This window comes from Amphibalanus amphitrite, unplaced genomic scaffold (assembly GCF_019059575.1).
Source record: "Amphibalanus amphitrite isolate SeventyFive unplaced genomic scaffold, NRLGWU_Aamphi_draft 000094F_arrow, whole genome shotgun sequence".
Taxonomy (NCBI): domain Eukaryota; kingdom Metazoa; phylum Arthropoda; class Thecostraca; order Balanomorpha; family Balanidae; genus Amphibalanus; species Amphibalanus amphitrite.
The window spans coordinates 595,197-739,375 of NW_024881590.1; the positions used below are offsets into that span (position 1 = coordinate 595,197).

Genomic DNA, 144,179 nt, shown 5'->3' on the forward strand with positions numbered 1-144,179 from the left:
TATGTGATGAAGATTAAATGTAAGGAATACGCTCATTTTACAAAATTACATGCAAGTACCAAAAAGTGATGTAAGTACTTATTCAACGGTCATTTTCAGCGCTCCCCGCTAACGTGACTTCAAGTTGAGATATTTGCGGCAAGGTACCGCATTGAGCAAAATGGTTTTAATTTACATTATAACTTGTTGTGTTTTGTCAGAAAATGATCCTAACTCAGATTTTGTGGAAAAAGGTCATTATCTCCCTTTAAAATTTCATGACCCTGACCCCAATGACCTTTGACCTGTGACCTACTTTTCGAGACCATGTTTGGCCGGAATCGCGATTCGGCGTATGTCGGCTCGCATTAGCCGCGCGTTGGCAGTCTTATCGTGGTTTCAAGCGTTCAAACATGTGATATAATGTTGCCCCCATGCATTAGGGTGGGTGTCAAGGTCACCTGAAGGTCAGGTCAGGTCAGGTCATTGACCTTTGGTGACCTCGGTTCACTTTTTCGGGTTTTACATGTTTCTAGGCCAGTTTTTGGAGCTGAATTCGAATTTAGCAACCATATGAAAATTTACGAAGTAGTTTTGGTGCCTTCGTAACATGTTACGAAGCTGTCAGAGGCGGTTGACACCTACTAGGAATACCCGGCAGGACCCCTACTGGTTGACCTGACCTGACCTGACCCGACCTGGACTAAATGCATAAAGACATCATCTGTGATCAAAACTAACATGATATTCGTGATCAGCGCCCCGAAAAATCCCATAGCAGCCACACTTTACGACGTTCAAACAGGTTCCGATTTTCCCGACTTTTGGGTCATTGACCTGACCTGCAAGGTCAACCAATGACCTAGTACCTTAAAATTAGGTATCATCGGCTTCCTCTCGTCACAAGCAACACGCTCGTTTTTTCCGCGAAGCTCTGGCTCGATCAGGGGTGAAACGGCAAGGGGGGGTCCAACGGACCCCCCCCCCCCCTTATACGTTTGCGGCTGGAAAAAACACCAATACGGGCGAGGGTTAACTTGTTTCTAGGGTAGTTTTTGGTGCTGATTTCGAATTTAGCAACCATTTGAATATTTACAAAGTAGTTCTGGTGCCTTCGTACCATGTTACGAAGCTGTCAGTAGTAGGTGACACCTACTATGGATGGCCGGCAGGACGCCTACTGGTTGATCTGACCTGACCTGACCCGACCTGGCCTAAATGCATAAAGACATCGTCTGTGATCAAAACTAACATGAAATTCGTCATAAGCACCCCAAAATACCCCGTAACACCCTAACTTTACGAAGTTTCAAGAGGTCTTGATTTCCCACTTTAGTTGGGTCATTAAACTGACTTGGAAAGTCAACTAATGACCTTGGACTTTGATATTGGATATATTCGGCCTCATCTCGTCATAGGCAGCACGCTTGATTTTTCCGCGAAGCTCTAGCTTGATCAGGGGCCAAACGGCTGAGCCGGGGGTCCAATTGAACCCCCTATACTATGTTGATTATGCACATTCACAGGTAACATTCTCACCAGAACACACCAGCCAGCATCGGTGCACAATCTGGCTACAATACTACCTATGGTTTGCCCTCTACGAATAAAGACGTGCTAGATCGGAAAAATCCCCACTGTGCAATGGCGTGAAAGCACGTGTAGGCCCTTTAACCCTCGTCCGCAAATGCCATTTTCCCATCCTAGAAAGCACATGGGAGGGATGGCTGCCACTCCGCGCGCCATTTCGTTCCTGCTGGAGATGGAGCTTCGCGGCAAAGACCAACAGATTTGTTTGGGAAGGACGGATCCAATGGCATCCAAGGTTACCTCATCAGGTTACTCATTGACCTTCCAGGTCAGGTCAAACTAAAAATGTTGCTGTTTGGGGCCACCGTTGGAATATTACGTGCTGTCCCCATCAGATACCGATGACGCTGCCGTTTGTGTTGCCAAGCCAGCTATAGAACAGCTCTTTGCCACACTATCCGACTAAGTTTTTACTGGCTGTGGTCATTTCAGGTCAAGTTAGGTCAAGGTCAATGAATGTGTTTGTATGTCTGTGTGTGCTGTGTGTATAGGTACTGTATACCTACTGATGTGTGCACCGATTGGTTTATGTGTCCCTATTACATGGGATCATGAACTGAGAAGCTTTTATCAAAAATGCAGTAGCATGGTGTGTCAGAAGTGGAAATAGCCAAACGGCTTTAGTTCTCCAGCCTTGTCAATAGATGGCAGCACCGCAATATGGGCGGCGGATCGTGCAATTCACGTCAAATTTTCGGTACCTGCTAAGAATTGAATGGCTGATCTTGTCATGCAAGAATCAAGTAAATCGGTCCACAACTTTTTCTAAAAACAGGGGTATAAAGTCAAACACTGCCAGAGCGGCGGCGCGGCGGCCGGCGGCGGCCGCTACGCACCGCCTGGGAGATTGTCGGCGCGGGACGGTTCCGACTTTGCATAGCACTAAAACCTGTCAACTGCTTGGAATAGTTATTAGGTATAGCAAAATTTGCTATACCTACTTTTTGCTAAATTTGCTATACCTAAATTTGCAAAAGTGAGGAATAATTCAAGGGCTGGAAGCATGTATGTTTCTGTGCATACTGTGCTAGCCAAGAAACTGCATTAGCAGATACTCGCTAATATGAGATCCAAACGAATTCCACGGGATGTGTTTCTGATGCATCAATAATATTTATCGTTCGAGGGCGGATACAGTTAAAACAATACAAAAAAAAACTTTTGCACAGCTCTATTCCTTGAAGAATTATCTTCAACGCCTTATTCCTAGTTAACCCTCGCCCGCACATGGGGGGGTTGCCACCCCCCCCCCCCCAGGTAGTCTTTCTGCTCTGCACTCAACATTTTTAGCGCTAGCAGTGGCGGATCTACGTTGGGGCAAAATGGGCAATTGCCCCCCCTAAACGGAAAACCTCTGGGCAAACATATCTTTTTGCCCCCCCCCCCCCTAAAAAAAACTACAACTTGAATACTAAAAATATGGTGTTTGAAAAGAAAATGTGAAATAAATGGAGGACTAGAAGGTTGTCATATTCGTGATATTAATTTGTGAGCTGATAAAAAGTCCTCCGCCCCATGAATGTCAGTCCATCATCCATCAGCAGTGCTACTACTGCTACTGCTACCATAAAAAATAACGCGATTTATTGAAACCTTGAACCAAGTAAACAAACCGTCAACAGCAGACCGCCAGACGCCAGTGGGGTCAGGGGTCACCACACTGGTGAGCGGTTGGACAGTGGTGGGTTTGCATGGGTATATAAGAAGTGTTTGCATAATAAGAACTAGTTGAGTGAACGATATGGTTGAGCTACTGCCGCTGTGTCCCTCAGTGATGGCCAGAAAGAACGGTGTACTGCGTGCCTTTGAGAACAAGTGCGAGATAGGTTTCTGAGAGGAATAACGTAAAGAAGATTACCAATCGCGGCTTTTTCATGAGCCATACCGTTATCTAACGGGGACAAACACAGAAAGGCTCAGTCAGAGCTTTTGGTTTGCGAGGTGTTGGAGAAGCTCAGTATGTTGTGGGAACTTAACGCTGTTCAGTGTGATTCCGAATCCGTTGGCTGTTGCGCTGTGGTCCTATGTAGTCTGTAGAAGCATCGTTTATCTCCTCTCGAAAGTAACACTTATTACGGAGCGAGCGAAGCGAGCGTAGTCTTTCCTTAGATTAACCCTCGCCCGAACATGCCATTTTCCCGTCCTAGAACGCACATGGGGGGGGGGGGGGGGGTTGCCACCCCCCCGCGCCATTTCTTTCCTGTTGGAGATAGAGCTTAGCGGTAAAGACCAAAAAGATTCTTTGGGAAGAGACGAATCCAATGATACCCAGTTTTACCTTCTCAGGTCAGTCATTGACCTTCCAGGTCAGGTCAAACTAAAAAATGTTGCTGTTTTGGTCACCGTTGGATATCAAGTGTGCTGCTTATCAAATACCGATGACGATGCTGTTTTCTGGTGCCAAGCCAGCTAGAACCTCTTTGTCACACTACCCGACCAGAATTTTGCTGCTGAGGTCATTTCAGGTCAAGTTAGGTCAAGGTCAATTATATGTGTTTGTATGTCTGTGTGTGTCTGTGTGTATACTGATGTGTGCACCGATTGTTTTTGGGTCCATATTACATGAAATCATGATCTGAGAAGCTTTTACCAAAAATGCAGTCAAAAAACTTCAAAAAAGTAAATTCAGCTTGCCTAAAACGCAATTATCTTAGATGACCTAGGTTGACCTTGACCCTGACCTTGACCCCTGTACCTACATCGTCGAAAAACATGTTCCATGATAGGTGGGAGGTAAGACTGGCAAAAAAGGCCGAAATCAGGGTGTCAAAAGCTCATAAGGCCCATGGCAAACGCAATATGTTGAGAATTGGCCATTTGGGTCATGACATGACCTGACAAACAAGGTCATATCTCCGAAACCAAAAATCACAGAAACTTGAAATTTTCAGTGGACATCAAGAAAGGATAGAGAAGCAGCTATACGAAAAATCAGCCTTCTAGCTCTAAAAATGTTGAGTGCAGAGCAGAAAGACTACCTGGGGGGGGGGGTCGCAACCCCCCCCCCATGTGCGGGCGAGGGTTAACGGAAATTTCTGAGTATGAGCGACCGGCCGGCCGGCCGTGGTCACGATTCTGCGACGCTTATATCTCAGCAACCACTTGACAGATTTACACGCGGTAATTTTTGTAGGGTAGCTTCATTCCTTCTACCAAGTATTGGACTATTCCCGATGCATGTGGGTGACCCCTTATGCACGTGCCACGTGCAAAACGAAGAGGTGTCACTTTTGTAATTGTTGCAATATCTCGGTAACTACTTGGCCGATTGCGCTGAAAGTTGGCATGTAGGTAGGCACCCACTAGGCAATGCATATCCATGTGCCAGAGTTGGGGTGCTGCTGCACGTGCGCACGTGCAGGGGTCGATTCCAGATCTCGAGAACGGCTGGACCGATGGCGCTCAAATTTGGCATATGGCTAGGGACCGGTTAGTAGGGTGCCGTGCACAAGTCAGTTGGGACCCATTTTGCACGTGCGCACGTGCAGGGTGCCGCTTCCAGATCTCGAGAACGGCTGGGCCGATTGTGCCCAAATTTGGTACATCGCTAGAGACCGGTTAGTAGGGTGCCGTGCACAAGTCAGCTGGAGCTACCCCCTCGAAATTTCGCACGTGCAAGGCTCACCCTCTCGCTCGCTCCGTTAGTCGCCCCAAAAGGCGTTATACTGGTTGTATAATTTTGCTAGCTCGCAAAGTTTAGTCCCAAAGTTAAGGAATGTTCATTGTAATTGCATCAATAAATGCAGGACCGAAAACAAATGCGCTGTTCTTCGTCTATTTCTTGTTGGGATTCTTAATCGACTGATCTCATTTTCTATTACCGGAAACAACTGTTCATACGTTTAACTACGTGGCAACCCTGACTGCGTATAGTATCGCAGGTACGCTGATGTGGCCTTTGGTCGTGGGCATTTACACATGAACCTGCTGCTGCGACCCTTATCGGTCTCCGGATACAGAAGCCCTTGAGAACCGGCTCGGGCGGACCTTTCGGACGAGGTCTTGCCGAGGTGATGCGGGAGGTAGAGGACGGACCGTCCATAGCGCCGGTGAGCTATTCTCTAACTATCTCCCGGAGTCAGGGTGGCTGCAATTTTTTTTTGCGCTGCCCTGGCTTGGCCGGACTGACAAAAATGTAAAAAAAAAAAAAAAAATAATTCCCGAAATCCGAGGAGAAAAATAGGGGTAGCTCGTTTTTTTTTTGTTCCTAAGACTGGACGTTTGAAATTCTCGCCGACTTGCCTGGCGGCGCAATGTTTGCCCCCCCTAAACTCAAATCCTAGATCCGCCACTGAGCGCTAGAAGGCTGATTTTTCGTATAGCTGCTCCTCTTTCCTTTCTTGATGTCCACTGAAAGTTTCAAGTTTCTGTGGTTTTTGGTTTCGGATATATGACCTTGTTTTTCAGGTCATGTCATGACCCTAATGGCCAATTCTCAACATCTTGCGTTGGCTATGGGCCTTGTGAGCTTTTGACACCTTGATTTCGGCCTTTTTTGCCAGTCTTACCTCCCACCTATCATGGAACATGTTGTTCGACGATGTACGAATGTCAAGGTCAAGGTCAAGGTCAACCTAGGTCATCTAAGATAATTGCGTTTTAGGCAAGCGGAATATACTTTTTGTGAAGTTTTTTTTGACTGCATTTTTGGTAAAAGCTTCTCAGATCATGATTTCATGTAATATGGACACATAAACAATCGGTGCACACATCAGTATACGCACAGACACACACAGACATACAAACACATATCATTGACCTTGACCTAACTTGACCTGAAATGACCTCAGCAGCAAAAACCTGGTCGGGTAGTGTGACAAAGAGGTTCTAGCTGGCTTGGCACCAGAAAACGGCATCATCATCGGTATATGATAAGCAGTGCACTTGATATCCAACGGTGACCCAAAACAGCAACATTTTTTAGTTTGACCTGACCTGGAAGGTCAATTACTGACCTGAGAAGGTAAAACTGGGTATCATTGGATTTGTCTCTTCCCAAAGAATCTTTTTAGTCCTTACCGCTAAGCTCTATCTCCAACAGGAACGAAATGGCGTGAGGGGGTGGCAACCCCCCCCCCATGTGCGTTCTAGGATGGGAAAATGGCATGTGCGGGCGAGGGTTAAGCGAATTAGTCCACCCTGGTTGAATAAATAAGACGATTTCGCCAAAAGGTTGCGGAAACCCGACCGAAAACGGCCGCACTCAACGTTAATTTGGGCATGTAGACCTTTAAAAACTCGCATTGGGCGGATAGGGTTTCAGAGGTATTGGCTACAAAACAACGTATTTGGCTCTCAAATACGTCCAAGTGATCCGCCTCTTTCCTAGTTAAGCTCTAATTAGATCAAGTGACTCATAAGGAGTGAAAAAGCGACAAAAAACATGAATTTGCCTATGGCGGCGGGCTGCCGGGTTGCCAGACGGCGCACCAGCTATTTCCAATTTTGACACACAATGAAAAAAAAAAATCACGAAAAGTAAGTTCAGCTAGCCTAAAATGCAATGCTTTTAGATGACCTACGTTGGCCTTGACCTTGACCCTGACATCTGTACATCGTCGAATTACATGTTCCATGATACGTGGGAGGTAAGACTAGCAAAAAAAAAAAAATCAAGGTGTCAAAAGCTCACAAGACCCATAGCCCACGCAAGATATTGGGTATTGGTCATTTAGGTCATGACATGACCTGAAGAACAAGGACATATTCCCAAAACAAAAACCACAGAACCTTGAAATTTTCAGTGGTCGCTGCTGAAAAAGGATAGAGAAGCAGCTATACGAAAAATCAGGTTTCTATAGCTTTAAAAATGTTTAGTGCAGAGCAGAAAAACTATCTGGGCGAAGTGGCAACCAATGTTGACCCAGGTGCGGGCGAAGGTTAACCTTCGCCCCAGTGCAGTAGTGGGGGGGGGGGGGGGGGCATATGTTACCACCCTGTCGCGTTTTTTTTTTTGCGTGTAAATAAAAAACCGCGGAGCGTAGCGCCGCGCCGCCCGGAGTAGGTTTTTGTACATCAATTTTGGACAATATGTGAAATTTTTGACCCCAGGTCATGTCAGGTCAGGTCACCAGGTCAAGTTAACTGACCAAGCCTAAAAAAGTTTGCAATCATGTCCAGCCTGCAGTGTTTGTCAGAAAGGTTTTAAACTTGGTGGATTGCATGACGTTACGGGCGCCTACAATTTGTATATCTCGGATTTTTATATCCGTGACCTAAGGTCAGCTCAGTGACGTGACCTAAGGTCAGCTCAGTGACGTGACCTTACCATTATAAGTCAATGGAGTAAAATGAAAATGTCTCTAGATCCGTGTGTACGCATAGGAACAGTCCAAATATTTCAGAATCACAATGATTTAGACCACCCGTGACGACCAAGGTGTCTTTTTGCTGATAGCCTCTAGAAAGGTCATCCGAGGTCATTTGAGGCTACAAACAGATTTTTGCCAATAACTCTCGATTGGAAAGAGATAGGACGCTGGATATGGTCTCATTGCGTTTGTCTTGTTGAGACGCATCAAATGATATGCAACTTGACACTTTCGGTCAGGTTATGACCTTGACCTGAGGCCAAATTTTCAAGTTGACCTTTCAAGGTCAAATTATAGTTCATTCGACGCGTCTCGGCGAGAGGAACACGATTCTGGCAATAGAAATGTCCTAGATTGTTTTTAAGTCAAAAGTAATTGTCCAAAAACACATTTAGTAAAAGCAGCTATTTTTGGAGTTTTTTCCTCTGGAGACTAAACCGTTGACCTAAGGTCAATTTTGATAATGACCTTATCAAAAGAAGAGTTCAAAAGCTATCGATTGCTTTCCCATGCGTTTTTCTAGCTATCATAGTTCCTGAGATAAATGCATGTTTTCTGAGAAATATAATGACATTTGGCAAATTTTGACCTTTGATGACCTCCAGTGACCTCAATATTGCTCTAAGATGAAAAATGACCGAAATACTTTCAAACTTCGCATTGAGAGCTATCGACTGCTTGTTACCGCGTCTTTCTGTCCCTCTTAGTTTTTGAGTTAGAGGTGGATGGTAAGTGGTAACATAATGCCCCCCCTTCTAGGGCGAAGTTGGCTGAGACTGCCACTGGGGCGCGGGTTAACAAAATATGGAAATATGTAACAAAATATGTTATTAGAGGAACATTACTTTGAAAAATACCCATTATCCCGGCAGGCGGTGGGCCTCACGGCCACCTTCCGCGCGGTGGGGGGTGGGTGGGCATTGTTTTGCCCCCCCCCCCGTATCTCCGAAACTACTGGACGCATCCGTAAAATTCAAACGGCGTTCGATAGCCAATTGTCAAATTTATCGAGGGAAACCAAATTTCATTGACATCGGGGTCACCGATAACGTCACAGGTTAGGTCAAAGGCAAAATGTTTCACCGTTCACGGGTGTTCTGGGGAATGCGCTATAACCCGGCAGTTGCTGGGGTATTCCGCCACCCACCGTTTGCTGGGGGGGGGGGGGCGTTAAACGCCCCCAGCCGATAACTCGAGAACCAAAAGGCGCAGCGTAACGCACGAGGCGGCAAACGAAAGAACGCGACGAGACGCTTCAGATGAGTACTTTAAAGTTGAATTTTGAGGTCACAGGTCGGGTCAAGGTCAGGTCAAACACCTGAAATCGGGCTTTCAGTAGCATGGACTTCAGGACTTCGCAATGGGCGCCTCTCGTCAGAAACTCTGTCAAAACGGTGCACAATCCATCATATAAGGCCTACAAGAGTGTCAGCTCCATGTAGGGGTCAGTCAAGCATAGGTCAGGGTCAAGGTCAGGTCAACCGGGTAGGCACATATCCCCGAAAATCAAAACTGATATTTGCAGCCCGTGACACATGTTTTATGGGTAATTTGGGGCGTAGAACACGATGGTGACATTCATTTTATCATATGTGTACGTGTTTGGCTCAAAAAGTTCAATTTAAGAAATGCATGTATCATGGTCGTCAAGTAGTCACGAGAAATTGCCAAGATTCAGTTCAAGATTTTGGAAAATACGGAACGATAATCAATAATCGATGATAGCCATTTGATTGTGCATGGTATTGGCAGTCTAATGGCGTTTACGGCATGTCTGTATGTCTATTCTGTGATTTTATATGATTTTTTGAACATATGCCGTTTTTGGTCGAAAACTCAGAAATCATGACGTCACTAAAACCTCGATATCTCAAAAATTTTCCGACCGATTTTTTTGAAACTTTGTCACAATAAACTTCAATCAATTCTTTACAGGTACCCAAAATTTGGCGCGCCTGCGGCGCGCCGTTTTTATGCTATGTCCCGGCGAAAAAAGTGGGGGCGTTTAACGCCCCCCCCCCCAGCAACTCGCGGGATAACACCGAGTAAAACGCATTTTGTCGAAAATCAGCGATAGGGCGTCAGTGCCTAGTACATATGTTGCTATTTGAGGTCACTGATAATACCAGGACAGGTCACAGTTCAGGTCACCAAAGGTCAGCAGGTGGAGGTCAGGTCAAGGTCAGGTAAAAAAGGTCAAATTTCGAAGTTGATAGTTTTGCATAAAATGGGTATTGATTCGATGCAGCTCGTCACGGGGAGTCTAATGGTGGTCTTTGTTGTGCGCTACGAGGTCTACAATTGCTAAAAATTGAGCTTGAAAATTTGACGTTATCAATTTTGAACAGTTTTTCGCTATAACTTGGCCAAAAAAGAGGTATCGCTCTCAATTTTGGTATGTGGATAGAAGGCGGTAGGAATTATCACATATATTCCGCTTTTTCGAAATTCATTAAAAAAAATCGGCTATTATGGTCAAAAAATCTTTTTTTTTGGGGTGTTGGGGGTCAAAATCCAAAAATTCAAGAATTTGAGAGCACAATATAGTAGCCTTGTTAATTCTACACCTTTTATGTAAAAAACATTTTTCCTATATCTCTAATGCTGTAGGCCTGACAGCTCTTCCCGCGAAACCTTTTTTTGGGTCGAAAAAGGCAGAAATGGCGTCACTCCAACGTCATTATTGGCCAACCTATCTGTAGAAGACGTATGCAGAAGAAAAGATCCTGGCAACACTTTGGTAGACTCTATTCAGGTCTAGCGGTCCACGACGACTCAACGGTACACGAACGCACACAACATTTATACAGGGGCATCACGTCATATCACGTCATCAATCATTCATCCCATTGGCTAGTGCCCGTCACATCATTCTTCCCAGTACTACTGACACAATGCCTCGGGCAACCCCTCTAGTCACGCACTGATCAGGTTCACACTACAGTCACTCCATACGACTATGATTCATTCACACTCACATGACCGCTGACTATACTATCATAGCCTTTGGAAAAAAGTTTTGGTCACAATGTGCAAAAGCTATTCACGGGAGTGGGTACGGAAAGTTTGGTGACGATCGGCGCAGCGGTTCTGGAGATATATCGAAAAAACTTAAGGGGGGTGGGGCAAAAAAATGCCCCCCCACCGCCTGGAAGGTTATTGATGATTTTTCGATAACATACCCTTCACTCGATGTTACAACACATCTCATAGAATGCCTGTAAACGGGGAGAAATGTGACATGTGACCTAACTACGTCAATGAAATTGGGTCACATGGTAGTTCCCTCTTGGGGCTATCGAACACCGTTTGAATTTTGAAAATCGAACGGTAAATTTCCGAGATGGTGGGGGGGGGGGGGGAAGGGAGGGACGAAATAGCCTTCTCTTGGGTTCAAGGTCCGGCAATAGCCCTACGGGGCGTGGGTTCAGGAGGTCGGAGTGCCCTTCGCCGGACCCCAACGGAAGGCAGGCTCCGTAGACGACCCTACTAGACGCGGGGAGATGCTCAATGCAATTTTCTTGCATAATCTAATCTTGCAATGGGATAAACAATGGGAACAATTTGAATTATATTCTTTTGAATTGACTACACATGTGTTTCGACAAAATGTCTTTTTCAAGCCTTACATCTCAAATGATAACAATTCAAAACATTGGCCTAAATACACATTATACAAGTGTTTAAGGTCACAAGACAGATGACCTTATACTTGTCCTAAGCTCTTATCAATAATCTAATCTGTTTCTGTTTTTCAGTATGACCTCGGCGGTCCACTGATAATCAGGACGTGGTATGACCGTGACCGGTTCACGTTGATTGGTATCGCCACCAACCGCACCGGCTGCGGCCAGCCTGGGGTGCCGGCTGTCTTCACCCGAGTCTACTCGTTCCTGGACTGGCTCCTGGACAACATGGAAGATGCCGTCTACTGCTGAATGCACGGACGTCGTGCTCGTCCAGTGGCAGAGTGATGCTCGATCTTGTGTGCCGCGTTCGAGGAGGAGAAGCCATTACTGTCGTGCCCCAGCTCTGGTCGGCCGAGACGATACGGCTCTGCTTGGCATATCGCTCGTCTTTATCACAGGTTTTTGCTGGTCTTTTTTTAGAAGCAGCAGTACCTAGATCAGGCATATATGCAGTTATGAGGATTTGCATTGTGCATCAAGACGTGTTTAGTTGTTCTTTGCTTGTGTTGCATGTACAAGGTGTACGCTCATTTCTACCTCATAAATCTAACAGCACCCGTTGAAGTGTCAACTGGCTGGAACACACTCTTTTAGCAGTGAGGAGATCGCCTTCAAGAGCCTTTTTAAGCATATAAGGTCTTGCTTGCCTCAATCTCTCTCTCAATCAATCTCTCTCTCTCCACGGTGATTGATTAAAGCGACATCGTCAGATCTAAAGGAAAAAAAGCTTGTTTCAGCCCTTGTTTCAGCCTGAAGGCTTACTGACTGAGATGCCGATCTCACAGTCTTTGCCGTTATGCGACTTTGATTCGAATCCTACATTTTTGTTCGCGTGTATGAAATAAATGAAATATGTACTATTAGGATGAGCTTAGGCTGGAAATGAAGATATGCTTAGAAAAAAAAACTTAACCGTCGCCGGGCCAGGGGGCGAGGTTGATGCAACACCCCCTAACCCGGCAGGCAGTGGGCCTCCCGGCCACCTTCCGCGCGGTGGGGAGGGGGAGGGGCATTTTTTGCCCCCCCCCGTATCTCCGAAACTACTGGGTGGATCCGCAAAATTCAAACGTTGTTCGAAAACCCTGTCAAATTTGTCGAGGGTAATCTAATTTCATTGACCTGGGGGTCACCAATGACGTCACAGGTCTGGTCAAAGATAAAAGGTTTGGCCGTTCACGGGTCTTCTAGGGAATGCGCTATAGCATCGAGTAAAAAGCATTTTATCGAAAATCAGGGATAGGGTATCTGTTGCCTAGTAGGGGAGAGTGGGGTAATTTGGCCGGTGGTGTAAATTGGCCGCCCCCACCTGTACGAAAGCTGATAAAAGTGAATGAAATATTTTTAGTCTCTATTCATTTGTCATCGGCAGAACTAACTCGAGAACAAATGTCAAAACTTTCCCCCTTTTAGTTTTATTCAAAATTAATAAAAGGTGAATTTCGTTAGAAAATGGTAACTTTTACTTTCGTTTAAAAATTTGTATAACATGTAGTATTTGGGCTGTAAACGAATTCCAACATTATAGCGCCATTTTTGAGGGTGTTCAGCGGTTCCAAGAACAATTTCATCTAGTTCTGTACAGCCATGACGACTTTATAGACAAAAATTTCAGAATGGCAATGTGGGGTTATTTGGCCGGGACTAGCGGGGCAACTTGGCCGGTGCGCTCAGAGTCACTATGCTGGGACGGCCGACTTGTCATGGTCAATTATACCATAAAGGACATAATTCATGACCAACTTTGACTACCTTGATGCCATCTATATTACTATTTGTGGTGACGTAGTTTCTGTCTGTAACCGAGGTCGCGACATGGTGCTACGTAGCGCGGGTTACAGGTCACACCGTTGCACCTACCGCGCTGAAGTTTGCGCAACTCATAGAACAAGGATGGACAACGTGCCTTTGATGGGTCTCAGCTCGATCGGATCGATAGCGAGCGCGTGGCGCGTGCCTGAAAAGTGCAAATTCGCGTCATAGACTTTACATGTATAAATCGGCTTGAAAAAACGGGCGAAAATGGCTAAATTTGCCCGACACGGGTCCGGTTCCCGTGCAATATCTCGGTAACCGTGGGCCCGACCGGTACGGGGAAAACAGCATCGTGTAGAGAATCGAACGGGCTATCGAATGGTGTGCGGTGCAGGGGTTGGCACGCGCCACGTGCACCGGGGAGGACACTTTCTTTTGAAAAATGGACGTTTTGGACGGATTTTGGAATTTATATTAATTTCAGGTGATCGTCAGACGGAATGAGTTCAAACAGCGCCTATTAGCAATACAAATGTACCGTCTCTCATGGAAAAATTGTGAAAAGCTAATTGATCAAAAACAATGTGGAAAAATTGCTGAATTAAATGGTATTTGTCCAAAATGTGCCACTAAATAATTACACGGATTTTGCTGCTTAACCTGATACGTTTGACAATTGAAAATGCTATCATTGGAAAGAGCATTCAATTCTCTCCAAGATCCAATCATCACGTTTGCATGACAAGCAACAGTATTCTTAAAAATATAAATGTTTCAAACCTCTGCAAAACGATTTTTAGTGAAAATTATCTACGCCTTTAATTTGTCATAAAACTACGCGCCTAAATTATAAAGCACATTTGACAGATTCTGAAGTGGAAGGCACTAGGGTTACCCGCGTGCTCCGCAACGCAAAGGGGGGATTTTTTGACCCGTGGGTATTGGGTTGGTCTGTGTCGATTTGGTTGGTAGATATCCATTTCGTTCGATTGCTTTTTTACGGCCAAGCATTTTGTAAGAAAACAAAAAGATACATCGCATCGAGGTGCCCGTGTCGTATTATCCATAGAGATCTTATATACATAAGAGATCTTATCTTATCTTATCTAGAGAGATCTTATATACATGTATATAAGATCTCTATGGTATTATCATGCGTTCTACTTTAGAATGATACGAAAACTGGCGTGAAGTCTTTTGATGGCCATCGATGAATTTCGCTAAAAATGACAATGTAATGGTTTGGAACATTTACATTTTTAAGGATACTGTTGCTAATCATGCAAAAATGAAGAGTGAATATTGGACAGAATTGAATGCTCTATCCAATGGTACCATATTCAATTGCCAAAGGTATCAGGTTATGCAGCAAACCCCGTGTGATTAATAAAGTGGCACAAAATTGACAAACACCATTTTCTCCTGTGATTTGCACCACCTTGATTCGGATCAATCAGCTTTTCACAATTTTTATATGAGAGGCGGTACCTTTCTTTTGCAAATAGGCGTTGATTCAACTCGCTCCGTTTAACGGTCACCTAAAAATAAAATCAATTCCAAAATCCCTCAAAAACCGCAATTTTTCAAATGAAAGTGCCCTCTCCGGTGCACGTAGCGCGTGCTATCCTCTGCATTGCACACCATTCAATAGCCCGTTCAATTCTGTACACGATGTTGTTTTCCCCGTGCCGGTCGGACCCCTGGTCACCAAGATATTGCACCGGGACCGGAACCGTGTCGGCCAAAATTAGCCGTTTTCGCCCGATTTCGCACGCCGATTTATACATGTAAAGTCTATGACGCGAATTTGCACTTTTTGAGCACGCGCCACGCGCTCCCTATCAATCCGATCGAGAAAAGACACCTCAAAGGCACGTCGCGCATCCTTGATCTATAAGTTGTGCAAATTTCACCGGGCTAGGTGCAACGGTCTGACCTGTAGTCCACGCAAAGCAGCACCAAGTCGAGACCTCGGTAACGGACAGACGCACCCTCCTCAAATAGTAATATAGATGCTTATCAGACACGGGCACCTCGATGCGGTGGATATTTTTTCCACAAACCAAAACGTTTAGCCGTCAGAAAGCAATCGACCGAAATGGATAGATAACCCAACCGACACAAGAACAACCGAACACCCGCCGATCGAAAATATCCCTTTTCGCGTTGCGGAGCACGCGGGTCACCCTAGTATTTCCTATTGGACAGCTGTAAGGGCATTTGACGTCATCAAAGGTTACCTAACGCTTTTTTGCTAATAAATACTTACAGAAAAAAAAGATACAGCCGCGCAAATGGTGTCATTGTGTTCAGCTCGTCAAGGCGAATCGAATGATATAAATGCTGACCTTGAACTCACGTAACCTTGAGGTCAAGCGACCTGAGGTAACGTGACCTGAAGTCAACCTTTGACCTTGACCTCTCGAGGTCAACACATACATGTTTCGATGCGGAATGACGAGAGAATTACGATGATACTTTTAGTTTTGGCCTAGCTTGATTACTTCAAAAGCTATTCGTAAAAAACTGTCATCGCATCTATAGCCGCTATTTTGACTATTTTCGACCCCTGTGACGGCTGAGTCAACCTCCAAAATGCTTCAAATGCGTCGTAGGACACGCGTCATTGCTGAATGTGAAGCTGACTCGCCTATAACAAAAATCATGGCCTCAAACTAACACCGGCCAAATTGCCCCACACCCCCGGCCAAATAACCCTGCTAGTGGGGCAATTTGGCCGCTTTGCAGACCTTTGTAATACGCCACAATTTCAATATAAGTAGTTACTCTATCATTGTTTACTGTCCAAGAAAGTAAACTGTATGCCACACCTGTCAGCGTTGAGAAAATGCAGAAATGTGCTGTCCCTAATGAAAAAATCTTACAGGGTAGCCCTGTATGGTTGACCCTACAGGATTTTTGACGAAATTGTTACCAGGGTTCCTACAGGGTGTCGTACAGGGTACCGTGCACGGTGTCGTACAGGGTACCGTGCACGGTGTCGTACAGAATACCGTGCACGGTTTCGTACAGGATACCGTGCACGGTACCCTGTACGACGCCGTACAGGGTACCGTGCACGGTGTCGTACAGGGTACCGTGCACGGTTTCGTACAGGGTACCGTGCACGGTTTCGTACAGGATACCGTGCACGGTACCCTGTACGACGCCGTACAGGGTACATTTGCTTCAGAGTTAACCGAGTTCTTCGTACAGGGTACCGTGCACGGTGTCGTACAGGGTATCGTAAAGGATCTCGTACAGGGCACCACACTCGCCATTCTATAAGTATTCCGCATCTTGTTATTGTGCTGAGCCGCTGTTGAAAACAGCGGCTCAGCACACCTCCGACTCGGGCATCTCCGACTCGGGCATCTTGAGCCGGTTGACCAGGAATGCTAAAAAGACCCACGAGTTCCCGCGTTACCGACAAAGTCAATATTCGGAATAAATGTATTTCTGGGATAAATACACAGCCATTTCCGGGTCACATCCCGACACATTACGACACACGTCGTCGCGTCGCGGCTGCCGCTCCGTCCATCGATCTACGAATCTCGAGTGGTGGTGTCGCCCGACGATCCTCGCATCCTGCGTTCCTGTAACAAGGTGGATATTCACATGTTACAATGATAATAATATTGATTGAAGGGACCCCTGCCGTCGAAAGTAAAATATTTTTATTGTTACACAGCAATACAGCATGGCAGAAACTTACCTGCAGGTCGGAAGAGGAGACGGCAGATGACACCGCACGGCACACACTCGACACTTCCGTCGGCTCTCCGCACACCGCGAGCGAGCAGTGAATGGGACGGACGGAATGCGGCGGAGGGGGACGCGCGCTCCCCTCTCCGCCCCAGGCGAGGATCGGGACGCCCGCCGCCGACCGTACGGTCTCTAAAACGGACAGTGGTACCTAAATTCCAGTCGGTACAGTCTCTGAAAGATCACCACAGCGCACAAATGCACACTTTAGTCCCCGAATAATAAACGGTACAGCTCAACGCGTCAAATTAAGATGATAATGTTATGAAAGGATTAGGGAGTTATGAAGTGAATCGATTCTTTTATAGGGATCAATTCACAATTCGTAATTCCCTATATATCGGGACAATGTTGACAACAACATTCGAATGTTTATGTCCCCGCCAGTTCTAATAATGAGCAGTACCGTCCTGAGGAGATGAATAAATCCCGGTAGGTTGCAGATTGAGAAAAATGTCCATTGTCCAACATATCAACGCACCGGGGCGAGGCATTTCTCCCTAGGTAGGTATTCCTCAGTCCTCAATCTCATACTTTACTTGACAGGTGCATCGTTTACAACTGTTCTCCACGTAGTCCGTGTGGAGCAAATGATCGCATTTGCTTCAGAGTTAACCGAGTTCTTTAATTATGATTTATGCGAAAAACGATTAGCGGGAGTAGCCTTCCATGGGATCAGCACATTCTTGTAAGATTCTTCAATCTGACCAGAATCAGCATTCTCGCGAGAATCTGCCTATGCCAGATTCTTATAAGCTCTGTATGATGTATGATGTTCCCACGAGCAACACTTATCCTCGGAGGCGACCTCAACTGCTGTCTACTTAACCCGCGCACCGACGGGGGTCTGCGCCAACTTAGTACCGACGGGGGGGGGGGGGGCGGATGACCGCCCCCCCCTGAGATCTCGAGAACGAAGCAAGATAGCGACAAGCGGTAAACGGCATCGGATACGCACGGTCAAGATCTACAATTTTTACTAAGGTCATTTTCAGGTCAGGTCAAAGATGACGTCACAGGGGTCGAAAAAGTCAAAATGGCGGCGCTAAATATGGAGAGAGTTTTTCTCGAATAACTTTCGAATTAGTCAAGATAGAAACAAACTAAGGGCATCATCGTGATCCTCTCGTCAATCCGCATCGAATGATATATATGTTGACCTCGAAAGGTCAAGGTCAAAGGTTGACCTCAGGTCACGTGACCTCGAGGTCATCATGTATATCATTCGATGCGTCTTGACGAGCTGAACACAATGAGACCATCCACGCGTCTGTATCTTGTTCCTGTACGGAGTTATTGGCCAACAACCTTTGGTGACCTTTGATGACGTCACATGACCTTACAGCTGCCCAACAGCAAAACAGACCTCAAGGTAGTGAAGGTTGATCGTATATGAAGTCATGTATGGTATATGGGGCCATTCCGACCCGTTTTAGTGGTAAAAACAGGGAGTTGATTTTTCCCCCATTGACTTATAATGGGGAGGTCGCGAAATTGACCTGACCTTAGGTCACCGATATCAAAATTCCGAGATATACAAATTGTAGCTACTAATGACCTAATAACATCCTGCGACTTTCAAAGGCCTCCGACATCTACTGTAGCTCTGGCACGGTGACAAAGTTGCAAAAAAGTGACTTGAGGTTGGGTCATTCAAAGTGACCTGGTGACCTGACCTTGAAAGGTAGGAGGTTCAAACTTGCACACCATGTGTAAAATTGATAAGGGAATAGTCATACCAAATTTCGCGGCGCTACGCGCCGCGGTTTTCCCGCTATTCGCGAAAAACCTCAGGGGGGGGGGGCGGATATCCGCCCCCCCCGTCGGTGCGCGGGTTAAGGCGAAGACTAGTGACACCAACCCCCTGATTAGACTCTGTACCACCTATGGACTCCACATCACCAACCAGTGTCGAGCTACTTATCGTCCGGCCGGGTCTCTGCTAGATGTCGTCATTACTAACCGTCCGGAGTTGATCAGACGTGTCGGTGTCACCAGGTGTCACTACGGAGGTCCGCATGACTTCACTCGTGTTATGGTCAGTCGTGAGAGTCGTGCGGCGCCACGCCGGGAATCCAGTGTGTACCGACGCCCTATCAGCAGGATAGATACAAACTCGTTTAATCAGCAGCTTGCTGATACCGATTGGTCTCCTGTGTATTTCTCAGACTCGACTGAGCGTAAGTGGAGCGTTTTCCGTGACACGTTCGTTGAACGATTGGATGCTGTCGCACCGCTCAAACGCGTCCGTGATAGGCAGGTGACTGCGCCGCCCGTGTCAGCCGAGACCCAGCAGCTGCTGCAGTCCCGCCGCGCGGCCTTAGCTCGGGGCGATCGAGCCGAGTACAAACGGGTGAACCGGCTGTACCGCGCCGCCGTGCGGAACGAGACCCGCGCGCGGTATGCTGGTGCTATCAGCCGCGGTGACCGGGGCGGGCTGTGGCGAGTGCTGCGGCCGGTCGTGGGCAGGAAGCAGCAGTCCTGCGAGATACCGAGAATCACGCCGAATGCATTGAATGATTATTATGTTGCGATCGGTCCTTCCACTGCAGCCAGTGTCCCCGCCGCTACTGTACGTGTGCCCACGCGACTCCCGAGAGTTTTGACGTGTGCGTTTGAGGTACAACCTACCGATTTGGACACTCTTTATGCCACATTGCTGTCGATGAAACCATCTATGTCGACTGGCAAGGACGGTGTCAGTGTGCGCATGTTACAGAAGTTCTTTCCCGGGATTGGCCATGCGGTTTTGGATGTTGTGAACTCCAGCCTTTCTAACGGAGTAGTACCGCAGGACTGGAAACACGCTCTGGTTACCCCAATTCCGAAAGGAACGAGGGCTACCAAGCCGTCGGACACGCGTCCCATCTCCATCCTGCCTGCGATTATGAAATTAGTTGAACGTGTCGTGCAAAAACAGTTGGTCTCTTATCTCGAAGAAAATTTCCTTCTCTCGGACGCCCAACACGGTTATAGAAAACAACGTTCAACGGAAACCGCGCTTCACGTCTTTACTGATCATGCTCTTCAGGCAATGGACAATGGTAACATTTGTATCTTGGTACTACTAGACCTCTCAAAATGTTTTGATGTTGTTCCTCATGTTACACTTCTCGACAAATTGTCTGTGTACGGTATCGAAACCACATGGTTCCGTGCCTATTTGGCTCACCACTCGCAGCAGGTCCAAGTGAGGTGCGCGGACGGTTCGACACTGCTGTCGGACAGCAAGGCTAACGCGATTGGCGTATACCAAGGCGGCGCCCTGAGTTGTCTCATGTACATGCTGTACTCAAACGATCTGTGTCTGTGTGTTCCCGATGACGTCACAGTAGTCCAGTATGCTGATGACACCCAGCTGATGGTTACTGGCAAGAAGAGCGACTTGAATCTGTTGACCGCGCGTATGGAGGATGCACTTGGTCGAATGTATCAGTGGTTCTGCCACAATGGAATGAGACTTAAGCTGCGAAAACACAGATGCTTGTGATCGGTACCCCAGCGATGCTTCGCAATTTGCCGCCTGTCACGCTGACTTTCTGCTCTACCACCATTACAGAGTCAGAAACTGTTAAAAATCTAGGAGTGACGATCGACCGTCACCTCAGCTTTGTGTCCCATGTAGACGGTGTGGCGCGGAAATGTACCGGGATGCTGACAGCGCTACTGCACGCTCGTCACGTTATACCGCGGTCAGCACTGAAGCCGATAGTTGAAGCCCTGGTTGTATCTGTGCTGCGGTACTGTCTGTCGGTGTACGGCTCGTGTGGTGAGGTGCAGTTAGGACGGCTGCAAAAAGTTATAAACTTTTGTGCACGCGTTGTGTCCGGTCGGCGACGACGTGATAGCGTGGCGGCTGTCATCAAGCAGCTGAAGTGGTTGACTGCCAAGGATTTGGTAACATACCACACAGTGAGTGCTGTCGAGCGTATCTTTGTGTCGGAGCAGCCGGAGTACCTCAAGGGTACGCTGGGGCAGCGGGCTAGCCAGCGGCACCGGCACAACACTAGGCAGGCCAGCTACCTCACCCTCCCCTTCATTCGAACGGAGTCGGGAAGACGTAGATTGTGCTACCGAGGTGTGACTCGTATGAACGAACTTGGAGTAGAACCAGGGACATTGTCGTACCGGGCGAACATCCGAAAGGTGCTGCTGTCTAAGCAACAGACATGAGCAATAGCATGTATGGGTGCGTGTGTGGGAATTATGCGTGCTGCACACTGTTCCTCGTTTTGTATCACACTATAATGACGTGGACATGTGAAAAGCCTCACTATTGAGAGGACCTTGTCTGAATATATCTGTAATCTGTAATCTGTAATCTGTTGGCCAATCTTGTACAAGCTCTGCTAGGCCTTGCAAGACTGCCTTCAAAATCTTATAAGATCATGCAAGATAGTGTTATAAGACTTTTTCACATGGGTGCGTACATGGCTCCCTGTATGACGGCGTACAGGGCTCCCTGTATGACTGCGTACAGGGCTCCCTGTATGACTGCGCACAGGGCTCCCTGTATGACTGCGCACAGGGCTCCCTGTAGTCATTGCATACAGGGATCCCTGAAGGATTCCCTACAGGGCCCTGTAGGATTCCCTATAGAGCTCCCAATCAGATACCGTACAGGGCTCCTTGTAGGATTCAGTACATGGTCCCCTGTTGGATGTCGTGCAGGGCACCCTGTAGGATTCTATGTACAGCCATAGTTGCCTGCATGAAATCCTGTACGGCTACTCCAGCAACCCTGCACGACCCTGTAAGGACGTACAGGATTTTGGTACAAATCCTGTAGGATTTTTTCACTAGGGGTCGATTTTTAGTTACATCGTTTTGTAAAAAAGCGGCCAAATTACCCCACTCTCCCCTACATATATTTTATTAGAGGCCACTGATAATACCAGGTCAGGTCACAGGCCAGGTCACCAAGGGTCACCACATAAACCCAATACTAGGACTGTGCGATGCATGTTTTATGGCAATTTTTCATTTTCAACTCAATGGTGTTGGTTATCAGACCATCAGAAACGGTTCAGGTCACTTTCTGGTGAAGGTCAGGTCAATGTCAGGTAAAAAGGGCAATTTTCAAAGTTGATATTTTTGCATAATATGGGTATTGCTTCGATGCAGCTTGTCACGGCGAGTCTAATGATGGTCTTTGTTTTGCGCTACGTGGTCTAAAATTGCTAAAAATTTGAAATTGAAAATTTGACGTCATCAATTTTGAACAGTTTTTTTTCGCTACAACCTGGCCAAAAAAGAGATATCAATCTAAAATTTTGGTATGTAAATAGAAGTCGGTAGGGGCTATCACATTTATCCCGTTTTTTTTTTCGAAAATCGAACAACTTTTTGGATTTTTTGGCCATTAAATTAAAAAAAAAATATTTTGGGTTTTTAGGGTCAAAATTCAAAAATTGCAAAATTTTTAGATAAGATTTTAGTAGCCCCCCAGTAAACATGCCGACGTCGGCCCGACGTCGGCCGACGTCGGGGTGACGTCGGCAACTCGGCATCGGCATGCCGACGTCGGCCCGACGTTGGTCCAACCTCGGCACGACGTCGCGTCGGCTGGATGTCGGATATGCCCGCATGTACCGACGTCCAGCCGAGGTCCAGCCGACGTCGGGCCGACGTCGTACCGACATCGGCCGCTGTTTTGACCGTTAAAATAATATAAAATACATGTTTCATGTTTCATAAAGAGCTTCTGTACCGTAAACCGGGGTGAGTTGATATGGATTTTGAGGTTATTCTAGATTTCGTTAAAAGCCACATTCATTTACGGAATTCTTTTTGTGCCAGTTTCATGGCACATGCCTTGGGGAGGCAATCAGCAAAAATGAATAAAAAATGTAAATATTAAGCCCTTATTTTAAAACGCCAAAGTTCATATCAACTCACCACCCCACAGGGGGTGAGTTGATATGATTTTGGATTTTTCAAAATTTCTCGGCTAAAGAAGCTCAGAGGTGAGTTGATAAAATGCCAGTGTTTAAAAAAAGGACGAGAGAACACATCCTGAAAGAAACCATTAGAAAAATGCTAGTAGTTTGGCAGCAGACCTCACATTCATGAAAACGCAATCATGTCCAACACAGCGCGATCAAAATGGCTTGATTTTAGCAGCATCATTTTTTCGCTTTATGATACTTAGTTTTACTTAGAACATTCTGAACTTGGCTAGTCACGTGTCCTCAAGCCAACGGTATCAAAACTGGCAATATATTTTGGAATTACAAGTGTATTTTCTTGTAATTAAAACACATTGTCAGTTGCGGGTCAAGGTTGATATGCCTCTGACAGAAATAATGGATTGAAATGAAAGAATACATATACTTCTGAGCTTTTGTTGACTGGTAGTCAACAAAATATTAATGAAGTGAAGTGAAGCGAATCTAATTCGGACTGTATTCTAAGCGACATAAAACAGAATTCGGCATCAAAAGCCAAAATTAACCCTCGCACTTATAGGCGGGCGAACGGACCACCTCGGCTTTTCGCACATAACTCGCGCAAAAAGCGGCCGATCACGACGAAACTTTCAGTACCTCTCGAGTTTATCAATTTTACACATGTTCTAAAGATTTCATGACTCTGACTCAAATGGTTTTTGACTTGTGACCTGATTCTCGAGACCATGCTTGGCCGGAATCGCGATTTGGCGTAGTCGGCTCACATTATCCGCGCATTTCCAGTCTTTTTGTGATTGTAACGTCCAAACATGTAAATGATGTTGGTCCCACGCAGTATTTTGGGTGTCAACTGTCAAGGTCACCTGAAGGTCAGGTCAGGTCATTGACCTTTGGTGACCTCGGTTCACTTTTTGGAGTTTTACATGTTTCTAGGGTAGTTTTTTTTCGGGCCGATTTCGAATTTAACATGCATTTGATCATTTATGAAGTAGTTTTAGTGCCTTCGTAACATGTTACGACACCGTCAGTGGTAGCTGACACTTGACACTCCCTATGGATAGCCGGCAGGACACCTACTGGTTGACCTGACCTGACCTGACCTGGCCTATATGTACGAAGACATCTGTGAGCAAAACTAACATGACATTCGCGATCAGCAACAGCCAAAAAATAATAAACTCGCTTTACGAACTTCAAATAACCCCCTATTTTCCCGACTTCTGGGTAATTGACCTGGCCTGGAAGGTTAACCAATGACCAAGTTGGTTATCATCGGCTTCCTCGCGTCTCGGGCAACACGCTCATTTTTTCCGCGAAGCTCTAGCTCCACCAGGGGCCAAACGACGATGGGATTCCAACGGACCCCCCCCCCCCCCATACGTTAAACGCTGGCAAAACACGAATACGGGCGAGGGCTAAACACCAGTCAATTTCTTTATATTGTTTGTTCCATTTCATTTTGCCTCTCATTCTCGGTTGGCAACTGCCAAGCAGGAAAACTAATCAGTTTCACGAGATCAGAATTCCCGCGCTGTTAGGCATACAGAAATGACAGTTCTGTCATTTTCGAAACTACGAATAAATATAACAGTTTTTTTAATCTGTATGTAATATAGGTGTTCTATAGTGTTCCTTTGTAGCTTGTAGGGAGCCATCTTGAGACTTGACAGGGAGCTGTGCTGTGCCTTTTGCATGTTAGGTATGTCCACAGAAAAAAAAAACTTTGGGGTTACTGATGTTAGTTGTCGGACCTTCGTCCCCGTCTTGAGTTGAGATTCAGTTTCATAACGTTTCGGCCAGTTACTCTCCGGCCGTCGTCACTCGTCAGGTGTTCTTTGACCCTCAAGGACCTGGATGTTGGTGGCGTTGCGCCGTACGCGTCAAACAGTTCGAAAGCTCCTGTAGTCAGCGGGAATCGAACTCGGGTTTCCCCGGTGATGGTCCACGGTTGTAACCACTCCACTATCGAGGCAGGCTTGACTACGGCCGGAGAAGCTACTGGCTGAAACGTTGTGAAACTAACATCTCAACTCAAGACGGGGACGAAAGTCCGACAACTAACACCAGTGATACTAACAGGCCTCGTCTCAAGCATTCAGAAAAAAACTAAAGCTTTTGGGGTTGATGGAATGATGTGGGGAAAGAAAAGGAGAAGAGTTGGTCTAATTGACTTTGTCTTACCTGCAGACCCATATTTCATGCTAATTTGCATGCCTACCAGCCTGGTATCAGCTTTTATCATGCATATCAACTCACCACCTGATGGCATATCAACTCACCACCTGTCACTTTTCTTAAAATTATAAAAAAGCGTTGTTATAGGTGACACCCAAAACTACCTGGGATCAACAGTAAATTGATGGTAGTTTCTTTCCCAGTGCATGTTGTTTCATGAATATCCACCGTCTTTGCTGTAGGGTGGGGACTTTTCCTTAGTTTCAAAATCAGAAGAAAAAAAGGACTTTGAAAAAAGTAATGTGTTAAGAAGGCACTGCACCACATGCATGCCTTTCTCAGCTATATGCATCACTTATTGGTTGCTTCACTTCACAGAAAAATAAAACTAAAAATTGGTTTACAAATGGATGAGCAGCACACATTTTAACATTTCTCGAGCAATTTATATCAACTCACCACCCCATATCAACTCACCCCGGTTTACGGTATTCAAAATATCCTCAGGAAACTCAAATATTCCTCCACGCCGCAACCCCCTGATCCGGACTGGACGGGAAACTTTATCCCATTTGGGGTTGCCCGTAAGCCGAGCTCGCCCGTAGCCGGGTGCGGTGAGTGCTTGGGGGCTGCTCGGCCTATCCTTTGGTCAGGCTCAGCCCCGGCAACTCACCAGGGCCGGGCCCAGTTCATATAGAAAGGCCAGTCGGCAAGTGTCACTTTGCCAAAGTGCCACTAATCAAAGGGACACTTTGGGAAACGTTGGTGCAGGTGTGTAAGAGGTGCTATATGAAACCATTGTGGGGTCGCCCTTTCCAATAAGTGTCACGTAACAGCAATGGGACCAGGGACTCTATATGCACTGGACCCAGGGTGCTCGCCAAGAAGACCAATGTCTCCATCCTATCATCCTTCCGGCTCTGAAATGGTCTTGTCAGACCGAAAGGGCATAACCCAACAAAACAAACTAAGTGCGCTATCTGGCTGCGTGGTGTAGTGGTTAGCGCACTAACCTCGCGTTCAAATGACACGGGGTTCGAATTCCATCGCCGGATGATGCTTTTGGCGTGTTGTCCCAGTAAACATGCCGACGTCGGCGACTGGGGGCTCGACTCCCGCCGCCGGTTGATATTTTTGGCACGTTGTCCCAATAAATATGCCGACGTCGGCCCCGTCGGTCCAACGACAAACGATCTCGTCAACCTCGGCAAACGACCTCGGCAAGGCCATATAACCGACCTCGGCCCGACGTCGGCTCGACGTCGGCTGGACTTAGGCTGGACGTCGGAACATGCGGGCATATCCGACGTCCAGCCGATGTCGGGCCGAGGTTGAACCGACGTTGGGCCGACGTCGGGCCGAGCCTCGGCCCGACGTCGGGCCGACGTCGGCATGTTTACTGGGCCTGGTTATTCTACAGTCTACACCTTTTATGTCTTGAACATTTTTTGTATCTTCAAAGCTACAGGCCTGACAGCTCTTCCCGCGAAACTTTTTTTTGGTCGAAAATGGTAGAAATGACGTCACTCTGACGTCATTTGCGGCCAACCTATCATAGCCTTTGGAAAAAGTTTTGGTCACCATGTGCGCTAGTTACTCCCGGGAGGGTACTGAGAGTTTGGTGACTATCGGCGCAGCGGTTCTGGAGATACATTGAAAAAAAAAACTAAAGGGGGGAATGCCCCCCCCCCACCCGCCTGGAAGGCTAAAGTTGTTCGCAAATAACGTAAAAACGGTGGCGCGTAGCGCCGCCAAATTCGGCATCTCCTCTGCGGCAACCTTTAGACACCTTCCCAGAAATTTCAGGTCGCTGTCATTTCAGGTCAGGTCACCAGGTCACCAAAACCGGTACAATATCAGGGTGAAATTGGACTATATTGGCGGCAACAGAATCGCTAAGTTTGTCGTTAATAGCGTAAGAACCGTGACACTTATAGCCACCAAATTGCAGACACATCTTGGGGCAGTCATTTTGACATGTGGCCTAGGAGTTTTATGTTCCATTAACCTCAGGTCAGGTCACAAGGTCACAAAAACCAGTACATGGTCAAAATGATATTTAAAATGTGCTATTTTGTCATTGAAATCTAGAGTTATTTATCGATTTGATTCAAACTGGCAGGATATGCTAAGCTCACGAGTTTAACCCGCGCACCGACGGGGGGGGGGGCGGATATCCGCCCCCTGAGGTTTTTCGCGTATAGCGGGAAAACCGCGGCGCGTAGCGCCGCGAAATTAAGTACGACTATTCTCTCATCAATTTTACACATGGTGTGCAAGTTTGAACTTCCTAACTTTTAAGGTCAGGTCACCAGGTCACTTTGAATGACCCAACCTCAAGTCACTTTTTTGCAACTTTGTCACCGTGCCAGAGCTACAGTAGATGTCGGAGACCTTTGAAAGTCGCAGGATGTTATTAGGTCATTAGTAGCTACAATTTGTATATCTCGGTATTTTGATATCGGTGACCTAAGGTCAGGTCAATTTCGCGACCTCCCCATTATAAGTCAATGGGGGAAAAATCAACTCCCTGTTTTTACCACTAAAACGGGTCGGAATGATCCCATATACCATACATGACTTCATATACGATCAACCTTCACTATCTTGAGGTCTGTTTTGCTGTTGGGCAGCTGTAAGGTCATGTGACGTCATCAAAGGTCACCCAAGGTTTTTTGTCAATAACTCCGTACAGGAACAAGATACAGCCGCGCGGATGGTCTTATTGTGTTCAGCTCGTCAAGACGCATCGAATGATATACATGATGACCTCGAGGTCACGTGACCTGAGGTCAACCTTTGACCATGACCTTTCGAGGTCAACATATATATCATTCGATGTGGATTGACGAGAGGATCACGATGATGCCCGTAGTTTGTTCCTATCTTTACTAATTCGAAAGTTATTCGAGAAAAACTCTCCATATCTAGCGCCGCTATTTTGACTTTTTCGACCCCTGTGACGTCATCTTTGACCTGACCTGAAAATGACCTTTGTAAAAATTGTAGACCTTGTCCGTGCGTATCCGTTGCCGTTTACCGCTTGTCGCTATCTTGCTTCGTTCTCGAGATCTCAGGGGGGGGGGGGCGGTCATCCGCTCCCCCGTCGGCGCGAAGTTGGCGCAGACCCCCGTCGGTGCGCGTGTTAATGACCTACATCCAGGTTAAGCAATTTCGGGTGACCTGAGGTCATTTAGAGGTCACCACAAATTTTAAGAAGATTTGTCTGAATAACTCAAATGGCAAAAATAATCTCCATTTCAACGCTTTTGTGTTGTTTTAGCCCCATTAAAGGTGAATTCGGTGTTTGCTTGCTGAAAAAACTTGACCCTCGCCGGACATATTGGTTTTCTACTTAACCCTCGCCCGTAAACGGCGATCTGCCACCTTCGCCCATGCAGGGGGGGGGGGGGTTGGGGCGACCCCCCCTTGGCGTTTGAAAACGGAGCGTCGTAGAGCTTCGCGGAAAAGACCATCGGATTGCTCTCGCCGAGATCTCGCGATTGGTGGTATATTTTTTGGTCCTAGGTCAACATTTGACCTACTTTTGACCGGTCAAAGGTCAAATTTTCGGAAAAATAGACTTTTTTCAACTTTCAGCGGCGATTGCGGCAAAACGGTAGGTGATATCGACTTGAAACCTTCACTATCGTGTTCCTTGATCAATTCTCTATCGTTTGGTATGTATTTCGTTTCCCTAGCTCTAAAAATGGCGCGTTGGGAGCGCCGGAAGTCGGCAAGGTCACAGTCGGCGGCAGAAATTCGAAAAATCAAAATTTAAATTTTTGAAATCTGATTGTATTTTTGGATTTGGGAGGTCCATTTGCTCCCTATAGAAGCTAATATTGCTGCATATTCCCATTGAGGTGACAAGAATTAGCAAAATAGTGGTTCGGGCGCTTTTCAAAAATAGTACCGGACGCTGTTCCTCTTGTGACGTCATAGCTCCGTGACCTGACCTGACCCGGTCAAGTTTCTTATACCATATGATAGCCAATACTTGCCCCAACATGCATGGGAAGTTTCATCACGATCCATCAACCGATGTCCGTACCACCGGCAGGAAACCTCGGGCGTTGGCACTCAGTTTGTGAAAATCCGGCCGGAGGCTGTTCCCTTTGTGACGTCATAACTCCGTGACCTGACATGACCCGGTCAAATTTTTTTTATCAAAAGATGCGCAAGGTTTGCCCCATAAGGTACCAAAAATTTGGCGGCGCTGCGCGCCGCCGTTTTTACACTATTTCCGAAAAACCTCAGGGGGGGGGGGTTGCACCAACCCCCCCCTACATGGGCGAGGGTTAAGCGCCGGCCGAGGGGGGGGGGGAGGCGGGTACGACCCCCCTCGCCGTTTCGCCCCTGGTGGAGCTAGCGCGTCGCGGAAAAAAACGAGAGCGTGTGCGCCGTTACGAGACGCAGAGATTGGTACCCAATTTTAAGGTCCTAGGTTAACCGGTGACCTCTGAGGTCAGGTCAAGTGCCCCAGGGTACGGTTCAGTTTTTGGTGAATAACTTCGCAAAAAACGGCCGTAGAGCCGCGATTTTGGCAGCATCGTGTTCGTCTCGCTCAGGCGCGTCGAATGATATACTTTTTGTTCGGGTCAGGTCAACGTAGGGTGTTGACCTCAGGTCAAGGTCAGGTCAGCACCCCCAGGTCACGAAGTTGGTCGAAAGAGGTCATGTCGCATATCATTCGATTCGGCAGGTCTTCCTGAGTCCATTGGTGGCTTTCTCAACTCGCTAGCTCAATTTGTTTGGGAGTTATTGACGAAAAACTAATATGACCTTGATGACGTCATAAATGACGTCACGGAAGGTCAACATTGCAAAAGTGACGCATCTAACCTTGCAAGGAGTGCATCAAATCACGATTCTGTGTGCTTGAGATAGTTGGAGATCGTTCCCGGCGCCAGAATAGCAGTTTGGATTTTTCCCCATTGACTTATAATGGTGAGGTCACGAAAATGACCTGACCTCATATGACCTTTAGGAAAAATCCGAGATGTACAAGTTGTGAGACTCATAATGGATACTAGATCCTGCAAGTTTCATTTCCCTGTGACATCTCCTCTGGCAGTGAGGGCGTTGCGAAGTTGCGACATCTGAAGACCGTGCAGAGGTTCACTTATGACGTCATATGTCAGTGACCTGACCTGACCCAAAAATGCGGTTGGTGTCAAAAGATGCGGCTTGGATCAAAGGTCAGGTAGGTATGCCAAGTTTCAGCTCTCTATCGCCAGCGTGTTCGGAGCTATCGCGAAAAAAACCTATGGGGGGGGGGGCGGCACCCGCCCCCCCCCCCCTCGGCCGGCGAGGGTTAATCCAACAATGAATATGGCAGTTAGAAGCACGGGCGTAGGAACGTCATGAAAAGTGGGTGGGCCACCCTGTCAAGGGGCCTCCTTTTCCAGGGGGCCTCCTATTTTCAGGGGCCTCCAACTTTTGCCTCGTCCTACTGGCTGCTTTCAAGTATGACCTCCAAATCTAGCTTCTGAGATCGGGCAGATGTACCCAGGGGCGTAACCGCTTAAGCGAACAGTGCGGAAAGTCCGCACCATTTCTAAAATTTATTCCCCCTCCCATTTTTTTGTTGAATTTATTTGCCGCAAACGGCGCATGACCCCTGAAAACCCTTACACAAATGTCTTCCTCGTTTCCCAGGTGCCCCCATTAGCTTCATGGGCGCCCTCTTTGGCATAGGGGAGAGTGGGGCAATGGCGGACGGTGGGTAATGCCGGCCACCCATCTCTAGTGAGTACTTTGTCCATCACTAATCAGCTGATGTTGTTTACATTTCAGTTGAGCGCCATTCTAGCACGTGGTGCAAGTTTGTCACGGTAGCTCCATTATTTTCATTTTTATAGCGTTAAATGTGTTTTTCGTATCTGATTTTTAATTTTTGTTGCATCTATTTGCTGACTGTGAAATGTGTTAACGAATTTTCAGAAGTGCTGCTTTGCAATGACCTTCAATTAAGCCTTTCTTAGGCGACTGCTGGATGTGAGGCGTTTGCGGCGCAATGCCTTTGACTGCTGCCTGCTTTCTTAAAATAAAGGTTACCTCGGGGTAATACCGGACACGTGTCCGGAATGACTCCACGCGGGTTTGTTTGCGACTTCTGTCGTTACAGCTCAACGTTTCGGGTTGCTGTGTTTACGGCTGTGTTAGTTTGCTTGCTGTGTTTACGGTTGTGTTAGTTTGCTGCTCTGTTGGCGCCGCGCTGTTGTGTTGCAGCGAGTGCAGTGTTGTGTTGCAGTGCAGTATACTGTTAACTGCTGAATACAGTTGTCGTTTCTTAATTCTCACTTAAATTTCCATCGAAAGAACGGTTTAAGGATGAATACCAGGGACGATATTTCGACTTTTGTGCTATTGCACTTAGTGGCCGGCATTACCCCTCGCTTTTTTGCACCTCCATTTTTCACCACATTTTCGCGTAGGCTCTGAATCTGTCATCAGTGATCTGAGATACTAAAACTGGGTGCTATCTGAAAGCCTATTCCTTTGGCTATAACCTCAGTTAAAATCACCATAAAATAGCTTCAAATAGCTAAGCTATTGAGCAAAATGCTTATGGTGTCGCCATTGCCCCACTCTCCCCTATAAGCGCCCTATGTAAAGTCATCAGAGACATCTCTATATGTCCCACAGTCGCCCCGTTGTCGCATACAATGTGCGCTTATCAGAGGCGTCTCTCTTTTATGGACACTTGAAGGCGCCTCTCTTTGCCATGCCGGCGCCCCTGTTTCTTATGAATGCACCCCTATGGCATTGATCAATTGCATTTGCAGACCTCTTTTGCATGTGGACGCCCATATATGTAGGCCTCAGAGGCGCCCCTCTTTCGCATTGAGGCGCCCCTATGGGCTTCATAGGCGCCCCTCTATTGCACGTAGGTGCCCTACTGTCTCAGAACCGCTCCCCTTTGGCATGCAGACGCCCATCTTTCGTACGGAGGAGCCGCTGTGGTTCTTAGAGACGGCATGGTGCTCCCAGACGCAGGTGGGGCTCTCGGAGTCGACAGTGTGGGACCTTCAGTCGCTGATGGGTGCCCGCCAGATGTGGACCATCGGAGACGCCGGTATGGGGCCCTCAGAGATGCCGGTATGTGGCCCTTAGAGACACCGGTGTGGAACCCTCAGATACTTCAGTGTGAAGCCCTTACAATTGCTGGTGTGGAGCTATGAATGCGCTGGCTTAAATCCCTCAGAGGCCGGTACATGGACATTAGAGCTCAGTGAGAGCTTGTGTGGTGCCTTCAGTGGCCTTGTGGAGCCGTTAGACATCGACATGGTGCTCTCAGGAGCCGGTGAGTCCTCAGAGTCACCGGTGTGGGGCCTTCAGAGCTCCAAGATACTGCCGTGTGGGGCCCTCAGAGGTGTCGGTGTGGGTCCTTCAGATGTACAGCCCACCGCTAAAGTAATGTAGGGTTTTACCAATCTCAACGGTTGGCTTTCACTGGCGATTGTTTAATGTGGAGTGATCGAAAAGAAGATGTCAATTGCTAAAGTTGCAGCTGCAAGGGCGACGATACATATAAGCTACATTCAAAGTTTCATTGTAGTCTGGCTAATCGTTCCTAAGCTTCAGAAGCAGAACATACCCATGACTGAAACCACACATTACTTCTGCTGTGGACTGTACCTATAGAGCCTTGAGATGCACAGGTGTGGTGGCCCACAGAGGCGCCGGTGTGGGGCCCCCAGAGCCACCGATATAGGGCCCTATAAGAGACATTAGTATGACCCTCAAAGGCGCCGCTGTGTGGCGCTCATAAACACTGGTGTGGAGCCATCACAGGCGGGTGGAGCCGTTAGAGGCCGGAAAGGGCCCTAAGATGCCTACAAAGAGCCTTCAGAAGCCGGCGTGGCACCCTTATGGGAATAAGCGTGTCTTCTTAGGAGCCCTTGTGGTGCTCTCATGAGCTCTGTGGGGCCCTACCGAGCCGAAATATGGCCACGGCCAGTTGCCGCCGCATGGCTCTTCGGACTATCATTCTCAGGGGCCTCATCTGCCTAGTTTGAATAGAAGGGCCTCTCAGACCATCAGTCTCATGGGCCTCCTCTGGCTAGTATAAATAGAATGGCCTGTTAGACCATTAATCTCAGGGGGCTCCTGTGGACAGTATAAATAAAAGGGCCTCTCAGACCATCAGCGCCGGTGTGGGGCCCCAGAGCCACCTTGAGAAGGCTGGGCTGGTCTATCAGTATAAGTGCCAGTGCGGAAAAGTTTATGTAGGGGAAACCGGGAGAAAGCTGAGGACGAGGGAGTCAGAACACAAGCGAGCTATAGCAAACGGGAACCGAGACCATTCAGGGATATCGAGGCATATATTAGAAACAGGGCACTCTATCATGTGGGACGAAGTTAAAATTTTGGACTATGAGACGAACTGGGGTAAACGAAAGGTGAAGGAGGGGTTTTATATTTCCAGGGTAGACAGACAGAACAGCATCAATATCTTACCCGGGTGGGAGGTGCCGGACATGTACAGGGCACTGCGTGTATAGGGCGAATTCCAGGGGGTCTGAGTGAGCTATTATAGGCACACTTAGTTTAGAAGTGTTGAAAAATATGTACGGTTGTTGTATGTGATTATTAGAGCGAATATGCGAGCTTGTGCGTCTGCGATTGTAAAACGATTACGAACTTACGACTACCTCCGATTAATTGTCTCGATCTCGGTTGTTACGATCATGAACTTACGATGACTGCCGAAAGTTTGGCACGAATGTTACGGACGATTACGTCTTAGATCATTAATATGTGTTATGGAATGTTGGTCAAAAGAAAGAGAAGTCAGTGTGAGGTAACTTTCAAATATTGGTTTCTTTCATGTAATGTGTGCTCACGCTCAGTTATGGTGTATTCGTATGATTATTTTGTGCATCTGTGCTTTAGACGTACGGCTACAACTTTTCCTCGTGGTGGTATGTATTTTATGTAGGTGTTTGAGACGTTTGAGACGTATTGTCTTGTATTTTAATGCATTTTAAAGCACGGCTGACGAAGGGAGCAGAAGCTTCCGAAAGCTACCGAATCAATATACGCATTACTGGTGTCGAAGAATTGGTTCCTAAATACTTATAATGTCCCAGTACAATAATTCCATATTTAACATATTGGTACTATGTTGAATTTACAGGGTAAGAACGCATTCCTGGAATAAGGACGCATTCCTCTTTTAAAATTGCCGATACCTACGAATGGAAGCCGAAATCGGCCGTAAGGAGATAGACTGGAGGGTTTTCGGACACGGGCTACAAGATGGCTATCTCAGTTTCAATCCCCATGTTAAAGGTGGCCCTTTTCCTTTAAAGGGACCCTCCCACCTTTAAAAAAGTTTATGAATTGGCATGAAAGTGATGTCGCTCGGTTCAGAAAGAGCGAAAACGAATATCTACCAAATTTCACCGAAAAATATTCACCGGTTTTCAAGATATTACGACTTTTACTTTTGTTTACTTTTTGGGATCTCCGCTGTTCCTAGCGACTTTATTTAAAAGTGCGGCATTTGTTGCGCGCAACGCAGCATATACCACCGCGTGCTACAAAACGTTTTAGTCAAACATTTAACGGCCGTTCGAAAGCCTGATGACGTCATCAGATTTAAGTGCCTATACCAATACATTGTGGCACTTATTTGCACAGATGTCAAAATCAAACTCAAATTTCTTTGCGATGAAGTAATTGCTGGAGAAACGGTTTTCACGGCACTGATTTTCAAAGAACGTCCATCAAGATGGCTATCTCAACTCAAATCTTATGTTAAGGTGGGACAGTCCCTTTAAGACGGCATATACCCGAGCATTGGATAGCACTAAACAATAGGGTGTATCGTCGAATTTTGATTTTTTTTAATCGTCTTCACTACTAAATTTTATTGGTCCCTGGCATGTTTGAAGCCGTAGGATACCAATCAAAAAAATCTGGGACGAAAACCTAGCCTGCTGCGAGCGGTTGAACGGAAGCCTTTCGGGGCGGCGCCAGGCGTTGAAGTCTCCCCGTTAGTTACGCGCACACTAGCACCACGCGGCGGCTGGCGCCGTGCCGCCGCGTTCCCGGTCAGCCGTGTTTTAGCGTTCACTGACGGGTCGAGGTGATTATTCTAAGCTTTTCTAAGAAGCTTTCTGCCCCGCAGCTCATTATTGAGCAAGAATATCGCACAAACTGCATAGAACATTGACATGCAGGTTGTCGGCACATCGGAGAAGGGGATGCTTTGGTTAATGCCTCCTTTAATAGGAAGAGATTGTGGAAGAACAACACATTTCTTTTGGAAATTACTCATCCTCCTTCTTCCTACGTGCCTGCTTTAGTAATCGAAGTACCCCTATTGACTCTACGTTCTTGATTCGGCTGTGGATTTTATGCATGGAATTCCGCTATATTATATTTTCTCGCTAAATGTCTCCTGAGCTATATTGAGGCGTCACGGGACAGCAATGCTCAGCACACAACCGCAGAGAAAAAGTCAATGTGGCCATGCGTTTTGTATGCCAAAATGTGTGAGCCTTGGTGTGTACCAGCAGCCGTTGTCACCATTGTAATTTTCACGACTTTATCTTTATAAGGATGCAATTTTCCACTTCCTAGTTCCCAGACTGGGTTTGGAGATATTATAGTTTTACAGAAACATTTGGGAATGTCTGTAATGTAAGTTAAAGCGAATACCGAAAGGAATCCACATATTTTCGATTTCCTGTATGCTGTATTGCTTACGTCATGCCAGACGTCATGATGGCATGGTTGCGATTGATGGTATGTCGGATGGTCAGGGTACGAACTCACGGTAAGTCAGCTTGGCCGGCAGGCATCAACAGGCACAATAGTCTTACACTGATATCGTCACCCTCAGTTATTCGTCACCATTCAGCAGCAGGCCCAGAGCTTCGGGCTTTGAACCGTAAGGTACAGGTGTAGGAGCAAGACATTGCGCCGATTCGAAGGGCTGGAAGGGCAGCATCGCGGGGGCTGGAATGCGCCTGAGCGGCTGAGACCATCCCATTGGGACGGGGGTGTTCTGAGTGCACTCAGCCGCTCATGCTGGGAAATGCATCCAATGGAGCTCTCCCCCCATCCCCCCGTTTCGAATGATTAGGGTGACCTTTAGTCTAGAACAAGGCAGGATGACTGTTGGCTGGTCCCGAGGATAGATACAAAGGACAGGTAATGACATCATATAATGAATCGAAGACGGCCCCGGTCCGATCCTCTGATAGAGGTTCAACACGTATCTCGTTGTGGACCATTTCGTTTTCCTCCACCGTAGTTTTTGCACCGACCTGAACGGGTTGGAAGGTAACGATGTTCAGAAACCATTAAGATCGTAATTGTATATTCGTTGTATATTCGTTCACTGAACAGGTAGGACAGGTTCAACACAGTCAAAACCTCATCCTATCATCCAATAATTATAAAGTAGTCTTCATAGAATGGAAAGGCTAACCTAACTCAACGAATATACAATCACGACCTTAACCCGCGCCCTGGTGGGGGGGGGCTATTTTTTGCCCCCCCTCCAGACTTTTCGATATATCTCCAGAACCGCTGCGCCGATCGTCACCAAACTTTCAGTACCCTCCCGGACATCAATTTTACACATTGTGACCAAAAATTTATCCAAAGGCTATGATAGGTTGGCCGGAAATGACGTCAGAGTGACGTCATGTTCTGCCGTTTTTGACCCAAAAAAGGGTTTCGCGGGAAGAGCTGTCAGGCCTATAGCTTTGCAAATACAGAAAAACGATAAAGACATAAAAGCTGTAGAATTGACAGGGCTACAAAACTGCTATCTCGGAATTTTGAAATTTTTGGATTTTGACCCCCAAAAATCAAAAAATAGATTTTTTGATTATAATAGCCGAAAAATCCAAAAAGTTTTTTGAATTTCGAAAAAAAACGGAATATGTGTGATAGTCCTTACCGCCTTCTATCTACATACCAAATTTGAGATCGATACCTCTTTTTTTGGCCAAGTTACAGCGAAAAAACTGTTCAAAATTGATGACGTCAAATTTTCAAACTCATTTTTTTGCAATTCTAGACCTCGTAGCGCAAAACAAAGACCACCATTAGACTCCCCGTGATGAGCTGCATCGAATCAATACCCATTTTATGCAAAAATATCAACTTTGAAATTTGACCTTTTTTGACCTGACCTTGACCTGACCTCCACCAGAAAGTGGCCTAAGCCGTACCTGATAGTCTTATAACCAACACCATTGAGTTGGAAATGAAAAATTGGCCATAAAACATGCATCGCACAACCTTAGTACCTAAAGTTAGGTTCATGTGACCTGACCTGTGACCCTTGGTGACCTGACCTGTGACCTGGTAATGTCAGTGACCTCTTATAGCAATATATGTACTAGGCAACTGACGCCCTATCGCTGATTCTCGACAAAATGCGTTTTCTTCGGTGTTATAGCGCATTCCCTAGATGACCCGTGAACGGTGAAACATTTCATCTTTGACCTGACCTGTGACGTCATCGGTGACCCCGAGGTCAATGAAATTTGGTTTCCTTCGACAAATTTGACAGGCCTTTCGAACGCCGTTTGAATTTTGCGGATCCGTCCAGTAGTTTCGGAGATACGGGGGGGGGGGGGCAAAAAATAGCCCCCCCCCCACCAGGTCGCGTTATAAACAGACCCCACCAGGGCGCGGGTTAATGGTTTCTGAACATCGTAATCTTCCAACCCGTTGAGGTCGGTGCAAACACCACGGTGGAGGAAAACGAAATGGTCCACAACGAGATACGTGTTGATGAGCCTCTATCAGAGGATCGGGCCGGGGCCGTCTTCGATTCATTATATGATGTCATTACCTGTCCTTTCTATCCTCGGGACCAGCCAACCATCATCCTTCTTTGTTCTAGACTAAAGGTCAGCCTAATCATTCGAAACGGGTGGGGATGGGGTAGAGCTCCATTGGATGCATTTCCCAGCATGAGCGGCTGAGTGCACCCAGAACACCCCCGTCCCAATGGGATGGTCTCAGCCGCTCAGGCGCATTCCAGCCCCCGCGATGCTGCCCTTCCAGCCCTTCGAATCGGCACAATGTCTTGCTCCTACACCTGTGCCTTACGGTTCAAAGCCCGAAGCTCTGGGCCTGCTGCTGAATGGTGACGAATAACTGAGGGTGACGATATCAGTGTAAGACTATTGTGCCTGTGGTTGATGCCTGCCGGCCAAGCTGACTTACCGTGAGTTCGTACCCTGGCCACCCGGCATACCATCAATCGCAACCATGCCATCATGACGTCTGGCATTTACTAAGCAATACAGCAAACAGGAAATTCGAAAATATGTGGATTCCTTTCGGTATTAGCTTTTAACTTACATTACAGACATTCCTAAATGTTTCTGTAAAACTATATCTCCAAACCCAGTCTGGGAACTGGGAAGTGGGCAATTGCATCCTTATAAAAATAAAGTCGTGAAAATTACAATGGTGACAACGGCTGCTGGTACACGCCAAGGCTCACACATTTTGGCATACAAAACGCATGACCACATTGACTTTTTCTCTGCAGTTGTGAGCTGAGCATTGCTGTCCCGTGACGCCTCAATATAGCTCAGGGGACATTGAGCGAGAAAATATAATATAGCGGAATTCCAAGCATAAAATCGACAGCCGAATCAAGAACGTAGAGTCAATAGGGGTACTTCGATTACTAAAGCAGGCACGTAAGAAGAAGGAGGATGAGTAATTTCCAAGAGAAATGTGTTGTTCTTCCACAATCTCTTCCTATTAAAGGAGGCATTAACCAAAACATCCCCTTCTCCTATGTGCCGACAACCTGCATGTCAATGTTCTATGCAGTTTGTGCGATATTCTTGCTCAATAATGAGCTGCGGGGCAGAAAGCTTCTTAGGAAAGCTTAGAATAATCACCTCGACCCGTCAGTGAACGCTAAAACACGGCTGACCGGGAACGCGGCGGCACGGCGCCAGCCGCCGCGTGGTGCTAGTGTGCGCGTAACTAACGGGGAGACTTCAACGCCTGGCGCCGCCCCGAAAGGCTTCCGTTCAACCGCTCGCAGCAGGCTAGGTTTTCGTCCCAGATTTTTTTGATTGGTATCCTACGGCTTCAAACATGCCAGGGACCAATAAAATTTAGTAGTGAAGACGATAAAAAAAAAATCAAAATTCGACGATATACCCTACTAAACAACTAATCGGAGAGAGTTTTTTTTATTAATCATCCAAACACAGCACACGCGAACATGCATAATGTAGCACGGGGACGGTCAGACGATTTCGGCATGATCGAACCCGGAAATATTTATAGATCATGTTTGATGATTTTTTTCTTCTATGTTTGACATACGACAAGGAAAAAGTTAAGTTGAAGTGATTCATTGACAAGACGACTTCTTCAATTAGCTTATAAAGAAATGAAGTCACAGTGACGTCATCGGCTGCCCGAAAATTGCAAAACTTCAGCTTTCAATTACGCCAAGCGTTTTTAGCCCAGGGACAAAATCTCATAACAATATTTCAAATATCAATATTGCTACTCTGTAATCAATTAGAAAGGTGCAATCCTTCAAAAAAGCTGAAACACGCAGTTGCACGTGCTCTGGAAGTGGTGCAACACTAGTTAGAGATGCGCACCGGTCAGATTCGGATTCAGCGGTGATTTTTGACCCAGAAACCACCCTTCCCTAACCGCCCCCCCCCTTCCCTCGCGGGCCCGGGGGGGGGGCGTTTTTCGCCCCCTTGGCGAATATTTGCGATAGCTCCCGAACGCTTAGGGATAGGAAAGCGAAACTTTCAGTACCTTTTCTCCCATCAATTTGACATCTTCTGAAGTAAGAAATTTGGACCTAGCCCCCTTGATGACGTCACAAGGTCCATTTTTCTAGACCCCTGCACGGCAAACTTCGGCGTCACAGACGCAAACTTCAAATAGCTGCTAAAAATAGAGTTTTAGAGATAAAGACAAATTACGAGCACGTTTGTGTAGCGTTTGACCTAGAGAAAAATAGAAAAATAGTTTTGGTGACCTGAGGTCAAAGGTCAGGTCAACGACCCCGAAATGTGGTTTTAGTTTTTCGCAAATAACTTCGACAAAAATGGTCCTAGAGCTACGGCAGTGGTACCATCGCATTCGCCTTGTCAAGCCGCGTCGAATGATATATATTTTGTTCGGAAAAGGTCAAATTTTATGTTGACCTCATGTGACCTCGAATGACCTCTGGTTGACCTTGACACATGAAAGGTCGTTTATGAAGGATTTGTACCCGCTGATCACGAATCTGGCATCTATTTTCCTCTAAGCCTTCATTTAGAGCTTCCGGATGGCAAAATTGTCTTATTTTTTATTACTAACTTGAATTAGTGAAATAGCCTCTAGCAGGGATACTCTTCAGTGACCTTGACCTTTGAGCAGCCTTGTATCGTAAGAGGAACCACAAATAGGGAACTGATAAGCCTCAAAACATTTCAAAACATCTTGAAAGTTAGCACGCAAGATGTGCGAAAAAGTGCCAAGTTTGAGGTCAATTTTGAGCGTGACCTTGACCTTGACCTTTGAGTTTGAGCATATTTTCGGAATCCTCAGATTCTCTTTTTTCGTTTGACACCCAATTTTGCCGGTTTGATGCCGCCTGCCGTCCTCTAGAAGGCTTACTTAGAGATCACTACACATGTGCCGGTTTTTGCCTTTCACCTTGACCTCTGACCTTGAAAATTGACCTGAGGTCAAAAATTTTAGGTGCTTTAGAATCGTCTCGTAAGGACCTGTCGTTTGGTATCGCTTTTGTTTCCGTAGCTTTCTTATTTACGGAGTTAGACAGGGGGGGGGGGGCGAAAAACGCCCCCCCCCGGGCTGCGGTGGTTGGGATTACCCCCCGGGCCCGGCCGGGCTAAGCTCCACCCAATTTTGTGTTGTTCGGGCAAAAATTGGGCCTCCTTCCCCTCACTAAAGAGTATTTGCGGTCCCTCTCTTTTTCGTCACGAACACCGGACCAATCAGCGCCGAGTATTGCCGAGCGCTGATCGGTCGACTTTCCGCTAGCGCGTAAATGCTGCTCACGGAACAAGAGTTCGTCGACAATCCTCCACAAACGTCTGTCACACTTTTTGTCATGCTAAAAAAGCCGGAGCGTACCCCCCTCCCCCCACTCTGGTACTAACTGCATCCGGCTACGGGTGTGCTCTTAAGGGCATTCCAGCATGCGATGAAGTTGCCCGTCCAGCTCGTTACAGGGAATTGAATATGAAGGAGAAGGATTTGATTGTCCTGATCGGATGGAAACGACGGGGTGTGATCAAATAGTTTTTACCGCTCCTCGTCACGTAGCCGTTTCCGCGCTAAGGCGGCTAAACTCAGTCGGCAAAAATGGTCCAGTCATCGAAAACACCATAGGCCTATGACCAGTGACCACTGTGTGTATATTGAACAGACTATCGCTTTCAAGACTGGCAATACTGCAAACAACAACAACAACAACAAAAGCGGTGTCCATTTATGCCGGCTATAACTCTGCAGTGTGCACTAAGACCAAAATACGGCAAATGAAATCCTTCATACGGGCGCTCTTATCACTAAGTCTTCAGCAGTAAGTGGCATCCTCCATGTTGTCCAGGAGCCAGTCCAGGAACGAGTAGACTCGGGTGAAGACCGCCGGCACCCCAGGCTGGCCACATCCGGTGCGGTTGGTGGCGATACCGATCAACGTGAACCGGTCACGGTCGTACCATGTTCTGACCATCAATGGACCGCCGAAGTCGAGCTAGAAAGAAGAAGAATTTCAACACCTTTTAGGAAGAAGAAAATACTGCATGCTGCGCTGTATTGCACGTGGTTCTGTTCTGATTAGAAGTTTAACCCTCGCGGGCCCGGGGGGGGGCGTTTTTCGCCCCCCCCCCCTGGCGAATATTTGCGATAGCTCCCGAACGCTTAACCCGCGCACCGACGGGAGTCTGCGCCAACTTCGCACCGACGGGGGGGGGGGGGCGGATGACCGCCCCCCTGAGATCTCGAGAACGAAGCATGATAGCGACAAGCGGTAAACGGCATCGGATACGCACGGACAAGGTCTACAATTTTTACTAAGATCATTTTCAGGTCAGGTCAAAGATGACGTCACAGGGGTCGAAAAAGTCAAAATGGCGGCGCTAGATATGGGGAGAGTTTTTCTCGAATAACTTTCAAATTAGTCAAGATAGGAACAAACTAAGGGCATCATCGTGATCCTCTCGTAAATCCGCATCGAATGATATATATGTTGACCTCGAAAGGTCAAGGTCAAAGGTTGACCTCAGGTCACGTGACCTCGAAGTCATCATGTATATCATTCGATGCGTCTTGACGAGCTGAACACAATGAGACCATCCGCGCGGCTGTATCTTGTTCCTGTACGGAGTTATTGGCAAAAAACCTTTGGTGACCTTTGATGACGTCACATGACCTTACAGCTGCCCAACAGCAAAACAGACCTCAAGGTAGTGAAGGTTGATCGTATATGAAGTCATGTATGGTATATGGGGCCATTCCGACCCGTTTTAGTGGTAAAAACAGGGAGTTGATTTTTCCCCCATTGACTTATAATGGGGAGGTCGAGAAATTGACCTGCCCTTAGGTCACCGACATCAAAATTCCGAGATATACAAATCCGAGCTACTAATGACAAATCCGAGCTACTAATGACCTTATAACATCCTGCGACTTTCAAAGGCCTCCGACATCTACTGTAGCTCTGGCACGGTGACAAAGTTGCAAAAAAGTGACTTGAGGTTGGGTCATTCAAAGTGACCTGGTGACCTGACCTTAAAAGTTAGGAGGTTCAAACTTGCACACCGTGTGTAAAATTGATGAGAGAATAGTCGTACCAAATTTCGCGGCGCTACGCGCCGCGGTTTTCCCGCTATCCGCGAAAAACCTCAGGGGGGGGGGGGGCGGATATCCGCTCCCCCCGTCGGTGCGCGGGTTAACCCTCGCCCATGTAGGGGGGGGGGCTGGTTGGTGCACCCCCCCCCCCCGAGGTTTTTCTTAGCTACACGCCGAACCGTTTCAGATAGCCTGCTCAAATTTTCAGTACCCTATGGGGCATTCTTTGCGCAACTTTTGGTATTTTTTTGGGTCAAGGTCATGTCAGGTCACGGAGTTATGACGTCATAAAAGGAACAACCTCCGGCCAGATTTACGCTAAATTGGAGATTGCTTCACATTGGTATAAATGCCGACTGACCTGACACACTGATGGATTGTTTTAGAATCATAACTGGCTGATTTGACATTGGCACAATGTCCGTTGACCTTTTCAAGGTTACTATAGGTCAAGGTCAGGTCAGTGACCTCGGTTGACCTGTAATGACTTTTTGCACTGTATGACTTTTCGGGGTATTTTGATGCCCTGAATTCGAATTTGCTATCCATTTCAGGCATCGTCGGTTGTTTCTTGTAGTTCATTTTGGGTCAGGGTCAGGTCAGTGACGTCACACGCCTGACGTGACCCAATGCACAAATGACCTTGCAGACTTCCGATACTCCCAACGCATCATTTTTAGAGTTATGACATATCGAAATACACACCAAACGATAGAGAATTGATCAAGGATCACGATAGTGAAGGTTTCAAGTCGATATCTCTTACCGTTTTGCCGCAATCGGCGCGGAAATCTGAAAAAAGTTGGATTTTTCCGAAAATTTCACCTTTGACCGGTCATAAGTAGGTCAAATGTTGCCCTAGGACCACAAAATATACCACCAATCGCGAGATCTCGTTGAGAGCAATCTGTTGGTATTTTCCGCTAAGCTCTACGACGCTTCGTTTTCAAACGCCAGGGGGGGTCGCACCAACCCCCCTCCCCCCCTGCATGGGCGAAGGTGGCAAAACACCGTTTACGGGCGAGGGTTAAGGATAGAAAAGCAAAACTTTCAGTACCTTTTCTCCTATCAATTTGACATCTTCTGAAGTAAAAAATTTGGACCTAGCCACATTGATGACGTCTCAAGGTCCATTTTTCTAGACCCCTGCACGGCAAACTTCGGCGTCACAGACGCTAACTTCAAATAGCTGCTAAAAATAGAGTTTTAGAGATAAAGACACATCACGAGCACGACTGTGTAGCGTTTGACCTAGAGAGAAATAGAAAAATATTTTTGGTGACCTCATTTCAGAGGTCAGGTCAACGACCCCGAAATGTGGTTTTAGTTTTTCGCTAATAACTTCGACAAAAAAGGTCCTAGAGCTACGGCAATGGTACCATCGGATTCGCCTTGTCAAGCCGCGTCGAATAATATATATTTTGTTCGGAAAAAGTCAAGTTTTATGTTGACCTCACGTGACCTCGAATGACCTCTGGTTGACCTTGACACATGAGAGGTCATTTATGATGGATTTGTACCCGCTGATCACGAATATGGCATCTATTTTCCTCTAAGCCTTCATTTAGAGCTTCTGGACGGCAAAATTATTTATTAAGACAATAACAAGATACAACACAACAAGATACAGTCGCGCGAATGGTCTCATTGTGTTCAGCTCGTCAAGGCGCATCGAATGATATACATGATGACCTCGAGGTCACGTGACCTGAGGTCATCCTTTGACCTTGACCTTTCGAGATCAACATAGGTATATATCATTCGATACGGATTGACGAGAGGATCACGATGATGCCCTTAGTTTGTTCCTATCTTGACTAGTTCGAAAGTTACTCGAGAAAAATCTCCATATCTAGCGCCGCCATTTTGACTTTTGACCCCTGTGACGTCATCTTTGACCTGACCTGAAAATAACCTTTGTAAAAATTGTAGAACTTGTCCGAGCGTATCCCATGCCGTTTACCGCTTGTCGCTATCTTGCTTCGTTCTGGAATTCTCAGGGGGGGGGGACCGGTCATCCGCCCCCCGTCGATTTTTAGTTGGCAAAGACCCCCGTCGGTGCGCGGGTTTAAGTCGAATTGCGAGGTCAAAAGTCGGGTCAAGGTCAGGTCAAATACCTAAAATTGGGTTTGTAATATAATGGACTTTAGAACCTGGTGCTTGGCGTCTCTCGTCAAAAACTCTGCCAAAACTGTGTATCTATGCATGGGCGCGGGAACCGGGGGAGCAGTGGGGGCAGCTTGCCCCCCCCCCCATCTCTTTGGCCGTGGGGGGGGGGGGGTGCCCCCACAACTTTGAGACGGAATACCGCACTTTTTTTTGCAAATGTTTTCTTTTTTGTTGAAAAAGCCAAGGGATGAAAAATAAGTGGCCTAAAACCGGCGAGAAAACTAAATTTGGGGGTACCCTAGGTTGATCTCTATCATGGTGTGCCCCCACAGTCTGAAAGTAGTTCCCGCGCCCCTGTATCTATGTATAATCCTATATATGTAAGTGCCATACCGCATACGAGTTTCATATCCATATAGGGGTTGGTCGACCATAGGTCAAGGCCAAGGTCAGGTCAAACAGTTAACCCGGCACCGCCTGAGCTATTTCCGTACCCACGAAAGCCTTGGGGGGGGGGGGGTCGGATCCGACCTCCCCCTGTTATCTCGAGAACCAATGGTCGTATCGAGCCCCGCGAGATGACGTTCGAAAGGTCTTTACGAGACCTTCCCAAAGTTTTCTTAAGATTTTAAGATTGAGGTCAAGTTTCGGGTCAAGGTCAGGTCAAAGGTCAAATTCTGGGGTTTTGCATGATTAGGCTTACGGACAGCGAAATCGATAGCTGCTGCTCGAAACTCACCAAAAATGACCTCAAAGACCTAGTGAAGGTACCATGTGCGTGTAGGGGTCATATTAAGTACGGGTCAAGGTCAGGTCAGGTCACAAAATGTCACGGTTTTCACTTTCTGCTAGATGGGCATGCGACACATGTTTTATGGCTTATTTTTCACGCCGAATCCGATGGTAATGGTTATATGTGACCCCAAGTCACTGTGCTGGTGATAAGTGTGCATTGAAAGCATAAAAAATCGTTTATACGATACATAACTAAACGAGGGCTAAGAAAAAAGTCAATTTTTCAACTTTTTTATTTTTGACATAAAATGCACTTTTCTAGACGAGCTTTGTCCAAGAAATCTAGTGGTGCCATTTGTTTTCACATGCGATGTTCAGAATTGCCTCTAATTCACGAAAATGCTTATGACGTCACCATACCCTATGTATGTTGGAGCTAATTTTACAATTTGGGGGTCAAAAATCAAGATAGAAAGTTGACATTTGGGACATCTAATGTTCTAATAGAGTTCTATAACCCTCGCGGGCCCGGGGGGCGTTTTTCGCCCCCCTGGCGAATATTTGCGATAGCTCCCGAACGCTTAGGGATAGGAAAGCGAAACGTTCAGTACCTTTTCTCCCATCAATTTGACATCTTCTGAAGTAAAAAATTTTGACCTAGCCCCCTTGATGACGTCACAAGGTCCATTTTGCTAGACCCCTGCACGGCAAACTTCGGCGTCACAGACGCAAGCTTCAAATAGCTGTTAAAAATAGAGTTTTAGAGATAAAGACAAATTACGAGCACGGTTGTGTAGCGTTTGACCTCGACAAAAAAAAATAGTTTTGGTGACCTGAGGTCAGAGGTCAGGTCAACGACCCCGAAATGTGGTTTTAGTTTTTCGCAAATAACTTCGACAAAAATGGTCCTAGAGCTACGGCAGTGGTACCATCGCATTCGCCTTGTCAAGCCGCGTCGAATGATATATATATATATATATATATATATATATATATATATATATATATATATATATATATATATATATATATATATATATATATATATATATATATATATATTTTGTTCGGAAAAGGTCAAGTTTTATGTTGACCTCATATGACCTCGAATGACCTCTGCTTGACCTTGACACATGAAAGGTCGTTTATGATGGATTTGTACCCGCTGATCACGAATCTGGCATCTATTTTCCTCTAAGCCTTCATTTAGAGCTTCCGGATGGCAAAATTTTCTTATTTATTATTACTAACTTGAATTAGTGAAATAGCCTGTAGCAGGGATACTCTTCAGTGACCTTGAGCTTTGAGCAGCCTTGTATCGTAAGAGGAACCACAAATAGGGAACTGATAAGCCTCAAAACATTTCAAAACATCTTGAAAGTTAGCACGCAAGATGTGCGAAAAAGTGCCAAGTTTGAGGTCAATTTTGAGCGTGACCTTGACCTTGACCTTTAATTTTGAGCACATTTTCGGAATCCTCAGATTCTCTTCTTTCGTTTGACTTCCAATTTTGCCGGTTTGATGCCGCTTGCCGTCCTCTAGAAGGCTTATTTTGAGATCACTACACATGTACCGGTTTTTGCCTTTGACCTTGACCTCTGACCTTGAAAATTGACCTGAGGTCAAAAATTTTAGGTGCTTTAGAATCGTCTCGTAAAGACCTCTCGTTTGGTGTCGCTTTTATTTCCGTAGCTCCCTTATTTACGGAGTTAGAGAGAGGGAGGCAGGGCCTCCTCTAACATGTTAACTGGGGGGGGACCGCGGCCCCCCCATTGATGCCGCTGGCCCCCTCAGTGGAGCTGAAATCGCGTCACTGGGGGGCCACACAGTTAAACCAATAAGGTAGAAAAATGAGGAAATTTCACTAAAAGCGTACCACACAAACAATCCAGATTCCAGACTATCTCCACGATCACCACGTTACTAATTTTAGTTTTCTTATACCTACCTACCGTTGTTTTTATCTACAAAGAACATTTCACATCCGCATGTTGCCTAAGATGAGCCACGGAATGAGGTCAGACGATGCAGTTTTTATAATCGAACACCGACTGAAGCCCGAACGGGGCATGGGCATTGATGAATTCCTTTGAGAAGGAAGCGTCCCGGAAGGTCGCCCTCTCAATCAGTCAAACGCTCACGCTTCTACACGGAGGACTATTTTATTCGGGAGACGGGTTCATTCTTGAAGAGGAAATCTTGCTACGGTCAAATGAGAACGCGGCGGAGCACGGGAAAAGTTTTATTCCCCGGTGTTTGGGACTGGAAGCAATAAGCCCTCACACTTATTGAGGGGTTAGCCGTTAGATAGACCCACCCCTAGGGTTTTCGCAAATAACTCACGTAAAAAGTGGCCCAGCGTGGCAAAACTTTTAGTATTCTTGTGATTATCAATTGGCTGCACATTTCCTGAAATGACCCTGGTCCCTAGCCTTCATTACTATTGACCTGTGGCCTGTTTCTTAAGTCATTTTCAGGCAGGTAGCTTTTTAGGATAGTGAGCTGTTTTCAGGCAGGTAGCTGTTGGTTAATGGATTACAGTGTTAGTGGGAAAGATTGACCCTCACACTTTTAGCGGTTGGTTAGATTCCTGACGCACTGCGTGCCGTTTAATACAATTTTTCTATAGTATAGGGATTTTGTTTTATCCTCGAAAGTCGAAAAGCCAGAAATTTTCGTCGATTTCGGACGTTGCCGGGATCGTTAGGTACCTAAAATGTGACCCTGCCGCCTGGATCCACCAGTAGGGTGACGTAGCCTACCATTTCTTGATTTTTTTTTTTCAAATTAAAAAATGAAAATCATGGTATCAGGGCTGTGACGAAAAATAAGTGGCCTAAATCCGATGAGAAAACTGGATTTGGGGGTACCCTAGGTTTGACTTCTGAGCCTCTGGCCGCCCCAGTGAAAATTCCTTAGAGGAGGCCCTGGGGGAGGGGGGGCGAAAAACGCCCCCCCGGGCTGCGGTGTTTGGGATTACCTCCTGGCCCGGCCGGGATAACGTATATTCCTGTTTTTTGAAAATTCTCAAAGTTTTGGATTTTATTAGCTGTTTTTTTTTAAGTTTTTTTTTTTGAAATTTTAGGGGTGAAAAACGCATTTTATGGAAAATCCGAGATGGCTATTTTAAAGAAATCGTTGAGCTGCGTCTATTCATATCCTTAATTTGCAATTTGCTTCAAACCTTGATTTTTGGCGATTTTTTTAAGCATTTACAACTTTTTGACTGAGAACGTCATGTAGTTACATCACTAAAATCCATATATCTAAAAAAAAAATTGAAATTTTTTCTTTAAAACTACACAGGAGACGTCAAATGGATGGGGGACAAGGTATGCCAAGTGTCAAGTTGATAGCGTAAGCTGTTCATGAGTTATTTAAGAAAAATGGAGGGGGGTCGGATCCGACCCCCCAGGCGGTCGCGGGTTAAGAACGAACGAAAGCCCTGAAAACCAAAGATGGCATTCGCAGCACACGACACACGGATTATGAGTACTTTTAGTTATAGAACACGATGGTGACATTCATTTTGTCATAAGAATACGTGTTTGGCCGAGAAGATAAATTTAACCCCCGGCAGGCGGTGGGCCTACCAGCCACCTTCCGCGCGGTGGGGGGGGGGGGCATTTTTTTGCCCCCCCCGTATCTCCGAAGCTACTGGACGGATCCGGAAAATTCAAGCAGCGTTCGATAGCACTGTCCAATTTGTTGAGGGAAACCAAATTTCATTGACCTCGGGGTCACCGATGACGTCACAGGTCAGGTCAAAGATAAAATGTTTCACCGTTTACGGGGCTTCTAGGGAAAGCGTTATAACACCGAGTAAAACGCATTTTGTCGAAAATCAGCGATAAGGTGTCAGTTGTCTAGTACATATGTTGCTATTAGAGGTCACTGGTCATACCAGGTCAGGTCACAGGTCAGGTCACCAAGGGTCACCAAGGTTCACCACATGAGCCCAACTTTACTAAGGTTATGCGATGCATGTTTCATGGCCAGTTTTTCATTTCCAGCTCAATGGTGTTGGTTATAAGACCATCAGGTGCGGTTTAGGTCACTTTCTGGTGGAGGTCAGGTCAAGGTCAGGTCAAAAAAGGTCAAATTTCAAAGTTGATATTTTGCATAAAATGGGTATCGATTCGATGCAGCTCGTCACGGGGAGTCTAATGGAGGTCTTTGTTTTGCGCAACGAGGTCTATAATTGCTAAAAATTGACTTTGAAAATTTGACGTCATCAATTTTGAACAGTTTTTTCGCTATAACTTGGCCAAAAAAAAAGAGGTATCTATCTCAAATTTGGTATGTAGATAGAAGACGGTAGGGACTATCACATATATTCCGTCTTTTTTTTTAAATTCAAAAAACTTTTTGGATTTTTTGGCTATTATATTCAAAAAATCTATTTTTTTATTTTTGGGGGCAAAGTTGTCGATAACCCGATGGCTGTGCACTTAACAGAGTGCAATGGCCTCTGGAGACAGTGCTCAGGGGGTGTGCTACCCCTGAAACGTTATTCTTATCGGGTTATCGACAACTTTGCCCGCCGGATGCAGGTGTGCCTACGCCCTGCAGCGCCGGGGCGCTCACCTGGAGCACATTGTGGAGCGTCCGTAAAACACACACTGTACTAAAAGTATTCGTAGTGAAGACTTGAAACTTGGTGGATGTCTGCTACATAGGTGTGACCTAAAGTGGCCGAAGTTTGGTGATGATCTGAATAAAACTCCCGAAGTGATTCGAATTTTGGTGATGACCGTTTTTTTTTGTGTCACCCTGTATTATATTGTTATTATTGTGTTAATATTATATTAATACTATGTTCATATTTATAGTCACCGTGATTATTTTTGGTGTTTTTTATTATTGGGCGGCGTTGAGTATGAAAGATGAAATTTCCTACTTCCCCCTTATATAGGGTTTGAAAAAAGCTGAGGATGAAGATGGTGAAGCGCCAGAAGTTAGGACAAACTATAAAGATATGGAGTCCAGCAGGAGTGAGGAAACCGTGAGGAAAACTAAAATTGGGTGAGACGCTGAATCAAACGCGTCTTAGATCCCAGCTGGAACAATACCAAATGTTTATTGTGGCTCGTTAACCCGCGCCCCACTGGGGGGGGGCTATTTATAGCCCCCCCTCCCGTTTTTCTGCAATAACTTCCAAACCGCTTGACGTATCGACGCCAAACTTTCAGTACCTTCGGCTGCATCAATTTGACACCTTGTGTCAAAATTTGAACTTCGTACCTACCATAGGTCGGCCGGAAATGACGTCAGAGTGACGTCATGTTCGGCCGATTTCGACGCAAAACATTGATCCACGGCAATCGCTCCCAAGAGCTCAGTTTTTAAGCTAGATCCAATTTCTTTGCATGAGAGGACTCAGAATAGACTGCGCTATGAAACTGCTATCTCGGATTTTCGAAATTTTGAAAATTGCGAAAATTTTATATAATAAAATTCAAAATTTATATTTTTACATTTTTTTCAAAAACTTTTTGACTTTTCGAAAAAACCGGAATATATGTGATAGAACGCATTATTATGACTAACTCTAGCAAGTTTTAGCTAAATATCTTCAAAAATGGCCAAGTTATACGCATTATTGCAAAAAATTAACAATTATTAATTTTTCAAATCAATTTTTCAGCACGAATTTGACATCGTACGCCAATATAAATAGCACCATCGTGTTCCTGAGCTCAAACTGCATCCAATAGACACCTTTTTTGTTGAAAAATTTTAACTTCAAAATTTGACCTTTTTTGACCTGAAAGTGACCTGACCTGAGCTAAATTTGACTCAAAATGACCTCGAATGACACAGACGACATCAAATTCGAAATGTTTGGCCTAAATGGACCATAAAACATGTGTCACGTGACCGACGGATGATATGATATTTTCGTGACCTGTGATGACCTGACCTTGACCTGAAAATCAAAGTACAAGTTTGGTACCCTCAGAGTATCTAGAGCATCTGTTCACGAGTGTGTGAACCAAAAATGAGCCTGATCTGACTTGTAAGACGGCGGCCAGAGCCCAAAACGTGAAGAAGCCAAAATGCTAATAATTTTTACTTTGACCTGACCTGTGACGTCATCGGTGACCTCGAGGTCAATGAAATTAGGTTTCGCTCGACAGTTTTTCCGGGGCTATCAGACGCCGTTTGAATTTTGACGATCGGCCCAGTAGTTTCGGAGTTAGGAGGGGGGGCTATGAATAGCCCCCCCCCCCCCCAGTAGGGCGTGTTATACGCAGACCCCAGTGGGGCGCGGGTTAAGGTGCTTCGCGCATTTAAAATGTTGTTTTTTTTGCGTGCATTATGTTGTAATAATGAGTACTCTGACCATGTTCTGCAGCAATAAATACATTGGCATTGGAACGATACCTAATACCTATCCTTGTTTAGTTGAATTACGTTGACAGCAAAAGTAAGTGAAAACGCCATCACTTAATTTTGCTCACTTCTGCTGTTGCTGTTAGTGAACACACAATCCGTAAATATCTTCTTTGGAATTGGTTCTTCTACTCAGAATATTCAGAAAATCTTTGTCTGGGAAAATCAAAAAGCCCTAGGGCCGAATCGTTTCCCAAATACCTTCAACATTAGCCGAGGCGGGCCGAAGTCATTTCCCAAATGCACGTGCTAATGTTAAAGGGATATCTCGGCATGTGGTAAAAGAATTACGTGCATCATAATTATTAAGAAGTCATGAGAAATGGCCCAGATTCAGTTCAAGATTTTGTGAAATGAGTAACGATAATAATAATAAACAAATGATGAGAGCCATTTGATTGTATTTAGTAATGGCAGTCTAAACGTCTATCCACGACCCAGCTGGGATACATTCCCGCATCAAATAAAAGCAACAGATGGCCACTAACCAGCTAACCATCCGCTTTCAAATAAGCTACGCTTACCGTGCAAGGACCCATGCCGCCAGCTCCGATGTTCTTGGCGCCAGCGCAGATCATGCTCTTCTCGATAGTGTCTTCTCCGAGAAAGTCGCCACAACGTCTGTTGCTGATGGTGAGTAGGTTGACAGTATTTGCATTGCCATTGCTTTCTCCTTGTTCCTATGCAACAAAGGCAAACAATTACTGGGTGCAATGCTTAACCCGCGCTCCGTTGGGGTCTGCCAAGCAACGCGCCCCGCTGGGGGGGGGGGGCATTTTGGCCCCCCCCCTAAGATCTCGAGAGCCACGCAACATAGCGACAAGCAGCAAACGGTGCTGGATAGCTCCAACGGGGAACTACCTGGTGACACGGTTTCATTGACCTCCGTCAAACCGATGACGTCACAGGTCAGGTGAAATGTCGAATTTTCACCCTTTACAGACATTTCAAGAAATGCGTTGTAAAATCGAGTAAAATGCATGTCATTGAAAATTATGGATGGGCAATTGTTCGTCAGACACATATTTTGCTATTTGAGGTCACTGATACCAAGTCAGGTCACAGAGGTCAGGTCACTGAGGGTCACAATATGAAAATATCATGTGATGCATGTTTTATGGTCCATTTTACATGACAAATGTGATTATGTGGGTCAGGCAACCTTCGGGGCCAGTTTGAATTATGTTCTGGTGAAGGTCAGGTCAAGGTCAGGTCAAATGAGGTCAAATTTCAAACTTAATATTTTGCATAAAATGGGTATCGATTCGATGCAGCTCTTCATGGGGAGTCCAATGGTGCTCTTTGTTTTGCGCTACGTGGTCTAGAATGTCTAAAAATCGAGTTCACAAATTTGACGTCATCAATTTTGAACAGTTTTTTTTTTTCGCTATAACTTGGTCAAGAAAAGATGTATCGATCTAAAACTTGGCATGTAGATAGAATAGCGTAAGGACTATCAAATAGATTCCGTTTTTCGAAGTTCGTAAAACTTTTGGGATTTTATTGCGCTTTGCTACACATTTGTTTTTTAATTTTGGGGGGTAAAAGTCACAAATTTTTGAAAATCCGAGATAACAGTTTTGTAGCACCGTCCTTTCTCTACACGACCACATAAAGAACTTTGAAAATTGCTGGTTAACCTTCGCCCTGGTGGGGGGGGGGGGCCATTTTGGCCCCCCCCCCCTGTGGTTTTTCAGCGATAACTCAGAAACCACTTGAGTTAGCGCCCTGAAACTTTGTATAGCTGTTTATTCAACATTTTTACATCATGTCCTTTTTTTGGGGGTTCGGGTCAGGTCAGGTCAGGTCACAAGGTCACCAAAACTGACACCACCTCTAAAAAAGTTCAAAGCTCTCTCAAAGGCACAGCTTTTATCCGATCGATGTAAAATTTACAGTACTTGAAGATGTCACCCAGCTCTACAAAATGGCTATCTCGGATTTTTTATAAATGTGACCTAAGGTCAGGTCAGGTCATCGCTGCTCCCCATTATAAGTCAATGGGAGAATCGAAAAGTAGTTGTTTTTCAGCTAAATCGGGCGTGATTGTTCCTATATTTCGTTATTGAAGTGTCTTGGGTCAGCAAATCACAGCCCATGTGAAACCATTTGCTTGTGACCTCGCTGAGGTCACGCTAGGTCATCTCCCTGGTCACCAGAGGTCACCAGCGGTTTTTCTGCACTTACTTGTTATTGAATAGAGATAGAGACTCCGTTCGACGTTTATCGTGTTTGTCTCGTCAATGCGGATCGAATGATATGCAGCATGACCTATTTCGGTAAGGTCATGACCTTGACCTGAGGTCAAATTTTCAAAATGACCTTTCGAGGTCAAACTATATATCATTCGACGCGTCTCGACGAGCCAAGCACGATGGTGCATGAATCGTTTCTCTATTTTCTCGTGAATGCATGCTATAGTTAAAAACATTTTCAACGAAATTTGCCAAGTTGACCTTGCATGACCTCTGTAGGCCAAACCGTTGAGCTGAGGTCAAATCTGACGAACCTTGGCGAAAGAGCTTGAAAAGAGCTATCGATTGCTTTTTTCCGCGGCTCTCTAGCTCTTCTAGTTTCCGAGCTACAGCGGAATATGTCCGGCAACACCGAAAACACTGAAATTTGACCTATGATGACCTCTAGCGACCTCAATATTGACCTTAGCGAAAAAATGACCGAAATACTTTCGAACGTACTTGTTATGGGCTTTCGTTTGCTTTTTTCCGCGTCTTCCTAGCCCTCTTCGTTTTCGAGTTAGACGGGGGGGGGGGTCATTTTGGCCCCCCCCACCAGGGCGAAGGTGGCTCAGACCCACACCAGGGCGCGGGTTAACTGTAGCTTTTGTGAGCGTTTCAAGATTTCATGTTTTTTGCTCATTTTTGCTCGAACATGACCTCAGTTTGACCTCAATAACTCCTGACCTAAGATGACCTAAGACTTGAAATTTGTGTCAAGGTGTTAAATTGACATTTGTTTTCGCCTCAATCCGAAACGAGGAAGACCCTCATCAAATTATTAGGTGAAAGTCAGCCTCAGGTTGATCAAAATACTAGGGGTAGTTTTGTCATAGTAATCTGTGATGGGTGAGGAACAAGCCGTAGCAATGCACTCGTCACTAAACCAGCCTGAGATTATTTGCCAGGTAGCTGCTGCGTTTCCCTACTTGCTGAATCATGTTTGCAACTTTCCATTTCCAGACACTTTTTACGGCAAATAAATTGTTGGGTTATTTGGAAGGTGAATGACAATTTTATTTCTATAAGTCAATACATTTGTATTTCCGATTGCCCTAAAACTTTTTTTTTAATTGTTTGCGGTAGGCTTTTATTAAGTTCGCAATAAAGTTGCGCACCTGTGAATCCTTCACTTAATGCGTTCCCGGCTTCCCGGCGCCAGTTGCGCTGTGCCGTGCCGCGTTCAGTCGGGGGTGCGCGCGTCTGTGAAGTTCGAGTGTTTATCACTGGGCAAACCTGTATCGTTTCCATTTGTGCAGTGTCTAGTTATGAAGAATTGCTTGCCGATATATGACCTGCAGTGATCGACGTTCTGATTCAACTAGATGCCGGCAGCGCTCGTGCGTTGCCTTGGGCCAGAATTGGAGGATCCCTAGCCCAATGACTTCATTAGGTAATAGCGGCTGCGCCATGCCATCTTTCTGTTTCTAATAGCGTGTGTCTAGTTACGAGCGAGCGAGCGCAGCGAGCGAAGTGAGTCTTTTCAATATAACGGAAAAATCTCAGTATGAGCGGCCCGGCCCGGCCCGGCCCGGCCTGTAACGCTTTTGAGAGGCTTATATCTCAGCAACCGCTGGACCAATTGGCCTGCGGTCTTTTTTGTTGGGTAGCCCCATCCCTTCTACCCCGTAATTGACTACTTTTGATACATCTCAGTGACCGCCGTGAAAAGTCAAGGATGTTCAAGCTGTTTTGCAAAAGTAGTGAATTTGAGAGGCTCATATCTCAGCAGCCGCTTGGGCGATTGACTTGCGGTAATTTTTGTAGGGTAACAGCATCCCTTCTACCCAAAATAGGATACCCTCGATGCATGTGGGTCACCCCTAGTGCACGTGCAAAATACAACAATAAGAGGTGCCAAATTTGTTCCCATTTCAGTAACTCGGTAATTACTGGGGCGATTTCGCTGAAACTTGGCATACAGGTAGGCACCCACCAGGCAATGCATTCCCATGTGTTGCGGTTAGGGTGCTACTGCACGTGCGCACGTGCAGGGGGCGTTTCCAGCTCTCGAGAACGGCTGGGCCGATTGCGCTCAAATTTGGTACACGGTTGGGGACCAGTTAGTAGGGTGCCGTGCAAAAGTCATTTTGGACCCTGTTTGCACGTGCGCACGTGCAGAATGCCGCTTCCAGATCTCAGGAACGGCTGGGCCGATTGCGTTCAAATTTGGCACACCGCTAGCGACCGGTTAGAAGGGTGCTTTGCGCAAGCCCGTTGGAAGCACCCTCTCGCCCTTCCGCACGTGCAGGGCTCACTATCTCGCTCGCTCGTTCTTCGCCCAAAAGGCGTTTTACTGGTTCTATCAGTGTACCGACTTTTGTGTCGCTAGATCGACGTTTCCCGGGATCAGAGGATCCCTCGTCAAAACCGTTATCCGCCCCCCGCACGCGCAGCTTGCACCCCTCGGATATTATCTCGCCGGAATGTCGAGATCAAATGTATTCTTCTTATGACCTGCAAGTTTTGAACCAGTTAGAGCTGCCGTTTACCCTGCAGGCGTGGCAACGTACGAAGGGGTGCAATCGGCTTGCACGTGCAAAGCTCATGCACCACAGAGTTCAGCTCAACCAAATGTGCATTATTTTTCAGGTCTTGCCTGGGACTACCATTGAACCGATTTTGAGGTTGATAGATTAAAATTTCTTTGAGCCAGAGGACCTCACGTCAAAACGGTTTTCCGACCCCAGCACGTGCAGCCTGCACCCCTCGCAGACGGTGACTCCCCTGGAAACTGGTTCAAGGTGTTACCGATGTGTCCCGCCAGTATGGCTTTGCCCGTGACCTCGGGTTGACCTGTAGCCTTGACAAAAAAATTCGTGTCACCGAAACTTTGAAGCGGAATAGCATGTGCCACGAAGCACCGAGCGAACCGAGGCCAGCACCAAAATTTACCTCGCCGGAGACGAATCAAACGGTCCCACTTTCGTCCCGATCGGTCCACCCATTTTGACTCCAGGTCCAAAAAAGCTTGGACAAACTCACTCACTCACTCACTCACTGACAAACAGGTTCAGCATTGGAGCGACCCACCAATGGGAATTTCCGGATGCAAAAGCATGCTATCGCATGCTTTTGATCCTCCAATTCTGGATAACTTGCCATAAGCCATCATTCTCAACCAAATCGCGCAGAGACGTTTGCAAAGTTGTCGGGGGGGGGGGGGGGGAACAAGAGCGATTTTAAATGAATCGCTCTCCATGCAGTGCAATAGGACTTAGGTTTAATTTTTCGAAAGTTGTGGAGCCGTCCCCGGTGTCCGGCCTGGCCAACTCTCTCAAGAACCGACAGCTAACGGAACACTGAAGTTTCACTACGACGATTTCCGCCAAAGTTATGAAGAAAAGGCAAGTGCAAGAAGTACAAAACTTTTCTTGGTAATCAAAACTTAGGTTTGGCAAATTCCAAACCCTAAGTCACTACAACTGTGGATATAAATAAGCTGGTTATTGACGGCCAAGCTCTGGCCAATCTGAGGTTCAGACCTATATCAAGTTCATGAGGCAGCTGCGGTTGGGCGCGGCTCACGGGCTCCACTGCATAGGCTCAGACAGGTACTCTACAAAATGTCTTCTGTGTTCGTAGGTTCAGATCAATCGATAGGTATGTGCATGCTTCTGATTCGATTGATAACTGTAAACGGGCGCTGGAAGTGAAAGGTTCGCTTGATATACGAAAGGTGCATTGCAAGAAAGCACATTATTTCAGAAATACACTTTCATTTTATCTTGAGCGTTTTTGGAATGGGCCGGATGAATTCGTCATCAAACCGGTAAGGATTTCGTTTGAAGACCACCGATATTTAATAATATGATGGTCTTCAAACGAATTCGCTGGCAAATTCGATGACTGGATTGGGCGGCGTAGGATCTGCTGGTCATCTGATTATGGGTTGATTTAGGGCCTAGTTGGGCCCCTAATTAACCCATATTAATTAGGGCCCTAATTATGGCCTAATTACTAATTAGGGCTTGTAAGGTTACCAGCACCAGGTATGAACTAGTTTTTGAACCAACAATGGGCTCGTCTTGGGGTTCGAATGTATAGCAATACGTTAGTTTTGACCTAGTTTGAGCTTCATTCGTTAACCCTATTCCTGGCGGGGGGGGGGGGGGGCTCAGGAGCCCCCCCCCTGAGGTTTTTTGGTTATTTCTCCCAAACGCGTTGAGCTAGGAAGCTCAAATTTTCTGACCTTTCCTAAAAGGCTTCTACGCAACATGTCTGAAACTTTTGAGTTGATCTGACCTCAGGTCAGGTCACCAGAGGCGGTTTGGTGACCCTACCTCAGAAAAGTTTGCAATCACGCCAGAGCTAGAGTTTTTGACCGATCAATTTCTTCTCTTCAGGCTCTAGTTAGGGTACCAGTATGTGCAATTTTTATATCTCGGAATTTTGATATCGGTGACCCAAGGTCAGGTCAGTTTCGCGACCTCCCCATTATAAGTCAATGGGGGAAAAATCAACTCCCTGTTTTTACCACTAAAACGGGTCGGAATGGCCCCATATACCATACATGACTTCATATACGATCAACCTTCACTACCTTGAGGTCTGTTTTGCTGTTGGGCAGCTGTGAGGTCATGTGACGTCATCAAAGGTCACCAAAGGTTTTTGGCCAATAACTCCGTACAGGAACACGATACAGACGCGTGGATGGTCTCATTGTGTTCAGCTCGTCAAGACGCATCGAATGATATACATGATGACCTCGAGGTCACGTGACCTGAGGTCAACCTTTGACTTTGACCTTTCGAGGTCAACATATATATCATTCGATGCGGATTGACGAGAGGATCACGATGATGCCCTTAGTTTGTTCCTATCTTGACTAATTCGAAAGTTATTCGAGAAAAACTCTCTCCATATCTAGCGCCGCCATTTTGACTTTTTCGACCCCTGTGACGTCATCTTTGACCTGACCTGAAAATGACCTTAGTAAAAATTGTAGATCTTGACCGTGCGTATCCGATGCCGTTTACCGTTTGTCGCTGCAATGTGTAGTTTTTGAGATCTGAGGGGGGGGGCCGAATCGGCCCCCCCCCGCCAGTTTCTTGTCCCGGCGGAGCCCGCCAGGATTAGGGTTAAGTAGGAACAAGACGATGCTTCTTTTGAACATCGTCACTAAACAAGCCGCCCTCGTTTTGACATTGTTTTTCGTTATTATTGTTACTATAGTCTGTTCTATATCAAGCTTGCAGTTGGAGTTTCTTCGGTAGATCGCTCCTCCGCTCAAGAATTTGTATTTGTATTTGTATTTGTATTTACATTTAAGAGCGATCCACATACAAAGTGCGTGGCGATTACTGCTCAGCGTCTTAAAATGTAAGAGCTGTATATACAGAAATCACGCACTGCTTTCAGCAGGGCACTTCGGCTGCAAACTTGAAACGGAACAGAGTATAGGTACTTTGTTATCATACACAGCATTAACAAGGACCTGCTTCCAAAACAAGGCAGAAACGCTCCAGCTATTTTTGGGACGTGGTAAAAACTAACCGACACCTGGTAACTGTCATCTGACGAACACAAAACAAGCCAGGGGCTCGCAGCGTGTGTCAAAAGTAGGATGCAAAACTAGTCTGTACCCCCGACATTTAGCGTTGAGAATCATTTGACGAGGGGCTAGCCAATATTTTTTACAGTGAAGGAAAACGAAAAGGAGAAGAAAAAATGAAACATGTAAGGATGAATCTCGAAAGGAAGAATACGAATGAACGACATCTGATAACAGTTGTCCCGACAATTGTGCTGTGTATGTTTGTATAACCCTCGCCGGACCTATTGGTTTTCTACATACGCGCCGGCCGAGGGGGGGGGGGGGGCGGGTACGACCCCCCCCCGCCGTTTCGCCCCTGGTGGAGCTAGCGCGTCGCGGAAAAAACGAGCGTGTGCGCCGTTACGAGACGCAGAGATTGGTACCCGATTTTAAGGTCCTAGGTCAACCGGTGACCTCTGAGGTCAGGTCAAGTGCCCCAGAGAACGGTTCGGTTTTTGGTGAATAACTTCGCAAAAACGGCCGCAGAGCCGCGATTTTGGCAGCATCGTGTTCGCCTTGCTCAGGCGCGTCGAATGATATACTTTTTGTTCGGGTCAGGTCAACTTAGGGTGTTGACCTCAGGTCAAGGTCAGGTCAGCACCCCCAGGTCACGAAGTTGGTCGAAAGAGGTCATGTCGCATATCATTCGATTCGGCAGGTCTTCCTGAGTCCATTGGTGGCTTTCCCGACTCGCTAGCTTAATTTGATCGGGAGTTATTGACGAAAAACTAATATGACCTTGATGACGTCATAAATGACGTCACGGAAGGTTAACATTGCAAAAGTGACGCATCTAACCTTGCAAGGAGTGCATCAAATCACGATTCTGTGTGCTTGAGATAGTTGGAGATCGTTTCCGGCGCCAGAATAGCAGTTTGAATTTTTCCCCATTGACTTATAATGGTGAGGTCACGAAAATGACCTGACCTCATATGACCTTTAGGAAAAATCCGAGATATACAAGTTGTGAGACTCATAATGGATACTAGATCCTGCAAGTTTCATTTCCCTGTGACATCTCCTCTGGCAGTGAGGGCGTTGCGAAGTTGCGACATCTGAAGACCGTGCAGAGGTTCACTTATGACGTCATAGGTCAGTGACCTGACCTGACCCAAAAATGCGGTTGGTGTCAAAAGATGCGGCTTGGATCAAAGGTCAGGTATGCCAAGTTTTAGCTCTCTATCGCCAGCGTGTTTGGAGCTATCACGAAAAAACCCTATGGGGGGGGGGCGGCACCCGCCCCCCCCTCGGCCGGCGAGGGATAAGAGAAAAAGAAGTGTTGCATATCAATTATCATCTTATCGAATGCTTTAAAAGTTGAACGTGTCAAAAATGTGTATTTAGTTTTTTATAATCTCTAGTCTCATGTGCAGAATGGTTGAAAAATGTCCAGGTCATGTGTATTTTGAAAGTGTAAAAGATATTGATTAATTTATTTATGTATTAGTATCTCGGTATTGTCACTGACGAAGACACCCTGAGGCCGAAACGTCTGGCTATTTAGAATATTTGCCTTTGTGTTGTCATCGAAAGTGAATAAATATCACAATGTCTGACACGATACCTACAAATTATACACTAAACTTTTTTCTTCTCCATTTCTTTTTGTGTTGTTTTTCAGTATATCCCCTACCTTTGTTCCCGAAGAGAAAGCTATTTTAAAACCAGTCATTTCAATCTGTTTCGCTATCATCTCGGCTGGTTTCGAATTGGGAAGTGTTATACATCGTTCGGTTTTCTTCGTCTTTGTTGTCGCGCTTCGCTTTCGAATATTGATAGCTTTTCTTTTCAAGTTGACTAGAAATCCTTTGGGGTACTTTAATTTCGTGAACGATGCCATGATGTGCTGATCTCTTCATCTATAAACTCTTCACCACAAATGCAATACGCTCTAAGGAAAAACCCCAACACTATCCCACTTTTAACCCGCGCCCCGTAGGGCTACCGGCGGACCCTACCACCCGTAGGGGGGGGGGGGCGTTTCGGCCCCCCCCCCTAAGATCTCGGAAAGTTACCGGCCGATTTTCAAAATTCAAACGGCGTTCGATAGCCCCACCCGGGAACTACCTTGTGACCAAATTTCATTGACCTAGGTCAAACCGATGACGTCACAGGTCAGGTCAAAGGTCAGATTTTCACCGTTCACAGGCAATTCAAGAAATGTGCTGTGAAAGCGAGTAAATTGGTAATTTATTGAAAACCATCGATGGTACATTGTTCGTCAAACACATACCTTGCTATCTGAGGTCACTGATACCAGGTCAGGTCACAGCGAGGTCAGGTCACCGGGGGTCACAATATGAATGTGTCGTGTGATACATGTTTTATGGTCCATTTTACATGACAAATGCGATTATGTGGGTTAGGCAGCCTTTGGGGCCAGCCTAGGTCACGTTTTTGTGAAGGTCAGGTCAAGGTCAGGTCAAATTAGGTCAAACTTCAAAGTTGATATTTTTGCATAAAATGGGTAACGATTCGATGCAGCTCGTCACGGGGAGTCTAATGGTGGTCTTCGTTTTGCTCTACGAGTTCTAGAATTGCCAAAAATTGAGTTTGAAAATTTGACGTCATCATTTTTGAACAGCTTTTTCGCTATAACTTGGCCAAAAAACGAGGTATCGATCTGAAATTTGGTATGTAGATAGAAGACGGTAGGCACTATCACATATATTCCGGTTTTTTCGAAATTCAAAAAACTTTTTGGATTTTTTGGCGAATATATCCAAAAAAAGTTTTTTTAATTTTTGGGGGTCAAAACTCAAAAATTTCAAAAATTCGAGATAGCAGTTTTGTAGCCCTGTCAATCCTACACCTTTTATGTTTTGATCATTTTTCTGTATCTTCAAAGCTGTAGTCCTGACAGGTCTTCTCGCGAAGGTCTTTTTTCGGTCAAAAATGACAGAACATGACGTCACTCTGACGTCATTTGTGGCCAACCTATCATAGCCTCTGGAAAAATTTTTGGTCACAATGTGTAAAATTGATGCCCGGAGGGGTCCTGAAAGTTTGGTGGCGATATCTTCAGCCGTTTAGGAGATATCGACCGAAAAGGACAGGGGGGGGGGGCCGTTTCGGCCCCCCCCCTACGGGGCGCGGGTTAACCCGATCATTGTGTCCAGAATAGAAATGTGCATTTCTTGATTGCATTTCTTGATACTGTGATCATACGTGGGAGTCAGCCAAAATTTAAAGTGTATCGAAAGCCTACAAACAAAGAGTCGTACGCACATTTCTATTCTGGACACAATGATCGGGTTAAAAGTGGGATAGTGTTGGTGCTTTTCCTTAGAGCGTATCGCATTTGTAGTGAAGAGTTTATAGATGAAGAGATTCAGCACATCATGGCATCGTTCACGAAATTAAGTACCCCAAAGGATTTCTAGTCAACTTGAAAAGAAAAGCTATCAGTATTCGAAAGCGAAGCGCGACAACAAAGACGAAGAAAACCGAACGATATATAACACTTCCCAATTCGAAACCAGCCGAGATGATAGCGAAACAGATTGAAATGACTGGATTTAACACGCGCACTGCAGGGGGGGGGGGGTTGTTTTCAACCCCTCCCCTCTGGTTTTTTCGCTGTAACTCAAAAACCAGTGAAGCTACTACTTTGAAACTTTGTATAGCTGTTCATCAAACAATTTTACATCACCTCTGAAAAAATAGTGTTAGGTCATGCAAGGTCAGGTCACCAGGTCACGATAAGTGACCTCACCTCATAAAAAGTTTGACGCTGTGCTACATCCACACCATTTGATTGAATGCTATGAAACTTTCAGAAACATATTAGGAGACCATAAGGAACATTTTGATTATTTCGAAATTTTATTTCTGTGACCTTAGGTCAGGTCACTTTTTGGGGCCCGGCATGCAATTTCGGACATAACTCGAGAAGTATGGGACATAGAAACGTCATTCTTTCACCATCCCGCTTATTTTATCAAGACGCGTCGATCAAGATGCAACTTGACCTAGTTTGGTCAATGTTTGACCTAACATGACCTCGATCTCAAGTCACCTGAGGTCACCAACGGTTTTTCTTCAATAACTTTTCATTGAATAGAGATAGAGACTCCGTTCGACGTTAATCGTGTTTGTCTCGTCAATGCGGATCGAATGATATGCAACATGACCTATTTCGGTCAGGTCATGACCTTGTCCTGAGGTCAACTTTTGAACTTGACCTTTCGAGGTCATATTATATACCATTCGATGCGCCTTGACGAGCTAAGAACGATGGTGTGTGCATTATTTCTCTATCTCTTTGGGAAGAAAAGTTATTGCAGAAAAAGCATTTCCGGAAAATTTGCAATATTGATCTGACATTACATGACCTCTATAGGCTGAACGGTTGACCTTATGTCAAATCTGAGGACAGCTTTGCAAAAGAGCGTTTCAACAGCTATCGGATGTTTTTTTCGCAACTTTCTAGCTCATCTAGTCCCCGAGATAAGGCGGAAATATGGAGGGATGTCGAGATCGCTAAAAATCGCAACATTTTAAGTTTGGTGACCTCTGCTGACCTCGTTTTTGACCTGACCCGAAAATGATCTTAGTATTTCTTGTAGATCTCATTTCAACCTATCCAACGCCGTTTACCGCTTGTCGCTACGCTGCGCCGTTTTTGAGATCTCAGGGGGGGGGGGTGTTTTCAGCCCCCCCCCCTGCAGTTCGTGTTCGGCCCAGACCCGCTGCAGTGCGCGTGTTAAAATAGCTTTCTCTTCGGGAACAAAGGTAGGGGATATACTGAAAAACCACACAAAAAGAAATGGAGAAGAGAAAAGTTTAGTGTTTAAGATTCCTTGTGGTTCTTGTGACAAATCATACATAGGGGAAACCGGGAGGGCTTAGACGTTAGATTAAAGGAACATAAGCGGGACATGCAAACAACGCAGAACATAGAGCGGTAGTAATTCATGCTCAGAAAACACATCATTTACCAAGATGGGGCGGGGCGGAAATTTTAACATTATGTAAAAACAAAGACAATCGGAGGGCGACAGAGGCGGCATTTATAGCAATGAACGAAACGATAAATATTAGGGTGGGTTCGAACTTCGATGAAATGGGCAAAACCAGCGACGATGTATAGTTTGAAGAAAACGCGTCATTAGTTTGTATAAGTGTACTTGTTCATGATCGTTCTGTATAATTAAATTTGTTGTTATCCATGTGTCATATGTCAGTGATCTATTTTGCTATCATTTTTCGTGGATATTCTCCTACAGGTGGATTAGTAGTGAATATGTCATATGCATGAATTTTTAAAATCAAGACCGAAGACGATTGCACTGTGACGAGCTCGAATGTTTGTGTGCTATATCTTGTTTTCTCTGTGATTATGTCATGCTGATGAAGATTTAACCCGCGCACCGACTTCGCCAACTTCGCACCGACGGGGGGGGGGCGGATGACCGCCCCCCCCCCTGAGATCTCGAGAACGAAGCAAGATAGCGACAAGCGGTAAACGGCATCGGATACGCACGGCCAAGATCTACAATTTTTACTAAGGTCATTTTCAGGTCAGGTCAAAGATGACGTCACAGGGGTCGAAAAAGTCAAAATGGCGGCGCTAGATATGGAGAGAGTTTTTCTCGAATAACTTTCGAATTAGTCAAGATAGGAACAAACTAAGGGCATTATCGTGATCCTCTCGTCAATCCGCATCGAATGATATATATGTTGACCTCGAAAGGTCAAGGTCAAAGGTTGACCTCAGGTCACGTGACCTCGAGGTCATCATGTATAGCATTCGATGCGTCTTGACGAGCTGAACACAATGAGACCATCCACGCGTCTGTATCTTGTTCCTGTACGGAGTTATTGGCCAAAAACCTTTGGTGACCTTTGATGACGTCACATGACCTCACAGCTGCCCAACAGCAAAACAGACCTCAAGGTAGTGAAGGTTGATCGTATATGAAGTCATGTATGGTATATGGGGCCATTCCGACCCGTTTTAGTGGTAAAAACAGGGAGTTGATTTTTCCCCCATTGACTTATAATGGGGAGGTCGCGAAATTGACCTGACCTTAGGTCACCGATATCAAAATTCCGAGATAAACAAATTGTAGCTACTAATGACCTAATAATATCCTGCGACTTTCAAAGGCCTCCGACATCTACTGTAGCTCTGGCACGGTGACAAAGTTGCAAAAAAGTGACTTGAGGTTGGGTCATTCAAAGTGACCTGGTGACCTGACCTTAAAATGTAGGAGGTTCAAACTTGCACACCATGTGTAAAATTGATGAGGTTATAGTCATACCAAATTTCGCGGCGCGTAGGGGGGGCGGATATCCGCCCTCCCCCTGAGGTTTTTTTTAACCCCCCCCCCGTCGGTGCGAGGGTTAATAATCGAAACGCAAAAAGTGCATGGAAGTTCCGTGTTTTTCAACATCATCTTTCTTTAACCCGCGCGGGGCTGGGGGGGGGGGGTAAATTTTACCCCCCCTCGCGAATTTTTGTGATATCTCAAAAACGGCGGCGCGCAGTTTTGCCAAACTTTCAGTACCTTTTCTTACATCAATTTGACACCTTCCCTGAAAATTTGAGCGAAATCCGTCGGAAAATTTTTGAGAAATTGACGTTTTAGTGACGTCATGTTCGCCATTTTCGCCTCAAAAACGGCAAAAGTTCAAACGCCGCTAACATCTTCATTTTTAAAGGAATCAAGACGTAACAAAAAAGGTTATACGTAATTTTACTTTGTCTATCAAATGGCTATCTCGGTTTTTTTTGAAAATTTTGGATTTTGGCCTAAATTTTTTCAAAAAACTGATTTTTTTGGGAAAATCATTATAAAATCCAAAATTTTGAGTCTATCGAAAAAACCGGAATATATGTCAGAGAAGTGGTCTATGTGCACCTACATACCAAATTTTTGAAGAATCGGTTCAAAAATGTGGGAGTTATTCAAAATTTTATGACGTCACGACACACAAAATTTTTGAAAAATGACTTTTTTGGAAGTTCTAGACCTCGTACGGAAACAAAAATAGCACCATTCGATTCGCCGTGAAAAACTGCATCAGATAGACACCTTTTTAGGCCTTAACAACCAACTTCAAAATTTGACCTCACTTGACCTGACCTTGACCTGACCTCGACCTGAAATTCATCCAGAGGTGGTCCATATCACTTATTGAGTGTGCCTATTGAATTCTATGAGTAAAATGACCCATAAAACATGTGTCGCACATGCCCTTTTCTATATTTTGTTTTTTGGTGACCTGACCTGACCTGACCTGACCTTGACCTTGACCTCTGAATGATATTGTATGCAACTAATATTGTCTTGGTAGCCTAAGAACACGTTTTGGGCGATCAGTCTCAGTCCATGACTCCATTCTTCGCCAACTACGGTGCAAGGCCGATACTGTAGAAACTTGCAATTTGTACCCTTGACCTGACCTTGACCTTGACCTCAAACTTTAAATTAAGTACATGTTTTTAGTAGTTCGTGATGAGAGCTTTCGATTGGCGTTTGAATTTTCCAAATCGGACCATTAGTTCGGGAGATAACAGGGGGGGGGGGTAAAATTTACCCCCCCCCAGCCCCGCGCGTTCGGCTGGAGACCCCAGCCCCGCGCGGGTTAACCCTCGCCCGCACATGGGGGGGGGGGGTGGTTGCCACCCCCAGGTAGTCTTTCTGCTCTGCACTCAACATTTTTAGAGCTAGAAGGCTGATTTTTCGTATAACTGTATAACTGCTCCTCTATCCTTTCTTGATGTCCACTGAAAATTTCATGTTTCTGTGGTTTTTGGTTTCGGAGATATGACCTTGTTTTTCAGGTCATGTCATGACCCAAATGACCAACTCTCATCATCTTGCGTTGGCTATGGGCCTTGTGAGCTTTTGACACCTTGATTTCGGCTTTTTTTGCCAGTCAATTACCTCCCACCTATCATGGAACATGTTGTGCGACGATGTACAGATGTCAAGGTCAGGGTCAAGGTCAACCTAGGTCATCTAAAATAATTGCGTTTTAGGCAAGCTGAATTTACTTTTCGTGAAGTTTTTTGACTGCATTTTTGGTAAGACCTTCTCAGATCATGATTTCATGTAATATGGACACATAAATAATCGGTGCACACATTAGCATACACACAGACACACACAGACATACAAACACATATCATTGACCTTGACCTAACTTGACCTGAAATGACCCCAGCAGCAAAAACCTGGTGGGGTAGTGTGACAAAGAGGTTCTAGCTGGCTTGGCACCAGAAAACGGCATCGTCATCGGTATATGCTAAGCAGCGCACTTGATATCCAACGGTGACCCAAAACAGCAACATTTTTTAGTTTGACCTGACCTGGAAGGTCAATGACTGACCTGAGAAGGTAAAACTGGGTATCATTGGATTTGTCTCTTCCCAAAAAACCTTTTTGGTCTTTACCGCGAAGCTCTATCTCCAACAGGAGCAAGATGGCGCTGGGGGTGGCAACCCCCCCCCCCCCCCCATGTGCGTTCTAGGATGGGAAAATGGCATGCGCGGGCGAGGGTTAAAAGAACTATGGAATAAATTTTCTCATAATCATAATCTCTATCAGAAGCTCGATGAAAGTACATTTTTCATCAGATTCAAGCTATGACACATAATTTTCAAATTGTCCATACTTACATTGATGAATCCATAGCCAACGACAGTGGCTTTTTCATCTGTGTATTTGGATCTGTGCGGAAGGCAGATGGGGGCGATGAAGTTCACCGCCACTGGCAGAGACAGGACTCGTTCCATCTTGAGAAGCGCAATGTCGTTCTCCTTCGTCGTTGGGTTAAAGTCGGGATGCGAGATAATCTGAAATGATCATAAATAATGAATTTCGGGACAAGCCCGCTTCAATCACGTGACATATTTCTAATTGTTTTTGAATAACTTCTGACCTTGAAATAACTTCTGATTTGTAAGGTCATTCAAAAACAATTAAACGATTTAGCACTCGCCCTGGAAGGGCATTTTTCATAACACGGCCTGGCAGGGGTGGGGGGGGGGGGGCGGGGTCGATGCGACCCCCCCTCGCGATTGGCTCCTATGGCACCTAGAAACACCAAATTTGGTAGGTAGGTGGGCTCCCTTGAGTCCACGCCCCTGTGCAAATTTAGTTGCTCTAGGTCAATATTTAGGGGGGTTTGGGGGATATAAATGTAAAAATCTCGCTAAAAACAGGTCAAAAGTTTTTCGCTTATAACTTTTGATCTAACTAAGATAGAGCCAAAAGAAAAGCACCAATGAACTCAACACGTCAAGGCGCGTCGAATGATATAGGTACTTGTTAGTTTGCTTAAGTGTACTTAAAGTTTTTCTTAATTACTAAGTAAACTTTAATTATATAATTAAGTTCATTACGGAGCGACCGAAGCGAGCGGAGTCTCATACTGAATTAACCCTCGCCCGCACATGGGGGGGGGGGGGTGGTTGCCACCCCCCCAGGCAGTCTTTCTATTCTCTGCACTCAACATTTTTAGAGCTAGAAGGCTGATTTTTCGTATAGCTGCTCGTCTATCCTTTCTTGATGTCCACTGAAAATTTCAAGTTTCTGTGATTTTTGGTTTCGGAGATATGACCTTGTTTTTCAGGTCATGTCATGACCCAAATGGCCAATTCTCAACATCTTGCGTTTGCCATGGGTCTTGTGAGCTTTTGACACCCTGATTTCGGCCTTTTTTGCCAGTCTTACCTTCCACCTATCATCGAACATGTTGTTCGACGATGTACAGGGGTCAAGGTCAGGGTCAAGGTCAACCTAGGTCATCTAAGATAATTGCGTTTTAGGCAAGCTGAATTTACTTTTTGTGAAGTTTTTTGACTGCATTTTTGGTAAAAGCTTCTCAGATCATGATTTCATGTGATATGGACCCAAAAACAATCGGTGCACACATCAGTATACACACAGACACACACAGACATACAAACACATATAATTGACCTTGACCTAACTTGACCTGAAATGACCTCAGCAGCAAAATTCTGGTCGGATAGTGTGACAAAGAGGTTCTAGCTGGCTTGGCACCAGAAGACAGCATCGTCATCGGTATTTGACAAGCAGCGCACTTGATATCCAACGGTGACCCAAAACAGCAACATTTTTTAGTTTGACCTGACCTGGAAGGTCAATGACTGACCTGAGAAGGTAAAACTGGGTATCATTGGATTCGTCTGTTCCCAAAGAATCTTTTTGGTCTTTACTGCTAAGCTCTATCTCCAACAGGAACGAAATGGCGCGGGGGGGGGGGGGTGGCAACCCCCCCCCCCATGTGCGTTCTAGGATGGGAAAATGGCATGTGCGGGCGAGGGTTAAGGGAAAATCCTTAGTATGAGCGGCCGGCCGGCCGGCCGGCCGTGGGGACGCTCTTCAAAAGCTAATATCTTAGGAACGGGACATCCGATTGACAAGCGGTCTTCTTTACTGAATGTCACTTGGACGTAAAAGTTCTGTGGTGTGATGGCCACCATGCGTTCTTGCCAACCACCGCACGTGGCGCGTGGTAAATTTGGACATTTTTTAAGAACCCCCAAAATTGCAACCTCAATAACGGCACAACGGTTGGGCCGATTGAACTCGGTACACAGTTAGGTCTCCATCAGATAATTCATCTGCATGTGTTAAGGTTGGGGTGCTACAGCACGTGCGCACGTGCAGGGGGCGCTCCCAGATCTCAAGAACGGCTGGGCCGATTGCGCTCAAATTTGGTACACGATTGGGGACCAGTTAGTAGGGTGCCGTGCAAAAGTCAGTTTGGACCCCGCTTGCACGTGCGCACGTGCAGTGTGCCGCTTCCAGATCTCGAGAACCGCTAGGCCGATTGCGCTGAAATTTGGCACATCGCTAAAGACCGGTTAGTAGGGTGCAGTGCACAAGTTAGTTGGAGGTACCCCCTCGCAATTTCGCACGTACAAGGCCCATCCTCTCGCTCGCTCCGTTGGTCGCCCAAAAGGCGTTTTACTGGTGTTAACCAAATTGCATTATATCGCATATCTTTCGATTCGGCTGATCACCAGGAACACAATGACAACATTTTTAAGCTCTAGCGTTATTATGCGCCAAGTTATTGGCAAAAACGTCATTTGACCTCAGTTGACCTCATTTGACCTGACCAATGGATAAGTAGGGGAGAGTGGGGCAAAGCGGCCACCCGGGGCAAAGCGGCCACCCATCGTTTTAGCTCTTCATAGCTGGCGTCAGTTCCAATTTATGGTTTCCAATTATAACGGTCGTTCGAATGAGCCAGACCGGGGTTTCAGGGCCATCACCATTGTTCTGTTAAACACGGAAAAGCATTTCTTGCCAGCTTAGCAACTATGTTTACAATTTTTGAATGTTATGTTATTCCATAACCGTTTGGAATTTTTATAAGCGTTCTTGTCCATGCATTGCATGGTTATCGTACATGTATTCTACCAATTTTAATGTTTTTTACCCCATTAATAGCTAAGCTGGAATATTTTTGTCTCGGACGGTATGCGCGGGGCAAAGTGGCCACCCCCAATTGGCCATAAGCTGCTTCCATCTGGATAAAAAACATTATTTATATTTAAATGTGTCGTCATGCATTCATCTTGGCCACTTTTCAGTTGCATGAGTTACCAAATAATGCAATTAAATGTTTTTAATGATAAAGTAAACATCCATCCTCGCTTAACCTTGTCACCATCAAATACCCTAGTCGTACACGAGGCAACTATTTTGTTTCTCATGTCGGGACTTGAGAAGACGCCGGTGGCCGCTTTGCCCCAGGGTATGGGGCAAAGTGGCCAATATGCAATATGCATAGGTTTAAAGTTTTGTCAATATCTTTCATATGTGAACGCCTTTGGAAATAAAACGCAGTTGAAATAAAAGGCAACTTAATAGGGATCACATTGGTATAGAAAGAATCTTTCCAAGTTTACAAATCAAGCGTTGGCATCGTGAGAAGCGTTAGGGTGGCCGCTTTGCCCCACTCTCCCCTACACAAAAAGAGGCACCATGTGACCTGCTGTTAAGTACTGTGGTTTCAAGCACAAAAGTGATAGAACGAAGCGGATATCTCCAGTATTTTCCGAATTTAGTATTTTCCCATAGGCATTGAAATTTGACCATGACCTTGTACCGATTTTTCTGACCTGGTGACCTGACCCAAGGTCACCCGGACCTGAAATTTTCAGGTCATATGTAAAAAGATTGCCCCATAGGCTGTGCCAAATTTGGCGGCGCCATGCATTCAGCAAGCACTAAACGAATTAAGACGTGACATTTTTGTCGAAATAATACATGACTGTGATGCAACTGACTATACGTATACATATTTTGCAAAAGAAAAAGATAAAAGCACACTTTGACGACTTTACCCCCGCCCAGTAGGTCTGTCGGGGGAAGGGGGCCGGGGGAGGGGGGAGGGGCTTTCAGCCTCCAACCAAGATCTCAGAAAGTTACCGACCGATTTTCAAAGTTCAGGCGGCGTTCGATATCACCATCACGGGAATACCTCGTGACCCGATTTGAATGACTTCAGTCCAACCTATGACGTCACAGGTCGGGATAAGGGTCACATTTTCAACCGCTTACAGGCATTCTAAGTAATGTGTTGCAAAAATAAGTAGAATGCATGTTATTGAAAATCATCGATAGAGACTTGTTTGTCTAACACATATTTTGCTATTTTGCTATTTGAGGTCTCTGATATCAGGTAGGTCATGTCACTGACATTCACAATAGCCGTTTTCACAACGGCTCTCTGGTACATATTTGGTCACATCTAGTGCAGATTAGGTGCAGATTTGGTCAAGGTAGGTTAACTGTAGCCGTTTTCACGACGGGCTATCCGGCGAATGCACCTAATTTGACCAAATCTGCACCTAATCTTTTTTACAGCAAATATCTTCATTTTTGAATTTATTTCAGTGTTTTAATCGATGGTATTTTCTGATATTATGACGAAGCAGGTATATAAGCAATTAGTGCAACCCTAGCTGATAGCTACTAAGAGACACACTAAACCTAATTTGACCAAATCTGCACCTAATCTGCACCAAATGTGCACCAAATGTGTAGCAAATGGCCGTCGTGAAAACGGCTTGTATTTCTTAGTAGTTGTCAGCCAGGGCTGCGCAATGCGCAAGCTCGTCACGGGGAATGTAATGATGGTTTTGTTTTGTGCTACGTGGTCTAGAATGGCTAAAAGTTGAGTGAAAATTTGACAATCAAACTTTGAACAGTTTTTTATTTGCCATAACTTAGCAAAAAAAAAAGAGGTATCCAACTCAAAGTTGGTATTTCGATGTAAGACGTTAGGCCGTTAGGGTTCATAACATATTTTCCGTTACATATACATTTTTTATGTTTTTGGGATATTATACAAAAAGCGCTTCTTATATTCCCTTACTTTTTACTTTTATTAACCCGCGACCCGTTTGGGAGGGGGCAAAAGCCCCCCCCCCCCTGTGGTTTTTCGCAGATAGCTCAGAAACGGCTGCGAATTTCGACTTGAAACTTTTTGTACCTCTCCGGACATCAATTTTACACAACTCCTGAAAAATTATGTCCCAGGTCATCTCAAGTCACGAGCTGTTGAGGTGAAACCGAGGTCATGTTCTTCGATTCTTGGTCGAAAAAGTTGTTCACGGAGAAAAATCGCAAAAAATCAGAGTTTCAACTTAGGGACTCAAAAACTTGACCGTAGGTATAAAAAAGCATGGCAAACAAAATACTTATCTCAAAGTTTCCAAAATTTAAGAATAACTAGAACTAGGGATTTTCTAACTCAAAATTTAGATTCCTTGTGATATTTTTGAAATTTGGGGAAGTCTTCAAAAACCCAGAATATGTGTCAGAGAACCCCTAAGGTACGGGCCTTACACAGAACAACAATTAACAAAATATCTCTAAATCTGCCAGAGATATAGCCATTTGAATGACTGAAAAAGTAGCGACTATCCTTACTTATGACATCACAATATTTTCGGTATTTGTGCTGGAAATCAGTCAGAAATCGGTCATTTATGATACTTATCAACCTTTTTCTGACTGAATATGATTCTTTTCGTGAGTAAAGTCACTTTTACGTAAAACATTGTTTTTCGTTGTAAACCGCTAAAGTTTGACCTTATTTGACCTTCCTGTGACGTCATAGGTCTAAAAAAATGGTCATGGAGGTTTCTGTGGTTGCATATATATGACATGTCTTCATAATGACTCGAATATTCACAGTGGTTTAACTTTCTATATGTATGGGGGTGCAGGTTTGTTTGTTTGTTTGTCGTTTTTTCATGATTATGGGCATGGACAATGGACAGAAATAAAGTTGAATTGGTGCAAAAGCATAAACTTATTACGAGGCACCTCTTCAACAAAACAAAACGAAACAGAGCATCACCGAAATAAACACACACACACACCAGGTCCCACGCGCAACCCCGCCGCCCCGACAGACCTTCCGACCACTACAGCTGGACCACACGCGCTCCGCCAGCCTGCGGCCTCCCCCTTACTTTGTAGCACCCCCATCCCCTGAAAGTGCACCGGGCACCCCCATCACGTCAAAGTGCACCCCCATAGGCTAAGCGGCGCCCCACACGCCGCCCGACACCGATAAGCTCTTGAGCAGAATATGGCGAGGGTGATTTCCCGGCTACATTCCGTCTCGTGACTGGCGTCGTGCTGCTTGCGGGCTTGAGAAGCATTCAGTCGTATCGTTCCCCAAAAATGGGTGAAAGGGACACCCTGGCAAGAACGGGACTTTCTCAGCAAAAGTGGAGCACCCGAGGCAGAAGTGGGGCACCTCCAACGTAGGTTGGGATCGTCAAGCATAAGACTGGCGCCCAAGCGGAGGAGAGGCGCCCGCGCCCCCAGTATGAATGAGGCACCTCAAGCAGAACTTGGGTTCGCCCAGTAGAAGAGTGTCCGCAGAAGAACACGGGCGACCCCAGCAGAAAGGGGCGCCTCACCAGAAGATGGGCGCCCCAGCAGAAGAAGAGCACTCCAGCAGAAAGGGGGCGCCCCACCAGAAGAGAGATGGCTCCAGCAGAAAAGGAGCGCCCTCAGCACAAGAATGGCTCCCCAGCAGAAAGGGGGCGCCCCACCAGAAGAGGGATGCTTCCAGAAGAAGAGAGGCACTCCAATATAAATGGGGGCACCTCAAGAAAAAGTTGGGCTCGTCCAGCAGTAGTGGGGCGCCCCCAGCAGAAGAGGAGTACCCCCACCATAAGGCCGCCCCAGCAGAAAGGGGCGCCACACCAGAAAGGGCGCCCTACCAGGAGAGGGATGCCTAAAGAAGAGAGGCGCCCCAATACAAAAGGGGCACCTGGAGCAAAAGTTGGGTTCATCCAGCAGCAGTGAGGCCGGGGCGCCCCCAGCAGAGGTGGGGCGTCCCCAGCGGCCCCTGCGGAAGAAGGGCATCCTCAGCAGAACAGGGGCTCTCCAGCAAAAGAGCAATGCTTCCAACAGACATAGCCGAACACCTTCAGCAGAAGTTGAGCTGGCCGAGCAGAAGAGGGGCGCTGTAGCAGAAGAGTGCGCACCCGCAGAAGAGGGGCGGTTCCACCAGAAGAGGGGCGCCTCCAGCAGAAGATGGACATCCCCGCAAGAGGGACGCCGCCCGCAGAAGGGGGCGCACCCAATAAAAATGGGACACCTCAAGCGGCAGTTGGGCTCGCCGAGCACAAAAAGGGCGACCTCAGTAGAAAAGGCCGAGGGACTTAAGCAGAAGTTGGGCTCGCCCGGCAGAAGAGGGACGCCTCTAGCAAAATTAGGGCATACCCGGGAAGGGAAATGTCAGACTCCAGCAGAAAAGTGAGACCCCAGCAGAGGAGGAGCGCCAATCAGACGTAAGTCCCGCCGAGCAGAAGAGGGGTGACAGCAAGAGAGAGGCGCCCAATAAAAAGGTGATTCCAGCAAAAGTGGGTGTCAACAGTCGCCGAGCATAAAAAGGGCACCCCGATTCTATAAGAGGTTGGAATAAAAAAGTAAAATGCAATTCCGTTATAAATTCAATTGATTGATTGATATTCGTGCAAACGAATTTAATGTCATTTCGTAATACCCAACTTTGTACGTACCATTGGACTCTAACATTGGGGTGTTAAGTGTTCATACAATTAACACGCGCACCGACGGGGGGGCGGATATCCGCCCCCCCTGAGGTTTTTCGCGGATAGCGGGAAAACCGCGGCGCTATGTGCCGCGAAATTTAGTACGACTATTCTCTCATCAATTTTAGACATGGTGTGCAAGTTTGAAGCTCCTAACTTTGAAGGTCAGGTCACCAGGTCACTTTGAATGACCCAACCTCAAGTCACTTTTTTGCAACTTTGTCACCGTGCCAGAGCTACAGTAGATGTCGGAGGCCTTTGAAAGTCGCAGGATGTTATTAGGTCATTAGTAGCTACAATTTTTATATCTCGGAATTTTGATGTCGGTGACCTAAGGTAAGGTCAATTTCTCGACCTTCCCATTATAAGTCAATGGGGGAAAAATCAACTCCCTGTTTTTACCACTAAAACGGGTCGGAATGGCCCCATATACCATACATGACTTCATATACGATCAACCTTCACTACCTTGAGGTCTGTTTTGCTGTTGGGCAGCTGTAAGGTCATGTGACGTCATCAAAGGTCACCAAAGGTTTTTTGCCAATAACTCCGTACGGAACAAGATACAGCCGCGCGGATGATCTCATTGTGTTCAGCTCGTCAAGATGCATCGAATGATATACATGATGACCTAGAGGTCACGTGACCTGAGGCCGACCTTTGACCTTGACCTTTCGAGGTCAACATATATATATATATCATTCGATGCAGATTGACGAGAGGATCACGAGGATGCCCTTAGTTTGTTCCTACCTCGACTAGTTCGAAAGGTATTCGAGAAAAACTCTCCATATCTAGCGACGCCATTTCAACTTTTTTGACCTCTGTGACGTCATCTTTGACCTGACCTGAAAATGACTTTGTAAAAATTGTAGACCTTGTCCGTGCGTATCCCATGCCGTTTACCGCTTGTCGCTATCTTGCCTCGTTCTCGAGATCCCAGGGGGGGGGGGTCATCTGCCCCCCCGTCGGTACTAAGTTGGCGCAGACCCTCGTCGGTACGCGTGTTATTAACCCTCGCCCATGTAGGGGGGGGGGGTGCACCCTGAGGTTTGGTGCACCCCCCCCCCCCCCCTGAGGTTTTTCTTAGCTACACGCCGAACCGTTTCAGATAGCCTGCTCAAATTTTCAGTACCCTATGGGGCATCCTTTGCTCAACTTTTGGTATTTTTTGTCAAGGTCATGTCAGGTCACAGAGTTATGACGTCATAAAGGGAACAACCTCCGGCCAGATTTACGCTAAATTGGAGATTGCTTCACATTGGTATAAATGCCGACTGACCTGACACACTGATGGATTGTTTTAGAATCATAACTGGCTGATTTGACATTGGCACAATGTCCGTTGACATTTTGAAGGTTACTAAAGGTCAAGGTAAGGTCAGTGACCTCGGTTAACCTGTAATGACTTCTTGCACTTGTATGCCTTTTCGGGGTATTCTGATGCCCTGAATTCGAATTTGCTATCCATTTCAGGCATCGTCGGTTGCTTCTTGTAGTTCATTTTGGGTCAGGGTCAGGTCAGTGACGTCACACGCCTGACGTGACCCAATGCACAAATGACCTTGCAGACTTCCGATGCTCCCAACGCATCATTTTTAGAGTTGTGACATCGAAATACACACCAAAAGATAGAGAATTGATCAATTATCACGATAGGGAAGGTTTCAAGTCGATATCTCTTACCGTTTTGCCGCAATCGGCGCGGAAATCTGAAAAGGTTAGATTTTTCCGAAAATTTGACATTTGACCGGTCATAAGTAGGGCAAATGTTGACCTAGGACCAAAAAATATACCACCAATCGCGAGATCTCGTTGAAAGCAATCCGTTGGTCTTTTCCGCTAAGCTCTACGACGCTCCGTTTTCAAACGCCAGGGGGGGGGGGGGGTCGCACCAACGCCCCCTGCATGGGCGAAGGTGGCAAAACACCGTTTACGGGCGAGGGTTAATATAAATGAACTGCAATCCCATTTGCAACATCAGAATCTGTTAAAACTAAATCGGATGAACACAAAATGGTGATCACTCTTAACCCTCGCATGTGTAGGGGGGGGGGGGGTCGGATGGACCCCTTCCATGGTTTTTCGCAAATAACTCGCGTAAAAAGCGGCCGATCGCGACGAAACTTTCAGTACCCTCGCATTGATCAATTTTACACCTATCCTGAAAATTTCATGACCCTGACCCAAATGACCTTTGACCTGTGACCTCTTTTCCGAGACCATGTTTGGCCGGAATCGCGATTTCGCGTATGTCGGCTCGCACTAGCCGCGTGTTTGCAAGCTTTTCGTGGTTTCAAACGTTCAAACATGTGATTAGATGTTACTCCCGTGTGTGTCAAGGTCACCTGAAGGTCAGGTCAGGTCATTGACCTTTGGTGACCTCGGGTGACCTCGGGTCACTTTTTCGAGTTTTACATGTTTCTAGGCTAGTTTTTGGAGCTGAATTCGAATTTAGCAACCATTTGAACATTTACGAAGTAGTTTTGGTGACTTCGTAACATGTTACGAAGCTGTCAGAGGCGGTTGACACGTACTACGAATACCCGTCACGACGCCTACTGGTTGACCTGACCTGACCTGACCCGACCTGGTCTAAATGCTTCAAGACATCATCTGTGATCAAAACTAACACGATATTCGTGATCAGCACCCCGAAAAAACCCCTTAGCAGCCACACTTTACGACTTTCTAACAGGTCCCGATTTTCCCGACTTTGGGTCATTGACCTGACCTGGAAGGTCAACCAATGACCTAGGACCTTAAAATTGGGTACCATCGGCTTCCTCTCGTCACGGGCAACACGCTCGTTTTTTCCGCGAAGCTCTAGCTCGATCAGGGGCCAAACGGCAAGGGGGGGTCCAACCGACCCCCCCCCCCCCCCTACACATTAGAAGCTGGCAAACGCCGCACACATGCGAGGGTTAAGTCTGAATTTCGAAATATACCAGCAAACAAAGCATTTTACCGAAATTGAGAGACAAAGGCGCACATGGGGGGGGGGCACACGGGCCCATGCTCCCCCATCCAAAAGGGGGCCCATCTCAAATGGTTTTCAAATGGGCCCCTAATCTTAACCCTCGCCCTGGCAGGGGGTTGATGCAACCCCCCTAAGGTTTTTCGAAGATAGCGTAAGAACGGCGGCGCGCAGCGCCGCCAAATGTGGCACAGCCTATGGGGCAGCCTTTTCACATATGACCTGAAAATTTCAAGCCCGGATGACCTTGGGTCAGGTCACCACGTCAGAAAAACCGGTACAAGGTCATAGTCAAATTTCAATTTTCTTTTTGCACCTGTCCAACTCACAGTTTTGGACTGATTTCCTTAAAACTTTCAGGATTTGCTAAGTTCACCGAGTTGTATAACATATTGTTCGGGTTTTTTGATGTCACTGACTTGAGGTCAGTTAGAGGTCATTACGTCGTAATGTTAAGCCTATGGGAAAATACTAAATTCGAAAAATACTGGAGATATCCGCTTCGTTCTATCACTTTTGTGCTTTGAAACCCTAGTTTAACACGCGCAGCGGAAGGGTTGCGAGTACTACGCCCAGTGTAAGGGGGGGCGGATGTCGCCCCCCCCCCCTAAGATCTCAGCTCCCACTGGAGCTAGAAAGACGAAATTTGGAGGGTAGGTGAAGGCCATGGGGAACTTTGTATTGTGTGAATTTCATGACCCTAGGTCAATATCTTTAAGGTCAAATGAGGTCAAATGTGGTCAAATCTGCCATATGAGCGACTTTTTTGCGTTTACACGCCGATAACTCAAAAAGTGACCGGCTGATTTTCTTTTTTCTTTCACTATACGAAAGAACAAACATTTGTGAGTATGTATAGTGAATTTCTAGATAATCCAACAATAAATACGGTAGTTAGAAGCCTGCTAAGGGTAAGATGTCGCCGGCTGAAGCGGGATCGGCCGACGCGGGAAACGCGGCAATCACAATTTTGTGTTTACACACTCATAACTCAAGTTGTTACCGGCCGATTTTCAAAATTCTTTGACCATATGATTGCCTGTACATTTCTCAGTCTTCTCACCGATTTTGACGCGAATCTAATATAATCAGCGGTAAGGAGCGCGATTTAAAGACGGAACTGTCCCGCCCCGGCACAGTCTACAATTCAGGCGGCGTGTAACGGCTGGCGCCGGCTGCCGCGCCGCCGCGCCGCCGCGGGGGCATGATGTTTGACTTTACACTGCTATTACTAGAAAAGTTGTGAACCGATTTTCTTATTTCTTGCACGAGAAGATCCGCAATTCAATTTTGGACAGGTAGCCGAAGTTTCACATTAACATTATGTTTGCAGCGCGAGTTATTGGCGAAAAACAGGAGGGGTGGGCGAAATCCGCCCCCCCCCCCTTCCACTTCGCGTGTTAACTCAGGTCACTTGGTGCTTCTTTGTTTGGTGTACAGTCTGTCTTAAAAGTACCGCGCAAAGTGACGGTGGATCCATCGAGCCTGACTGAGGAATGGCCTGCTAAATTTGGGTCACCGAAGCAATTGACATCCTCGTCCATTCCCTAGGTCAATTGGTCGGTGACTTTCAAATTAAAGCAGGCTCTTTCTCGGTCAGGCTTGATGGATCCACCGCCACTTTGCGCGGTACTTTTAAGACAGACTGTACTTATCCATAAGTCAGGTCAAATGAGGTCAACTGAGATCAAATGATGTTTTTGCCAATAACTTGGCACATAATGACGCTAGAGCTTAAAAATGGTGTCATTGTGTTCCTGGTGATCAGCCAAATCGATTGATTTGCGATATGATGCAATTTGGTTAGCTTGAACTTAATCAATTAATTAAAGTTGACTTAAAAATTAACAAAAACTTTAACTACTATTAACCCGCGCCCCACTGGGGTCTGTGTATAACACGCCCTACTGGGGGGGGGGGGGCTATTCATAGCCCCCCCCTCCTAACTCCGAAACTACTGGGCCGATCGTCAAAATTCAAACGGCATCTGATAGCCTTGGAAAAACTGTCGAGCGAAACCTAATTTCATTGACCTCGAGGTCACCGATGACGTCACAGGTCAGGTCAAAGTAAAAATTATCGATATTTGGCTTGTTCACATTTTGGGCTCTGGCTGCAGTCTTACAAGTCAGATCAGGCTGAGTTTTGGCTTACGCACTCGTGAACAGATGCTTTAGAAACCCTGAGGGTACCAAACTTGTACTTTGATTTTCAGGTCAGGGTCAGGTCATCATAGGTCACCGAGATCTTATGTCAGAAGTCGGTCACGTGACACATGTTTTATGGTCCATTTAGGCCATAGATTTCGAATTCGGTGTCGCCTGTGTCATTTGAGGCCATTTTCATCTGAATATAGCTGAGGTCAGGTCACTTTCAGGTCAAAAAGGTCAAATTTTAAAGTTGAAATTTTTGAATAACAAACATGTCTATCGGATGCAGTTTGAGCTCAGCAACACGATGGTGCTATTTATATTGATGTACTATGTCAAATTCGTACAGAAAAATTGATTTGAAAAAAAATTAAAATTGTGAAATTTTTGCTATAATGCGTTTAACTTGGCCATTTTTTTAAGATATCTGGCTAAAACTTGTTAGAGTAAGTCATAAGCATGCGTTCTATCATATACATTCCGTTTTTTTCCGAAAAGCCAAAAATATTTTGAAAAAAATGAAAATACAAATTTTGAAAATTTTGAAAATTCGAGATTACAGTTTGATAGCGCAGTCCATTCTGAGTCCTCTCATGCAAAGAAATTGGATCTAGCTCAAAAACTGAGCTCTTGGGAGCGATTCCCGTGGTTCAATGTTTTGCGTCGAAATCGGCCGAACATGACGTCACGCTGACGCCATTTACGGCCGTCCTATGATAGGTACGAAGTACAAATTTTGACACAAGGTGTCAAATTGATGCAGCCGAAGGTACTGAAAGTTTGGCGGCGATACGTCAAGCAGTTTAGAAGTTATTGCAGAAAAACGGCAGGGGGCTATGAATAGCCCCCCAGTGGGGCGCGGGTTAACCCGCGCCCTGCTGGGGGGGGGGGGTGTTTGAACACCCCCTTGTGGTTTTTCGCGAATATCTCAAAAACGGCGGCGCTCCCGCCGCCGTCTTTGGTACACCTTATCATACATCAATTCTACACATGTTGTGAAAATTTCAGACCAAGGTCATTCAAGGTCAGGTCACGAGGTCACTTGAAGTGACCTTACCTCATAAAAAGTTTCAATGTCTGTCATAGCTACACCGAGTGACTGATCGCTTTGAAACTTTCAGCGATTGCTAAGAGCAATAGCACGTACAACATGTTTATCTCAGAATTTTGATATCGATGACCTAAGGTAGGTCAATTTTGCGACCTCCCCATTATAAGTCAGTGGGAGAAAATTAGAGAGAGAAAATATATGAAAAAATGACCTCTCCTCGACATTTAAAATTATTTCAATAGCCAAATATTACTGTATTGATATTTCGACCAACAGGTCGAAATATCAATTCGACCTGTTTTATTTGTAATTTGTATTCTCGTTCTCGTACAATTGTGTACATCGTCTTATTCTGAAGAAGACCTGTTGGTCGAAATATCAATACAGTAATATTTGGCTATTGAAATAATTTTAAATGTCGAGGAGAGGTCATTTTTTCATATATTTTCTCTCTCTAATATTCATAATGTTCCTCGCAAGAGCGCTCCAAAGAATAAGTTCAGTGGGAGAAAATTGAAATGCGCCTCTTTTGGACGAAAGGCATTATAAACACTCCCAAACACTAAATTACAAGTGGTTTAGACACACTGAACATGAAAATGGTGTCCGTGACCCCATGTTTACGCCCTAAGGTCATCTTAGGTCACGAATGGTATCTAACAGTTTTTCGCAAATAACTTTTGATAGAGGCATGCTAGAGTGATAAAAACGCATTAGATGTGTTCAGCTCGACGATACGGATCGACTGATATGCAACATGACCCTTTCAGGTCAGTTCATGACCTTGACCTGAGGTCAAATTTTCAAGTTGAACTTTTAAGGTCAAGTTATAGTTCATTCGATGCGTCTTGACGAGAGGAACACGATGCCGGTAAAAATAAGCACGTGCAAGGCTTGGGTCAAAAGTTATTGCAGAAAAACTGTTTCCGAAAAAATCGGCTATTTTTGCAGTTTTTGCCCCCTGTAGGCAAAACCGTTGACGTTAGGTCAAATCTGAGAGAATTACTCAGAACGGGCGTTAATAGGGCTATCGAATGCGCTTTTTCGCGGCGCTGTAGCTCTATTGGCTCCCGAGTTATGCGTTGGCATCTTGGAAATTGTCTACATTCGACCTGGAAATCGGCGAAATTTTGCCTTCAATGACCTCTGGTGACCTGACCTTTGACCTGACCGAAAAATTGACAGAAGTGATTTCGTCATTATTTTTGACGCTCTTTCGAATGCCGCCTTCCGCGTATCGCTACGTGGCCCAGGAGCCGAGTTAGAAGGGGGGGTGTTCAGACCCCCCAGCAGGGCGTGGAAATCCAGGACCCCCAGCCGGGCGCGGGTTAAGCAAGCAAAAAGGTATATTATTCGACGCGCCTTGACGTGCTGAGTTCAGTGGTGCTTTTTTCTCTATCTTAATTAGATCAAAAGTTAGTTTTTTGTTTAGAACCTGTTTTTAGCGACATTTTTACATTTATACCCCCCAAAACCCCCTAAATATTGGCCTAGAGCAACCAGATTCGCACAGGGGCAAGAACTTTAGAAGGCCCACCTACGTACCAAATTTAGTGGTTCTAGGTGCCATAGGAGCTAATCGCGAGGGAGGTCGCATCAACCCCCACCCCCTGCCAGGCCGTGTTATGAAAAATGTCCTGCCAGGGCGAGGGTTAAGACCGCCGAAAACTGTCTAAAATGAGCTGAAATGACGATTAAAAAGACCAGGAGGGCCCATCTCGGACCACAGCAGGCCCAAATGAGGTCATACAATGTCCAGCGCAGTCAAGGGGAAGGTAATACCCAGCCAACAATTTTACTCGGGGCCCAAGCAGGCTAAAGAGCGGCTTGCCCGATATTTTAGTCGGGCTTAAGTCGGCTAGGGCTTGGGCTAAAGTCGGCGTATGACACAAAAACGCCGACTAAAGCCCATGCTCCGCCGGAGGTATGCCCGCTCTGCGAGCTCCGGACAGCCGTATGCTTAGCCCTAGTTGTGCGACGATTGGCGGTAGCCCTATGTAAGCCCGAGCAAAACGTGACTGGCGCAGAAATGCGCATGCGTGAACAGCCGATCAAGTATGGCTCAACTCCAGCTTTACTCCAGTTAGCCAAAGGAGACAAACAGCTTGATCAGCCCGCGCTCCGCCCAAGTTGAGCCTGCTTTGATTGCGCGGGCGGATGTCGGGCTGAGCTGCAGCTGGCCACACTCGGGCATAGCTGCGGCATGCCCAAGCTCAGCCCAAGTAAAAAATGCATTGGTTTTGATCGAAGTGGGCAAACCTAAGCTAAGCCCAAGCTGCCCGACGTTTGCCATAGTTTAGCCCAAGCCAATTGCTGGCTGGGTAGAGGTCAAATTTCAACAACTTTCAAAAGGCCCCAAAGGGCCTTCAACTGGCGTCAAAGGACCCTCAGAAGGCCTTAAAGGGCCCTTAGGTGGCGTCAAAGGGCCCTCAGATGTCGTCAAGCGGCCTTCAAAAGGCATCAAAGGGCCCCCAGCCGACATCAAACGGCCCTCAGAAGGCCTTAAAAGGCGCCAATGGGCCCTGCGCCGGCGTCAAACGCCTCCGAAGGCGTCAAAGGGCCCTTAGCTGGCATCAAAGGGCCCTTAGCTGGTGTCAGAGGGCCCTCAACTGGCGTCAGAGGACCCTAAGCTAGCGTCAAATTGCCCTTCGAAGACCTCAAAGGGCCCTCAGCTGGGGTCAAAGGGCCCTCAGAAGGCCTTGAAGGACGTCAAAAGACCATGAGATGGAGTCAAACGGCCCTCCGAAGGCCTCACAGGGCCCTTAGCTGGCGTCAGGAGGCCCCCAGCTGGTGTCAGAGGGCTCTCAGATGACGTCGAACGGTCCTCAGCTGGTGTCAAACGGCCCTCAGAGGGCCTCAAAGGGTCCTCGGCTGGCGTCAAAGGGTCCTTAAAGGCCTCAAAGGGCCCTTAGATGGCGTCAAGGGGCCCTCAGCAGGCTTCAAAGGGTCCTCAGCTGACATCAAATGGCCCTCAGCTGGCGTCAAGTGGCGCTCAGAAGGCCTCAAAGGGCCCTCGGATCTTCGGGCCCTTTGAGGGCTTCTTCGTTGTGACAGTGCTGCTTTGTCGGTGAGGTGCGCGGTCGCCGTGAGTCCCTCGCACGCCGCCGGGACAGCGAGAGGTGGGTGATCGGGGCCGCTGTACGTGCCCTGGTACGGGCTTCCTGAATATCTGTTACAACTGGTACTAGGAAAGTGGACATGCCGCCTGAAAATTGTGTCTTTGTAGTATGTGGTATAAAAGTGAGAAAAAAAGTTCTGGTCTGTGATCTCGCTACGAATCATTGTAATGACCTTTCATGTCGATGTGCCTAAATAATACGCGAATTGACAAAGGGGGTGCTGCCCCGCTCATACACATCCGGGCCAACCCGTGACTAGCCTCCGCTTCTAGCTAGCCGGGGTCGGTTGGCCGGCCGGCAGTCAGGCGCTACCGGCGCTGATTTCTGAGGGCATTGCATCCACGCTTATTAAAGGTAGTGTGCCACCTTCCAATGATTTCCCATTTTATTTTTCCTAGGATAAGAAGCTTCTGTTTTTACCTAATATCGCAAAAAAATCAAAAATGGCCTAAAATAGTGCTTTTTTCGCCTAAAAGTTTATCGGTTTTTCGATATGTATAACAACTGTAGTGGGCTGACCTGCAAACAGGCGTCGGCAACAATCGCGAATGCGGCGCACATGTGACAATAAGCAAAGGTTATTATAGAGTTACGACGTACGGGAATGAGTTATCAGCTGTCTAATCGTAGACAACACAATGTCGAATTTAAACTGTAAGCCTGTATTGGTATTGTTTCTTTATTCAGAAACGAATTATTCGACACCAGTAAAATGTATATGATCGGTAGCTTTCGGGGGCTGCTGCCTCCTTCATCAGCCTGCTTTTTAAATGCATTAGAACACAAGACAATACGTTTCAAACATGTCTACCAAAAAGTAAACCGCCACGAGGAAAAGTTGTAACGGTACGTCTCAAGCATAGATGCACAAAACAGTTAGTTTGATACATGATAACAAATAATAACACATAGTTAAGTCGCCATCGTCCGTAACATCCGTAATAAAACATTCGACATTAATCGCGATCCGTGGTCGTAACAATCGAGTTCGTACAATCGGGGTCATGACACATTAATCGATGGTAATCTTTACATGATCGTAATCGTTACATACTCGCAGGCGCACAAGCTTGCATAAATTCGCTCTGATAGCCACACGCCTATACAACAAAACAATTTTCAACAATCCAAAAGCAAGTGTACCTATTTTCGACAGCTCACTCAGCCTCATCGAAAAGCGCCTTACACACGTAGTGCCCGCGGTACATATCAGGCACCTCCCACCCGGGTAAGATGTTAATGCTATTGCGTCTTTCTACCCTGGAAATGTAAAAACCCTCCTTCACCTTTCGTTTACCCCAGTTCGTTTCATAATCCAAAATTTTAACTTCGTCCCATTTGATAGAGTGCCCTGTCTCTAGCACATGTTTAGATATCCCTGAGTGATCCCGGTTTCCGTTTGCTATAGCTCGTTTGTGTTCTGATTCCCTCGTCCTTAGCTTTCTCCCGGTTTCTCCTACATAAATTTTTCCGCACTGACACTTATACTGATAGACCAGCCCAGCCTTCTCCTTCACCCCCAATCTGTCCTTAGGTTTGACGAGTCTAGCACTAAGGTTGGCTGCAGGTCTCGTGCTGACCTTCGCGTAGGGTCGAAGGACGCGTGTTACCTGTTCAGTCACCCCCTGGATGTAAGGGATACTTACATAAGCCCGGTTGTCATCTTCCGCTCCCCTAGCTATCCGTCCGGAACCCTCCCCCTTCCCCATCCTAAGCCGTTCTTTATTCATTACCCGCCACTGAATACGTCGCACCAATCGCTTGGGGTAGTTGTTCTTCTCTAGTGCCCGTTCTATTTTCCCTGTCTCGCGTTCCTCGTCTTCAGGTGTTGTTGTGAGCCGTGATGCCCGTGTGAAAAGTGTCTGTGGGACTGATGCTTTGTGTTGTGTGCTGTGGTGTGACTCAAAGTGAAGGTACTTGTCTGTGTGTGTCGCTTTTCTGATAAGAGGGGCTGGCGCCTGACTATGGCGGCCGCCATTGTGTAACGCTCCGTGTTTTTACTGTTTTTACTGTGGTCCTAGTGATCACAGCGTGGTGAAACTGTGCAGACACCGAGTTTTGAACAGTGCATACCGAGTTTGCGACTTTTCGGGCCACGAGATCCACCAGTGTGTCCGTGACTGATGTTTGTTTTTGTGGCCTGTCTCCCTACTGGGGGGGAACTCTGGCCGGTGTCGGCGCCGTTCTACCGGTTTCCGGGGAGGCTACCGCTCCGCTGCCCCAATCAGCGTGAGCCATCACCCTCTACCGAGTTCCACTGACCCGGCCTGACCTTGTGTCGGGTCAGTATGACGGCCCGCCGCAGCTCCGGCCGGCCTGGCTGGGGAGGGGCGGTGGCCGGCCGTGGTCGGAGGGAGCGGCGGTACCGCGGCGGCCGGAGCGGGCTGTCCGCGGCCGCTGTCACGGCGAGCCGGACGGGCGGCACGGCTCAGCACGGACGGCATGGAGCGGCCGGCACGGGCGCGGCACGCGGGCCGGGCGCCGGGTACAGGAGAGACGGCACCGCACCTGCCGCACCGGCGACTCCAGACCGCTCGCTGGAGATGAGACGGCGGCGGGTCTGGTAACGGCTGCGGGCCCCGCCGTCGCCGGCTCTGATGGTTCGGAGACGGCTACCCGCTGGCTCCGGACACCGCCCCGCCTGACGGTCGGTGAGACCCGCCAGTTGGGGCGACGGTTGCAGACTTCAGCATCACACTATGCTATTGGACATATTAACGCGCGATCGCTGGCGCCCCGACTGAATGAAGTGTGCCAGCTGCTGCAGAGTGAGAGGCTGGAAGTGCTCTGTATCTCGGAGTCTTGGTTATCAGAAGACGTCCTCGACGGCGTTCTCCTGGTGCCGGGCTACCGGCTGCTCAGATGCGACCGGTCGGGAGGCCGTCGAGGTGGTGGCGTCGCCATCCTGATCTCCGAGAGTCTCCGGGTGACGCGACTGCATGACTCCAGCGACGGCGACACCGGCGTGGAGGCTCTGTGGCTGTCGGTCGGTGGTGCCGGCCGAGCTCAGGTGGTGGTCGGCGCCATCTATCGGCCACCGGGGACACTAACAGCCCGATTGCGCGATGCTCTGCGCGGACAGTTTGAGATGGCGCTCGCAGTGGGGAAGCCTGTGTAGTGTGTATGTTCTCGGTGATTTTAATGTTAACCTTTTAATCGGTGATTCAGCTGACTCTGTTCATTTTAATTCGCTCTTGCGTGATCTTAATATGTCTCAACTTATTACTGAGCCGACACACCCTCACCCAGTGCCTTCGCTTTTAGATTTAGCCATTACAAATGTATCATCTCCCGACATTCATGCTTCTGTTCTTCCCCATCTCATCGCGGATCACCTTCCTATTGTTATCAGGCCCTCGGCCCCTCGGCAGCGTCGTCCCCCGGTTACTATTAGCTCGCGCGCGTGGCATCGTGTTGATTGGGAGGCATTCTCCACGGATATCGTACATTCCGACTGGGGACCTTTTTACACTGCCGCCGATGTAAATGATAAGTTAGCCATTTTTATTCATATCTGGAACTCTGTTGCTGATGTTCATTGCCCTGTCGTGCGCAGAACGGTGCGACGTCCCGCCTGCCCCTGGCTGCGTGACGAGTCTGTCAGGGAGGTCATGGCGGAGCGGGACGAGGCGCGGCGGGTGTGGGCCGCCTCGGGTTCAGTGACTGACCGTGACGTTTATAGGCGGCTCCGCAACAGAGCAAAGCTTCTTTTATCGCGTGCACGCAGATCTTACCTGACTGATTCGCTTCAATGCGACGCGAGGCGTTTCTGGAGCCGTCTGAAGCAGTACGGTGCTGACTTGTCTGCGAGATGCTCCAAAGGCGCACAACCACCCGATGACGACACACTGAGCGCTGACCAGCTCAATCGGCACTTCGCTGGTGTCGGCGCTCGTGTGGCAGCTGAGGCCGTGCGGGCCGTGCAGGGGACTGAGACCCCCGCAGCTGGCCCGCGACCTCCCCGGGTGTGTTCGAGCGCCTTCACTCTGACTTGTATTACACTGCCTGACCTGATCTTGACCGTGAGCCGGCTGAGTTCGTCGAGAGCTGTCGGGGTTGACGGCATCCCTATCACTGCTGTCAGGAGCTGTCTCCCTGCAGTCGGTCCGCTCATCCTTCACCTCATCAATTCCTCCATATCCACCAGCACCTTCCCCGACGCATGGAAAGTTGCCATTGTTACCCCCATCCTTAAGTCCGGTGACCCCAACCAGCCAGGCAACTACCGTCCTATTTCCATCCTCCCAGCGCTTTCCAAAATCCTTGAAAAGGTTGTGTGTTCCCAGCTCACTTCCTACCTCGTCACTAACCACATCCTTTCCCCATCCCAGTATGCCTATCGCCCATCCCACTCCACCGAAGATGCCATACTCGACGCTGTCGAATGGGCGGCTCGCAGGATCGATGACGGTGACGTCGCGGCGGTAACGTCAATCGACCTGAGCAAGGCGTTCGACAGTGTCGATCACTCGGTGCTTCTGAACAAGCTCGAGTGGTATGGCATCTCATCCCGTTGGTTCAGCAGCTACCTCTCCGGCCGTTCCCAACTTGTCCGCTCCTCGACGGCACTCCCACTCTCCCACGGCGTCCCCCAGGGGTCCATCGTGGGTCCCATCCTCTTCCTCACCTTCGTCAACGACCTAACCTGTTTCCTCCCCCATGGCCGCCTCATATCCTACGCGGACGACACCCAAATCCTGGACTCAGCACCCTCCAATCCCACTGACATCCAAGTGCTGAAGTCCCGGGCCGAGGAGAACATCCAGCACCTCCAGCACTGGTTCAGCTTGAATAGTTTGAAAATGAATGGGGAGAAGACCTGTTTCACCCTTTTCGGCACGCAAAATTCAGTTGATAGAGTTGAAGACTTCGCCATTAACGTAAATGATGTAACTATACGGCCAACAAAACATATCAAAGTGCTGGGCGTTCTCCTCGACCAAACCCTGAGCTGCGAGCCACACATATCCTCCATCATCCGCCGGTGCAACGCAATCCTCATATCATTATTCAAAATTCGTCATCACCTCTCCCCAGACATCCTTAAAATCCTTGTCCAAACCCATGTTTTCCCCCACCTCCAGTACTGCTCGTCAGTCTGGGGTGGTGCCTCCAAATCCCGCTTGGACCGACTGCAGAAGGTCATACATTTTGCCGCACGACTGGTCTCTGGTCTCCGTAAATTTGACCGCATCACCCCCGCTCTCGGCGCGCTCGGCTGGCCCAACATTGGGGAAGTGATCGCGCGCAGGGACGCAGTGAATGTGCATCGCGCCCTGTATGCCGCTGGTGCCCCTGACTCGCTACGGGCAATGTTTCGCCCACGAGCCGTCGTCTCAGAGAGGGCCACGCGTGCCACCGCTGCGGGCTCGGCGGTGATCGACTTGCCCCGAGTCCGCCTGGCGGTGGCTCGGCGGCAGTTCCCGTACAGAGCCGCGGCGGCTTGGAACGGGCTGCCGCGAGAGGTGACAGGGACCGCCTCCAGGGCACAGCTGATGCGGTTCTTCCGATAGAGACATGTCGCCACCTGAGTGTTTTGTTTTTTTTAGTACCATTGTACATTTTGTGTGTCTTTTACTATGATGATTTTTGTGACTTAGGTACTCTCATATTGCTTGTATTGACTGGGCCGTAATAGCCACCTGTGGATCAGCCCTAATAAACGAATTACGAATTACGAATTACGAATTACACTTCGGTCTTCATGGTCCCCCCTCCCAGCCTATGTACCCTTACATCCAAAAACGGTAGCGACCCCTCCCTCTCCTCTTCGAACGTGAACTCAATCCTCTCATGCTGAGCGTTGAGGTGGTCGAGTAGTTCACCTACCTTGTCTTTCTTTACGATCACGAACGTGTCATCCACGTAGCGTCTCCATAGTTTCACTGGATGTGGGAACGACTGAAGCGCACTAGACTCGAACGATTCCATAAACAGGTTGGCCACCACTACGCTCACTGGACTCCCCATGGCCGTGCCCCACTTTTGTTTGAAGAACTTTCCGTTAACCCTAAAGTAAGTAGTACCCAGACAGAGTCGTAATAGTTTAATGATGTCCTCGACCTCTAGTGCTGTTTCCGCCCTTACCCTGCTCTCCTCGTCCAAAAACTCTTCTTCGAGTCTCTGGCGTGCTACGTCACATGCTGCCTCTGTCGGTACCGACGTGAATAGCGCTTTTACGTCAAAAGACACCATGCTTTCATCGTCGCTGAGCGTTACCCCACGTAAACTCTCTTTGAAACCCACCGTGTCCTTAACATGATGTTCGGACCTGCCCACAAGAGGAGATAGGATGCCTGCTAGGTGTTTCGACAGCGCGTACGTCACACTGCCTATGCTCGACACGATGGGTCGTAGCGGAACTCCCTGCTTGTGCACTTTCGGTAGCCCATAAAGCAATGGCGGAGTCGGGTCCGGACGGAGTCGGATCGAAAGCTACCGATCATATACATTTTACTGGTGTCGAATAATTCGTTTCTGAATATTTACCATGTCCCAGTACAACAATTCCATATTTAAAATATTGTGTCTTTAATTTGGCTGTCGAACATTAATTTATGGTTTGAAATATTATCTTATGTAAAATAACTGATATGAAACAGCCGTCTCTAAAGTTTTGACCCCATCTTACCACATAAAAGTGGCAGAAATGACAATGATCAGTTGACGCATTTTTCTTGGCCGAAGTCAGAGCGCGCGGCCCGACGCACCACCACCGCACCACAAAGTATGAGCAGAAGCCGCGCCCAAAGCCAGGGCCCCGGTAACGTGAGGTAGCCGAGTCGGGGCAGCGTGCGCTGACCCAAGCCGGGGCCGCGGCTTTGAGCGCGGTCTACCGCATCCCCGCGGGCAGCCCCGGGCTATCACATGACACCGGGAGGACGCGCGGCCCCGGCTTGGGTCAGCGCACGCTGCCCCGACTCGGCTACCTCACGTTACCGGGGCCCTGGCTTTGGGCGCGGTCTACCGCACCACCTATCAGGCGTGTTCGAAACCGCAGGAGATGATGATGAACGGGTTTATCGAAACTTGATTGGATGAGCCTATCGGTAATAGCGATTTCAGTGTGTGCATTTATTGTTCATAGTGGTGTGAAATGTGGTTGGGGTACGACCGACAACCCGTCGGGGCGAATTTCGCACTGGGGTACTCAAAATTTGAAGAATTTAAGACGTTTCCATGAGTTTTGAAGGTATGGATAAGTTCTAAAAATCCGGTTCTCCTTATCTGGGCCATTAACTCGATACGGTCCAGGAAAGCTGGCACACTACCTTTAATCGAATATTTTACGTGATCGTTAAGATGGTGATATAGTTCGTTTTTTTTTTCTAAGTTCGACCCTCACTGTAAACATCGTTTTGAACAAAGCACGAGAATTGCTAGCTGAATTGCTTAGAAAACTGGTTACCGCACATTGTACTGGAGAAATGAATAATATTTTCCTAATAAGTTTTTAACACTGATGATGTACCCTTCTGTAAAACGCCGTGCGATTTATTGATTAGTTCAATTATAATTTCTGACAAGTCGTCTTTCCCTCTGGGGTTGTATATATAGGCAAATACGAGCTAGGAGTCTGGAAAATAAGAGCCAGGAAGAAATAATTTTGAATAAAATTAACCCGCGCTGGGCTGGGGCCTCCAGCCGAACACGCGGGGCTGGGGGGTAAATTTTACCCCCCCCCCCTGTTATCTCCCGAACTAATGGTCCGATTTGGAACATTCAAACGCCAATCGAAAGATCTCATCACGAACAACTAAAAACATGTACTTAATTTAAAATTTGAGGTCAAGGTCAAGGTCAGGTCAAGGGTACAAATTGCAAGTTTCTACAGTATCGGCCTTGCACCGTAGTTGCCGAAGAATGGAGTCATGGACTGAGACTGATTGCCCAAAACGTGTTCTTAGGCTACCAAGACAATAATAATATACGTTGCATACAATATCATTCAGAGGTCAAGGTCAAGGTCAGGTCAGGTCAGGTCAGGTCACCAAAAACAAAATATAGAAAAGGGCATGTGCGACACATGTTTTATGGGTCATTTTATTCAAAGAATTCAATAGGCACACTCAATAAGTGATATGGACCACATCTGGATGAATGTCAGGTCGAGGTCAGATCAAGGTCAGGTCAAGTGAGGTCAAATTTTGAAGTTGGTTGTTAAGGCCTAAAAAGGTGTCTATTTGATGCAGTTTTTCACGGCGAATCGAATGGTGTTATTTTTGTTTCCGTACGATGTCTAGAACTTCAAAAAAAACATTTTTCAAAGAATTTGTTTGTCGTGACGTCATAAAATTTTGAATAGCTCCGACATTTTTTAAATGATTCTTCTAAAAATTGGTATGTAGGTGCACATGGACCACTTCTCTGACATATATATTCCGTTTTTTTTTCGATACACGCAAAATTTTGGATTTTATAATTATTTTCCCAAAATATTCAGTTTTTGGAAAAAAGCATTGGGCCAAAATAAAACATTTTCAAAAACCGAGATAACCATTTGATAGACAAAGTAGAATCACGTATAACCTTTTTGTTACGTCTTGATTCCCTTAAAAGTGAAGATGTTAGCGGCGTTTGAAATATTGCCATTTTTTTAGGCGAAAATGGCGAACATGACGTCACTAAAACGTCATTTTCTCAAAAAATTTCCGAAGGATTTCGCTCAAATTTTCAGGGAACGTGTCAAATTGGTGTAAGAAAAGGTACTAAGAGTTTGGCGGCGCTGCGCGCCGCTGTTTTTGAGATATTACAAAAATTCGCGAGGAGGGGTAAAATTTACCCCCCAGTCCTGTGCGGGTTAATCGTCTGTGAAATCAATGTGCGCCAGTTAGTTTTCTCAGTAATTCAGCTAGCAATTCTCGTGCTGTGTTCAAAGAGACGATTACAGTGAGGGTCGAACTTGAAAAAAAAAAACGAACTATGACTACTCACTGAATCGTATCTGAATGAAACATGCTGCGTAAACAAAAATGGAACATTAAATGCTTCGAAAATTGAGCGGGTACCTACTGAAGTTATTGTTGTATCTTGTATCGACAGAAGCTAAGTTTCAAGTCCATCGAAATATAATCGCGTTGGGGAACTTTTTCGGCTGGGGCCAGGGGCCCTTCGGCATGGAGGGCCCCATGTTTGCAGGTCGTGCCCCCCCCCCCGTTCAAAAATCCTGGGTGCGCGCCTGTTGAGAGATATGCACCATCTATGCTCCTTGGATGCGCCTCTATCCTCAATGAAGGTCGCCCCCATCACCAAGTGCACCCCTATCTCAAAGGCAAAAGTTACACCCCTGAATATTCACAATTTAACATGCCTTTCATTGCGATTTACGAAAGTGTTTTCTGCTTGGTCGAGGCTGACCTCTGGTGTGACGTCACAGGTCATCATCCACTCAGGTGACCATCCACTAAGTTGTTCTATAAGTTGCGCAAATTTCAGTGCGCTATGTGCAACGGTCTACAGGCCTGTACCCCGCGCTAAGTAACACCATGGAGTAACACCATGCCGGGACCTCGGTAACAGACAGAATCTACGTCACATCATTACCACACCACAACAAACCCGGCCCAAGGCAACAAATGTCCGTATGAGTGCGTTAAAATTTCTTGTGAGCGAACTCACGTAATGAAGAAGAATAATGGCACAATCTACTACAGCAGCCAATAGATGACTTAGGACAGGCACATGGGACTACAATTCATACTTCATAGTAACAGGATATTTCTGTCGTGGTCAATTTGCGTGGAAATTGAGCATTGGGTGATTATCGAGCTATTGTTCTATCAAAACTTTCCGATTCAAACTCGCTCAGGTTTCTCGTGCAGATAAAGGGGGCCCGCTCAGTAGAATGCGTATGAAATATGGAGAGATTTTGAAAAAATGGGTGGGGGGCCCGCACACTAGGGGGCCCGCTTTGGAGGCGATGACCCCCGAAAGGAAATCCTGGCTGCGCCACTGCCAGATCTATCATATAAATTGTATCCAGAGTCATTTTTGAAACTAGATTTCATTTTTATGACCGACTTCTCGTCATTGAAAAATTGGACTGATTTGATCTTTTTTTACCTCTCTATGACGTCACGGGTCAAATATCAAGGTCATTGATATACTATATTGTGCATCTCGATGAGCTCTTTCGAATTCCGTTTCAATTTTTCCGATCCGGCTATTGGTTTCGGAGATACGACGGGGGGCCCTTTGCCCCCCCCCCAACAGGACGTGAAACCTGCCAGACTTCAACGGGGTGCGGGTTAAGTCTACATATATATAAAATAGTAATTATATATCATTATAGCAATTGTATTATTTACATATGTTATGTTTGATCTTTTTATCTATTTTCAAAGCCTTAGGTCCGACATATGTTCCTGCGAAACTTTTTTTTTGGAAAATGGCAGAACATGACATGATTCTGACGTCGTTTGTGGCCAACCTATCATAGCTTTTGGAAAAATGGTTATAATCATAATGTGTGATATTAGCCCTCGCCCTGGCAGGGAGGAGGTCGATGCAACCCCTAAGGGTTTTCAAAGATAGCGTAAAAACGGCGGCACGCAGCGCCACTAAATTTGACATCGCCAATGGACCAGCCTTTTTACATATAACCTAAAAAAAAACAGATCCGGGTGAATTTGGGTCAGGTCACCAGGTGAGGAAAACCGGTACAAGGTCATGGTCAAATTTCAATTTTCTTTATGCACCTGTCCAACTCACAGTTTTGGACTGATTTCCTTCAAACTTGCAGGATGTGCTAAGTTCACCGAGTTGTATAAAATATAGCTCGTTTTTTTTTTACGTCACTGACCTGAGGGCCGAGGTCAATTAGAGGTCATTACGTCGTAATGTAAGCCTTCGCCGGCCGAGGGGGAGGGGCGGGTGCCGCCCCCCCCCCATAGAGTTTTATCGCGACAGCTCCGAACACACTGGAATAGAGAGCTGAAACTTGACATGCCTGACCATTGATTCAAGCCAGATCTTTTGACACCAAATGCATTTTCAAGTCAGGTCAGGTCACTGACCTATGACGTCATAAGTGAACCTCTGCACGGTCTTAAGGTGTCGCAACTTCGCAACGCCCTCACTGCCAGAGGAGCTTTCACAGGGAAATGAAACGTGCAGGATCTAGTATCCATTACGAGGCTCACAACTTGTATATCTCGGATTTTTTCCTCAAAGTCATATGAGGTCAGGTCATTTTCGTGACCTCACCATTATAAGTCAAGGGGGAAAAATGAAAACTGCTATTCTGGCGCCAGGAACGATATCCAACTATCTCAAGCACACAGAATCGTGATTTGATGCACTCCTTGCAAGGTTAGATGCGTCACTTTTGCAATACTGACCTTGTGTGACGTCATTTATGACATCATTAGGGTCATATTAGTTTTTCGTCAATAACTCCCGATCAAATTGAGCTAGCGAGTCGGGAAAGCCACAAATGGACTCAGGAAGACCTGCCAAATCGAATAATATGCGATATGACCTCCTTTGACCAGCTTCGTGACCTGGGGGCGCTGATCTGTCCGTGACCTTAGGTCAACACCCTAAGCTAGCCTCACCTAAACAAAAAGTATATCATTCGACGCGTCTAAGCGAGTCGAACACGATGCTGCTAGATTTGCGGCTCTGCGGCCGTTTTTTGTGAAATTATTAACCAAAAACGGAACCGGACCTTGGTACTTGACCTGACCTCAGAGGCCACCGGTTGACCTGGGACCTTAAAATCGGGTATCAATCTTTGCGTCTCGTAACGGCGCACACGCTCGTTTTTCCCGCAACGCGCTAGCTCCACCAGGCGCGAAACGGCGAGGGGGGAGGGCGAGGGGCGTGCAAAATGAATAACTACAGATATAATGCATCAGCATCGTGATCTTCACCCAAATGACTTGCTTCACGAATAGGACCTCCTAATTCCGCCCCGCCTCTCGGCCGGCGCGTATGTAGAAAACCAATATGTCCGGCGAGGGTTAAGTCAAAAGTTATATCAGAAAACGTTCTTCATTAACCCTCGCATGTGTAGGGGGGGGGGGTCGGATGGACCCCCCCCCATGGTTTTTCACGAATAACTCGCGTAAAAAGCGGCCGATCGCGACGAAACCTTAAGTACCCTCGCATTGATCAATTTTACACCTACCTGAAAATTTCATGACCCTGACCCAAATGACCTTTGACCTGTGACCTCTTTTCCGAGACCATGTTTGGCCGGAATCGCGATTTCGCGTATGTCGGCTCGCACTAGCCGCGTGTTTGCAAGCTTTTCGTGGTTTCAAACGTTCAAACATGTGATTTGATGTTACTCCCGTGTGTGTCAAGGTCACCTGAAGGTCAGGTCAGGTCTTTGACCTTTGGTGACCTCGGGTGACCTCGGGTCACTTTTCCGAGTTTTACATGTTTCTAGGCTAGTTTTTGGAGCTGAATTCGAATTTAGCAACCATTTGAACATTTACGAAGTAGTTTTGGTGACTTCGTAACATGTTACGAAGCTGTCAGAGGCGGTTGACACGTACTACGAATACCCGTCACGACGCCTACTGGTTGACCTGACCTGACCTGACCCGACCTGGTCTAAATGCTTCAAGACATCATCTGTGATAAAAACTAACACGATATTCGTGATCAGCACCCCGAAAAACCCCTTAGCAGCCACACTTTACGACTTTCTAACAGGTCCCGATTTTCCCGACTTTGGGTCATTGACCTGACCTGGAAGGTCAACCAATGACCTAGGACCTTAAAATTGGGTATCATCGGCTTCCTCTCGTCACGGGCAACACGCTCGTTTTTTCCGCGAAGCTCTAGCTCGATCAGGGGCCAAACGGCAAGGGGGGGTCTAACCGACCCCCCCCCCTACACATTAGAAGCTGGCAAACGCCGCACACATGCGAGGGTTAACCTTTTTTAGTTTTGCCCTCTGTAGGCTAAACCGTTGACCTGAGGTCAAACTGAGAACAATATTCAGGAAGACATTTAAAATGGCTATATCGAATGCGCTTAACCGCGACGCTCTGCCTCTATTGGTTCTCGAGTTAGACAATGGCAGTTTCCAAGTTTCCAATTTTCCAATTGTTGAAATGGACTAAATAGACCTTTGATATCTCTGGCGACGTGACCTTTGACCTGACCAAAATATGACCGAGGTGTTTTCGTCATTTATTGACGCTCTTTCGAATGCCGTTTACCGCATATCGCTACGTGGCCCAGGAGCTTAGCTACACCGGGGGGAGGGGCGTTTCGCCCCCCTAAGATCTCGGAAAATTACCGGCCGAATTTCAAAATTCAAACGGTGGTGGATAGCCCTACCACGGAACTACCTTGTGACTCGATGTCATTGACCTCAGTCCAACCGATGACGTCAAAGGTCAGGTCAAATGTCGAATTTTCACCGTTTACAGACATTTCGAGAAATGTGTTGTAAAATCGATTGAAAGGCATTCTATTGCAAGTTATCGATGGAAAAAATTGCCCGTAAAAGACATATTTTGCTAGTTGAGGTCATTGATACTAGGTCAGGTCAAAGAGGTTAGGTCACTGAGGGTCACAATACGAAAGTGTCGTGTGATACATGTTCTATGGTCCATTTTACATGACAAATGAGATTTAATGGGTCAGGCAACCTTTGGGGCCAGTTAAATTTATTTTCTGGTGAAGGTCAGGTCAAGGTCAGGTCAAGTTAGGTCAAATTTTAAAGTTGATATTTTTGCATAAAATGGGCATCGATTCGATGCAGCTCGTCACGGGGAGTCTAATGGTGGTCTTTGTTTTGCGCTACGTGGTCTAGAATTGTTAACCCGCGACCTGGTGGGGGGATATTTTTTGCCCCCCCCCCCCTCCAGACTTTTCCATATATCTCCAGAACCGCTGCGCCGATCGTCACCAAACTTTCAGTACCCTCCCGGACATCAATTTTACACATTGTGACCAAAAATTTTTCCAAAGGCTATGATAGGTTGGCCGGAAATGACGTCAGAGTGACGTCATGTTCTGCCGTTTTCGACCCAAAAAAGGTTTTCGCGGGAAGAGCTGTCAGGCCTATAGCTTTGCAAATACAGAAAAATGATAGAGACATAAAAGCTGTAGATTGGACAGGGCTACAAAACTGCTATCTCAGATTTTTGAAATTTTCGGATTTTGACACCAAAAATAAAAAATAGATTTTTTTGGATATAATAATCGAAAAATCCAAAAAGTTTTTGAATTTCGCAAAAACCGGAATATATGTGATAGTCCTTACCACCTTCCATCCACATACAAAATTTGCGATTGATACCTCTTTTTGGGCGAAGTTATAGCGAAAAAACTGTTCAAAATTGATGACGTCAAATTTTCAAACTCAATTTTTAGCAATTCTAGACCCCGTAGCGCAAAAAAAGACCACCATTAGACTCCCCGTGACGAGCTGCGTCGAATCAATACCCATTTTAAGCAAACAATCAACTTTAAAATTTGACCTTTTTTGACCTGACCTTGGTACCTGACCTTCACCAGAAAGTGACCTAAGCCGTACCTGATGGTCTTATAACCAACACCATTGAGTTGGAAATGAAAAGTTGGCCATAAAACATGCATCGCACAACCTTAGTAAAGTTGGGTTCATGTGCTGACCCTTGGTGACCTGACCTGTGACCTGACCTCGTATTGTCAGTGACCTCTAATAGCAACATATCTACTAGGCAACTGACGCCCTACCGCTGATTCTCGACAAAATGCGTTTTCCTCGGTGTTATAGCGCATTCCTTAGAAGACCCGTGAACGGTGAAACATTTCATCTTTGACCTGACCTGTGACGTCATCGGTGACCCCGAGGTCAATGAAATTTGGTTTCCTTCGACAAATTTGACAGGCCTTTCGAACGCCGTTTGAATTTTGCGGATCCGTCCGGTAGTTTCGGAGATACGAGGGGGGGGGGGGCAAAAAATAGCCCCCCCACCAGGTCGCGTTATAAACAGACCCCACCAGGGCGCGGGTTAAAAAATGAGATTGAAAATTTGACGTCATCAATTTTGAACAGTGTTTTCGCTATAACTTGGCCAAAAAAGAGGTATCAATCTCAAATTTGGTATGTAGATAGAACACGGACGTATAAATAAACGTTTATTTATACGTCCGTGAGATAGAAGGTGGGAGATACTATCATATATATTCCGTTTTTCGTAATTCGTAAAACTTTTGGGATTTTTTGTTTTTTAGCCAAAAATACCCTGTTTTGATTTTGGGGGTCAAAATAAGAAAAATAAAAATCCCAGATAGCAGTTTTGTAGCCCTGTTAATTTAACACCTTTTATGTTTTGAACATTTTTTCCCGTATCTTCAAAGCTGTAGGCTTGACAGCTCTTCCCGTGAAACCTTTTTCCGGGTCGAAAATGGCAGGACATGACGTCATTCTGACGTCATTTGCTGCCAACTTTTGATAGCCTCTGGAACAGATGACCTAGGGTGACCTTGACCCTGTCCCTGACCCTGACAACTGCACATCGTCTAACGTGTTCCATGATAGGTATGATAGGCTGTAAGACTAGCAAAAACGTACCGAAATCAAAGTGTCAAAAGCTCACAAGACCCATAGCCAAAGCAAAATGTTGAGTATTGGTCATTTGGGTCATGAGTTCATGACATGAACTAAAAAACAAGTTCATATCTCCGAAACCAGAAACCACAGAAATGAAGTTTCAGTGGACGCTGAGAAAGGATAGAGAAGCAGCTATACGAAAAATCAGACTTCTAGCTTAAAAAATGTTGAGTGCAGAGCAGAAAAAAACTACCTTTGGGGTAGGGCGGGGTTGGCGACCTCTTCCCAATGTGCGGGCGAGGGTTAATTTTAATCGGTGATATCTTTACCTTTTACCCCATATTTACATACTAAACAGCATATCGCACAAGACATCACAGGTCAAAATCGGCTCATTTTTTAACAGGATAAACGTTAAGCCGAAACATTACACTGATAACAGCAAATGTGAAAAAACTCACCTGCGTTATGCGAACCGTATATATTGCACCCTCCACAACGAATCCCAGAAGAGCCGCTAGGTCAGTGGCGATGTACGGAGTGACACAGTCGCAGGAAGTCAGCACGTATCGGTCGTTGAGAAGCACGCCGCCACACAGGAGACCAAACCCGTTCTTCGGTAATTGACCTCCTTTTGATGAGCGAAGTTCATCAAATAAATAAATCACAACCTGTGAAATAGCACAGATCGTCAGCAGGCATGGGCTCCGCCACCGGGGGGGGGGGGTGAGGAGGGAGGGACACGTGCCCTCCAGCCAAAATATTGGGGGACACTCTATATTTTGTCCTCCCTCCCCCAATAATCATCTCTAGGTTGGTAAATGAATTCTCCTTCTTGACATCAAAAACAGAACGTTGGGTCATACTTCATAGGTTTTCCGAAGGAGGAAATCAGAAAAGATGATCGTAACCTGTAGCCAGTTGTCAATGTTAACCCTCGCCCTGGCAGGGCATTTTTCATAACACGGCCTGGCAGGGAAAGGGGGGGGGGGGTCGATGCGACCCCCCTTCGCGATTGGCTCCTATGGCACCTAGAAACACCAAATTTGGTAGGTAGGTGAACCCCCAAAATTCTCGCCCCTGTGCAAATTTGGTTGCTCTAGGTCAATATTTAGGGGGGTTTTGGGGGGTATAGATGTAAAAATTTCGCTAAAAACAGGTCAAAAGTTTTTCGGTTATAACTCCTGATCTAATCAAGATAGAGCAAACAAAAAAGCACCAGTGAACTCAGCACGTCAAGGCGCGTCGAATGATGTACTTTTTAGCTTGCTTAAGTGTACTTAAAGTTTTTCTTAATTTTTAAGTAAACTTTAATTAATTAATTAAGTTCAACTTAACCAAATTGCATCATATCGCATATCATTCGATTTGGCTGATCATAAGCAACACAATGACACAATTTTTTGGGCTCTAGCGTCATTATGTGCCAAGTTATTGGCAAAAAATGTCATTTGACCTCCGTTGACCTCATTTGACCTGACTCATGGATAAGTACACCAAACAAAGAAGCACCAAATGACCTGCTGTTAAGTACTGTGGTTTCAAAGCACAAAAGTGATAGAACGAGGCGGATATCTCCAGTATTTTCCGAATTTAGTATTTTCCCATAGGCTAAACATTACGGCGTAATGACCTCTAACTGACCTCAGGTCAGTGACCTCAAAAACCCGAACTACATGTTATACAACTCGGTGAACTTAGCACATCCTGAAAGTTTGAAGGAAATCAGTCGAAAACTGTGAGTTGGACAGGTGCAAAGAGAAAATTGAAATTTGACCATGACCTTGTACCGGTTTTTCTGACCTGGTGACCTGACCCAAGGTCACTCGGACCTGAAATTTTTTAGGTAATATTTAAAAAGGTTGCCCCGTAGGCTGTGCCAAATTTGGCGGCGCTGCGCGCCGCCGTTTTTACGCTATCTTCGAAAAACCTTAGGGGGGGGGGGGGTCGCATCGACCTGCCAGGGCGAGGGTTAATAGGTGTTGTCGCTGTCCTGTGATTTTATTTCCTGCTATGGGTGTCACGATTTCAGTTTTCCTTTCGTAGCCCATATCGACAGCCGTTTTCTTTTATGTTATATCAGCGTGAGTCTACTGACCAATGCTCACAATCGCACGCACCATATACATACATAGGTATGTACAGGTCACCGCTGAAGTAATGAGCGCATATACTGCAATCGGACAAAACCTAGCACCAATCATTAACCCGCGCCCCGTAGGGCTACCGGCGGACCCTACCACCCGTAGGGGGGGGGCCGTTTCGGCCCCCCCTAAGATCTCGGAAAGTTACCGGCCGATTTTCAAAATTCAAACGGCGTTCGATAGCCCCACCCGGAAACTACCTTGTGACCAAATTTCATTGACCTAGGTCAAACCGATGACGTCACAGGTCAGGTCAAAGGTCATATTTTCACCGTTCACAGGCAATTCAAGAAATGTGCTGTGAAAGCGAGTAAATTGGTAATTTATTGAAAACCATCGATGGTACATTGTTCGTCAAACACATACTTTGCTATCTGAGGTCACTGATACCAGGTCAGGTCACAGCGAGGTCAGGTCACCGGGGGTCACAATATGAATATGTCGTGTGATACATGTTTTATGGTCCATTTTACATGACAAATGCGATTATGTGGGTTAGGCAGCCTTTGGGGCCAGCCTAGGTCACGTTTTTGTGAAGGTCAGGTCAAGGTCAGGTCAAATTAGGTCAAATTTCAAAGTTGATATTTTTGCATAAAATGGGTATCGATTCGATGCAGCTCGTCACGGGGAGTCTAATGGTGGTCTTCGTTTTGCTCTACGAGTTCTAGAATTGCCAAAAATTGAGTTTGAAAATTTGACGTCATCATTTTTGAACAGTTTTTTCGCTATAACTTGGCCAAAAAACGAGGTATCGATCTGAAATTTGGTATGTAGATAGAAGACAGTAGGCACTATCACATATATTCCGGTTTTTTCGAAACTCAAAAAACTTTTTGAATTTTTTGGCGAATATATCCAAAAAAATGCTTTTTTGATTTTTGGGGGTCAAAACTCAAAAATTTCAAAAATTCGAGATAGCAGTTTTGTAGCCCTGTCAATTCTACACCTTTTATGTCGTGATCATTTTTCTGTATCTTCAAAGCTGTAGTCCTGACAGGTCTTCTCGCGAAGGTCTTTTTTCGGTCGAAAATGACAGAACATGACGTCACTCTGACGTCATTTGTGGCCAACCTATCATAGCCTCTGGAAAAATTTTTGGTCACAATGTGTAAAATTGATGCCCGGAGGGGTCCTGAAAGTTTGGTGGCGATATCTCCAGCCGTTTAGGAGATATCGACCGAAAAGGACAGGGGGGGGCCGTTTCGGCCCCCCCCCCTACGGGGCGCGGGTTAATGGTGAGACCTATTATCAAAAGCGAGTATCGCACAGATTCGTGTTCCAGTTGGACAACTTTCTCTAACGTGTTACAGTTCCACCCGTTATAGAATGCTCGCTTAAATCGAAAACGGGAATATTCACTCCATTCGCGGCACCCCGGAGTCCAATCTCTGTGACCGCCACTGAACAGAGAGTTGTAAACCAACGCACGTGCGTACTACACCGTAGTAAAGTGCCGTTGCTGGACCCTACAGTAGAGTATAGCCATTGATGATCGGGACAACAGCATCGACCAATAGGGTCTCTTTCTCTGACAGGCGAGAAGCGCGAGGGTCAGAGGTGGGGAGGGGTTGACCGCGGGGCTTCTGGCCGGCGCAGTGGAAGGGGTGGGTGAAGGTAGGGTGACAGGGACGCCAGCCGCAGGGCATCAGCGAGCTTTGCCCCCAGGCGTGCGGGAGCGATATGTCTAATGTCATTGTGCGAAGCAGACGGCGCGGCGTGTCACGTGGGAGCTTTGAATGAATATATATTACTGACCGGGCCGACGAAATTATTTGGAAACGAGGTTTGCAAAATTGACGGAGGTCCGAGTGCGGAGCACGAGGGCCGGAGTCAAATTTTGCAAGCCGAGTTTCCAAATAATTTCGTACGGCTGAGGTCAGTAAGCTTTTTCCTACATGCCGCATACCTAAGTAGTTTCGACAGGTTTTGGTGACACTTTTATACAATTGTTTTGTCCATAATTTCCTAACAGTGATTGCGCTACTGCTGTGGATAAAGGAAATTTATAGAAGAAAAGGCATCAAAATACCTTACTTCAAAAAGAATCGCGTCTGAAAATATCAACTCAGAATGGCACAACAACTGGATATCCAAGGAACATGATACATGAATAATTTGCCAAGACATAAGAACAAGAAGAAGGTATAATATTCCTAGTAATTAAACGTGAACTTTCCAGTGCTCTTGCAAGAATCTTTTCTTTATTTATGTAATCGTACTTTGTTGATGCCCTATGGCTAAACGTTCGTGAAATACATTATATATTTTCCATATTTTACGTGTTTGTTTCGAGGAAAGGACTACAACTGTCAAATAATAACGCAATAACTTAGGCCCAAGGTATCAGTGGACATATCAAACAAAGATAAGACCAGTATAACGCCTTATGGGGCGACTAACGGAGCGAGCGAGAGGGTGGGCCTTGCACGTGCGAAATTGCGGGGGGGGGGGGGGGGTACCTCCAACTGACTTGTGTACGGCACCCTACTAACCGGTCTCTAGCGATTTGCCAAATTTGAGCACAATCGACCCAGCCGTTCTCGAGATCTGGAAGCGGCACCCTGCACGTGCGCACGTGCAAAATGGGTCCCGACTGGCTTTTGCACGGCACCCTACTAACCGGTCCCTAACTGTGTACCAAATTTGAGCGCAATCGGTCCAGCCGTTCTCGAGATCTGGAAACGACCCCTGCACGTGCGCACGTGCAGCAGCACCCCAACTCTGGCACATGGATATGCAGTGCCTAGTGGGTGCCTACCTACCTGCCAACTTTCAGCGCAATCGGCCAAGTAGTTACCGAGATATTGCAACAATTGCAAAACTGACACCTCTTCGTTTTGCACGTGGCACGTGCATAAGGGGTCACTCACATGCATCGGGAATAGTCCAATACTTGGTAGAAGGAATGAAGCTACCCTATAAAAATTACCGCGTGTAAATCGGTCAAGTGGTTGCTGAGATATAAGCCTCGCAAAAGCGTCCGCACGGCCGGCCGCTCATACTCAGAAATTTCCGTTATTCTACGTAAGACTCCGCTCGCTTCGCTCGCTCCGTAACAACAAGCGATAATGGATTTCTAGGCGCATATCTTACCATAATTTCGGCTTTTTAACCAATACAAAATATTTCAAAACCCTTGATAAGCAGAGCAGATAGGTATTTTTACCAAAAAATGTTAGTTTTCTAATTTTACGCGGCAAATATCATGCAAAAATGATGTCAGTTATACATTCCCTGCCAATTATACCTCTGGGCTAGTGCGATAAACTGTAGTTTAGAGGTCATTGCCCTGGGCAGTAAACCCAGGCAGTAAACTTTTGTTTCCTGCCCGGCCTATCAAACTAGATGCCGGCAGCGCTCGTGCGTTGCCTTGGGCCAGAATTGGAGGAATGGAACTGAGTATGGACTGCAAAACCAACTGAAACATCCATGAAATGCTTGAAAGCACGTGAGATTCATGTGGAGATCTACCTACAGTAAGATATGAATTAACTGCACGTGCATAGTTCATGTCCCAGGCACCACAGTGCAGGCATTTTCATAACATCCTGAAGCGTGTGTCTAGTTCTATCAGTGCACCGACTTTTGTGTCGCTAGCTCGACGTTTCCCGGGATCAGAGGATCCATCGTCAAAACCGTTATCCGCCCCCGCACGCGCAGCTTGCACCCCTCGGATATTATCTCGCCGGAATGTCGTGATCAAATGTATTCTTCTTATGACCTGCAAGTTTTGAACCAGTTAGAGCTGCCGTTTGCCCTGCAGGCGTGGCAACGTACGAAGGGGTGCAATCGGCTTGCACGTGCATAGCTCATGCACCACAGAGTTTAGCTCAACCAAATGTGCATTATTTTGGAGGCCTTGCCTGGGACTACCATTGAACCGATTTTGAGGTTGATAGCTTAAAATTTCTTTGAGCCAGAGGACCTCACGTCAAAACGGTTTTCCGACCCCAGCACGTGCAGCCTGCACCCCTCGCAGACGGTGACCCCCCTGGAAACTGGTTCAAGGTGTTACCGATGTGTCCCGCCAGTATGGCTTTGCCCGTGACCTCGGGTTGACCTGTAGCCTTGACAAAAAATTTCGTGTCACCGAAACTTTGAAGCGGAATAGCATGTGCCACGAAGCACCGAGCGAACCGAGGCCAGCACCAAAAGTTTACCTCGCCGGAGACGAATCACACGGTCCCACTTTCGTCCCGATTGGTCCACCCATTTTGACTCCAGGTCCAAAAAAGCTTGGACAAACTCACTCACATACTCACTGACAAACAGGTTCAGCCGAACTTTTTTTCAGCGACCCACCAATGGGAATTTCCGGATGCAAAAGCATGCTATCGCATGCTTTTGATCCTCCAATTCTGGATAACATGGTATTTTGATACCGACAGTTTCTTGGTCATAGTTTTACTGCCAGGCTCGTGCTGTGCTTAACCCTCGCATGTGTAGGGGGGGGGGGTCGGATGGACCCCCCCATGGTTTTTCGCGAATAACTCGCGTAAAAAGCGGCCGATCGCGACGAAACTTTCAGTACCCTCGCATTGATCAATTTTACACCTACCCTGAAAATTTCATGACCCTGACCCAAATGACCTTTGACCTGTGACCTCTTTTCCGAGACTATGTTTGGCCGGAATCGCGATTTCGCGTATGTCGGCTCGCACTAGCCGCGTGTTTGCAAGCTTTTCGTGGTTTCAAACGTTCAAACATGTGATTTGATGTTACTCCCGTGTGTGTCAAGGTCACCTGAAGGTCAGGTCAGGTCATTGACCTTTGGTGACCTCGGGTGACCTCGGGTCACTTTTTCGAGTTTTACATGTTTCTAGGCTAGTTTTTGGAGCTGAATTCGAATTTAGCAACCATTTGAACATTTACGAAGTAGTTTTGGTGACTTCGTAACATGTTACGAAGCTGTCAGAGGCGGTTGACACGTACTACGAATACCCGTCACGACGCCTACTGGTTGACCTGACCTGACCTGACCCGACCTGGTCTAAATGCTTCAAGACATCATCTGTGATAAAAACTAACACGATATTCGTGATCAGCACCCCGAAAAACCCCTTAGCAGCCACACTTTACGACTTTCTAACAGGTCCCGATTTTCCCGACTTTGGGTCATTGACCTGACCTGGAAGGTCAACCAATGACCTAGGACCTTAAAATTGGGTATCATCGGCTTCCTCTCGTCACGGGCAACACGCTCGTTTTTTCCGCGAAGCTCTAGCTCGATCAGGGGCCAAACGGCAAGGGGGGGGGGTCCAACCGACCCCCCCCTACACATTAGAAGCTGGCAAACGCCGCACACATGCGAGGGTTAAGACATACCCGGGCATGTAGGAAATGACTTTCAAGGCTTCAGTTTCGAAGATAAAAGAGATAAGTTCTTTGGAATTAGGAGATGCTGTCTCAGCTTTTCCATATACACAACAACTATTTTGATTACGAGCAAGCGAGCGCAGCGAGCGAAGCGAAGTCTTTTCAATATAACGGAAAAATCTCAGTATGAGCGGCCCGGCCCGGACCGGCCTGTAACGCTTTTGAGAGGCTTATATCTCAGCAACCGCTGGACCGATTGGCCTGCGGTCCTTTTTGCTGCGTAGCCCCATCCCTTCTACCCCGTAATTGACTACTTTTGATACATCTCAGTGACCGTCATGGCACGTGCAACGTGAAAAGTCAAGGGTGTTCAAGCTGTTTTGCAAAAGTACTGATTTTGAGAGGCTCATATCTCAGCAGCAGCTTGGGCGATTGACTTGCGGTAATTTTTATAGGGTAGCTGCATGCTTTCTACCAAAAATAGGATACTCTCGATACATGTGGGTCACCCCCAGTGCACGTGCAAAATGCAACAATAAGAGGTGTCAAATTTGTTCCCATTTTAATAACTCGGTAATTACTGGGGCGATTTCGCTGAAACTTGGCATACAGGCACCCACCAGGCAATGCATTCCCATGTGTTGCGGTTAAGGTGCTACTGCACGTGCGCACGTGCAGGGGGCGCTTCCAGATCTCGAGAACGGCTGGGCCGATTGCGCTCAATTTTGGTACACGGTTGGGAACCGATTAGTAGGGTGCCGTGCAAAAGTTAGTTTTGACCCCGTTTGCACGTGCGCACGTGCAGAATGCCGCTTCCAGATCTCAGGAACGGCTGGGCCGATTGCGTTCAAATTTGGTACACCGCTAGCGACCGGTTAGAAGGGTGCTTTGCGCAAGCCCGTTGGAAGTACCCTCTCGCCCTTCCGCACGTGCATGGCTCACTATCTCGCTCGCTCGTTCTTCGCCCAAAAGGCGTTTTACTGGTTTTGTTACTCCATTGATTACGAGCGAGCGAGCGCAGCGAGCGAAGCGAAGTCTTTTCAATATAACGGAAAAATCTCAGTATGAGCTGCCCGGCCCGGACCGGCCTGTAACGCTTTTGAGAGGCTTATATCTCAGCAACCGCTGGACCGAATGGCCTGCGGCCTTTTTTGCTGGGTAGCCCCATCCCTTCTACCCCGTAATTGACTACTTTTGATGCATCTCAGTGACCGCCGTGGCATGTGCCACGTGAAAAGTCAAGGGTGTTCAAGCTGTTTTGCAAAAGTAGTGATTTTGAGAGGCTCATATCTCAGCAGCAGCTTGGGCGATTGACTTGCGGTAATTTTTATAGGGTAGCTGCATCCTTTCTACCAAAAATAGGATACTCTCGATACATGTGGGTCACCCCCAGTGCACGTGCAAAATGCAACAATAAGAGGTGTCAAATTTGTTCCCATTTTAATAACTCGGTAATTACTGGGGCGATTTCGCTGAAACTTGGCATACATGTAGGCACCCACCAGGCAATGCATTCCCATGTGTTGCGGTTAGGGTGCTACTGCACGTGCGCACGTGCAGGGGGCGTTTCCAGATCTCGAGAACGGCTGGGCCGATTGCGCTCAAATTTGGTACACGGTTGGGGACCGGTTAGTAGGGTGCCGTGCAAAAGTCATTTTGGACCCCGTTTGCACGTGCGCACGTGCAGAATGCCGCTTCCAGATCTCAGGAACGGCTGGGCCGATTGCGTTCAAATTTGGCACACCGCTAGCGACCGGTTACAAGGGTGATTTAAGCCCGTTGGAAGTACCCTATCGCCCTTCCGCACGTGCAGGGCTCACTATCTCGCTCGCTCGTTCTTCGCCCAAAAGGCGTTTTACTGGTATTTCCATCACATTAGCCTATCAACATGTTTACAACGGCGTGTAATTTCGGAACACCTGTTTAGTCTAATTCTTTAAACTATTTGTGCATGGGCTTCAAATGTCCGGTCCGGCGAAAATTTTCGCTCAGTTTAGGGCCTCAGCAGTAGGGTCATGGCCTGCATCATAAGATGCACGCTGTAGCAAAATCCTACGCCAGCGGCAGGAGTAAAACTGCTGTATGACGGAGGCACCGGTGTCTGACAACTGGGTGGAAACAGTCTGGAGGCCGGTCAGGTCAGCTCGTATCGCTCACCCTTGACTCCGTCCATCGCCTCTGGCGGGTACGCAACAGGGCGCTCATTGGCTTATTGGTCTGCTCATTGAGCGCCAATCACAGTCAGCTCAGTGAGCGTGCCGCGTATGAAATCACAAGAAGCATGATACCGCTGTAGCATTTTTATAGGAAGGGGCCATCTGTGTAGACGACATGGCCAATAGGGTGTGTCGACAGAGGGGTTTTTCTCACAGATTCGCGTTAGACAAAGATATAAATTGGCGGGAGCATGCCAAAACACTAGCCCTGCAGTTGGTTTTGCGTAAAAATGCGATTTGACGAGGCTCGGGCAGGTCGAAGTTACAGCGAAAAAGTCGCAATCGACGGTGCTGCCACCTACATTGCCAATAACGGGCACTATCATATCGTTATAATTGGGGTAGTTTCAAATGAGAAATGACTTCTATTTTTGTTCAAACTGCTTAAGAAGAAATAAAACAATTCGGAAACATACATTTTTCCCAAATATCGCGTTCCATTTTTTCCTGTTGAGTTGTTAGGAAAGTGGTAAATTTCAAGGTTGACGGCTAAAAAACGAAACAAGAGGAACAGAGCAGGAATCACCAAGGCGTGCGCCGCGCCGATGCTGTAGCCTGCAGATAAGGGGTAAGCAACAGAACCAGCATACCTAACGATTTTGATTACTGATAGATATTTTTCTCTAAAAGAAAGACTATTAGTAACTCAGGCAAGCCTTCTAATATAGGTATCGACAGACGACAGGGTTGCGGTAAAAGGTACAATCGATGGCACATTACAATTATTCTGAGTTGGGAAACAACACTCTTCAGATACCTACCATCAACAACCTCACTATCTCCTATATGGGAGCTATTTCATCTGATTCCAGCGCCCTGAAAACAAACAGGTTATCATCAAAAATCTCTGTATTAGCGCCTACCGACATATGCTGAATGACGCTATCAATACCCAACATTTGTAAAAGGTGATTCGCCACACAGCCCGCCGACGTCGGAGGGGTTGAATCAGTGAGCCAGATTGCCAGCGACTCACCGCTGAACTACCGGGCATAACAAAACGGACGATGCGACATGACTCAGAGATCATCACAGACGCGACGGTAAGCCGCCAACAGCTCCTCTGATGTACCTATAATGCTGGCCAAAATTTAAGATCTATGTTATCTAGTGCTAATATTTGGGTTTTCGGTTTTTCTAATCCCCTCTATTTCACGGATTGCTTGAAAAAAGCTAGAGGGTTTCTTTTTACCGATATCAAGTGATTTTAGTTCAAAAGATTGGTGGTGCTGCTACTGGCAACATCATTGGCGCAATATAACCGTTCTTTAGTCACCATGTCAATAATATTAACACAATCAATGACCACCGACTCTCACTGAATGTGTCTTCCTGTGTTCCGCAGGAAGCTGAGCTGTGACTGACTGGCCATTGCGTGTCATCAGTTCGGCCAGTAGCGGCGGAATACCTTCAATTAAGGGGGGCACTGCCGACTTTTGGTCCCATTCATTCCATGCAACGCCCATAGGGCTAATGTTAAAATGCCAAAATCAAAGGGGGCACGGTGCCGCGGTGCCCTCCCCGGTCCGCCGCCTATGAGTTCGGCTTGACAAGGGAACCGCGAGGTGGCAGATAGCGATATTACGTATCTGAACGAGGGTTCCGCACGAGCTCAGATGGGGCGGGGTGGGGCACGACACCTGGCGGGCTGCTGGGATCGTGCTGCCGATCGAGCCCCTGCTGCCCGCCCGCGCGCCGCCGTGGGAGGTGGCCGCCTGCCCACACGTCACATTCTCCCTGGACATCGGAGCGTTGCGGCGGGACGCCCCATCTGACGAACTGCACCAGGCGGCGCAGAGACACCTAGCGTCCCTCCCCCAGCAAGCCATCTGGGTTTGGACGGATGGGTCGGCGGATGCGGGAGTCCGCAGCGGAGGAGCAGGAGCCTTTGTGGAGTGGCCGGACGGTGCAACCGACGAGCTACGCGTCCCTGCCGGTCAACTCTGCTCGAGCTTCAGGGCGGAGATGGTCACACTCCGCGCGGCCCTGAACCACCTGCGCGACCAGTGACCACCCGCACCAGCCGAGCGCGCCGATCACCATCTGCTCGGATTCGCAGTCGGCCCTCGCGACGCTGAGAGAGGGCCCGGCGTCCCAGAAGACCCTGCTAGGAGCCGCCATCTGGACCGAACTAGCGGCCCTGGCCGGTCCGTCCCGCCGGATCCACCTACAGTGGGTGCCGTCCCATTGCGGCGTCGACGGAAACGAGCGCGCCGACCAGATCGCCAAGGAGGCGACCGCGCTCCCCCAGGCGGCGGTCCCGGTGGACGTCGCTACCGCCCACCGCGCGGCCGCCAGACTGGCCCGCGACCGCACCATCGCCGCCTGGCCGGAGGGCTGGTACCGGACCCTGATGGAGAACCGGCTGCCGCCGCCGGCCGCGACGGGGGACAGATCGTCGGCCGTCGACGTCCATCAGCTCCGCGCGGGACACTGGTCAGGATCCCGCCAATACCTTCACCGGATTGGACGGAACCCTTCCGATGATTGCCGCCAGTGCCCTGACACCGACTGTGCGGCGGGCCGGTGCACCGTGTGCCGGGAGGAGGCCACACACTTCTTCTTCACTTCTTCTTCCGGTGCCCGGCCCTCATTGGCTGGCGTCTCCGGATGTACGGAACGATTTTCCCGAACCCGGAAGACGTCCGCGACGACGGAGAGGTGGCGGCCCTGGCGGCCGCCGTGAGGGACCTCCAGAGCCGCACGGCTACACCGCGGTGACGCGGCTGGAGGGAACACACAACAACAACAACAACAACAGCTCAGATGGCCTTCGGTTACATTTTTCGTTGCGTCTGTGATGATCTCTGAGTCATGTCGCATCGTCCGTTTTGTTATGCCCGGTAGTTCAGCGGTGAGTCGCTGGCAATCTGGCTCACTTATTCAACCCCTCAGACGCCGGCGGGCTGTGTGGCGAATCACCTTTTACAAATGTCGGGTATTGATAGCGTCATTCAGCGTATGTCGGTAGGCGCTAATATAGATATTTTTGGTAATAACCTGTTTGTTTTCAGGGCGCTGGAATCAGATGATATAGCTCCCATAACCGCAGGTTGTTTGAAAAGACAAACACTATCAGATGATATAGCTCCCATAACCGCAGGTTGTTTGAAAAGACAAACACTATTCGTTAGAATTGTGTTTTTCTATTGAAAAACAACCGGAGCGGTCGTTGTCCGGGCTATGTTTTGCAAGTCTGGCAGCGAATTGGGGCAACTTGGTAGGGGCCTAGACGAAATGTACAATCTTCGTAAAAAGTTCAGTGTATGGGCTCTAACCGCAGGTTGTTTGAAAAGACAAACACTATTCGTTAGAATTGTGTTTTTCTATTGAAAAACAACCGGAGCGGTCGTTGTCCGGGCTATGTTTTGCAAGTCTGGCAGCGAATTGGGGCAACTTGGTAGGGGCCTAGACGAAATGTACAATCTTCGTAAAAAGTTCAGTGTATGGGCTCTCGGAGGCGATCTACCTGATGGCACCGGTCGCTACTCGCTAAGAAGTCTTTTGCGCGTGGCGCGTGCGTTTGAATTTTCGCCCATGTTAAGTCAATGGGGGTTTGGGGGTCTTTTTGCGCCATCGGGAATGGCGGAAAAACGAGCCAAGAAAGGGGTGGTTTTCATCCCAGCATTTTATGGCAAACACGTTCCGGTACACGCCAGTGTGCGCCGTATACCCGTCAGAATCTCGGAACGTGTCTTTGCACGCGATTAAAGTTGGAATTTTGCTGTGTCCCATGTTAAGTCAATGGACGGCGATGTCGAGACTTTGCAGAGACATTTTCATTCGATCTTTGTGCAAAATTTTAGAGATAGATTTCGCCCAAACTCTTATATCTTGTAGAGGAAAGAGCATAGTACATGCCGTTATGTTTCGTTAAGCTGGCAAAACTCATTTTTTCTTATAAAGTTCATTTGAAAATTAAAATTTTTAACATGGAAAGTCAATGGGAGCGTCTTTGTTGCTTAATAACTTTTTACGTTGCAGATGTATCAAAGTGAAAAGTTAATAAAATATACAACTTTCGATGCTCTTTCCAACAATGTATAGAACGTCACCGCACGATGTGCCGTTTTTAAGAAAAGCTGTAAAAAAGCAGGGCTCGACTGTGACTTGAACCCAACCACATTAGAATATACGAACAGGTGAAGGGGACACCTCCCATGTGTGGACGCGACACCGATTATTGCTAATTATTAGCAGTCGGTCGCCGTGGGGGCGCCTTTACAAACCTTATGTCTCTGCAACCGCTTGACCGATTCACTTGCGGTCTTTTGTGTGGGATGGTTTCTTCCTTTCCCAAACGTAGTGTGCTACTCTCGATGCGTATGGGTGACCCCTAATGCACGTGCCACGTGCAAAACGAAGAGGTGTCCGTTCGGTAACAAGTCGAATAACTCTGTAGTTAGTTTGCCGATTGCACTGATACTTGGCATGGATGTAGGCACCCGCCGTGCAATGCATTTCCATGTGTCACGGTTGGGGTGCCGCTGCACGTGCGCACGGGCAGGGTGACGCTTCCAGATCTCGAGAACGGCTGGGCCGATTGTGATCAAATTTGGCACACCGTTAGGGATCGGCGAGTAGGGTGCCGTGCACAAGTCAGATGGGGCCCAGTTTGCACGTGCGCACGTGCGGGCTGACGCTTCCATATCTCAAGAACGGCTGGACCGACTGTGCTCAAATTTGGCATACCACTAGAGACTGGTTAGTAGGGTGCCGTGCACAAGTCAGTAAGTATGTATTTTCATGTGCCACGGTTGGGGTACAACTGCACGTGCGCACGTGTAGGGGTCGTTTCCAGATCTTGGAAACGGCTGGGCCGAATGCGATTTAATTTGGTACACCGCTAGAGACCGGCGAATAGAGTGCCGTGCACAAGTCAGTTGGGACCCAGCTTGCACGTGCGCACGTGCAGGGTGCCGCTTCAAGATCTCGAAAACGGCCGGGCCGATTGCACCCAAATTTTGCACACCGCTCTAGACGGGCGAATAGGGTGCCGTGCACGTCAGTTTTTAGCACACCCACTCCGGTCTGCACGTGCAAGGCTCATCCTCTCGTTTGGCGGGTGGTAACCGCAGGTTGTTTGAAAAGACAAACACTATTCGTTAGAATTGTGTTTTTCTATTGAAAAACAACCGGAGCGGTCGTTCTCCGGGCTATGTTTTGCAAGTCTGGCAGCGAATTGGGGCAACTTGATTGGGGCCTAGACGAAATGTACAATCTTCGTAAAAAGTTCAGTGTATGGGCTCCCGGAGGCGATCTACCTTATGGCACCGGTCGCTACTCGCTTAAAACCTCGTGGCACGTGGCACGTGCCATTCCATTTTTCCCATGTTAAGTCAATGGGGGTTTGGGGCACTTTTTGCGCCATCGGGAATGGCGGAAAAACGAGCCAAGAAAGGGGTGGTTTTCTTCCCAGCATTTTATGGCAAACACGTTCCGGTACACGCTAGTGTGCGCCGTATACCCCTCAGAATCTCGGAACGTGTCTTTGCACGAGGTCAAAGTTGGAATTTTGCTGTGTCCCATGTTAAGTCAATGGACGGCGATGTCGAGACTTTGCAGAGACATTTTCATTCGATCTTTGTACAAAATTTTAGAGATAGATTTCGCCCAAACTCTTATATCTAGTAGAGGAAATAGCATAGTACATGCCGTTATGCTTCGTTAAGCTGGCAAAACTCATTTTTTCTTTTAAAGTTAATTTGAAATTTAAAATTTTTAACATGGAAAGTCAATGGGAGCGTCTTTATTCCTCTATAACTTTTATCTTTAGTAAGATATATAGGTGAAAAGTTAATATAATATACAACTTTTGATGCTCTTTCCACTGATGCATTGGACGTCACTGCACGATGTGCCGTTTTTAAGAAAAGCTGTAAAAAATCAGGGCTCGACTGTGACTTGAACCCAACCACATTAGAGTATACGAACAGGTGACGGGGATACCTCCCGTGTGCGGATGCGACACTGATTATTGCTAAATATTAGCATTCGGCCGCCTTGGGGGCGCCTTGCAAAGCTTCTATCTCCACAACTACTTGACCAATTCACTCGCGGTCTTTTGTGTGGGATAGCTTCTTCCTTTCTTACACGTAGTGTGCTATTCTCGATGCGTATGGGTGACCACTAATGCACGTGCCACGTGCAAAACGATGAGAAGTCAGTTCAGTAACAAGTCTAATAACTCTGTAGTTAGTTTGCCGATTGCGCTGGTACTTTGCATGGATGTTGGCACGCACCCGGCAATGCATTTCCATGTGTCACGGTTGGGGTGCCGCTGCACGTGCGCACGGGCAGGGTGACGCTTCCAGATCTCGAGAACGGCTGGGCCGATTGTGATCAAACTTGGCACACCGCTAGAGGCTGGTTAGTAGGGTGCCGTGCACAAGTCAGATGGGACCCGTTATGCACGTGCGCACGTGCAGGCTGACGCTTCCAGATCTCAAGAACGGCTGGGCCGACTGTGCTCAAAATTGGCATACCGCTAGAGACTGGTTAGTAGTGTGCCGTGCACAAGTCAGTTAGTATGTATTTTCATGTGCCACGGTTGGGGTGCAGCTGCACGTGCGCACGGGTAGGGGTCGTTTCCCGATCTTGGAAACGGCTGGGCCGATTCAGATTAAATTTGGTACATCGCTAGGAACCGGCGAATAGAGTGCCGTACACAAGTCAATTGGGACCCAGGTTGCACGTGCGCACGTGCAGGGTGTCACTTCCAGATCTCGAAAACGGCCGGGTCGATTGCACTCAAATTTGGCAAACCGCTAGAGACCGGTTAGTAGAGTGCAGTGCACGTCAGTTCGTGACACACCCGCTCCGGGCTGCACGTGCAAGGCTCATCCTCTCGTTTGGCGGCGGGCGTTTTTGCGGCGTTACAGAGGTGCTTGCTCAAACAACCTGCGGTCCCGCGATGCGGAGCCCAGCATCGCAGATGCTGGTAACCGCAGGTTGTTTGAAAAGACAAACACTATTCGTTAGAATTGTGTTTTTCTATTGAAAAACAACCGGAGCGGTCGTTGTCCGGGGTATGTTTTGCAAGTCTGGCCGCGAATCAGTACAACTTGACGGGGGCCTAGACGAAATGTACAATCTTCGTAAAAAGTTCAGGGTATGGGCTCCCGCAGGCGATCTACCTAATGGCACCGGTCGCTACTCGCTAAGAAGTCTTTTGCGCGTGGCACGTGCGATTCCATTTTCCCCATGTTAAGTGAACGGGGTTTTGGACACTTTTTGCGCGATCGCCAATGGCGGGAAAACGAGCCAAGGAAGAGGTGGTTTTCTTCCCAGCATTTTATGGCAAACACGTTTGGGTACACGCCAGTGTGCGCTGTATACCCCTCAGAATCTCGGAACGTGTCTTTGCACGAGGTCAAAGTTGGAATTTTGCTGTGTCCCATGTTAAGTCAATGGACGGCGATGTCGAGACTTTGCGGAGACATTTTCATTCGATCTTTGTACAAAATTTTAGAGATAGATTTCGCCCAAACTCATACATCTTGTAGAAGAAAGACCATAGTACATGCCGTTATGCTTCGTTAAGCTGGGAGAACTCATTTTTTCTTATAAAGTTCATTTGAAAATTAAAATTTTTAACATGGAAAGTCAATGGGAGCGTCTTTGTTGCCTAATAACTTTTTACGTTGCAGATATACCAAAGTGAAAAGTTAATAAAATATACAACTTTCGATGCTCTTTCCAACAATGTATGGAACGTCACTGCACGATGTGCCGTTTTTAAGAAAAGCTGTAAAAAATCAGGGCTCGACTGTGACTTGAACCCAACCACATTAGAGGATACGAACAGGTGACGGGGATACCTCCCGTGTGCGGATGTGACACTGATTATTGCTAAATATTAGCAGTAGGCCGCCTGTGGGGTGCCTTTACAAACCTTATATCTCTGCAACCACTGGACCGATTCACTCGCGGTCTTTTGTGTGGGATAGCTTCTTCCTTTCTTACACGTAGTGTGCTGTTCTCGATGCGTATGGGTGACCCCTAATGCACGTGCCACGTGCAAAACGAAGAGGTGTCAGTTCGGTAACAAGTCTAATAACTCTGTAGTTAGTTTGCCGATTGCGCTGATACTTGGCATGGTTGTAGGCACCCGACGCGCAATGCATTTCCATGTGTCACGGTTGGGGTGCCGCTGCACGTGCACACGTGCAGGGTGACGCTTCCAGATCTCGAGAACGGCTGGGCCGATTGTGATCAAAGTTGGCACACCGTTAGGGATCGGCGAGTAGGGTGCCGTGCACAAATCAGATGGGACTCATTTTGCACGTGCGCACGTGCAGGACGACGCTTCCAGATCTCGAGAACGGCCGGGCCGACTGTGCTCAAATTTGGCATGCCACTAGAGACTGGTTAGTAGGGTGCCGTGCACAAGTCAGTTAGTGTGTATTTCCATTTGCCAAGGTTGGGGTGCAGCTGCACGTGCGCACGTGTAGGGGTCGTTTCCAGATCTTGGAAACGGCTGGGCCGATTCAGATTAAATTCGGTACACCGCTAGAAACCGGCGAATAGAGTGCCGTGCAAAAGTCAATTGGGGCCCAGACTGCACGTGCGCACGTGCAGGGTGTCGCTTCCAGATCTCGTAAACGGCCGGGTCGATTGCACTCAAATTTGGCACACCGCCAAAGACTGCGTAGTAGGGTGCCTTGCACAGATCAGTTGGGTCCCAGGTTGCACGTGCGCACGTGCAGGGTGACGCTTCCAGATCTCAGGAACGGCCGGGCCGATTGCATTCAAATTTGGCACACCTTTAGAGACCGATCAGTAGGGTGCCGTGCGCATGTCAGTTAGTATGTATTTTCATGTGTCACGGATGGGGTGTAGCTGCACGTGCGCACGTGCAGGGTGACACTTTCAGATCTCGAGAACGGCCGGGCCGATTGAGCTTAAATTTGGTACACCTCTAGAGACCGGCCAATAGGGTGCCGTATTACGAATACCCGTCACGACCCCTAGCGGTTGACCTGACTTGACCTGACTCAAATTTGGCACACCGCTATAGATCGGCGAATAGGGTGCCGTGCACGTCAGTTTGTAGCACACCCACCCCGGTCTGCATGTGCAATGCTCGTAGCACACCGACTGCGGTCTGCACGTGCAAGGCTCATTCTCTCGTTTGGTGGCGGGCGTTTTTGCTGCGTTTACAAAGGTGCTTGCTCAAACAACCTGCGGTCCCGCGATGCGGAGCCCGGCATCGCAGATGCCGGTATAGGAGATAGTGAGGTTGTTGATGGTAGGTATCTGAAGAGTGTTGTTACCCAACTCAGAATGATTGTAACCGCAGGTTGTTTGAAAAGACAAACACTATTCGTTAGAATTGTGTTTTTCTATTGAAAAACAACCGGAGCGGTCGTTCTCCGGGCTATGTTTTGCAAGTCTGGCCGCGAATTGGGGCAACTTGAGCGGGGCCTAGACGAAATGTACAATCTTCGTAAAAAGTTCAGTGTATGGGCTCCCGTAGGCGATCTACCTGATGGCACCGGTCGCTACTCGCTAAGAAGTCTTTTGCGCGTGGCACGTGCGATTCCATTTTCGCCCATGTTAAGTCAATGGGGTTTTGGACACTTTTTGCGCGATCGCTAATAGCGGGAAAACGAGCCAAGAAGGAGGTGGTTTTCTTCCCAGCATTTTATGGCAAACACGTTCAGGTACACGCTCGTGTGCGCCGTATACCCGCCAGAATCTCGTGGCACGTGGCACGTGCGAATTCTTTTCCCCATGTTAAGTCAACGGGGTTTTGGACACTTTTTGCGCGATCGCCAATGGCGGGAAAACGAGCCAAGGAAGAGGTGGGTTTCTTCCCAGCATTTTATGGCAAACACGTTCCGGTACACGCCCGTGTGCGCCGTATACCCGCCAGAATCTCGCAACACCTCTATGCACAAGGTCAAAGTTGGAATTTTGCTGTGTCCCATGTTAAGTCAATGGACGGCGATGCCGAGACTTTGCAGAAACATTTTCATTCGTTCATTGTACAAAATTTTAGAGATAGAATTTGCCCAAACTCTTATAGCTTGTACAGGAAAGAGCGTAGTACATGCTGGTATGCTTCGTTAAGCTGGCAGAAATCGTTTTTTTCTAATAAAGTTCGTTGGAAAATGAAAATTTTTAACATGGAAAGTCAATGGGAGCGTTTTTATTCCTCTATAACTTTTATCTTTAGTAAGACATATAGGTGAAAAGTTAATATAATATACAACTTCTGATGCTCTTTCCACTGGTGCATAGAACGTCACTGCACGATGTGCCGTTTTTAAGAAAAGCTGTAAAAAATCAGGGCTCGACTGTGACTTGAACCCAACCACATTAGAGTATACGAACAGGTGAAGGGGACACCTCCCATGTGCGGACGCGACGCTGAATATTGCTAATTATTAGCAGTCGGCCGCACTGGGGGCGCCTTTGCAAAGCTTATATCTCCACAACCACTTGACCGATTCACTTGCGGTCTTTTGTGTGGGATAGCTTCTTCCTTTCTCACACGTAGTGTGCTACCCTCGATACGTATGGGTGACCCCTAATGCACGTGCCACGTGCAAAACGAAGAGGTGTCAGTTCGGTAACAAGTCTAATAACTCTGTAGTTAGTTTGCCGATTGCACTGATATTTGGCATGGATGTAGGCACCCGCCGTGCAATGCATTTCCATGTGTCACGGTTGGGGTGCCGCTGCACGTGCGCACGGGCAGGGTGACGCTTCCAGATCTCGAGAACGGCTGGGCCAATTGTGATCAAACTTGGCACACCGTTAGGGATCGGCGAGTAGGGTGCCGTGCACAAGTCAGATGGGACCCAGTTTGCACGTGCGCACGTGCAGGCTGACGCTTCCATATCTCAAGAACGGCTGGACCGACTGTGCTCAAATTTGGCATACCACTAGAGACTGGTTAGTAGGGTGCCGTGCACAAGTCAGTAAGTATGGATTTTCATGTGCCACGGTTGGGGTACAACTGCACGTGCGCACGTGTAGGGGTCGTTTCCAGATCTTGGAAACGGCTGGGCCGAATGCGATTAAATTTGGTACACCGCTAGAGACCGGCGAATAGAGTGCCGTGCACAAGTCAGTTGGGACCCAGCCTGCACGTGCGCACGTGCAGGGTGCCGCTTCAAGATCTCGAAAACGGCCGGGCCGATTGCACCCAAATTTTTCACACCGCTCTAGACGGGCGAATAGGGTGCCGTGCACGTCAGTTTTTAGCACACCCACTCCGGTCTGCACGTGCAAGGCTCATATCCTCTCGTTTGGCGGGTGGCGTTTTTGCGGCGTTACAGAGGTGCTTGCTCAAACAACCTGCGGTCCCGCGATGCGGAGCCCAGCATCGCAGATGCTGGTAACCGCAGGTTGTTTGAAAAGACAAACACTATTCGTTAGAATTGTGTTTTTCTATTGAAAAACAACCGGAGCGGTCGTTCTCCGGGCTATGTTTTGCAAGTCTGGCCGCGAATCGAGACATCTTGGTCGCAGCCTAGACGAAATGTACAATCTTCGTAAAAAGTTCAGTGTATGGGCTCCCGGATAACCGCAGGTTGTTTGAAAAGACAAACACTATTCGTTAGAATTGTGTTTTTCTATTGAAAAACAACCGGAGCGGTCGTTCTCCGGGCTATGTTTTGCAAGTCTGGCCGCGAATCGAGACATCTTGGTCGCAGCCTAGACGAAATGTACAATCTTCGTAAAAAGTTCAGTGTATGGGCTCCCGGAGGCGATCTACCTTATGGCACCGGTCGCTACTCGCTTAAAACCTCGTGGCACGTGGCACGTGCGATTCCATTTTCCCCATGTTAAGTCAACGGGGTTTTGGACACTTTTTGCGCCATCGGGAATGGCGGAAAAACGAGCCAAGAAAGGGGTGGTTTTCATCCCAGCATTTTATGGCAAACACGTTTGGGTACACGCTAGCGTGCGCTGTATACCCCTCAGAATCTCGGAACGTGTCTTTGCACGAGGTCAAAGTTGGAATTTTGCTGTGTCCCATGTTAAGTCAATGGACGGCGATGTCGAGACTTTGCAGAGACATTTTCATTCGATCTTTGTACAAAATTTTAGAGATAGATTTCGCCCAAACTCTTATATCTTGTAGAGGAAAGAGCATAGTACTTGCTAGTATGCTTCGTTAAGGTGGCAAAACTCATTTTTTCTTTTAAAGTTAATTTGAAATTTAAACTTTTTAACATGGAAAGTCAATGGGAGCGTCTTTATTCCTCTATAACTTTTATCTTTAGTAAGATATATAGGTGAAAAGTTAATATAATATACAACTTTTGATGCTCTTTCCACTGATGCATAGAACGTCACTGCACGATGTGCCGTTTTTAAGAAAAGCTGTAAAAAAGCAGGGCTCGACTGTGACTTGAACCCAACCACATTAGAGTATACGAACAGGTGACGGCGATACCTCCCGTGTGCGGATGCGACACTGATTATTGCTAAATATTAGCAGTAGGCCGCCTGTGGGGTGCCTTTACAAACCTTATATCTCTGCAACCACTGGACCGATTCACTCGCGGTCTTTTGTGTGGGATAGTTTCTTCCTTTCCCAAACGTAGTGTGCTACTCTCGATGCGTATGGGTGACCCCTAATGCACGTGCCACGTGCAAAACGAAGAGAAGTCAGTTTGGTAACAAGTCTAATAACTCTGTAGTTAGTTTGCCGATTGCGCTGATACTTGGCATGGTTGTAGGCACCTGCCGCGCAATGCATTTCCATGTGTCACGGTTGGGGTGCCGCTGCACGTGCACACGGGCAGGGTGACGCTTCCAGATCTCGAGAACGGCTGGGCCGATTGTGATCAAAATTGGCACACCGCTAGAGGCTGGTTAGTAGGGTGCCGTGCACAAGTCAGATGGGACCCGTTATGCACGTGCGCACGTGCAGGCTGACGCTTCCAGATCTCAAGAACGGCTGGGCCGACTGTACTCAAAATTGGCATACCGCTAGAGACTGGTTAGTAGTGTGCCGTGCACAAGTCAGTTAGTATGTATTTTCATGTGCCACGGTTGGGGTGCAGCTGCACGTGCGCACGGGTAGGGGTCGTTTCCCGATCTTTGAAACGGCTGGGCCGATTCAGATTAAATTTGGTACATCGCTAGAAACCGGCGAATAGAGTGCCGTGCACAAGTCAATTGGGACCCAGGTTGCACGTGCGCACGTGCAGGGTGTCGCTTCCAGATCTCGAAAACGGCCGGGTCGATTGCACGCAAATTTGGCACACCGCTATAGACCGGCGAATAGGGTGCCGTGCACGTCAGTCCGTAGCACACCGACTCCGGTCTGCACGTGCAAGGCTCATCCTCTCGTTTGGCGGCGGGCGTTTTTGCTGCGTTTACAAAGGTGCTTGCTCAAACAACCTGCGGTCCCGCGATGCGGAGCCCAGCATCGCAGATGCTGGTAACCGCAGGTTGTTTGAAAAGACAAACACTATTCGTTAGAATTGTGTTTTTCTATTGAAAAACAACCGGAGCGGTCCTTCTCCGGGCTATGTTTTACAAGTCTGGCAGCGAATCGAGACATCTTGACGGGGGCCTAGACGAATCGCTCAATTTCCGTAAAAAGTTCAGGGTATGGGCTCCCGGGGGCGATCTACCTGATGGCTCCGGTCGCTACTCGCTTAAAACCTCGTGGCACGTGGCACGTGCGATTCCATTTTCCCCATGTTAAGTCAACGGGGTTTTGGACACTTTTTGCGCGATCGCCAATAGCGGAAAAACGAGCCAAGAAGGAGGTGGTTTTCTTCCCAGCATTTTATGGCAAACACGTTGGGGTACACGCTAGTGTGCGCCGTATACCCCTCAGAATTTCGTAACGTGCCTTTGCACGTGGTCAAAGTTGAACTTTTTTCGCTCCCCATGTTAAGTCAATGGGCGTTTTTGCAGAGACATTTTCATACGTTCATTGTACAAAATTATATGATACGATTTTGTCCAAACTTTCAACACTTATTCAGAATAGGCCTTAGTCCATGCCGTTATGCTTCGTTAAGCTGTCAGAATTCGTTTGTTCTTTTAAAGCTCGTTTAAAAATGAAAAATTTTAACATGGAAAGCCAATGGGAGCGTCTTTGTCGCTTAATAATTTTTTACGTTAAAGATATGTTTAAGTGAAAAGTTGATAGGTGGGGCATTCCACGATAGATCGTACCACTTTTTTCCAATTTGACACCCTCATCTCTCGGAATTTGACGAGAATTGGTCTCAGGGGTAATCAGGGGCTCTGAATCCACCTGTAACAATTTCAGGCTTATCAGATAAGTATTTTTTGAGTTATGGTGTATAACATTTTTTGGATCTTGCTTTGCAGCGCTAAGTTTGGCGGGCTGTAACTCTAAGACGGATTATTCAAATGCCAAATGTTATATAACATTGAACTTGCAATGAAACAGAGATTAACATGTATTTTTGAAATTTCGAAAAATACGCTATTTTTGATATATGACATATCGAGTTTTCTTTCATTTGTATTTTTTGGACTTTGGGACCAAATTTTTTTGAATTTTTATTTCTTTAAAAAAATATTTGGCTCATTGTTAAGAAGTATGCAAAAAAATTAGGAAGGTGTTCTTTCTATAAATGTGTTTATTTTACGTCACCATAACGGTTTCGAATAGTGATTTCGGGAGGGGAGCTTACAAATGGCGTGGTAAAGCTGCCTAGTGACATCACGGGTTACTGAAATTTCAATTGAAGTCTGAGTCATCTGAAAAAAGTGAAAAGAGGGTTCATTCAACCCTCTTTCCTATAAGCGCGAGGGTGAAAAGGCTGTTTGGTTCTGACATTGTTTTGGACGCCAATGACCATAGCTGTCCGAGATGAAAGTTACAGGACGCATACATGGTGTCCTCCAGAGCTCTCACAACTTTTATATCTGGGAATTTTTCAAGGTTACATGAGGTCAGGTCGGTCACGTGACATCACTGTTATAAATCAATGGGGAAATATAAAAACTGTTATTTTGGCGCCGTGGATGATCTAAAACTATCCCACGTACATGGTATCGTGATTTTATGCACTCCTTGCAAAGTCCAATGCTTTACTTTTGCATTGTTAACCTTACGTGACGTCATTTATGACGTCACTAGGGTCGTACGAGTTTTTCGTCAATAACTCCCGATCAAATGGAGCTAGAGAGTCGGGAAAGCCACCAATGGACTCGGGAAGACCTTCCGAATCGAATGATATGTCATATGATACCCTTTGCCCAGCTTCGTGACCTGAGGGGCTCTGACCTGACCTTGACCCGAGGTCAACTACTTAAGTTGACCTCACCCTAGCAAAAAGTATACCATTCGATGCACCTGAGCTAGGCGAACACAATGATGCCAAAATCGCGGCTCTACGGCCATTTTTTGCGAAGTTATTTACTAAAAACCGAACCCGTAACTTCAGTCACGTGACCTGACCTCAGACGCTACCGGTTAACCTGAGACCTTAAAATCGGGTACCAATCGCTGCGACTTGTAACGGCACACACGCTCGTTTTTTCCGCGAGGCTCTAGCTCTATTAGAAGCGAAACGGCGTGCTGGGGTCGTATCAACCCCTCCGAAACCCATTTTGTTTGCGGGAAAATGAGGAATTTATAGAAAGAACACCTTTCTATTTTTTTGCATGTCGATTTGCAATGACATGAAGATTATTTTGAAAAAATAAAAATGTGAAAAATTTTGGTCCCAAAAGTCATTAGAGGCAAATGAAAAAAGATTAAGGTTTTTGCTCAATAATGAAATTTTTTCTTTCGAATTTTTAAATGGTAATATTAATTTTTGATTTATTGCAAGCTTAGTGTTGTTTACTTTTTGTTGGTTGCTTAACCCGTTCTTGAGTTATAGGCCATCAAACTCACCGTTACATACCGAAGTTAAAAAAATATAATGCAATATAACTCAAAAAGTTTTGAACTGAGAAGTCTGATATTTTGCCAGGCGTCTTTGGGGCCTATGATTACCCCTAGGACTGATTTTCATTAAAATCTGAGAGATGAGGGTGACGGGCCTGGTACGATCTATCGTGGAATGCCCCAGGTTATACAACTTTTGATGCTCTTTCCAATGATGTATAGAACGTTATTGCACGTTGTGCCGTTTTTGAGAAATTTAGTAAAAAAGCACGACATTACCGAGATTTGAGCTCAGACCTATGGCCTTTGCTCAGACAGTATACGAACAGGTGACGGGGATACCTCCCATAGAAGGATGCGACATGAATTTACTGCTAAATAGCGGCCGGCCGCCGTGGAGACGTTTTTGTACGACTTATATCTCCGCAACCACTGGGCCGATACACTTGCGGTTTTTTGTGTGGGGTTGCTCATACCCTTCTTACAAGTATTTTACTATGCTCGATGCATGCGGGTGACCCCTACTGCACGTGACACGTGTAAAACGGAGAGGTGTCACTTTTGTTGTAATGACAATGTCACGGTAAGTGCTGGGCTGATGGCGCTGAAACTTGACAAGGATATAGGCACACACCGGGCCATGCGTTTCCATGTGCTACGGTTGGGGTGCAACTGCACGTGCGCACGTGCAGGGTGACGCTTCCAGATCTCGAAAACGGCCGGGCCGATTGTGCTCAGATTTGGCACACCGCTAGAGACCGCGTAGTAGGGTGCCTTGCACTGGTCAGCTGGGCCCCAAGTTGCACGTGCGCACGTGCAGGGTGACGCTTCCAGATCTCAGTAACGGCTGGGCCGATTGCATTCATATTCGGCACACCTTTAGAGACTTGTTAGTAGGGTGCTGTGCACAAGTCGGTTAGTATGTATATTCATGTGTCACGGTTGGGGTGCAACTGCACGTGCGTACGTGTAGGGTTCGCTTCCAGATCTTGAAAACGGCTGGGCCGATTGAGCTTAAATTCGGTACACCGCTAGAGACCGGCAACTAGGGTGCCGTGCACAACACCATTGGGACCCAGCTTGCACGTGCGCACGTGAAGGGTGCCACTTCAAGATCTCGAAAACGATCGGGCCGATTGCACTCAAATTTTACACACCGCTAGAGTGGTTAGTAGAGTGTCCTGTTCGTCAGCTCGTAGCACACCCACTCCGGTCTGCACGGGCCAGGCTCATCCTCTCGTTTGGCGGTGTTTCTTCATTAGACAAACACTATTCGTTAACCCGCGCCCCACTGGGGGGGGGGGGGGGCTATTTATAGCCCCCCCTCCCGTTTTTCTGCAATAACTTCCAAACCGCTTGACGAATCGACGCCAAACTTTCAGTACATTCGGCTGCATCAATTTGACACCTTGTGTCAAAATTTCAACTTCGTAGCTACCATAGGTCGTCCGGAAATGACGTCAGAGTGACGTCATGTTCGTCCGATTTCGACGCAAAACATTGAACCACGGCAATCGCTCCCAAGAGCTCAGTTTTTAAGTTAGATCCAATTTCTTTGCATGAAAGAACTCAGAATTGACCGCGCTATCAAACTGCTATCTCGGATTTTCAAAATTTTGAAAATTTCGAAAATTTTATATAATAATATTCAAAATTTATATTTTTATATTTTTTTCAAAAAGTTTTTGACTTTTCGAAAAAACCGGAATATATGTGACAGAACGCATGATTATGACTAACTCTAGCAAGTTTTAGCTAAATATCTTCAAAAATGGCCAAGTTATACGCATTATTGCAAAAAATTCACAATTATTAATTTTTCAAATCAATTTTTCAGTACGTATTTGGCATCGTACACCAATATAAATGGCACCATCGTGTTCCTGAGCTCAAACTGCATCCAATAGACACCTTTTTTGTTGAAAAATTTCAACTTCAAAATTTGACCTTTTTTGACCTGAAAGTGACCTGACCTAAGCTAATTTCGACTCAAAATGACCTTGAATGACACAGACGACATCAAATTCGAAATCTATGGCCTAAATGGACCATAAAACATGTGTCACGTGACCGACGCATGATATAATATTTTCGTGACCTGTGATGACCTGACCCTGACCTGAAAATCAAAGTACAAGTTTGGTACCCTCAAGGTATCTAGAGCATCTGTTCACGAGTGTGGAAACCAAAAATGAGCCTGATCTGACTTGTAAGACGGCGGCCAGAGCCCAAAATGTGAACAAGCCAAAGTGCTAATAATTTTTACTTTGACCTGACCTGTGACGTCATCGGTGACCTCGAGGTCAATGAAATTAGGTTCCGCTCGACAGTTTTTCCGGGGCTATCAGACGCCGTTTGAATTTTGACGATCGGCCCAGTAGTTTCGGAGTTAGGAGGGGGGGCTATGAATAGCCCCCCCCCCCCAGTAGGGCGTGTTATACACAGACCCCAGTGGGGCGCGGGTTAAAATTGTTTTTCTATTGAAAAAACAGCCGGAGCAGTCCTTCACCGGGCTATGTTTTGCATGCTTGGCCGCGAATCGAAATAGAAGACTAGACCAGGAAACAATCAATGAGTTTGCTACCAAAACACATTAACCTCCGCCCGAGTGGGGCGGAGGCGTTTTTAGGCACACCTATTAGTTTTTTTTGCGTTTGTTAAGAAAAATACTACGCGCATTGTTATGAAGCTTTGTATGATAGATCAATTTCAGCGGCATGGTTGGACCTCTATGTAGGTACACATTGGCGACAACGGCTGAGCCAATTGCGCTTAAATCTTCATTCATGCGGCTACATACGGAAGAGGTGGCACTGCGGCGCAACATGCTTTCAGGCGTTTGACACTTCTGCGTCATCTAGCGTGTAAAGGTTTGGCTAAAATGCCAGACGCATTTACCACACTCGGTAATTGTCTTCAAAAGCTTCAGTTTCGTGCGAGTCATCACTCATCAGTTCTAAAGAGATAGTGGTTTTCCCGGATCCCTCATTACTCCGCCATTCATTTAGGCGGTTATATACAATAGAGCCGGCATTGCGGCACAGCATACATTCAGGCGTTTGACGCTTCTGCCATCTAGCGAGTAAAAAGGAATGTAATGTGTTTTCGGCTGATAAGATCAGATCCGTTGAAGCATCAATATTAAACTTGATAGTCGGCACAAGTCAATGACTCTGATTTGAATGGTGACGTCGACGGCGACCGTGACGTCACCATTGCGTCAATATTGATTTACCCTCGCCGGCAGAGGGGGCAGCACCCGCCTCCTCCCATATGGTTTTTTCGTGATAGTTCGAATCACGCCGGCGACAAAGTGCTGAAACTTGATATGCGATATGACCTCATTCGACCAACCTCATGACATGAGGGGCTCTGACCTGCCCTTGACCGCCGTGCACGTCAGTTTGTAGCACACCCACCCCGGTCTGCACGTGCAATGCTCGTCCTCTCGTTTGGCGGCGGGCGTTTTTGCTGCGTTCACAGAGGTGCTTGCTCAAACAACCTGCGGTCCCGCGATGCGGAGCCCAGCATCGCAGATGCTGGTTTAACCGCAGGTTGTTTGAAAAGACAAACACTATTCGTTAGAATTGTGTTTTTCTATTGAAAAACAACCGGAGCGGTCCGTCTCCGGGCTATGTTTGCAAAGTTGGCCTGAGATTGGGGCAACTTGGGTGGGGCCTAGACGAATCGCTCAATCTTCGTAAAAATTTCAGGGTATGGGCTCCCGGGGGCGATCTACCTGATGGCACCGGTCGCTACTCGCTCAGAATTCTTTTGCGCGTGGCACGTGCGATTCCATTTTCCCATGTTAAGTCAACGGGGTTTTGGACACTTTTTGCGCGATCGCGAATAGCGGGAAAAATCGCAGGTCAAGGTATGGTTTGCTGCACACCATTTTATGGCGGACACGTTCAGGTACACGCCCCTGTGTACCGTATACCCGTAAGAAGTCGATATTTTTTGTAGTACGACTTTGAAGTTGAACATTTTTCGTTCCCCATGTTATGTCTATGGACGTTTTTGCAGAGACATTTTCATTCGTTCATTGCACAAAATTATATGATACGATTTTGTTTAAACTTTCAGGACCTGTTGAAAAAACGACCATAGAACATGTTGTTATGCTTCGTTAAGATGTCAGAATTCGTTTGTTCTTTTTAAGCTCGTTTAAAATTGAAAATTTTTAACATGGAAAGTCAATGGGAGCGTCTTTGGTGCTTAATAACTTTGTACGTTGAAGATATATTTAAGTGAAAAGTTGATAGGATATACAACTTTTGATGCTCTTTCTAGTGATATATAGAACGTCATTGCACGTTGTGCCGTTTTCGAGAAATTTAGTAAAAAAGCACGACTTTACCGAGATTTGAGCTCACACCTATTATGGCCTTGGCTCAGACAGTATACGAACAGGTGACAGGGATACCTCCCATAGAAGGATGCGACACGAATTTAATGCTAAATATTAGCGGCCGGCCGCCGTGGGGACGTTTTTGTACGACTTATATCTCCGCAGCCACTGGACCGATACACTTGCGGTTTTTTGTATGGGGTAGCGTACACCCTTCTTACAAGTATTTTACTATGGACGATGCATGCGGGTGACCCCTACTGCACGTGACACGTGTAAAACAGAGAGGTGTCACTTTTGTTGTAATGACAAGACCACGGTAATTCCTGAGGAGATTCTGCTGAAACTACACAAGGATGTAGGCACACACCGGGCCATGCCTTTCCATGTGCTACGGCTGGGGTGCAACTGCACGTGCGCGCGTGCAGGGTGACGCTTCCAGATCTCGAGAACGGCCGGGCCGATTGAGCTCAAATTTGGTACACCGCTAGAGACCGGTTAGTAGGGTGCCGTGCACAAGTCAGATGGGATTCAGGTTGCACGTGCGCACGTGCAGGGTGACGCTTCCAGATCTCAGGAACGGCTGGGCCGATTGCACTCAAATTCGGCACACTTCTAGAGACTTATCAGTAGGGTGCCGTGCACAAGTCAGTTAGTATGTATTGGTATGTGTCACGGTTGGATTGCAACTGCACGTGCGCACGTGCAGGGGTCGCTTCCAGATCTTGAAATTGACTGGGCCGATTTAGCTCAAATTCGGTACACCGCTAGAGACCGGCAACTAGGGTGCCGTGCACAACACAATTGGGACCCAGCTTGCACGTGCGCACGTGAAGGGTGCCGCTTCAAGATCTCGAAAACGGCAGGACCGATTGCACTCAAATTTTGCACACCGCTAGAGTGGTTAGTAGAGTGTCCTGTTCGTCAGCTCGTAGCACACCCACTCCGGTCTGCACGTGCCAGGCTCATCCTCTCGTTTGGCGGTGGGTAACCGCAGGCTGTTTCTTCATTAGACAAACACTATTCGTTAGAATTGTGTTTTTCTATTGAAAAAACAGCCGGAGCAGTCCTTCACCGGGCTATGTTTTGCATACTTGGCCGCGAATCCAAATAGAAGACTAGACGGAAACAATTAATGAGTTTGCTACCACAACACATTAACCTCCGCCCGAGTGGGGCAGGGGCGTTTTTAACCACACCTATTAGTTTTTTTTGCGTTTGTTAGGAAAATTACTCCGCGCATTGTTATGAAGCTTTGAATGATAGATCAATTTCAGCGGCATGGTTGGACCTCTATGTAGGTACAGTGGGTCTATTTAAGATCTCCAGAGCCACCACGTGGCGCTACGGTCGGGGTAGGGCGAGTCCAAATCCCGAGGGAAGTGAGGTCACCGGTCATTGTGGGGGAAGGAGGGAGGGGGAGTGACGCGGTATTACGGCGCATGGGGCGTGCGTAGCGCCGGGAGTGGGCCGCCCAGGGCCGCCCGCCACTGCGCCGGGGCTGAGGGGAGGGGATGATGGTTGCGGGTGTGTTCACTCCGGTATGGTGGTAACCTGTTCAAGTGGAACCGGCAAGAATGCGACTGAAGGGAATCATTATCTCAAACAAACGGGCAGGCCAGAGGCAGCGTCAGTTCCAGCTAAAATGTTGAACAATGATAATTAAAACCTAGGACGTATTCATAGCATGCAACTATTCAGTCGATAGTTGCATGATGCTTTTCATGATGCCTGATGAGCTTTTCTAAACTGCTATTTGGATTTTATGTTAGATGTTTTTCATCTAACACGTTCAGTTTTGGTGAGTTTTATCGGGTCGAAAAGAAGCAGAAAAGAAAAAAAAGAGTTCAAATGGCTGCAGACAAATGACCAAAAATTGTTTCTTAAAAAAAATGAAACTTAGCTCAACATTTATAAGCGATAATTTTGACTTGAGAGAGGATATTGGGGGAAAATATTGGGGAAAGATGTCATCGTGTTTATCTGTGTTGCAGTAGAAGTAAAGGTTTTGGTTCGTGTCTATGATAAAACCAGACCCGGGAGTGGGGCTCGAACTCACGACATCGCATTCAGCTCACAGGTTACCCAACCTCAACGCTACGAGCACCTATCGCCCTGGGCAGCTTTCTCAGTGTTTCGGCTAAAGTTCGGTCAAAGAGTCTGTCAATGTCACGAGGCGAAACCTTAAGGTAAATGTCCGTCCCGGTAGCTCGGTCGGTAGAGCGATGGACTCCATGTGCCATGTGGTGAGAGCGCACGTCCCGGTTGCAAAAGTCCGGGCTCGAAACGTGACGTGTGCTTGACGTTTTTGAGCGGCTCCTGACGGGTATGGTTGTGGTTGGTGGCAGGCCGCTGCCAGGCGAAGTCAGTGAAGGGACCGGCCGTGCGCGGCTATGTGCGCACGTTAAAATTTGGATTCTAAATTCTGCCATAGACCAGGAATTGCATGATCGGAGGGTAGAGAGCAGGGTCAACGCAACAAGCTCAGCTTAGCGGGGACTTTGTCCTTGTGATTCCTTTCTTTGAAAAGGTTCGGGCCAAATTTATATTAAAATAGGGGGAGCCGAACCAGGTTGGGCCGGGTTGAGCCCGGTTGGACCGGTGTCTTTCACTCATGGTCAGACAAAACAGAGGCTAATTTGGGGTCAAATATTTTTATTAACTGATCTTATTGTTTTTAGCTTACACGTATAATGACTTTTAGCTTTTTTTAAACTCCAGACTTCATGCACAAAAATGTGGCATTCGTCCACTTTTCCTCATCTTCTCTTAGCGACTTGATTTGACCTTAAAGGCCCATCTTACCAGCAAAAAAAAAATCACCTGCGTGGTAATTATTTGCCAAAGAGCGCTCTACGCATGAAACGCCAGCCGGTAAAAAAAAAAACTGGCGAACGATACGATCTTTCTATTGCTTGAATTATATTCAATGAAAATTTCAGGAGACATAAATAATCTTAATCCTTATAGCTACTGGGCAACCGGAGCATTCGCTAGCGTTCCATTGCCAGCTGCATTACCAACACCACATTTGCATTACTTTGGGTTCACCATAGTTGACAGTAGATGAGCCGGACACAGCAAACCCATGCCTCACTATCCTTTCCTTCCAAGCAGCCAACTGCCAAGCTAACCGGCCGCCCGGCCCACCACCGCGATTTGGAACAACGCTGGAGTGCGCCATTTGCCTGCGGCAGTGCCCCGCCGCGCCGGGGCTGTTTGACAGGTCACCCGCACCGTGACCTCGCCACCCCCCCCCCCCCCCGCCCACCTCTCCATCGAGCCCAGCTCGGTAGTGACCTCTCCTTGAATATCACATGGACTCGACTAAGGCTCAACGCCATCTAGTTGCGTCTGGAGATCCTTACTAGATCCACTGTACACATAGGCGACAACGGCTGAGCCAATTCCGCTTAAATCTTCATTCATGCGGCTACATACGGAAGAGGTGGCACTGCGGCGCAACATGCTTTCAGGCGTTTGACACGTCTGCGTCATCTAGCGAGTAAATGCTTGGCTAAAATCAAAAATACCAGACTCATTTACCACACTCGGTAATCGTCTTCAAAAGCTTCAGTTTCGTGAGAGTCATCACTCATCAGTTCTAAAGAGGTAGTGGTTTTCCCGGATCCCTCATTACTCCGCCATTCATTTAGGCGGTTATATACAATAGAGCCGGCATTGCGGCACAGCATACATTCAGGCGTTTGACGCTTCTGCCATCTAGCGAGTAAAAAGGAATGTAATGTGTTTTCGGCTGATAAGATCAGATCCGTTGAAGCATCAATATTAAACTTGATAGTCGGCACAAGTCAATGACTCTGATTTGAATGGTGACGTCGACGGCGACCGTGACGTCACCATTGCGTCAATATTGATTTACCCTCGCCGCAGAGGGGGCAGCACCCGCCTCCTCCCATATGGTTTTTTCGTGATAGCTCGAGTCACGCCGGCGACAAAGTGCTGAAACTTGATATGCGATATGACCTCATTCGACCAACCTCATGACATGAGGGGCTCTGACCTGCCCTTGACCCGAGGTCAAGGGCAGGTCAGGTCAACCTTAGGTTGACCTCAACCAAACAAAAAGTATACCATTCGACGCGCCTTAGCAAGGTAAGCACGATGATGCAGAAATCGCGGCTCTGTGGCAATTTTTGCGAAGTCATTTAGCGGAAACCAAGCCCGTATCTTGGGTCAATTGTCGTGACCTCAGAGGTCACTAGTTGACATTAGACCTTAACGGGGGGGTTGATGCAACCCCCCTAGGGTTTTTCGCGAATAACTCGCGTAAAAAGCGGCCGATCGCGACGAAGCTTTCAGTACCCACGAATTGATCAATTTTACACCTACCCTTAAAATTTCATGACCCTGACCCAAATGACCTTTGACCTGTGACCTCTTTTCCGAGACCATATTTGGCCGGAATCGCGATTCTGCGTCGTATGTCGGCTCGCATTAGCCGCGCGTTTGCAAGCTTTTCGTGGTTTCAAACGTCCAAACATGTGGTATGATGCTGCTTCCTAGGGGGTGTCTATTAGGGTGGGTGTCAAGGTCATCTGAAGGTCAGGTCAGGTCACTGACCTTTGGTGACCTCGGTTCACTTTTTCGAGTTTTACATGTTTCTAGACTAGTTTTTGGAGCTGAATTCGAATTTAGCAACCATTTGAAAGTTTACGAAGTAGTTTTGGTGCCTTCGTAACATGTTACGAAGCTGTCAGAGGCGTATGACAGGTATTACGAATACCCGTCACGACCCCTACCGGTTGACCTGACCTGACCTGACTCAAATTTGGCACACCGGTATAGACCGGCGAATAGGGTGCCGTGCACGTCAGTTTGTAGCACACCCACCCCGGTCTGCACGTGCAATGCTCGTCCTCTCGTTTGGCGGCGGGCGTTTTTGCTGCGTTCACAGAGGTGCTTGCTCAAACAACCTGCGGTCCCGCGATGCGGAGCCCAGCATCGCAGATGCTGGTTTAACCGCAGGTTGTTTCTTCATTGACAAACACTATTCGTTAGAATTGTGTTTTTCTATTGAAAAACAACCGGAGCGGTCCTTCTCCGGGCTATGTTTTGCATGGTTGGCAGCGAATTGGGGCAACTTGGTAGGGGCCTAAACTTGTGGCTCGATTTTCGTAAAAATTTCAGTGTATGGGCTCCCGCAGGCGATCTACCTGATGGCACCGGTCGCTACTCGCTTAAAACCTCGTGGCACGTGGCACGTGCGTTTCAATTTTCGCCCATGTTAAGTCAATGGGGTTTTGGACACTTTTTGCGCGATCGCGAATAGCGGAAAAAATCGCCGATCAAGGTATGGTTTGCTGCACACCATTTTATGACCGACACGTTCAGGTACACGCCCGTGTGCGCCGTATACCCGTCAGAATTCGTTAACTTGAGTTGCACGAGTTTGAAGTTGAACTTTTTTTGCTCCCCATGCTAAGTCAATGGACGTTTTTGCAGAGACATTTTCATTCGTTCATTGCACAAAATTATATGATACGATTTTGTTTAAACTTTCAGGACCTGTTGAGAAACGACCATAGAACATGTTGTTATGCTTCATTATGAAATATAATGGGTATAATGGGCCCGTTTTGGGGTAATCGGCACGTGCATTTTCCCATAGGGTTAACATGGGGAAAATTTAAAATGCGATTTGCGAAAAATTTCGTCAATTATATTTGCTGATATTTTTAGGGTCGGATCTCGGGCTGGCACCCCAACTGACGATGGTAATTATTTAAAATATAATTGACAAAATTTCGGGTAATCGTCACGAACAGTTACCCCATGTTGAGCCTATGGCGATTTCGAAATATTATTTTCAAATCGATTTTGTCAAAAATTTCCACGTTAGATTTTGAAAATGTTTCAATATGTTGTGCCCCGGGGTGTCGGCTACCACATGGTATGGGTCAGATATGGGGCGATTGAAAAGCACGTGCCACGTGCAAACGTGTTTGATGGGGTAACCTCCGGGAAAGTCCGACATTGGCCTACTCGGGGTCCTATGGCGTGGAAACGACTTCAACTAGCGACACCAAACTAGTGCAGCCGGTGAGCAGATGAGTCCAGCTTGTCGCACTAGTGGTCACGTGTCGCACGTGCTATTGCACGTGCCGTGGCACGGGGTCAATTTTGGTGCTTAAACATACTAGCATTGTGAAATGCAAGGAGTGGGGGAAATAGCCGTTAGGCCGTCAGTTTTTATGATAGGGTCGATCTGAAAATGGGTTTAGGCACAGAATGAAGGGGGCTACAAAACTGCTATCTCGGATTTTTTGTAAAATGAAAAATTTAAAATTCTGGGGAAATTATATATTCGGAAGGTGAAATTTCTCTAAATTTTCCCGTTTTTCGAGTTTAGCCGTCCACTGTTCAGAGACGGTGACACCGGCCGGGGTCATCTTTTACATGCTGATGGCCACGTCGATGGGTCATCACGTGGCGTGAACGGTGAAACTATCAGAGGTCCGGCACGTGCCACGTGGCCACGTGTTTGAGTCGCGTACCTCCCAGATTATCGTGTATTTGCCGATTTGTGGCCTTATAGCACGAAAACAGCACAAGCCAGGAACACTGAAATGGTGCAATCAGTGAGGGGACAAGTCCTGCTTACACCACCGGCGGTCACGTGGCACACGTGCAGATTTAGGCACCTCCGTTGCGGAGATATTTTATTGTGAAATATTCAAATGAACATAACTTTGTCAGTTTAAGTCCAATTGGGCTAGACTTTGGTGGGTGGATAAAATTGTTAAGTGACAGGAACGAATGCGCCACGTTTGTCTCAGTGCGCCACGTTTGTCTCAAAGCGCCATTTTTGCCCCGGGGTGTCGGCTACCACATGGTATGGGTCAGATATGGGGCGATTGAAAAGCACGTGCCACGTGCAAACGTGTTTGATGGGGTAACCTCCGGGAAAGTCCGACATTGGCCTACTCGGGGTCCTATGGCGTGGAAACGACTTCAACTAGCGACACCAAATTAGTGCAGCCGGTGAGCAGATGAGTCCAGCTTGTCGCACTAGTGGTCACGTGTCGCACGTGCTATTGCACGTGCCGTGGCACGGGGTCAATTTTGGTGCTTAAACATACTAGCATTGTGAAATGCAAGGAGTGGGGGAAATAGCCGTTAGGCCGTCAGTTTTTATGATAGGGTCGATCTGAAAATGGGTTTAGGCACAGAATGAAGGGGGCTACAAAACTGCTATCTCGGATTTTTTGTAAAATGAAAAATTTAAAATTCTGGGGAAATTATATATTCGGAAGGTGAAATTTCTCTAAATTTTCCCGTTTTTCGAGTTTAGCCGTCCACTGTTCAGAGACGGTGACACCGGCCGGGGTCATCTTTTACATGCTGATGGCCACGTCGATGGGTCATCACGTGGCGTGAACGGTGAAACTATCAGAGGTCCGGCACGTGCCACGTGGCCACGTGTTTGAGTCGCGTACCTCCCAGATTATCGTGTATTTGCCGATTTGTGGCCTTATAGCACGAAAACAGCACAAGCCAGGAACACTGAAATGGTGCAATCAGTGAGGGGACAAGTCCTGCTTACACCACCGGCGATCACGTGGCACACGTGCAGATTTAGGCACCTCCGTTGCGGAGATATTTTATTGTGAAATATTCAAATGAACATAACTTTGTCAGTTTAAGTCCAATTGGGCTAGACTTTGGTGGGTGGATAAAATTGTTAAGTGACAGGAACGAATGCGCCACGTTTGTCTCAGTGCGCCACGTTTGTCTCAAAGCGCCATTTTTGCCGCAAATCACAGAATGTGCGTAACTTTATCGAACATGGGACGATTAGGATGCGCTTTGATTGAGGGATGGCTGCCTAAACGGCAGATATGAATACACCACACTTGCCGCAAGGCGCCATATTTGTCTTAATGCGTCAGTGTTTACGTTTAACGGACGGTATTTTCATGTGCCACGGTTGGGGTGCAGCTGCACGTGCGCACGTGTAGGGGTCGCTTCAAGATAGCACACCGACTCCGGTCTGCACGTGCAAGGCTCATCCTCTCGTTTGGCGGCGGGCGTTTTTGCTGCGTAACCGCAGGTTGTTTGAAAAGACAAACACTACCTGCTGGCGATTATTTTTTTTTGCGGCTTTTGCGTTGGCGTTTTGAGCGTGAGTTTTGCGAGTTTTGCGGTTTTGCGTTTTGCGGCGGGCGGGCGGTTTTTCACAATTAAAGTCACAACCTTCGGATCCGCAGTGCTGTTCGACAAGTGCTGCCCGGGCCTAGAGTGCAGTGCATGTCAGTTCGTAGCACACCCATTCCGGTCTGGACGTGCAAGGCTCATCCTCTCGTTTGGCGGCGGGCTTTTTTTGCGGCGTTACAGAGGTGCTTGCTCAAACAACCTGCGGTCCCGCGATGCGGAGCCCAGCATCGCAGATGCTGGTACAGAGGTGCTTGCTCAAACAACCTGCGGTCCCGCGATGCGGAGCCCAGCATCGCAGATGCTGGGTAACCGCAGGTTGTTTGAAAAGACAAACACTATTCGTTAGAATTGTGTTTTTCTATTGAAAAACAACCGGAGCGGTCGTTCTCCGGGCTATGTTTTGCAAGTCTGGCAGCGAATCGAGACATTTTGGGTGGGGCCTAAACGTGCATTGCGATTTTCGTAAAAAGTTCAGCGTATGGGCTCTCGGGGGCGATCTACCTGATGGCACCGGTCGCTACTCGCTTAAAACCTCGTGGCACGTGGCACGTGCGATTCCATTTTCCCCATGTTAAGTCAACGGGGTTTTGGACACTTTTTGCGCGATCGCGAATAGCGGGAAAAATCGCAGGTCAAGGTATGGTTTGCTGCACACCATTTTATGGCCGACACGTTCAGGTACACGCCCCTGTGCGTCGTATACCCGTAAGAAGTCGATACTTTTTGTAGTACGACTTTGAAGTTGAACTTTTTTCGCTCCCCATGTTAAGTCAATGGGCGTTTTTGCAGAGGCATTTTCATTCGCTCATTGTACAAAATTATATGATACGATTTTGTTTAAACTTTCAGGACTTGTTGAGAAAAGACCATAGAATATGTTGTTATGCTTCGTTAAGCTGTCAGAATTCGTTTGTTCTTTTTGAGCTCGTTTAAAGAAGAAATTTTTTAACATGCAAAGTCAATGGGAGCGTCTTTGCTGCTTTATAACTTTTTACGTTAAAGATATGTTTAAGTCAAAAGTTGATATTTTATACAACTTTTGATGCTCTTTCCAATGATATATACAACTTTATTGCACGTGGTGCCGTTTTTGAGAAATATAGCAAAAAAGCACGACATTACCGAGATTTGAGCTCAGACCTATATCGTTACGGTGTCAGGCGGACACGAGGACAGGTGGCGCCGCCGCCGCCCGCATAGCGGCGGGAATGTGAACTAACCTGTTTACCATCTATGGTATGGTACCATCGGGGGACCGGCCGCCGTCGGCACCATTTCGGGACTTTGCATCGCAATAAAAGGCTTATTTACAATTGAAAATGGACTAGCGAGAGTCGTTATGGAATCAGAATTTGATGCTCTACAAAACTAGGCTATTTTCATTGTGATGGCATCACAGACTACACCGCTAACCCCAATAAAGCAGATTTATGTCGCGTCATCGATGATTACATATAATGTTTCTTTGATATATATGTAGTCGGGTCTTTCAGCTGCGTCCCTCCCCTCCCTCGCCGCGCCGGCGGGTCGGCCATCCGCGGCTTGCCGCCCGCCGGCTGCTGGCCGGTCAGCTGGCCGGTCAGCTGGTCGCCCGCGGCTGTCGGTGCAGTGCGGGATGCCTACTTGCGGGGGGCCGTCGTGGCGGCGGCCCGGGTGGACTGGGCGAGCAGTGAGTTGGGGAGCGCTGCGCTGTCGGTGCTCTAGTTTGTATTGCGTTCGCATGATACGGCTTGAGCCAATACAGAGTGAACTGATTGAGCTGAGCAAGTCTTTATATACATTGAAAAGTAAAGCACTTTTTACTGCATCTACGGTGAGATGCTAGATAAAATTTATGGTCTACCTAATGGTACCCATTACTTAACAATTAAGTGAATCATTTCGTCGCTAAACTCTCGTAAATTCGTATGTCCGCCTCACCTATGGAGTTTGGACCGTAACGTATGGCCTTTGCTCAGACAGTATACGAACAGGTGACGGGGATACCTCCCATAGAAGGATGCGACACGATTTTACTGCTAAATAGCGGCCGGCCGCCGTGGGGACGTTTTTGTACGACTTATATCTCGGCAACCACTGGGCTGATACACGTGCGGTTTATGGTGTGGGGTAGCTTTTTCCCTTCTTTCACATAGTGTGCTACTCTCGATGCATATGGGTGACCCCTAACGCACGTTCCACGTGCAAAGCCAAGAGGTGCCTGTTTTGTAATAAGCGCAATAGCTCGCGGTAATTACTGGGCCGATTGCGCTAAAACTTGGCATGGAGGTAGACACTTTCCAGGCGATGCATTTCCATGTGTCTTGGTAGGGGTGCAACTGCACGTGCGCACGTGCAGGGTGACGCTTCCAGATCTCGAGAACGGCTGGACCGATTGTGTTCAAATTTGGCATAACGCTTGATACCGATCAGTAGGTTGCAGTCATTTAGTATGTATTTCCATGTGCCACGATTGGGGTGCAACTGCACGTGCGCACGTGCAGGGTGACGCTTCCAGATCTCGAGAACGGCCGGGCCAATTGTGCTCAGATTTGGCACACCGCTAGAGATCGCGTAGTAGGGTGTCTTGCACATGTCTGCTGGGCCCCAGGTTGCACGTGCGCACGTGCAGGGTGACGCTTCCAGATCTCAGGAACGGCTGGGCCGATTGCATTCAAATTCGGCACACCTTTAGAGACCGGTTAGTAGGGTGCTGTGCACAAGTCAGTTAGTATGTATACTCATGTGTCTCGGTTGGGGTGCAACTGCACGTGCGCACGTGTATGGGTCGCTTCCAGATCTTGAAAACGGCTGGGCCGATTGAGCTTAAATTCGGTACACCGCTAGAGACCGGCAACTAGGGTGCCGTCCACAAGTCATTTGGGACCCAGCTTGCACGTGCGCACGTGCAGGGTGAGGCTTTCAGATCTCAGAAACGGCTGGGCTGATTGCATTCAAATTCGGCACACCTTTAGCGGCGTTACAGAGGTGCTTGCTCAAACAACCTGCGGTCCCGCGATGCGGAGCCCAGCATCGCAGATGCTGGTAACCGCAGGTTGTTTGAAAAGACAAACACTATTCGTTAGAATTGTGTTTTTCTATTGAAAAACAACCGGAGCGGTCCTTCTCCGGGCTATGTTTTGCAAGTCTGGCAGCGAATCGAGACATCTTGACCGGGGCCTAAACGTGCATTGCGATTTTCGTAAAAAGTTCATCTATTGAAAAACAACCGGAGCGGTCCTTCTCCGGGCTATGTTTTGCAAGTCTGGCAGCGAATCGAGACATCTTGACCGGGGCCTAAACGTGCATTGCGATTTTCGTAAAAAGTTCAGGGTATGGGTTCCCGCAGGCGATCTACCTGATGGCACCGGTCGCTACTCGCTTAAAACCTCGTGGCACGTGGCACGTGCGATTCCATTTTCCCCATGTTAAGTCAACGGGGTTTTGGACACTTTTTGCGCGATCGGGAATGGCGGAAAAAATCGCCGATCAAGGTATGGTTTGCTGCACACCATTTTATGACTGACACATTCAGGTACACGCCCATATGCGCCGTCTACCCGTAAGAAGTCGATATTTTTTGTAGTACGACTTTGAAGTTGAACTTTTTTCGCTCCCCATGTTAAGTCAATGGGCGTTTTTGCAGAGACATTTTCATTCGCACATTGCACAAAATTATATGATACGATTTTGTTTAAACTTTCAGGACCTGTTGAGAAACGACCATAGAACATGTTGTTATGCTTCGTTAAACTGTCAGAATTCGTTTGTTCTTTTTAAGCTCGTTTAAAAGTGAAAATTTTTAACATTGAAAGTCAATGGTAGCGTCTTTGGTGCTTAATAACTTTGTACGTTGAAGATATATTTAAGTGAAAAGTTGATAGGATATACAACTTTTGATGCTCTTTCCAATGATATATAGAGCGTTATTGCACGTTGTGCCGTTTTTGAGAAATTTAGTAAAAAAACACGACATAACCGAGATTTGAGCTCACAGCTATATATGGTCTTTGCTCAGACAGTATACGAACAGGTGACGGGGATACCTCTCATTGAAGGATGCGATTTAATGCTAAATATTAGCAGCCGACCGCCGTGGGGACGTTTTTGCAGGAGTTATATCTCCGCAACCACTGGACCGATTCACTTGCGGTTTTTTGTGTGGGGTAGGGTATACCCTTCTTAGAAGTATTTTACTGTGGACGATGCATGCGGGTGACCCCTACTGCACGTGACACGTGTAATACGGAGAGGTGTCACTTTTGTTGTTATGACAATAACACGGTAAGTGCTGGGCTGATTGCGCTGAAACTTAACAAGATTGTAGGCACACACCGAACCATGCGTTTCCATGTGCTACGGTTGGGGTGCAACTGCACGTGCGCACGTGCAGGGTGACGCTTCCAGATCTCGAGAACGGCCGGGCCGATTGAGTTCAAATTTGGTACACCGCTAGAGACCGGTTAGTAGGGTGCCGTGCGCAAGTCAGATAGGACCCATCTTGCACGTGCGCACGTGCAGGGTGACGCTTCCAGATCTCAACAACGGCTGGACCGATTGCACTTAAATTCGGCACACCTCTAGAGACCGATTAGTATGGTGCCGTGCACAAGTCTGTTCGTATGTATTTCCATGTGCTACGGTTGGGGTGCAACTGCACGTGCGCACGTGCAGGGTGACGCTTCCAGATCTCGAGAATGGCTGGGCCGATTGAGCTCAAATTTGGTACACCGCTAGAGACCGGCGAATAGGGTCCCATGCACAAGTCAATTGGACACAGCTTGCACGTGCGCACGTGCAGTGTGACGCTTCCGGATCTCGAAAATGGCCGTGCCGATTGCACTCAAATTTGGCACACCGCTATAGGCTGGCGAATAGGGTGCCGTGCACGTCAGTCCGTAGCACACCGACTCCGGTCTGCACGTGCAAGGCTCATCCTCTCGATTGGCGGCGGGCGTTTTTGCGGCGTTACAGAGGTGCTTGCTCAAACAACCTGCGGTCCCGCGATGCGGAGCCCAGCATCGCAGATGCTGGTAATGTGCCATCGATTGTAGGTACCTTTTACCGCAACCCTGTCGATACCTAACCGCAGGTTGTTTGAAAAGACAAACACTATTCGTTAGAATTGTGTTTTTCTATTGAAAAACAACCGGAGCGGTCCGTCTCCGGGCTATGTTTTGCAAGTCTGGCCGCGAATCAGTACAACTTGGTCGCAGCCTAGACGAATCGCTCAATCTACGTAAAAAGTTC

The 144,179-nt window shown here is 47.1% G+C and overlaps 1 protein-coding gene and 1 long non-coding RNA gene across 2 annotated transcripts; both read right to left on the bottom strand.

The window, feature by feature from the left end:
• Positions 1-16,648: 16,648 nt before the first annotated feature.
• On the bottom strand, positions 16,649-17,217 carry LOC122380282. The gene is made up of 2 exons (XR_006256312.1): positions 17,040-17,217; positions 16,649-16,920 (listed from the first exon to the last, which is right to left on the bottom strand). It is a non-coding gene; the product is annotated as an uncharacterized LOC122380282 (long non-coding RNA).
• Positions 17,218-41,549: 24,332 nt separating this feature from the next.
• LOC122380283 (venom peptide isomerase heavy chain-like) lies at positions 41,550-105,952 on the bottom strand. The gene is made up of 5 exons (XM_043363320.1): positions 105,913-105,952; positions 101,360-101,569; positions 68,654-68,830; positions 52,779-52,934; positions 41,550-41,917 (listed from the first exon to the last, which is right to left on the bottom strand). The coding sequence occupies exons 1-5, from the start codon at positions 105,916-105,918 to the stop codon at positions 41,738-41,740; spliced, it is 729 nt and encodes a 242-aa protein (XP_043219255.1). The 5' UTR covers positions 105,919-105,952; the 3' UTR covers positions 41,550-41,737.
• Between the last annotated feature and the right edge of the window lie 38,227 nt (positions 105,953-144,179).

What these genes read in the sequence shown, in the direction of transcription:
- LOC122380283 (XM_043363320.1), bottom strand. An exon ending in TTGGCTATGGATTCATCAAT is followed by an intron (nt 52,935 to 68,653) that starts GTAAGTATGGAC and finishes TTTGTTGCATAG; the next exon opens with GAACAAGGAGAAAGCAATGG. An exon ending in GCGGCATGGGTCCTTGCACG is followed by an intron (nt 41,918 to 52,778) that starts GTAAGCGTAGCT and finishes TCTTCTTTCTAG; the next exon opens with CTCGACTTCGGCGGTCCATT.